Source organism: Chiloscyllium punctatum, chromosome 5, assembly GCF_047496795.1.
Source record: "Chiloscyllium punctatum isolate Juve2018m chromosome 5, sChiPun1.3, whole genome shotgun sequence".
NCBI lineage: Eukaryota > Metazoa > Chordata > Chondrichthyes > Orectolobiformes > Hemiscylliidae > Chiloscyllium > Chiloscyllium punctatum.
Genome location: NC_092743.1, coordinates 129,952,734 through 130,096,912, shown reverse-complemented (window position 1 = coordinate 130,096,912; position 144,179 = coordinate 129,952,734). Strand labels below are relative to the sequence as shown.

Genomic DNA, 144,179 nt, shown 5'->3' with positions numbered 1-144,179 from the left:
GGGACAGTGCTGAGCTGGAAGTTTGGAACTGGGGTGAGGTGGGGGAAGCGGAAATGAGGAAACTGTTGAAGTCCACATTGATGCCCTGGGGTTAAATCAACTACACCACCCTGTGGCCCAACATTTCAACTCTCCCTCCCACTCTGCCGAGAACATGGAAGTCCTGGGCCTCCTTCACCGCCGCTCCCTCACCACCAGACACCTGGAAGAAGAACGCCTCATCTTCCGCCTCGGAACACTTCAACCTCAGGGCATCAATGTGGACTTCAACAGTTTCCTCATTTCCCCTTCCCCCACCTCACCCCAGTTCCAAACTTCCAGCTCAGCACTGACCCCATGACTTGTCCTACCTGCCTATCTTCTTTTCCATCTATCCACTCCACCCCCCCCGACCTATCACCTTCATCCCCTCCCCCACTCACCTATTGTACTCTATGCTACTTTCTCCCCACCCCCACCCTCCTCTCACTTATCTCTCCACCCTTCAGGCTCTTTGCCTGTATTCCTGATGAAGGGCTTTTGCCTGAAACGTCGATTTTCCTGCTCCTCGGATGCTGCCTGAACTGCTGTGCTCTTCCAGCACCACTCTAATCCAGAATCTGGTTTCCAGCATCTGCTGTCATTGTTTTTACTACTAGACTGGGAGTGCAACAGATGGTAAGGGACCTGACAAGGAGGAAAATGTACTTGACCTCATCCTTGTCAATCTGTCGACCGCAGAAGCATCTGTCCATGACAGTATTGGTAAGTGTGATAACCGCAGAGTCCTTGTGGAGATGATGTCCTGCCTTCATATTGAGAATAACTTCCATCATGTTGTGTGACACTATCACTGTGCTAAATGGGACAGATCTCAAACAGATCTAACAACTCAAGACTGTGCATCCATGAAGTGCTGTGGGCCATCAACAGCAGCAGAATTGTACTCCAGCACCATCTGGAACCTTTTAGCAAGGCTCAACCATCACCATCAAGTCAGGGGACCAACCCTAGCTCAATGGAGAGTGCAGGAGGGCATGTCAGGAGTAGCATTAAGCATTCCTAAAAATCCTACAGTGGAGAAAGAGGCCATTCAACCCATCAAGTCTGCACTAACCCAGTGGTGGAAGAGCCAGCTCTACCCTATACCCATAAGCCCGCTGAGTCTGCATATCCCTAATATTGGCCAATCCACCTAATCTGCACATATCTTGACTGTGGGAAGAAACGAGAGCACCCAGGAGAAGCCCACACAGAGATGGGGAGAACATGTATACTTCACACAGGCAGTTACCCAAGGCTGGAATCGACCCCGAATCCCGGGTGCTGTGCTGCAGCAGAGCTAACCAGTGAGCCACCTTGCCACATGTGACTGAGAGACATCTGAGCCTCCTTCAGTGATTCTCAGCGTTACAGATACCAGCCTTCAGCCAATTCCATTCACTCTGCATGAAATCAAGAAATGGTTGAAGACACTGAATACTGAAAAGGCCATGGGTCCTGACAACATTCCAGCAATAGAACCTGAAGATTTGTGCTCCAGAATTTGCCACTGCCCTAGCCAAGTTATTTCAATACAGCTACAACACTGGCATCTACCTGACTATATAAAAACTTGTCGAACTATGTCCAGTACACAAAAAGTAGGATATATATAAAACATGGCCAACTACTGCCCCACCAGTCTACTCTTGATCATCAGTATAGTGATGGAAGGTGTCACCAACAGTGCTATCAAGCAGCACCTGCTCAGCAATAACCTGCTCAGTGATGCCCCGTTTGGGTTCCACCAGGGCCACTCATTATAACCTTGCTTCAAACATGGACAAAATAACTGAATTCCAGAGGGGAGGGGACAGTGACAGCACTTAATGTCAATGTCACATTCTACTGTATGTGGCATCAAGGAGCCCCTACAAAACTGGAATCAATGGGAATCAGGAGCCAAGCTCTTTGTCCCTCAGTGCCAAAGTCTTTCACCATCAGGAGATAAAGTGTGCCAACAATATATAGTCAACCCTAAAGCCCACCTTAACTTGAAGCTGCAAAAAGGCCCTTGACCTCTTCACCAGGAAACCTCTTGACTGATTTGACAAAAACTACCAGAAGATACAAGGCCTAATCAAAGCACAAAGCCTTTGCAGAGAGGAAGACTCATCACAGCCCAAGAGGAAAGCGGCTGTCCTACAATCATTGGAGATAGAACAGGATTGTCAAAGGATGGCACTCAATTTGCAGGTGATGTTTACACAAAGTGTTTGGTTTCTGCCATGGCTTTTCATGGCACTGGTCATGCTAATTCCAATGTCATATATCTTTGGGCATGTGAGGTAAGAGTTTGCATGCAATTGTGAGACCTGGGTGACTTCTTTATCTTTCCTCTGGCACCACGCTGTCACATCATTAAAATGTGGAACTCGAAGTGCGATGCGACATTGTCAAATCCTTTTCTGAAGCTAATGATAAAATGGGCCTGATTAGGATCATAGAGTAATATAGTATGGAAACAGACCCTTTGGTCTAACTCATCCGTACCAAAAAGACATGCCAATCTGGCCTAGTCCCATTTGCTAGCATTTGGCCCATATCCGTTGAAACCTTTCCCACTCATATACCCATCCAGATTTTTTTACATGTTGTAATTGTACCAACCTCCACCACTTTCTCTAGCAGCTCATTCCATAAATGCACCACCTTCTGTGTGAAAATGTTGCCCTTTCAGTCTCTTTTAAATCATTCCCTTCTCACCTTAAACGTATGCCCTAGTTTTGGACTCCCCTACCTTTTGGTTATTCGCTGTATCCATTCCCATCATGATTTTATAAACCTCTATAAGATCAGTCCCCTCTGCTCCAGGTAAAAAGTCCTAGCCTATACAGCCTCTCCCTGTAGCTTAATTCCTGCAGGTGCTGACAACACCCTTGTAAATCTTTTCTTCATGGTCTCAAGTTTAACAATGTCCTCCTTATAGAAGGGTGTTGTGCACCAAACCAGACCCCCTCAAAATATTTTAAGAAGGTAACCTAGACCCTAGCTTTTCCTTATTTTAAACGCAAATGTAACATGTTATGTTCCAGGTGCAATTCGATTGTATTAAGCAAAACACCATTTATTCAAACACTATAATTAAAATACAACAAAAGAAAAAGGAACTTAGATTAACTTAACTTTATTGAAAAACTTAATGGAATTATAGACAAAGTAACTGTTCCTAAGTAACTGTTCCATATGTAGTGACATCCTGTAAACAAAAAGGCAAAAGACAAAAAGGCAAATTTAGAAGAAAATAGATGTGTCTCCAGGTAACCCAGCAGCTGAGAGAAACCCCAACTTCTAGCTGTAACCAAGAGAGGGAAAAGATAACTTCGACTTCTTCAAGACTCCAACAGCTTCTGCCCTGTTGCAGTAACAGCCTAAAGATTAACCTAAAAACTGATAACAAAACCTAGAAATCCTATTCTGTGAGAGCAGGCCACACCCATCCTGGCTGCATCTATTGTTCCAACATTTTTTTTAAACTTAAGTCCTCACAAGCTGTTTACTGGCTTGCCAAACACACAGCTCGGTATCTCTGTCTTAAAACCTCTCTTTCAAAAAAGGGACAAAATAATCTCTTAAAACCACTGCATCATCACAAGGGTGACCAGAATTGTACGCAGTATTCCAAAAATGATCTCACCAGTGCCCTGTACAGCAACAATGTGACATTCCAACGCCAGTATTCAATGTTTCGACCAATGAAGGCAAGTATGCCAAATAGTTTCTTCATCATCCTGTCTACCAGTGATTTCACTTTCAAGGAAGTGTACACCTGCACCCTAGGCCTCTGTTATCAGTAACATTCATCAGCGCCCTACCATTGACTCTATATGTTGTGCCCTGGTTTGCCTTACTAAAATGCAATACCTCACATTTGTCTCAATTAAACTCCATCTGCCACTCCCTTGTTCCAGCCAGCTACTATTTTGGAAGTATGAACAACTATCCATATTGTGGGAACCTCCACTCTTGAAGGCAGATGTGGATGTCAAAATTGTTGTAAAGAAAGGCTGGATAGGCTGGGACTTCATTCACTAGAACATAGGAGATGGAGAGGTGGCCTGAAAGAAGTTAATAAAATAATGAGAGGTATAGATAGACTTGATTGTAGTTGTCTTTTCCTAAGATGGGGAATTTCAAGACAGGAGGGTGCATTTTTAACATGAGAGGAGAGAGATTTTAAAAAGACATAAGAGGACATTTCTTTCATACAGAGGGTACCTTGAGTGCAGAATTAACCTCCTGAGGAAGTGGTGGATGTGGGTACAATTACAATATTTAAAAAACATTAGGATGGATACATGAAGTCGAAAGGTTTGGAGGGCTGTAACCCAAGAACAGACAGGTGGGGCTAGTTTAGTCTGAGATTATGTTTGCCTAACATAATCCCAATGAACTGGTTAGACCAAAGGGTCTGTTTCCTTGCTGTATGACTTGATGACTCTGTGACCTCCAGTGTGCTAGAGTGAGGTAAAGAGACTGTTTGAGAACCTGTGACCTGTGACTGAAGTCTTGGTTTACCAAGCAGTAGTGATCCCCATCCTCCTGAATGCTTTAAGTAATTGGATAATCTTCAGCAGGCACTGAAAGTATAGGAGAAGTATTCATTACTTCGTTGCTTTCTCAAACTTCTTCTCTCCCTGAGGAATTTTGTTTTAACTCTACTACAAGGGAAAAAGCTAACATTTGGTGTATATGTGGTAATTGGTTAAGGACTAAACTGTTTCTAAGGTTTAAAATAATACCGGAACTAATGGTAAGATTAATAAAAAGAAATGTAAACAAGGAAATGACATAATTGAATAAAATCATTTGGTCATGAACTAAAACGCATTAAGATGGCATGATAGGTGATATGTCAGAACTGCAGCATGTGAGAACTCCTGGATGCTAGTGTGATCCAAAACAAACATATCTGCAGTAAAGTTTAACAGTTTGAGCAGCTTTCGCTCAGACACTGTGATACTTTGGGATGTTTGTGCCAGAAGGTGGTCACACCTCTTAACTAAGGGTCTTTTGATTTGATCGGTGGTCAGAGGCGATAAAACAGAGATGCAGTTGAGACAGGTCAGGGGCCCTGGAGGGCAGGAGTGCCGAAGCCTCAGCCTTTACAATTGTTCAACAGATCTGAAGCTCTTTTGAAGTGTGGGTATGGCAGTGATGAGCTGTCGTGACCAGGGCACCATGTTACAGGAAGTCATTCGAATGTAGGGAGCAAGGAGGGATGTATTGGTTATAGGCTACAGGTTAAAAATAATGACTGCAGATGCTGGAAACCAGATTCTGGATTAGTGGTGCTGGAAGAGCACAGCAGTTCAGGCAGCATCCAAGGAGCAGTAAAATCAACACAGCGAGGGGGCTTGCCACTGTTAGAGTCATAGAGAGACCCTTCGGTCCAACTCATCCATGCCACCCAGATATTCTAACCTAATCTAGTCCCATTTGCCAGCACGTAGCACAAATCCCTCTAAACCCTTCCTATTTATATACCCACCCAGATGCCTTTTAAATGTTGCAATTGTACTAGCCTCTACCACTTCCTCTGGCAGCTCGTGCAATACACACACCACCCTCTGCATGAAAAGGTTGACCCTTAGGCCCCTTTTATATCTTTCCCTTCTCACCCTATACCTATGACCTCTAGTTCTGGACTCCCCCACCCCAGGGAAAAGACACTGTCTCTTTACCCTATCCATGCCCCTCATAATTCTCCGGAAATCAGTGTGGTCTGCCCAGTGCCAGGATTCAGAACATCTGCTGAGGGCTGGAGATTAAATTACAGTGGGAGTGAGAGAAGCCAGTTGTTATGGTCCAGGCAGGTACCAATAATAGAGGCAGGACGGGGAAAGAGGTACTGCATACTCAGTGTGAAAAGCTACGCATGAAATTGAGAAACAAAGCCACAGGGGGAATAATCTCTGGATTCCTGCCTGAACCATGTACAAATTGGAGACTAAGATTAGAGAAATAAATGCATGGTTCATACACTGTTATCCTCGGATGCTGCCTGACCTGCTGTGCTTTTCCAGCACCACACTTTTCGATTTTGACTCTCCAGCACCTGCAGTCCTCATGTTCTCCTATGGCAGAGGTAAGTTCTAATTCATGATACACTGGCACCAGCACAGCGTGGGGTGGGGGGGGGGGGGGGGTGGGGAATGGTCTCTGTACCGATGTGTTGGTCTACATCTAAATCATGCTGGACACAATATTTTAGTCAACCTCAAAACAAGTGAAGTAGGGAGGATTATAAACCTCTAATGGGAAAGGGAATCAATTTGGGGAACGTGTGGCAAATCAGAGAGACAAGACAAAAGAGAAAAATATTAATATTGGAAATAGTAAATACACCATAACAGGAAGCAATTGGGAGTACAAATCTAAGAGTAAATTAACAGATGAGGCTAGGTGCAACAAAAATAATAAAAGGACAAAACAAAAATCTCTATCTGATGCACTTAACATTCAAAGCAAAATAAAAAGAACTGACAGTGCAAACAGAAATAAATAGGCACAATCTGATCAGCATTAGAAACACATGGCTGTATAATGATGTATATTGGGAAAGCTCAGCAGATCTGGCAGCATTTGTGAAGAGAAATCAAAGTGAACATTTCATGTCTGGTGAACCTTCCTCAGAAGTGATGGTAGCTGGGAAAATGCTGATTTATCTTCTGCATATAGCGTTGGAGGAGGGGGCTAGGAATAAACGATAGGTGGGGATAGAGTCCAAAGAGAGAGAAGAACAGTTGGACAGACAAAAGAGTCAATCACAATCTGGCTGGGAGGGTGAATGGCTGTTAATGGAGACTGTTAGTGGCTAACCATAGATAGACTATGTGATGGCAGACTATGTGATGGTAGACTATGTGAGGCCAAGGTCTGGTGTAAGTGGCAGGGGGTGAGGACATGGGGGAGTTATTATTGAAATTATTGAACTCAGTATTGAGTGCAAAAGGCCGCAGGATTCCCAAGCAGAAAATGAGGTGCTGTTCTTCCAGCTTGTGCTGAGCTTCACTGGAGCACTGCAGCAAACCTGAGACAGAGATGTTGGCCGGGGAACATGGTGGTGGGAGGCATTGCATGTCAACACCAGATCTCACTTGGGATCATTGTGTGTCAACACCTTAGGAGATGAAAGCTCTTTCTTCACTTCCCTGAAAGCTATGGCTTGGCTACATGACCATTTCCAAGGTTGACCCTTCTTTAAGAGTTGATGCAATGGTGCCAGGATGGAGGCCAGATGATGTATAAACTTTCCACAATTATTCACCAGCCCAAAGAAACTCCAGTACAGGCATGGGAACCGGGGCACTTTTGATCACTCTCACTTTATCTTCTAATGGGAGTAATCTAGTATTTTTAGTTTGTCGTCCAAGTAGTTTGTGGGCGGCACGGTGGCACAGTGGTTAGCACTGCTGCCTCACAGCGCCAGAGACCGGGGTTCAATTCCCGCCTCAGGCAACTGACTGTGTGGAGTTTGCACATTCTCCCCGTGTCTACGTGGGTTTCCTCCGGGTGCTCCGGTTTCCTCCCACAGTCCAAAGATGTGCAGGTCAGGTGAATTGGCCATGCTAAATTGCCCGTAGTGTTAGGTAAGGGGTAGATGTAGGGGTATGGGTGGGTTGCGCTTCGGCGGGGTGGTGTGGACTTGTTGGGCCGAAGGGCCTGTTTCCACACTGTAAGTAATCTAATCTAGATCAGTTGGGGTGCGTGGAACAGCCATTCTTTTCCCTTCTAAGGCCCACCTGGGAGAAAGCTCTGAAGGACATTGTCCAAGTTCTCTAAGTGCTCTTATTGGTCTTCCCTGTTATTAGCATGTCATCCAAATAAATGGCGACCTGGGATAGACTTTATAAAACGTTCTCTATCATCTGCTGAAAAATTGCACAGGTTGACAATACCACAAATGGCAGTCTCAGAAACTGGTGTGAACTCTTATGGGTATTGATTGTAGCACACTTCACGGAATCCTCATCTCACCGCAATTGCAAGTATGCATGGCTCATGTGCAGCTTTGTGACAAATAGCTCCCCCACCAGCTTTGTATGTAAATCCTCTATGCGAGGGATTAGGTAGTTATCTGATGGCAAAAAGCGGTTTACTGTTTGTTTAAAATCCACACAAAAGTGAACCGATCTGTTGGGCTTCACGAATGGTGCTGACTTTTCGACATATTGGACTGGTTTCGTCATCCCTTTGCTTTCCAGCCTTCTGATTTCTGCTCCTACTTTTGCCCGTAAGGCAAATGGGAGGGCCTTGCAGAATCATGGAATTGTGTCCTGGTCAACATGCAAGGTAGCCTTGGCTTCTTTGATGGTCCCTCGAACTCCCTGAAAAACTTCCTGGCATCTAATTAGGAGTTCGCACGATAACTGAAAAATGTTGAGCCAATCGAGGTGAACCTTTCTCAACCAATTTGCCCCATCAGGTTTGGGCCTGAGACCTTTACCACAGTCAGTGGTAACTGAATCAGCTGCTTCTCATAAGAGACCGGAACTGAAGTCGTACCCTTAATCTGTAAGAGGTTCACAGGGGTAGGTTCTCAGTCTAGATGTGGCCTGGTGCAAACTTAAGGGCTGGAGTCCAGAGTGAATTTTGTTAAAATCAACTCGGAGAAAGTGAGCACTGCAGAGACTGGAGATCAGAGTCGGGAGTGTGGTGCTGGGAAAGCACAGCAGGTCACACAGCATCCAAGGAGCAGGAGAATCGACATTTCAGGTATAAGCCCTTCATCAGGAATGAGGCTTGTGGATCTGGGCTGTAAGATAAATGGGAGGGAGGTGGAGCTGGGAGGAAGATAGCTGAGAAAGCAATAGATGGATGAAAGTGAGGGAGAAGGTGATAGGTCGGGATGGGGCTGAGGGGGACGGTGGGGATGTGATGGACAGGTCTGGAAGATGGTGCTGAGTTGAAGGCTTGGGACTTGGATAATGTGGAGGAGGGAAAATGAGGAAGCTGTTGAAATCCACATTTGTCCTGTGTGGTTGCAGATTCCCAGGCCAAATATGAGCCCTTCCTCCTCCCGGGCATCAGGTGGTAACAGTTTGGCTTGACACCTGGAGAAACCATTACCCTGCAACCACATTTCCCCTCCCCCCACATTATCCCAATCGCAAGCCTCCAACTCGACACCAGCTTCCGGACCTGTCCATCACTCCCCCCCGACCCTTCACCTTCTCCCACACCTTTCTCAGCTATCTTCCTCTCAGCTCCTTCCTTCATCCCCCCTCCCATTTATCTCTCAGCCCCTGGCCCACAAGCCTCATTCTTATGCTTAAACATCAATTCTCTTGCTCTTCGGATGCTATCTGACCCGCTGTGCTTTCCCAGCAACGCACTCTCGAATCTGAATTTTGTTAAAAATTGATTCTGGGATCACTGAAACAGTCGCGCCAGTATCAACTGGGTGACCAATTTACCAGACATTTATTTTGCTTGGTTCTGATTTGGATGTTGCTGAGCAATTTAACTATTCCAGACCAGATGTAGGTAGACTTTCCAGTGTGTGTATTCTCCTGGATACCAGCCTATGAGTTCCTTTACTCAATTTAAGTCTTTGCAATTCTTTTGCTGTCTCAAGTCTGTACATTTGCAGCAACTGCAATGGCTTGCCGGCCCAGATCCTGAAGAAAATGTAAGCCATTTTTCCAAAGCTTGGCTTTGTTTACTGTGGGCTGACCTCATGTCCCTCTGTTCCAGATATGTCCTGAGTGAGGCTATGCAATTGCCTTCAATCAGCTGGTCTCCCCCAAGCTCAGTCGGCCTGTAGAGGGTGTCCACTTCACCCTGCAACAAATATGCCCCATATGCTGCATTTTCTAATGACAAAACCAGATGCAGTACCTGTCTGACATCCAGTTAGATTTCAGGCAGTAGGTGCTTTTGCATGGTTACATCATTAGTCCCAATACAGAACTGCCAAGTAAAATCAATAGCATCTCAGAATTAGAGAAGGCTTGGGGTTGTAATATTCCTCAACTAAATCCATTTACTCTTGAAAGACCTTCGTATCTGGTGCCTCAGGGAATATCAGGCTCCTAATTACCAAAACAGCTGCGGGGCCACAAGCTGTCAGGAGAGTTACTGAGTGGACAGGGATACCACTTCGCAGAACACCTACATTCTGTCTGCAAAAAGGATCCTGAGCTTCGAGTTGCCTGCCACTTCAACACCCCATCCTGTTCCCTTGCCAACATCTCTGTCTCAGGTTGTGCAGTGCTCCGGTGAAGATCAGCACAAGCTGAAAGAACAGTACCTCATTTTCCACTTGGGAATCCTGCAGCCTGCTGGACTCAATATTGAGTTGAACATATTTAGTGTTTGAGCTCTCCCATGTCCTTACTTCAATCCCAACGTACCAGGCCATGTTATCACACAGTCTGCTATTGCACACAACCTATCGTTAGCCACTAACAGTCTCCATTAACATCTATTCACCCTATTCACTCGCCAGACCATTATCCATTTCTTTGTCTGTCCAACTGTTCTACTCTTTCTTTGGGCTCTATCTGCACTTATCGTTTACTTCTTAACCCCCCTCCCCATCTGCATGAAATCCAACATTTTCCTAGCTACCTTCAGTTCTGAGGAAGGGCCACTCAACCTGAACCATTAACTCTGATTTCTCTCCACAGATGCTGCCAGACCTGTTGAGCTTCTTCAGCAATTTCCATTTTTGTTACAGGAAAATTACTCATTAGTTTCATTTGCCTCCCTGTCATTTGCCCAGGTAAAATTATCTATTTTTTTTCAAATGCCAGGCCCAGTCTTCAATGACAGGATCAAACGAGTCAAACTTTCCAAATAACAGGAAGATCCCAGAAATGCTAACCCCAACTCAAAGACAACTGTTGCAAGTGAATTTCTTCAGGAGTGTGCTTTTCTCTTGTTGCCACTGAAGTAACTCCATATAGCCAGTGTCACATCATCTAGTCACCCTTTACGTACACGTGAAGAGTCCTTGACACTTATCCAGCTCCCTCAGAGCCAGCTCTCAGAGTGACCAGGATGTCTGACTCTCCTGTTCTTATCTGTCAGCCAGGGCTCTCTAATTCAGACTGTTAATCTGATCTAATGGGAGAACTCATATTCTATGAGGTCCACCTGGCTGACCTCATTACAATCACTACAGGAATCATATTAGCTGTCCTCCAGCCCCGTGGCCAGAGACGATTTAAATATTTAGTTCCAAACCCCTGTAATTTTCTCTATCCTCTCCTACAACAGCCTGTGATACAATAGATTAGGGATTTTTTTACTTTTAAGTCTCCCATATCTTCAAAATCTCCTCACTCCCTCTGTCAATAGCTCAAGAACTTTACAAACTCTCTTTCTCCTTCTCCAAAGTGAATGCAGACGTTAAATGTTCAGTTAACAACCTACCAATGTCCACTGGCTCCATGAACAGATTGTTTCTCGGTCATAAATGACTGGCTCTTTGCCTGGTCACCTTCTTCCCTGTGACTAGTCATGGAATACCTTGAGATTCTCCCTAATCTTACCGGCCAGTGTTTTCCCAAGTCCTCTTTTTGCTCCCCTAATCGCTTCCTTTTTGTAAGAAAGCTTATTATGATTATAACTTGTGCTGTGAATAAAGGGGAACTGGTGAATATAATGTATTTACATTTTGAAAAGGCATTTAATAGAGTGCCACTTTAATGGTTCCTGTGGAAAATAATCGCCTATGTTTTAGAGGATATTTACATGGACAGAAGATTGGCTAACTAAGAGGATGTATAGAGTTGGCATCAATGGGTCATTTTCTGATTGAGTCGAAAAGTGAGGCACTAGAAAAGCACTGCAGGTCAGGCAGCATCCAAGGAGCAGTTGAATTGATATTTCAGCATAAACCCTTCATCAGGAATTCATGTTGGCACTCCTGATGAAGGGCGTAGGCCCGAAATGTCGATTCAATTGCTTCTCAGATGCTGCCTGGCCTGCTGTGCTTTTCCATTGCCACACTTTTCGACTCTGATCTCCAGCATCTGCAGCCCTCACTTTGTCCTCATTTTCTGATTGCCCTGTAAGAACTGGTGCTGGAACTTTGAACTTTACAAATGACTTGGATAAAGAAATCAAAGCTATGGTTGTTCAATTTGCTGCTCGCACAAGGCTAGAAAGAGGACTTAAGCAGAATACAAAGAGATATAAATAGGTTAAGTAAGTGGGCAGATATCTGTCAAATGGAGCACAATGTGTGAAAATGTGAAATCATCCATTTTGTCAGGAAGGAAAAATAAAAAAAATGCGAATGAGAAAATGCAGAGCTCCAAGGTGCAAAGAAATGCAATGGAATGGACACTTGTTTTATGAGGAAGGGATGGGTCAGCTAGGCTTATATCAGTTGGAATTTTGAAGAGCAAGGAGAAAGTAAACTGAAAGATATAAGTTTCTGGATTAGAGTGGTGCTGGAAGAGCACAGCAGTTCAGGCAGCATCCGAGGACCAGTAAAATCGATGTTTTGGGCAAAAGCCCTTCATCAGGAATACAGGCAGACAGCCTGAAGCGTGGAGAGGTAAGTGAGAGGAGGGTGAGGGTGGGGAGAAAGTAGCATAGAGTACAATAGGTGAGTGGGGGAGGGGATGAAGGTGATAGGTCAGGGAGGAAGGTGGAGTGGATAGGTGGAAAAGAAGATAGGCAGGTAGGACAAGTCATGGGGACGGTGCTGAGCTGGAAGTTTGGAACTGGGGTGAGGTGGGGGAAGGGGAACTGAGGAAACTGGTGAAGTCTACATTGATGCCCTGGGGTTGAAGTGTTCCGAGGCGGAAGATGAGGCGTTCTTCCTCCAGGCGTCTGGTGGTGAGGGAGCGGTGGTGAAGGAGGCCCAGGACCTCCATATCCTCGGCAGAGTGGGAGGGGGAGTTGAAATGTTGGGCCACAGGGTGGTGTGGTTGTTTGGTGCGGGTGTCCCGGAGATGTTCCCTAAAGCGCTCTGCTAGGAGGCGTAAGTTCCCTAGTGGTTTTCACAGGATGGATGTGGAATGCTTTCACTGTTTAAGAATAAGGGGTCACCCATCAAAAACTGACAGAGATGAGTAGAACTTCTTCCTTTTTCTCAAAAAGGTGGTGGAAGCAGACTCAATGAGTATTTTAAGGCAGCATTAAATGGATTTTTGATAAGTAGATGATGAAGGATTATTGAGGGTAAGTAGGACCTTAGTGTAATCCAATCAGCCGTGACCTTATTGAGTGGTGGAAAGGCTCAAAGAGCTGAGCGGTCTTCTCCTGCTCCTAATTTACATACTTATAAATTCATGCGAAAGGTCCTGATAGAACTTCGGTGTGAATCATTAGCTAATTTTTTTTGATCAAATTTTGCACTGCAACCATAAAACTGTAAAGACATAACAAGTAGTGCAGCGAAACATTGAGACTTTTCAAAATCATTTTCCGTATATGTCTATTAAAATTAATACTATCACCCCCCAGGAATTTATTAATGAACATTTTTAAAATGGGTTTGCTAAATGTTAATTTCCAGCCTGTTTTTTGGTAAATATGTTTTGATTTTTCGACAAGTCTTTGCTTCTTTGTTTACCCTTGGTGTAGTTCTGAAAAATATGTTCCCATAGGCATCAAGGCTGAAATGTTATACTGAATCAACTGTAAAATGATCTGTGTAAAGGCTAGGCTCAATATTTAACATGTGTTACCAATGAAAATTTATGCTCAATTATAGACAATATTCCATGCTGTACAGTGGAATAAATATTCAGGCATTGTTCTAAAAGTACAAAAATGGTGATAAACTGAATAAGTTTCTACAATTTAGTGCACAATTCTGTAAGCGCATAGATGCTGATTACATCATTATTTATTTCCGAAGAATACAATCAATAATAATCAAATTGTAATTTTATTCTGTAGTGCAAATTCCTTCTTCTCCAAATTGGAGCAGTTCGTAATAACAAAATGTCATATGATCTTGCACAATCTGCCATATATTTGGTTTCAAATAGTACTACTAGGTTTTTTCAAACTGGCCACTGTCAATAAATCAAAAAAATATGAACAGGAAGCATTCCAATAAGATCTATCACAGTATAACTGAAACTAGGCATAATCATTATGGCAAGGGGAAGACAGGAATCCATGCACAATCTGCTTTTCATTAAAACATCGTGAAACAATGTGATGATCTCGTTTCAGAATATAATTGCTGCCTTGTCCCTTTGGGGTAAATATTCACCAACAGAAAAGGTGCTCTGCCTATAAAGAGATATTTTGTCTGTTATTATCCACAGACATACCCATCACAGTGTTTAATGCAATTTTGATATTATGGCTATCTGGTTCACGTCAATATAATTAAAATCAAAATTTAATTTCTCAGATTGCTTTTTGTACAGATATAGTTTCAATGCTCAGTTTCTATTGCTACTTGGTATTTGGTGCTTGTAGCGATAACAAATTTATGTGCCAATACAAGTACATCTTTAATTATTCACAGCTTCATTTTATATTTACTGCTGGCCTCCATAAACATCCTCTTATCAGAATGTGGTTTAAGAATCTGTCTGTTTATTAAAATGATTGAACAAATAATTGCAATGTTTTACATTAACTTTATGGCATGTGTGTGGTGTAATGAGTGTTTTAAGCATATTAAAAATAAATGGATCTATTAAAGGTTTACTTTCCAATTTTGAGATTAAGAAATATTTTTAGGTTTCATCCAATTTTAGATCTTATTCTGCCATCATGTAGCTTGGCTGAGTTTAAGACAATGGAAGAGTTACATTTTAGAAGGTACTTATTAAGCGAATTTTAAAATCAAAATCTTAGATTCTGAATTTAATGTGAAATAAAGAATGTACTAATAATCAAGACTCACATTCTAAATTCAATGCTTTGAACTGAGGACAGGGTAAAGTAAGAAAAATGCAAATTAGCTATAAAAATTGGAAGCAAGAGATATTTAAGAAAGTAGTGTGCTCTGATATCATTATGCAGAAGAAAATTGTACCCACAGTAATAGACTGCCATAAAATTGTATTTTTCTGCAAATAGCAAAGACTCTGCAATAATTATATTTGTTAGTGCCTGCATCCTTCTATTTGTGATTTATGCTTTACTGCGCAGATGACAAGTAAGCATGAAAAATTGACATACTGAGTGCTAATAAATGTGTGTAATATTTGTATATGCCTGAAAATACTTTACACTCCAAACTTAAATCAAAGCATTCATCACGTTGGTTGCATATTGCAACATATTTCAGTATTGAAGCAAAAGTGATTTGTTTTTCCAAAGTAATAACTGGCACAGAGAAAGCATTTGTTTCTTTTAACTTGAGCTCCGTAATGACAAGTTGTCACTCTTGAATTGAATCACAGCAATAACAAACCTGAGAACGTGCTTGTAAAGCAAAATGATTATTCCTATAATAGAGCAAAAAATGTATTTTTCCATTTATCTTTAGCTTCATTCATTTAAGGTTTTCAATAAATATTACTAAATATGCAAATTATTAATTGGTTTAATTTTTCCTCCTCCTATTGATTCAAGCAAGCAACAATCCCTCCATTTATTGGGGATGGAGTGAATGTTAAAGAGAATCAGTGAGGACAATTTGAACTGTTGTTACAGAGATTCTGCCTGAAGTGACAGAAGCTTCAGTAAGACTGGATGTGATGGAGTTACACAAGCTTTCTTTTCAGGTACATAGAATCATAGAATCCCGACAGTCCATACCAACCCTCTGAACAGTAACCCACCCAGACCCATTCCCCTACCTTATTATCCAATATTTATCCCTGATCAATGCAACTAACATGCACATCCCTGAATACTATGGACAATTTAACATGATCAAGCCACTTAACCTGCACATCTTTCGATTGTGGAAGGAAACTGAAGCACCCGGAGGAAACCCACACAGGCACAAGGAGAATGTGCAAACTTCACACAGTCACCAAGGCCGGAATTGAACCCCGGTCCCTGGCACTGAGGCAGCACTGAGTCACCGTGTTCGGAAAAACATTAAGATCGAAAAGTCCCCGGGGCCTGGTGGGATGAATCGCAGGATACTGAAAGAGACAAGGGAGGAGATTCCTAAGGCCTTGACAGAGATCTTTGATCCTCTTTAGCTACAGGTGATGTCCTAGAGGACTGAGAATGGCCAATAAGACCATAAGACCATAAGACATAGAAGTGGAAGTAAGACCATTCAGCCCATCGAGTCCACTCCACTATTTAATCATGGCTAATGGGCATTTCAACTCCACTCTTCCCATAGACTTAATTCCTTGCGAGATCAAGAATTTATCAATTTCTGCCTTGAAGACATTTAACATCCCTGCCTCCACTGTGCTCAGTGGCAATGAATTCCACAAGCCTGCCACCCTCTGGCTGAAGAAATGTCTCCTCATGTCTGTTCTAAATTGACCCTCTCTAATTCTAAGGCTGTGCCCATGGGTCCTAGTCTCCCCACCTAACGGAAGCAACTTCCCAACGTCCACCTTTTCTAAGCTATGCATTATCTTGTAAGTTTCTATTAGATCTTCCCTTCTAAACTCTAATGAATACAATCCAAGGATATTCAGCGGTTCATCGTATGTTGAGCCTACCATTCCAGGGATCATTCGTATGAATCTCCGCTGGACACTCTCCAGTGCCAGTATTTCCTTCCTGAGGTGTGGGGCCCAAAATTGGACATAGTATTCTAAATCGGGCCTAACTAGAGCTTTATAAAGTCTCAGAAGCACATCACTACCTTTAGATTCCAACCCTCTTGAGATAAATGACAACATTGCATTTGCTTTCTTAATCACGGACTCAATCGACAAATTAACTTGTAGACAATCCTGGACTAGCACTCCCATATCCCTTCATACTTCGACTGTACTTTGGCTTTATGAATTTTCTCAAGTCTCACAACAAGACAAAACTCTTGCAGCCTGAATAAGAACTAGATATTTGCCAATGGCCAGTTCTTGATGTTGATATTACAATGTTTTATTGTCAATCCCTGAGGTACAAGTGTACCTGTAGCAATGTGTCATACTCTCAACATGTCCACTATGAATAATCATTTTTTTAGAATTAGATTCCCATACTTTGTGGAAACAGGCTCTTTGGCCCAATAAGTCCACACCGACCCTCCGAAGAGTAACCCACCCAGACCCATCCCCCTACCGAACAGTCACCCCTGACTAAAATACCTAACCTATACATCCCTATGGGCAATTTAGCATGGCCAATCACGTAACTTGCAAGTCTTTGGACTGTGGGAGGACACCAGAGCATCTGGAGAAAACCCACACAGACGCAGGGAGAATGTGCAACTCCGCACAGACAGTCACCCAAGGCTGGAATCAAACCAGTGTCCCTGGCCTCTGTGAGGCAGAAGTGCTAACCACTGAGCCACCATGCCTTAACACTATAGGAAATAATTTTACTGGTTATAATAATCATATCGATGAAAAGATTTTTTTCATTGAATATTACAGACAACTCCGATGAGGACTATCATTGGTTCAAACTGATTTAAGGAAGCTGGTGGGGTTGCTCTGGTTGGCGTTTTTGTATATTCATACACTTGATTTCATGACATTTGTTCATAAGTATTCCATATCATTTACCATAAAAAAGTCTGCTCGCGATATCTGCAGCTAGTAGAATCACTGAAAGGTTTCCACTCCACTAGTACCAAAACGGTCCTTATCTACCTCAACAATGCTATCCAATATGTCTGTAATTATGGTGAAGTGATCAACCTTGCTTTTCTCAACCAAGTCGACAGTTTCTGAAATGGTTGGCCTAGCCACCCTCTTTTAATTACTCCTTTTTTTGTTCAGCTTGTTGGGACTCCCCTCATTGGGTTCCTTTCCTTTCTTCTATTTTTAATTTTTTAAATTTTAGCAGCAGTACTTACTTTTCCCGAGCACTCATGTTGTGTGCGTGCAGGTGTTGGACGCAGTGAAGAAGCATTGAGTGCGGAAAACTTTATTCATATTACATCACCAGGAAGGAAAAAAAACACCAGAGTTGCCAGGGATAAGCAGTGCCCTGTCCTCTCTTTTCTATTAGTTTTCTAATGTCATGTCAGTGATGTCCATGTAATAAAGATATGGTGCTGCAGGAAGACACTAGGGAGGTAGGAAATGAATTAGGACAAACAATGTTTTGATGCGTGGTTCAGGTATAGGAAGTGATGTGAAGCTGTCCAGTCTCCCAAAGATATGTTCCTTGATACTTTAGTCACTTATTCAATGACCCCTAGTTTCCAGCTAAAGATTTACAATGCATTGGACTTTCACATGGATTTAGTGCTTCTTCCTCCTTTCAGATCTCTCCAACTTGACATGTAACTCTAGCATCATTGTCATATTACAGTTATATGTGTTCTGATATTAACCCATCTCTCCCAAGCCTTTGCTCTACCATATGCACCAGCATGTCATATTTCTGACATTTATGTCTAGTTCATTTCCTTCGTATTAAGAAGGATGAGCATTGATTTATGATTATTTTCAGTTTTAAAATTGAACCCCATAATGCCTGAAAATTTTTCACATGACCACATTGCTGCTAAATTTCCTTTTCATATTATGGCATAATGCAATTCTTCTCCATTGGTGATGTAGAAGTTTGGTAGACTGATGTACACTTGTTAATTTCTGCATTTGAAGTACCATTGTCCCCCGTCCTGCAACCATTGCATCCACAGTCATGACAATAAGGACTGTGGATGAGATTTGCTAAGATTTCTGAATATATTAGTTGTTTAATTTTTTTCAAAAGTGTCTTGCTGGTCTAAGTTCCAGCAGCCATTCTTGTATAAGTCTCTGACATTATGGCAAGGACTCATTGACTTCTGCCAAATTTAGATAGAGATTTGTCTTCTTGATTCACCAGACCAAGGTGTTTTTGGAGAGTTGTGAGATTTCTAAGTGATTATAAGTTCCCTCTAAATTTTGATTTTTGTGAATGAACTGTGTTTCAAGTTGCTTGAATGATACATCCAAGATAGTTTATCGTGGACTTGACAAACTCATGTTGTCCATTAAGTGTTAGGCCTGGATCCTGCAGGACTCTCAGGATTGACATTACCCTTCAGACATTGTCCCTTTTCCTGAATCCAAGTAGCAGTATGTCACCAATGCAGAATCTTATGTCCTTGATCCTGTTTGATGTGTTGGGATCAACCTCTGAAAAATATGTGAAGCAGGCATAATTCCAAAAAGCAATCTGTTGAAACAGTAAGATCTGTTATGAGAATGGTCACCAATCTGGGTTGTTCAACCTGAGTTTGGGTTCTGTCTCTTTCCTGAGCTTTCCAATTGATTGTGTAACACTGATGTAATTGATAATCGTGATCATGTATGTTTCTGATATTAACTAAAGAAATCTCTTGTTTATTTATAATGCTATATGTTCAATATGTGCTGGTGAGTACAGGAGGAGCTGGATATTGCTGATGACTGTGTAGTTTGAAAGATGGTATATGTTTAGGGAGAAGACTTTAATTTCCTGGAGTGTTGGGAATAGTTCTGGATGAAATGGGACATGTGGAAAGCAGAAGGGTTGCATCACAAAAAGGACAAGAGTACAGAATAAGAAACACTTGAAAGTGTAATTTCACAGCCATTTTAAACACGATTTGAAGCAACCTTAAAGCAGCACTTTACCTGCACTTCATACAATCTGGTCTAGTGTGTTTACTGCTCACAATGTGGTCTCCTCTCCATTGGGGAAACAAAGCATAGACTGAGTGATTGCTTTGCAGAACAGTTGCATTCTGTTCACAAAAAAGACCCTGTGTTTCCAGTTGCCTGCCACTTTGCCAACCCACTGTGTTCCCTGGCCAACATCTCTGTCTCAGGCTTGCTGCAGTGCTCCAGTGAAGCTTGGGGCAAGTTGGAAGAACAGCACCTCATTTTCTGCCAAGTGACCCTGCAGCTTTCCGGACTCAATTTCGAGTTCAATAGCTTTAGGGCTATAGCTCTTCCATGTCGTTACCCTAACACCCACATCTACACCTTGTTATCACACTGCCTGCTATTATACACCACCCACTTTTAGCAGCTAACAGTCCTCATTATAGTTATTCACCCTTCTAGCCAGATCATCATCCACCTTTTGTCTAATTGCTCTTCTTTCACTTTGGGCTCTATCTCCACTTATTGTTTACTCCTTTCTCCCTCACCCCCCCCCCCCCCCCCACCCCCCTCCCCACCTTCTGCACATAAACTGATATTTTCCCAGCTACCATGAGTTCTGAGAAAGGATCACTTGACCCGAAACGTTAGCTCTGATTTCTCTCCACAGATGCTGTCAGACTTGCTGAAGCTTTTCCAGGAATTTCAATTTTTGCTTATGACATAAAGAAGGGCAGTGATGGAACCTCAACATTGCGATTACAGGATTTTCACACAGGACAGACAGGGAGAGGAATATAAAAAGGGTGAGTGTCACATGTTGGTTAAAGAAAAATGAAAGGAGCATCTCCTGTTGTTCATGTCAAATGTAGCGAGGGTTCAGCTGAGGAACAAAAAAGGGGCATCACATTGTTACCAATATACATTGACCATGAAACAGATCAAGATAGAAGAACAAAAACATACCTATATTTCGGAGGTTGGCAGAAACAGTAGGGCAGTTAAAAAGGGATTTCAAGCATTCTCGTATTCATTAGGAATAGTTGACTGTTGAAGGTATGAATATGTAGAATTCCTGCTAAGGAGATTTATTATTGCTTTTATATCACAAGTCCAACAAGTGTACAAAAATGTTGGATTTCATTGTAGGTAATTAATCTTAGCAGGTGGAAGGAGTGTTCAGTGGGAGAGCTTTGCGGTAGTGATCAACATTCAGTTAGATTTAACATGTTTATTGGGAAGAACTAGGATACTGTTATGGAAGATTTTTGAGGAGGATATATAAGTGAGATGAAATTATTTTTCCAAAAAAGACTATTTCTGGACATCCCAAATCTAGACAATCCCCAATCTCTACAATCTCTAGACAATCCCCAATCTCTAGACAATCCCTCCGCCAAACCCTCAGGGTGACAAAGGGTCTGCAGAGCAGGATAAAGCAAAGCCATGGAAGGTTATGTCAGATATAACAGAGACTACAAGATAAGACAGGGAGCCTAAAGGAAGTTTCAGGGTCAAATCTATAATAGGATTAAGAAAGCATGACAAAATATTGACAAGAAAAATCAAGGACAATCCACATTACAATGTTTATGTACAATGACCAAGTGACCTAGTGTGGAAGTATAGTTCAATGAGGAATGATCACATACATGCAGAAAGAAACAGGCATGGTTGCTGGATCAGATTCCTGGAATCCTTTCCCTAGGGCCATACAATGCATGGAATGAAGGAGTTCAAAAAGGCAGCTCACTACCTCCTTCCAAAAGGGAACTCGGGACAGACAGTAAATCCTGGCCAGCCATGAATGATTTTGTTTTAAAAAGTGGAAAAACAAATTGAGAAATAATAATTTATCAAGAAGAGAAAGATATTTACCAATTTCACCACTGTAAAGTGTACCAGTCAACAACTGAAAAACTATAGTCTCAGGTTAAAATAAAGATAATCCATCAAATACTCTAAGGACATTTATATCATGTAACCTTTATTCTCCCTGTCTGTACCACTCATCCTCTCCATTTTAGAATTATTACCGATGTTGGTGCATGTGTCTTATTTTTCTCAGGACTACTTCGTAATAAGTTCATTTTCTTTCACTTAAGAAACTCTTCTAATTTCTAGATTAGTGGTGCTGGAAGAGCACAGCAGTTCAGGCAGCATCCAACGAGCAGCGAAATTGACATTTCGGGCAAAAGCCCTTCATCAGATTTGTCCCTTCCTTATGAGCTAGTTAACAATATTTTTAATTCATATGTGATATAGCTGCATGCTAAAAGGACATAAAAATATTCATTGTGACACACCAAGATGTGAATAAAACCAGGGGAGCCCTTCCTCAATGACTCACAAGAATCCGTCTTCATAAAACCAGAGAAGGTGCAGAAGTTGTAGTTTAGCAGGAGCAATGTGAAATGTTGGAATGGTACAAATAGTAAGCCAGGAAACATAAAGGGATTTACCATCTTCAAAAGTGATTAATTTACCAGTCCACATAAATTTTAACAAAGTCTCAGTTAGTAAGGGAGGAAATAGCAGAGGCACTGGCCATTATTGTCCAATCTTCTCTGATCAAATCTAAAGGACTGAAGGAATTCTAATGCAGTGTTATTGCTTGAAAAGGAATGGAGGCATAAATTGAGGAATCACAGAGCAGTCATCTTAATGTAAGTGGTGGGAAAATTGCTGTAAAAAATTCTGAAGGACAGCATAAATCACCATTTAAAAAAACGCATTAATCAAAATAATCAGTATGGATCTGTTAAGGGAAAATTGTGTCTAGTATGATTGAATATTTTCAAGAGATAGGAAGAAGGGTTTACAAGGTGAATATGTTGAATATAGTTGACATGAATTCCAGCAAAGCTTTTCACAAAGTCCCACATAGTAGACTAGCCAGAAAAATAAAAGCCCTTGGAATCAGGGGAATGTGGCAAGTTGGCTGAACATAGGCAACAATGAATAATGGTTCATGCCTACTTCTGTGAGAGAAACGTTGTTTCCAATGAGGTTCTGCAGGGTGCAATGCTGCGTCATTTGCTACTCATGGATTATATAAGCAATTTAAATTTAAAAGTAAGACATGCGGTTAAGAAGCTTTTAGATGATATAAGAATTAACAGCGTGCTTGATAGAGATATCGATGGATTGATCAGATGGTGTCAGGAATGCAGATTGGATGAATGAGAGATAGAGCATCAAGGGTGGGCAGACATGGCAAACACTATAAATGCTATTTTTAAAAATTTAGTCTTTTATTGGAGATTGTCATTGCCCGGTATTTGTGTAGCATGTATGGCAATTGTCAGTTGTCAGACCAAGCCTGGATATTAAACCAGTCTTTTCCTACATTTGAACATGAACAGCTTCAGTATTTGAGCATTGTGAAAAGTGCTAAACATTGTGCAATCATCAGCGAACATCCCCACTTCTGACCTTATGATTAAGAGCAGATCGTTGATGAAGCAGTTGAGGTTGGTTTGGCCAAGGATACAATCCTGAGGAACTCCTACAGAGTGGTCCTGTAGATGAGATGACTGGCCTGTAACAGACACAACCATTTTCCTTTGTGACAGGTTTGACTGCAATGGATGGAGAGATTTCCCTGTTTGTCATTAACTCTGGTTTTGTTTGGGCAGGCTCCTTGATGAGACATTTGCTCAAATATAGCCTTGATATTGTAGTGATTGCAATAAGGTGAGCCATGAATCATGGAATATGAGGTCCCTGACTGGAGCTGTTAACTTGGTCCAATCAGGGATTCCGGGCTGATGGATAAGAACAAAGTGTCGGAGGTTCTGTTCACTCTGAGAGTTAGTTCTGGGGAAGCCGGACCAATGTCAAGCACTATGTATGTGTAAATAAAAGGTGACTTGGTGACAGGATACTGGCCTCCATGGAGTTATTTCAGTGGTGATGAGAGGAAAAAACTATATGATCCAGAAGAAAATCACTCACAACAGTCATTTTGAATTGGGGTAAGCATTTCTGGTATCATGCCATTATTTGGGAAACTTGAGTCACTTGACCTTGCAGTTGAAGACTGGCCCAGTATGTAGAAAGTATGCATTATTTATTCCAGGCAAATGACATTAGGCTAGATGAATTCTCCTGACAGCTTGTGGACCCGCTGCTTTTTCGGTTAATGGGAGCTTAACTTTCCCTGTTTCACCAGCTGCAAGAGTTGATGGATTTGATTAAAGAATATTGCGACCCCAAGCCTCCTCTAGTTCTGAAATGCAATTGGTTTTACTCAGAGTTTGAGAACCAGGGGAATCCATGTCAGGATTTTTGATGAGGTTAAGAAGGCTGGCTGAAGCATCTGACTTTGGTTTAACCCTTAATGAGATGTTGAGAGACCGTTTGGTTTGTGGGTTTAATGATGCACCTACTAGCTGAAGCCCAGTTGGACTTCAAAGAGGCACTACACTTGGCGTTGTCATTAGAAAATGCTGCATGTGGAGCCTATGGGTTGCAGGGTATTCCAAAGGAAGTGAACACACTCGCCAGCATGACTGAGCTTGGGGAACACCACTTGAGTGAAAGCAATGGCATAGCCTCACTCAGAACATATCCTGAACAGAGGTCATCCCATAGCAAAACTCCAAAATAAAGCAAAGCCTTGACCAAACGGTTAACATTTTTTTCAGGAACCAAGCTAGCAAGCCATTGTGATTGCTGCCAGTATGCAGACATGAGACAGTAAGAGAGACCCACTAGGCATGAATTAAGTAAGAGAACTCAAAGCTACCAGTATCTAGGAGATGCACACTCTGGAAAGCCCACCGTTATTGAGCTTGAACAACTAAATTGCTTAGCAAGATCCAAATCAGAACCAATCAAAATTAACAACTGGTTAAATGATCACCCAGTTCCAACAGAGGTTGATACCAGTGCACTGTATCAATAGTTAAAGAAAATTCACTCCGGACTCCAACCCTTAAGTTTGTGTAATGTCCTGCCAAGACTGAGAACCTAAACTGGGGAACCTTTTCAGATTAAGTGTACACCTTTGGCTGTGGCCTCACATGAGATGCAGCTGATTTAGTTAGCACTGATTGTAGTAAAACACTCAGGCCTAAGCTTGATGGGGTGAAATTGGTTGAGAAAGATTCACCTTGATTGGCTGGACACTTTTCAATTAGAAAATTGCTGCCTGAGTGAAGTTCTAATTAAACAACTGGAGGTTTTCAGGAAGGTCTTGGGACTACTGAAGTAGCCAAGGCCACCTTGCATGTTAACCAGGAAGCAATTCCACAATTCTGCAAGGCCTGCCCAGTGCCATTTACCTTACCGGTGAAATTAGAGGCAGAAATCAAGAGGCTGAAAAGCAAAGGAATCTTCAAACCAGTCTGGTTTGTGGAATCGGCAGCACAGTTTTCTCGATTGTAAAGCCTGATGGTTTGGTTGTCCTTGTAAGAATTTTAAACAAATGGTAAACCACTTATCACAGTTGGATAAATACTAAATCACTCGCACAGAGGACTTATACAAAAGCTGGTGGTGGGGGCAGCGAGGGGGGGGGAAGGGTGCTGTCCTTCATGAGGTTGGCAATGAGGCATGTATACCTTCCATTGCGGTTAGATATGGATTCCTCAGAAGTCTGCTACAATTAATACCAATAAGGCTTTGTACCAATATATAAGACTGCCATTTAGTATCATCAGCCTCTGCCAATTTTCAGTGGATGATGAAGAAAATTCGCACTTGACACTTTCTTTCACTGATATTAATATTTTCCATACATTATCATTTGATCATATTTAATATGGTTTGTATATTATGAAAATATCAAATTCCTTCACTCATCTTTTCAAGGAAGGTGAATGATATAAGTTAGGACTGAATGTTGGCATTTTGTAGGGAAGAGTGTTTTAATTTTTTTTGTATAAACCAAATATTATTTGTAGTTGGCATAAATTAACATTTTACTGAAATTGACAGCTTAAATTGTGAAGTTCCCTGTCTTCAGTAGGGTTTCAACAAAATATCTGATGAAACAGCAGTTAAAACTGATTCCTTTGTAACTGACCCAGAAGGTCTTCTGTGTTAGGAGCATATAAAACTAGCCAACTTCGTGCAATTTGGCACTTGAGTGCTGTCGGAGAAATTTGCCCAATAAGTTAGAGATCACAAAGCACAGTTCGAAGTGAAATTGACTAACAGTTTATTACAAGCGATATTGCTAGAAGAGAAACCGACTAGGCTGACACAGAACTGACAGTCTGTATAGGTAGATCAGAATTTCACTTCCCAGAGCTGAAGATGAGACCAGTTTTTATAATAATACTGTACAGTAAGGCTAATTAGAACTGAGGAAAATACAATGTATCCGGAAATAGAGTAATCTAGTTACAAGGATGCTAATTGGAAAACACTTTTTGGATGAATGTTCTGTTCCTTCACACTATGCAACATCCTGACAGTATCAATGGTTCTATTCCTCTTCACAGGGAAGTGTTAATGGCTCCTCTGAAGTGGTGAGTGCTTCCATTGTCTTGTCCTGGAAGTAATGCTCTTTCTGGTGTCTCTCTGTTTGACCTGCTCTTTGTGTGGCTTTGGTATTGCTGGGTTGTGAAACTGCCCTTGGGGTTTTGGGATATCTGGGATGTTCTGTAATTCTTAGTGAGGTTGAAGCGTATTCTTTTGTCTGTTTGTGCTGTCTAGTTTGGCTTGTCAGCCTGCTTGGAAATTCTGGGTGTTTTTTGGTACAGTTGGCCAATTTTGCTTTTGTGGGCCTATCATGGGTTTTCAGGGTGGCAGATCTTTTCCCACAAGTACAATTTATAAGGATTAGATGTTCGGGGAGGAAAGAAGGAAGTGCTCTCTTGCTTTTTAAAACTTTTCCAGCATCTGAGAATTAGTTAGATTCTAATCCAAGTGAAGACTAATTATTTGGTGAGTACCTTGTAAGTCCCAGTGGTTTATTCTGTTCCTAATATTCAAAGTAGTCTAGAAACTGGTAGTAAGTTTAATAAAATATACAAAAACAAAAATAAACATAGAAGTGAATAAAACAAGTAGCTAACTGAACATATTTGGGGTGGCAGAACAGGATATGTGTTACATCTGCAGTATGTCAGCACTCATGGACGTCAATTTGATCACAGGCAAACACACTTGCAGTAAGCATTTGGAATTTGAACTGCAACATATCAGAATTTATGAGCTCAAATCTGAACTACAGCCATTGCAATGCATTAGGAAAGGGGATAATAAACTGGATCCTGAAGTGTATTTTTTTTTCACAGATGGTGATACGTCTTTGGAACACGCTTCTTGAAAGGGTAGCGGATGCAGAGTATTTGAACAGTATTAAGACAGCAGAAGTGGATAGATTTCTGGTCAGCAAAAAGTTGGAAGGGTTTCAGGGATGTGGGCTGAAGGTTGCAAACATATCAGTCATGATTACAGTAAGTGGTGGAGCAGGTTCAAGGAGCTGAATGGCCTACCCTGTTGCCTTAATTATAAGTTTGCATGTTTGTTTTGATTAACATAGCTGCATGATACGAACATTACTGCCTATAGATTGCCCCTGCTATTCTGGTGCATTTTGCTAACATCTTCTCTCTCCTAGCAGATAAAAATGTAATTGGAAGATTAATTATTGGCAACGCACCTGATCGGTCTAGTTGACATGGGGGTAGAGGAGGTGTCAGATTGTGGAATGGAAGAAGAACACCCCCACCATTTGCAAAAATTCTGAGGCCCAGTATTAGTCGAACTTTATCATATTTAATTTCTAATTTTATTACATTGCTTCACCTACTCACTTACCCAATCGTTGCCATCAATAAAAATCATCTGCACGGTGGCTCAGTGGTTAGCACTGCAGCCTCACAGCACCAGGGTCCCAGGTTTGATTCCACCCTCGGGCGACTGTCTGTGTGGAGTTTGCACATTCTCCCTGTGTCTGCGTGGGTTTCCTCTGGATGCTCTGGTTTCCTCCCACAGTCTAAAGATGTGCAGGTCAGGTCATGCTAAATTGACATAGCGTTAGGTGCATTAGTCATGGGGAAATGGGACTGGGTGGGTTACTCTTCGGAGGGTCGGTGTGGGCTGGTTGGGCCGAAGGGCCTGTTTCCACACTGTAGGAAATCTAATTTCATGATTAAAGCCGGTGTAAAAAATCACACATGGCTTAGTGGGGATGAGCAAACAGTCCGCTTCCTTATAAAACCCAATCCAATCAAATACACACATGCAAAAAAAGTCACATTTTCTCAGAATTTGAAATTCAATTGACATTTATTTCAAAGCATTATTATACATATTTCTCCAAAGACAATTAAATAAGATTGCAACGGAAATATTAAAACAACATTGGTCCATCCACTAGCCAGATATATATTCTTCAAGATCTTTCTTGAAGGAAATGACACATACAAAACACAGAAAGGTGGTGCACAATATTTATAAGACCAGTAGGATTCTAGCAGAAGAGTCTCAAATCACGTCAGTACACGTACCAAGAAATTCTGACTTTTCCCCTCATTTTCAAGGGGGGGGGGCATAACAATGGACAGATGAGGAGATGATGAGGGGATTCTCAGATGAGGAGATTATTTTGATTAGCAGTTAGACATTGGTGGGTTAGTGCATTGAGAAAAAGCTGGTGGCCTGCCTTTCTCCAACAAGGGAGTACCCATCATGGTGATGTGCAGTGCACCTACCCATACCATGTAAATAAAGTGATCTTGCATTGTCTTTGCAAATCTTGGTCGGTGAGACTAGGATTGAATGATAAACTGATTTGCATTGCTACAAATAGTGTTAGTTATTTATGTTAACTTCTTCCTACTCAGTTTCTCACCATGATGTCAATTGGCATTGTGAAACATTAAGAAAAGTGTAGATCACACTGAGGGAAAAAAACTAATTGGAATTTTACCACTTTCATAAAACCTAAGATAGTTTCACTCTCTTCATTCCTCCCCCTCTATACGTCCAGGTTTCAGAATCTTTTGTTTCAGTCCTCAAAGCTTTACCTAGCTTTGATCATAGTTCCTAAATCTGCTAGAACATGTGTTCCCTCTTGTGTGTGTGAGTTAAATCGAAAACTCAAGTGTCCTGGTGTATCATTCACATTAGGTTGTTTCTCCTATGTCCCCTGCATTCTCTCGCAGTCATTCGTTGCATCTGAATTAACATCACTGAACACAAACAATGATCTCGTATTCACATGTTCCCTTCAGAAAAGGTATACTAAATTATTCGAAATTTGATACGCAGAGAGATCTTTATGTGTATCTGTTCTATGACAAATCTGCTCTGAATTACCATTAATAATGTTATTTTCTTTCAACTTTTACAATGAACCATCTGCTGTATTTTTGCTCCAAGATATTTGAAAGTATCATACTGCATAGAATTTTGCAATAATATGAACTCTGGTGCTCTACTTCCTTGGACAATAAACATCAGGGTTCAGCAAATAATGCATATACTATTCTAGTTTTTAAATACTCCAAGAGATATATTGAGAGCTGGACATTATTAAACACTAAAATCAAAAGCTTTCCTAATTTGTACTTTCACTGCTGATCGTACTCAATGCACAAATCAGAAAAATATTCTGATTCTTTCTGTTAGCAATGTATGTACCAGTTTGAAATGCATTATTGAACCTATCAACTTTAAATTTATAGGACATTATGTGCAGAGTTTATTGACAAAATATTTCTTAGTTAAAGCAAGCATTTTATGTCATTGAGATGATGATTTTGAATAAACCACAACAATATTGCTGTTCAATGATTTAAAAGCATTACAATGAATAAGTCTTTATATTTTATTGCATTGTGTACTGGTGAACAATAACACCATTTTAGGTGGTTTATAGATATTACACATCCTGAGGGATTATTAACACCCTGAGAAACCTACGATTGTTAATAAGAATCTCAGAACAAGTAATGACTATAATGACTAAATATGATTATCAATCTACATGACCTTCTACTGAATTTCTGTACATGGCTAACCATTTTCTGTTTGATTTTTATCTGAGTATGTGTCAGTGTTGATGTATTTGTTGCTACCTCACGCAGCCTCACAAATAATTTAATAATTAGCTCTCACAATTGAGGATAGCTGGATTTCCATCGACTGCTCAGTCAGTTTGTTTTCCACGGTTATGTCATTAGGTCCTGCGATTATTCTTCTTTAACAGCAGGCTCAAACACTTTGAACACAAAGACTAATAACACATATTGAAACATACTTTTCATTTAGATTAATATAAAAGTATAATTCACTAAGATATGCTTCAGAAGTCTCTGATGATTTGGGAACATAAACTCCTTTTCCATTCTGTTGTTTCTTATTTAATTTCACGCTTAGCTTATGTGTTCTTCAAAATCATCTTGTTTTGCAAGTACAAGAGGAGCCACCAGTGTCCAGATGTAAAGGGAGCTGCAGACCCAACTGGAAGCAATTTTCATCCATACTGCAATCCAACTGCTTGATATGCTCTTAAAATCAGGACTATGGCTGTGTGCGGAATGCAAGATAACTACTTTCAATCACTATAACTCTTCTTGAATTTGGTCAGAAATATGAATTGCACCATTTTAAATTATAATAAAGTGAAATTATCCTTTGGGATAAATGGGTACATTTTTGTCTAAAATCTTAACAGGAGCATTAACTATTCTAAATAAAGTAGTTACTATCTCTGCTATAGTGGGCGGCACGGTGGCACAGTGGGCGGCACGGTGGCACAGTGGTTAGCACTGTTGCCTCACAGCACCAGAGAGCTGGGTTCAATTCCCGCCTCAGGTGACTGACTGTGTGGAGTTTGCACATTCTCCCCGTGTATGTGTGGGTTTCCTCCGAGTGCTCCGGTTTTCTCCCACAGTCCAAAGATGTGCAAGTCAGGTGAATTGGCCATGCTAAATTGCCCGTAGTGTTAGGTAAGGGGTAAATGTAGGGGTATGGGTAGGTTGCGCTTCGGCGGGTCGGTGTGGACTTGTTGGGCCGAAGGGCCTGTTTCCACACTGTAATGTAATGTAATGTAATCTAATCTAAAGTAACATCAATTTTTAACTAAATACATTAGGTTCGACAATATGCCACAGTTTAGCCCTCTGCCATTTTATCTGGAAATGAAATATGGAGGAAAAGCTATATTTTTGAATCTGTCCTGACATGATCATTGCATTTTGTTACTGTATTCTATGTTTGTGAAAATAGATCATTATGATTGTACATTTCCTTAACATTAATGAACAGCTTGTTGAAAAGTCATTACTCTTAATCCAGAGCAAAGGAAAGTTCAACGGAAACCTGATGGAGTGGTGCTGGTGTGGTGGTAATGTCACTGGACTAGTAATCTACTGAATCAGGCAAATATTCTGAGGGCATAGATTCTAATCTTGGACCCAACATAAATGAAAAGCTAGCCCATGGTTAATTTTTGCCAAAAAAAATCTGGTTTACTAATTGCCCTTAAATAAGAAAATCTGCTATCCTTGCCGACATGCAACCCATAGCAAGGACTTAGCTGCCCTCTAGAGAATACGTCAACAAACCCAAGTCATCTGAACAAATAAAAATGTGATGAAGACATAGAGTTTGGCAAGTTTGCTTTCTGTCTTATTTTGAATGCATTTAAAGAAAAATAATTTTAATCACCGTATTAAATGACCATGTAAGTAACAGAAATTGACAAGCACAGTTGAAATAATTCACCAAAGCTACTCAGAGTTCTGAAGTGTCTACCGTTTACTACAAGTATCATTGACAATATTGACATTCATCCTGAATACTTCTATGACATTCTGCAATCTGTTGCAATAAAGCTATTTATCATGTGAAAGTTTGATAAAATTAGTTACTCTGTAAATAAGTAAATGATCTTTCATGAGATCCCTGCAAAGTAATCCGCAACTTTGCTGCTCAAAAGTGGATTGTCTGCCATTGCTGGATTTTCATTCTTTAAGTCAGTGACAGTTTGTAAACTTTTCATAATTTAAAATTAACCGTTTGGCTCTACATGTTGCTAAATATGCCCCCAGAATATTTGCCTGATTCAGTTGATTACTTGTCCAGTGACATTACCACCACACCCACACCACCCCATCAGCACCTCTGCCCAGTAGTGAGCCAAAAATGCTAGTGCAGACCTGATTCCTCTGTTCCCATTCCACATGCAGGTTGCAATCTTTCTATCAATGTGCAAAATCAAAATATTAGCAAAATTCTCTTTTGAGGATTTTTTTAATACCAAGGTTTTGATAGTTTTACTTTCAAAGTATTCCCCATGGGGGGTTTTGACCAAGTGCTTGCAATATTAAGTTAACCATTACATTATTTGTATTGGGTCCGAAGTATTTGTCACCAGCCAGATTTAATTACCTGGTCGACAACAAATGGTTGACAGACAAATGATGTTGAGGTAAAAAAAGTAATAAAAATGCTGTTAGATTTACTTAATTTCATGGGTTCCAACAATACAAAATATTTATAATCCAGGTGCAATGGCTCCAGTTTGAGTCAGCAAAGGTAATTTGTTTTAGTATGGGATGAAATCCATTTCCTGTTCCATCAAATTCCACTGGGAGAGTCAGTAATCTTTTAAATTATGACATGCAGAGCATAATCGGTTCCAAGAATTGCTAGCTGGCTACATTCAATTCTTCTCAGCAATAGGTTGCAAGGTTTTTCAATAGATCACTCAGGACAGTTTGAGTGTCACTGAAGAGGAATTCAAAGGCTATAAGCAGAGAGTGAGAATGTGAAAGAGACACATGAGCAGACTCCCTGTTAGGAGGCAGATGGTTGTCTGTTCTGCCAAGAAGACAGCTTGATGACACAGAAGCTGTGCAGAGGACTGAGTGCAAAGGCAATGATAATTGGATTGCTCTATGCTGTTAAATCCTCGGCAGAAGGTCTGGGAATTTATGGGGAGTGTCAGAAACAGGACCTAGAATAAGCCATGAAGAACTGAGAAATTGAGAAGTTATTGACTCTGCCCGAGATGAGGGAAAAACTCAGGGGTGGAATGGGCTCACTCAGGCTAGCTGTCCGTGGAAGAGCAGGAGTTACAGATCAACCAGAATATTAGCAGACACCACAGCGGTACACAATGGAGAAGCTCTTGAGAAAGTGTTTCAAGGCTCGATTAGCATAACTGAATGGTCATATGTGAGGTTTAATGAGATTTCGTAACCCACTGGGTCATTAACATCTGTTGGGAGTTGCTGAGAAATCTGTGGGATCTGCTTTTGTTAATTTTTATGCATTGTTTGGTGTTCAATCACATTCTATATTTACCATACATCAGGTCTGGGTTTTACAGGTATTTGCACACTAAATGTAAGTTTTATCCCTGTTGAAGCACTGTAAAGTTTATTTTGTTTGTTCAAACCATGGAATCTAATGGCTTCATTCTCTCAGTATCTCCCTTGGATCTTACACTTTGTCATACAGTGCATAACGAGGTCATTCAACCCATTGGGTCAGAACAGCATCCACCCAACTAATTGGTGACAAAGCAGGTTGGGATATCCTGAGCTTGTGAAAAATATAAAAGTGAGAATGATTTCTTGCATTTAGAATTTAGCACATCACAAATAACTACAAGACCATAAGGTATTGGAACAGAATTAGGCCATTTAGTCATTTGGTCATGGCTGATTTGCTTCTCTTAATTCCTCTCTCCCATAACAATAGTACCTTGACTTTCATAGCACTTTTAATGTAACGGAACAATTCTAAGATATTTGATATGAGCAAACTGGTTCCAAACCACAAAGAGGGATAATGGGGAAGATGCTTAAAAAGCTTCAACAAAAAGGTAGGCTTATGAAGCATTTTAACCGAAGGAAGAAACATTGAGAGGCAGAGAGGTTTAGAGAAATAATTACCAAGTGCAGAGCTTTGTCAGCTGAAGGCACAGGCACCAGTGGTAGAACTCGTAAAGTTGGGAATGCTCACAGGGAGAGGATGCGATTATCAGACAGTTACCATCCCTAACTGTACTTGCGAGAATGCAGGTGAACTGATGTCTTGAACTGTTACGAGTGTGGATACCCTTGTAGTTCTGTGTGGGAGGGTGTTACAGGATTTTGAATCAGCAACAATGAAGGAACAGTGATTTGGTTACAAGTTGAGGTGGCGTTGTAAAAGCATTGGGAAGTTGCTGTAGTGTGATATTGAATATGGCACACACTGATGGCACTATGTCCATGTGGAGGGAGTGAATGTTTAAGCTGATGGATGGGGTTGCAAAACGAATGGCTGTTTTAACTTTGGCAGTGTCAAGCTTATTGATTGTTATTGGAGCCCCACTTATTCAGTTATGGTGGGGGAGGGGAGTTCCATTACACTCTTGACTTGGGTCTTGAAGATAGTGATTGGCTTTTGGGGAGTTGAGAGTTGAGATGCTCAGTGCAGAATTCCCCAAGCTCTGACTTATTATTTTAGTCAAAATTTTATAATGTGATCCAGTTCAATTTCAGATAAATAGTCACCCCTGAGATTTGATGATGGGGAATTCATCAATGGTCATATTCTCTTTTGTTGGAAAAGGTAATTGTCTGACATAAATGCTAGCTGCTATTCATCAGCACATGCCCTGAATTTGTTCAAGGTCACTGTGTATGGACTCAAACTGATTTAGTACCTGAGGTTAAAACAAAATACTGCAAATTCTGGAAATCTGAAATAAAAACAAAAAGTGCTGGAGAAACAGAGGTCAGGCAGCATCTATGGAGAAAGAGACAGAGATAATATTTTGAAACCCAAATTACTGTGTCCAAAATAGATATGCAGTGTTAAATTGATTAGGAAAAAGGTATCCTGTTCAGCTCCAGGGACCCAGGTTCGACTCCAGCCTTGGGCGACTGTGTGGAATTTACACATTCTCCCTGTGTCTGTGTAGGTTTCCTCTGGGTGCCCCAGTTTCTTTCCACAATCCAAAGATGTGCAGGTTAGGTTAATTGGGCATGCTAAATTGCCCATAGTATTCAAGGATGTGTAGGTTAAGTGCATTAGTCAGGGGTTAAGGCAGAGTAATGGGAAACGGTTGAGGTGGGATATTCTTTGGAGGGTCTGTGTGGGTTTGGTGGGCCAAAAACCTTTTCCACACAACATTACCCAATGCATTTTAGCACTAAGTGCTTCACTGAATAACCTTAGACTTGGAGTAAAAAATGAAAATTGAATTGATAACTTATGGTATCCACATTTTAACTTTATTAGCAGCAAATTGACATGACTCTCAATGTTTCTCAAAGTTGAAAGAATCTTGGTGTAATAAATGAATCATGTTTCCAATTTTTTTTTTCTGAAAAACAAGTTTCTATTTGTAGGATTGTAATGAGGTCAGCCAGGTGGGACATCACAGAATATGTGTTCCCTGATTGGGGCTGGTAATCTGGTCCAATCAGGGAGCCCCAGCTGACAGATAAGAACAGGAGTGTCAGAGATCCTGTTCACTCAGAGCTGGTTCTGAAGGATCTGGACCAGTGTCAAAGACTTTCCACGTGTAAATAGAACATAGAACATAGAACATAGAAATATATATAGAAATAAAGGGTGATTTGGTGATAAGATACTGGCTTCTGTGGAGTTATTTGACAACTATCACTTAAGAGGAAGATGTGCTCATCCCTGCCAGAACCTTGTCATATTTATTCTGTCAGTTTCATATTTAAAGGCCAGCCGCACACTTCAGATACTACAAGCCAGGAACTGTGGCTGATCCTAGGGTGTTCGAATCCTTACATTGAGAACATAGCCAAGAGGGAAGGAAAGCTTTGTGGACATGAATCTTGGTAGATGGGGGAATGGAGGGGAGTGTTGTCCTTTACCCTGCAGACAGCCACAGGCTTCCCCTTTACCAGCTTTAATGAAATGCAAATAGGTAAGAAGGTAGTCACTCAAGGTGTCTAGGGAAAGTTGTAAAGCCTTTCTCAATATTGAGAACCTGTTTTTTTTTCCTACTCTTAACCATATTTTTCCATCTGTTTCACCATGGCTCACATCACATCATGGAGCAGAAAATACGTCCCCATTAAATCTTTTTCTCACTGTGCAGCCAAGCCAGCTGAGTTTCTGCATACCAACACCTGCAGCATTTTGTTTTTATGCTTCTTTTCAAAGGGGAGATATGGCTTTGGAAGAATCACTCCATGTTCTATAAAAACATTTCCAGGAGACACAGGAAATCCTTCATGAAATTAAACTTTAATCTTTCAAAATCAAAGCTGTGAGAGCCAGTAAAATGCCTTTCTCTGGCTTCCCGCAGGCTCTTTGTTCTCCTGCAACTTACACAGTTATTCTTCCCGCGCTTATTGGATAATATTAGCATAACCAATCACACTGGCTTACTTTACCTTTCTAAACCAATCATCGTCTGCCACACTGGTTCCCTCCATCACACTTAACCTATCACATTACAGCACAATCATCTTCAGCATGAGCTCATCTACCAGTGATTCAGCTAACCTATCACAATGCACAACCATTATCTGTTACTGGAGTCCTGTAATATGATCCGGGCATGCACCACAACACTAAGTTAACTGGGTAACTGCCAGAGTAACTTTCATAATACCTTATAGCTGCAACAAATAATGGAAACTTTTCAAAATGAATTGGTGCTGGGATACTTTGAACAATGGCAAGTATTGAACATAGGTTTGCAGACAATGCACTGGCATCCTTAGTGGAGGCACTGGAAAGGGGAAGAACATCCTGAATCTGCTGATGAGGCAGTTAAAACAAATAGCAGAGTGTGTTAATGCATCAGGAATGCAGATGCAGTACGTGAGGAAGTGTAATGGATTCTCAAAGTGAGCAAGATCATCTTCAAATGTCACAGTTTTCCATCACATCATGCAGTGCTCAGTTCCATCAATCATCTACCAATAGTGTCTGCTCACCTTTATACAGTTAGCATTGTTGTAAGCATCACACCTACAACAGATGGCATGCATGAACTTACTGTTCTAACCAGATTCTGTGGCAAGGTTCCCTAATTTGTTAGTTTCCAGATAACTCCAACTCTTAACAGGCTCCCCTTTCTTTTATCAGTCTGTCCCTTGACTGGTTTCAAAAAAAAAGCTAATTTGAAAAGGACCTCTTCCCTTTCTCCTATTCTGAAATGAACTTATGCCTTAATAGGCGTCAAAGTTTTCTTGAAATAATAAAAGGAACAGGTGAAATTTTATAGGGTTGTGAGCAAATGCTAGAGAAATTCAACAGGTCTGGCAGCATTTGTGGTGAGAGAAACAAGATTGCTTTTTAATTTTAGTGCAGAAGGAGTTGAGAATCATACTGAAAAAAAACCCACTTTTGATCTTAGTTTACAGGGAAATTCATGGAGCAGCAGCAGATGGTTGGATCTTTAACCCTGAAGACCTCAAGCAGTGATGTCCAGGGACATCATCTCCAAAATCCACACCATTTCCTTTGTGCTGGGTTTGACTCTAAACAGAAGAATGCTTTCCCCAATTCCATTGCTTTCAATTTTGTTGGGGGTCCTTTATCATTCAGTCAAATGCTATCTTGATGTCAAGGCAAATCATTCTTACCTCACCTTTACAGCTTAGCTCCTTTGTCCACATTTGGACCAAGGTTGTCATAAGCTCTGGAGCTGAGTGGCTTAAACAAAATCCAAACTGAATATCAATGACAGGTTGTTGCTCAATAATTCCAATTTGATAGTACGGTTGATGATATCTTTCATGACTTTTCTAATGATTTAGAGTTGATTGTTATGATGGTAATTGACCAGATTGAATTTGCCCCTTTTTTTGTGGACAGGACATAGGGGGCTATTTTGTACATTGTCAGGTAAGTGCCTATGTTGTCACTGCACTTGGGCAGATTGGGCAAATGTTCAGTAGTTTGAGAGCACAATACTATAGCTGACTTGTCAGCACCCAGAGTAGACTTTGTCACATCCAGTGGCTTCAGCCATTTCTTAATATCAGATGGAGTGGATGCATTATCTGAAGACTAGCGTTTGATGGAGGGATTTCCAGTGGATGAACCATGTGACACGTCTGACTGGAGATAGTTGCAAAGGCTTCAATCTTGCATATTCGGCATTAATGTGCTGGACTCTCCGCCATCGAAAAGGGAGATATTTTTGGAGCATGCTCCGCCTGTCAGCTGTGTAATTATCCACCATCAGTGCAGGTATCTCTGAGGATTGTGAATTTGGATGGGACTAATGATAGGGTAGGGTGAGACTATGGGGAAATTTGAATGTAATGATTAGAATTTTGAAATAGAGGCATTATTTGTCTGAAGGTCAATGTAGGTTAGTGAGAACCGGGGTAATGTGTGAACAGGGCTTTGTGCAAGTAAAGACATGGTTTTGGATAACCACAATTTTATAGGGGCCAGGATGTGAGAGGCCATTCAGGAGCATAACGGAAGAATCAAGTGTGACAATTCTATGGTTTTAAGAGGAGTATTTTGTCCTGCTTTTTTTTAAATTAGGAGAAATTGAGACAGAGGTACAAAGTGGTCTGTTCCAAGCCAATAAAGTAAACAGCTTGATTTTTTATTGAAGTTGAACAACAGAAGCAGCCTAAATGGGTGGGGTCAAGCTCCCACAGAACCAGGGTTTTGGTTCACTTTCAATAGTTGATGGAGTTTTGAAGTTGCCTGTTACAACAAAATGCTTGAGTTTTCTCTCTCTCTCTGCCAGAATTCTCTCTTGATATCCCATACTGGAAAACCATTGCACGTGAAACAATCTGTTTTACTGACTTTACCTTTGCCAAGGATGTGCTTATGTGATGGTACTACATTGGAACAGTTGCTGTTTCATAGTTTGCTGTTCCATCTATTGCATTGTTAAGTTTTCCAACAGGGTTAAAGATATACAAGTTCTTTTTTCTTTTGTTTGTATTTTAACTGTAGTGGTAAGAATAAAGTGTGTTTTGTGTAAAGCTGACTAGTGTGACCAACTGAATTACATCTGGAACACTGCACCTTACGCTTGCCTCTAAATAAGAAAAGAGTTAAAGTCTTGACTATCTCTCTGATACATTTGAAGGGGTTTGCTCAAGTCCAGAGACAATGAAGGCATAGATGAGGATTGCAGGGCAAATCAGCTACAGCAGGTGTGCAGTCATCAGTGTCACAAAGGTGGAAATGTAAAATGTTAATCACCATAGTGATAGGTGTGGTGATGTGGTTGGAAGCTTAGTTTGGAGACAAGTATGACACTACAGTTGCAAACAGCCTGGTTTAACCTCAGCAAATTGACAGCAAGAGTGGTAGAGTTAGTAGCGAGTGAAGACAGATTGTATTGAGGACTATAGGCAATGGCTTTAGTCTCGCCAGTATTTAATGCAGGAAATTTCTGCTCATACAGTTTTGACCTCATATAAGGTGCAGAGTTATCTCAAACTTGTGAGGGCAGGGACCCCTGAAATTTAGGAAAAGAATGTGTTTGGGCCGATTGTGCATTCCTCAAAGATGGGAGTGCAGAGATCATGGAAAATTGTCATGGCAATTATTGTAATCGTTCAGCATTTCTGGTACAGACTACAATTTTGCTGGCCTTGCAAATGAAAACCTGTGTTGTCTACGACTTGTCTTTTCACAATCTTGATAACAAAGACATCCACACATTCCACCTATTTATTGCTGCAAGAGTGGAGGAGAACAGGAGAGATGGGTTTAAGAAAATGTTGTCACACTGAAAAGAATTGCATTGTAGGATGATTCTTGAACAATAACCAGCTTCAGTAGATGAGAATAAGACCTGGTACTATTTGACATTGTTTCGCTAAATCTCGAGGTGAGTGATCAAACCTTTCCAAATCCAGTTAAGCTGTGTTCCTGGACCTAAGCAACAGCCCAAAACACAAGACAATTGTGGCTTTAGTGGGGGCCTGGCATCAAAGTTGAAGGTGAGGGGGTAGTTGAGCAAATAAAAAGCTCCAGAAATGTTGTGGTGAGAAGGGTGAGCAAAGACTAGCAAGTTGGAATTTCAAAACCCAGTGTAAACGAATTGAGAGATAGCTTTTCTTTTCCCTGGATGGCCACAGAAGCAAGTCAAGCTCTGTGGGAAAGATGATAATGGTGAAAATACACAGAAGTATTTCAGAACTGGCCTTCTCTTTGAGAGCCATGAAAATAGAAAGGTCAAACAAATGCTTTTGGTATCTATTTGTCTGTATGACAAATAGTAATATCTGGTCTTAAATATGGTATTTGGTATTTTGAGTTGTAATTCTAATGTCTGTGTAGGAATCTTGATTGAAATTCCCGATATGATTGATAAGAAGTTGATACACTAATTTAATTCAGAGGAAAGTTGATAATCAGAAATATTTTGCTCTGTTGTAAACTGCTCCAAAAAACATTTGTGAAGCAAATTTGTTTGATAAGACACAAGTGAGTCTATACCAAATACAAGATAGTTGAACCACATACAACTGAACAAGAAACACATTGGACCAGAAAAACATATGTTACAATTCCATATAACTATCAGTGAGAAATGAAAAATCCATCGTTAGTGACCTTTAGGTTTCTAAAGATGAGATCGTTTTCAAGTATGTGCAGATTAATCTAGTCAAAGAATATAAATAAATATAAAATATGGATTAATAAACTCCCAAAGAAAACTGCAAAGAACTTTGGAGTCCTTGCACTTCAACTGGAAATGTAGAAAACCAGGACTTCCATCCATTTGATAGCAAGGCAGTGGAATCTATCTCAAAGCAGATATTGGATCATAATGATGGGAGATCCAGGTCTATATGGATGCAACAGAAGTGTTCTCCCTGACTTCATGTGAAACTCTGGAGCAGGATTCTATATATCCAAGTGAGTGGACTATGTAGAGGCAAGTTGAAAGTGCTTACTATATTTCCTTTTCCAAAATGCTTCTCAACTGTTTTAAGATAATCAAATGCAATTTCATATCAATGTCAGAGTAAAGCTTTATGCAATCTCAAGGCTGATAATTAGACTGTCAGCTACTAGCTAGTGTGGTTTTCAGTAAACTTACATAAGGTCTATTTTTAGGGTAGTGTGAGGATCCCCTAGACAGACCGGTAAAGCAGACAGAGCATGGGGTAGGCAGACAAAAGACTCACTCAGTTTCTATCGCCAACAGTGCCTCTTCCTGTCGAACATTCACCTGGAGTATACCTTCCCAGCCTACATCTAAAAGAGGTTCATCAATGGTATAGTTATTTTCTGCTTACCTGTGCCAGTTAGTTAGTGTCATCATAACGTACATGGAAGCCAGAAAAAGTATAAAGTGGAAAAAAGAATAGCTGTAATGAACACCTTCTTTTTCATTATCCTGAAAGCGATGCACCTCTTCACAACCTTCCTGTATTGATACGCTTTCCAAAGATCCAGTGTCTGGATTACTGATGGAGTGACTATGCCTCTGTGTGCAACTGGATTTCCTTATGCTAAAAAAAACGTCAATATAATTAGTGTAAAAATCAAATGCACTCAATTTTAATAAATGAGTCTAAAATACAGCAATAGGAGCTTAGACATGTAGGAAAGTATCAGTTGGAAAAGGATGCAAGTTGTCAGACAGCTCCCATATATGAAGGGCTTTTGCTCGAAACATCAATTTTCCTGTGCCTCGGATGCTGCCTGACCTGCTGTGCTTTTCCAGCACCACTCTAAACTAGACTCTGATCTCCAGCATCTGCAGTCCTCACTTTTGCTTAGGTCCTATATATATTGTATCCTTAATTCCCATTTATATCTCTCCAATGTTTGTTTGACATGCAGGAGCAAATTGCTGAAGGTGCTAGAAATCACAGTGGGTCAGGCAGCATCCATGGAGAGAGCGTAAGCTAACTTTTCACATCGAGATGACTCTTCACCAAAGCTCTCTGATTTCCAGCATTTTTTGTTTTCGTTTGACATGTCTCCCTAGTTGGGAAATCTGGTACCCCATTCACTATTTATTTGCTCAAAACACTTAAACCACAACAGCCTACTCATCTTCTCTATTCCAAATGTGAGCCCTTTTATGGTATTCTAGTCCTATTATTAATGGCAATCTTAAACATAGAGTTGGAGTTCAATGTATCTACTCCTTTAGGAATCCTGAATACTTGAATAACATTTTGCTGAGTTCCTTCTTCTCCAATATAACCAAATGCCAGACTCTTCAACCTTTCTTTCCGTGTGGGCTCCGGTGTCAGGATATCCTGGCCATAACATGGGAATCAGAATTGGACACAACTGCTGAGATGTAGTCTATATTCCAGATGCATTCTAAGAGTCTTGTCACCTCCTGAATTATTTTCTGGATGTTACTCTGAGACTGCTACTATTGATTACCTCTGACGTAAGCTAAGTCCAAAATTTTAAAAATACTCATCTGATGCTGACACAATTAGCAATTTTATGTCTGAAATCAATGGAATTTCATTAGCCAAGGATTTGAAGGAAATTTAAGTCAAAGTCGGTGGAAAAGGTTAGCTTGCAGGTGCGCTAGGATTTTATAGTGGGAACCAGCTTGAGGGCTGAATGGTGAATTGGTCACACTTTTTTGCTTATGTTCACCAACAAGGAGAAACTAGGAACAATGCAGGTACAGAGTGATTTACAAGCTAGTGGCAAGTACCACAAATAATTTGACAGGGGCCTTAAATACAAAAAAAACCATTGTCTTATTGCTGAATAAAACTATTGCTGAATAAAACTAATGCTGTGTTCAGTTGGGTCCATGCACTTCAAAACAGATGCATTAGCCATGAAGGGGTGCAATACAGATTCATCAGAATTAAATTTTAAAAGCATTAAATTTTAAGTTGCATAGACTTGGCTTGTATTTCTTTAAATGTAAAAGACTAATGATCATCTAATCAAGATGTTTTAAGATAATTAAAGTATTGTTTGGCGAGATGGGAAAAAGCCATTTTTTCATTGGGGAGTTCAAGAAAATATTTCCTTGGCAAACGTGGAAGTAGAGTTCAGTCATTCTGATGTGATTACAGGAAATACTTCTTCACACAAAGGTTAGCAACAAACCCTCTTCCTTAGAATGCCATTAAAGCCAAGTTCAGAACTGACATTTTTATTTGGTTAACATATCATAGGATATGGATCCAAGGTGTCTAAATAGAATTGAGACACAGATCAGCCAGGATCTAATTGAATGGTGGAATGAGCTTGAATGACTTTTCCTGCTCCTTTATTCTTCCAAAGGTCATTTTGACAGTTTGACAACGCTAGTTAACTGCTGCCTTAAAATGGACACGACTGTGGTGACATAAAAGCATTGTATAATTCAGCTGTGTGCGTGGAAGAAGTCAAGTGGTAACAAAATACTTATTGAATTGATATCTGGGATTACCTCAAATATAAGATGCAAATAAGGAACAATGCCAAGCCAACAATGCATTGGCCATCCCAGTTCAATCCTGTAGCTGAAACATTGATTGTGTTCAGTGTATTGTTCAAATCAGGGCTGGGGAATGTCCGCTCGAAAAAGCTCATCATACTCGGATTACACTTGTCATCTGAAAGCACAATACAAATTAAGAAGGCTTACTTTGGCCATGTAGTAAATTACAAATTTAATCTCCATCAAAAATAAATTATTTCCTGTTTGTTAATGATTCCATAATGAATGCATTCTCTCTGGAAGCATTTTTTTGGTGTAGAGTTTATGATGATTCTAATTGTGCAGCAATAAATCACTCTTCCAGTTTCAATATCAAGATCACAGTCAAACAGGCTAGAATGCATTTGTAAAGTGCTTAATTACAAATAATAACTTCTTACAGAGATTTTTTTTAACTGTAATTATATCCCTCAGAAAATGATTTGATTATTATTCATTAGGACATTACTCCTGACTAATCTAGAGTATCAATCAAAAAAGGTAATTTCTTCCTGACATGTTAACAGAATTGCCAGTGTTGTGTGTAACTAGTTTCTAAAAAGGTCAGTACAGTCATATAATTGTGATAAAAATGAAGCAACAATTTCATCTTTTTTAATCCGAAAGATATTCCTTCAATTTTAGTCACATATATAAAGGGTAATGATGGGAGATAGCCTTGTGTTGCCCCTTTTCAGATAGACTTGTCACATCTTATGCCAACCAGATGCTTAACAGTCCAGCAATGTCAATGGCATCAGACAACAGGGGTGCAAGTCCCTCCTGCCAAAAGGTGCCAGTTAATTAGGGACCAGCAGTTCTACCGAACAGCAAAGTGATGGCTGCTGCCGATACAGCACTCCCTCGAGGCTGAGGGTCATGGATGGAGCCAGACCATAGGTGAGTGATGATGGGAAGGGTGTCAAGATGGGATGGGGATTGTGGGAGAATAAGAGGAGGGGTGGAGATAGCAAGGACTGAGATGGTGTCTTAACCAATGCCTTGTCAATGGCAGTTGGTCAAACCATTCAATCAGGCATCAAAGCCTTCAAATAAAGGAGCTCACACACCCAGGAGCCCACAACACAACCTGACATGGATGGCTTGCTGTTTACCCCACATGGGGAGCTTCTTTGCCCATTGGGGTGTTCATGCCCCTGGCTGTGAGATGAGGCCTTTAAGCGGCAGGACAGAGCCATCCAGGAGCTTACCAGCAACAGACTAAATCGGAGAGGTAGCTTGAAGAAGATGGTGCCCCCACATGCCATCATCCTGGCAAATTTAATGCTCCTGAAACATCCCACAGGAGAGGGCAAAGCATCCCACCCAAAAAGCATCCCAAATCAATATAAAACTTCAATGGTTGTTGTAAAATTATAGGAAGAGAATTCAAACCATGTACAGCAACCATTTACATAATGTGTGAGAGCTATGGTTATGTGTACGAAAGTACTTTTTAATCTGAATTTGCATTATTTAAATCCAGATGGTCTTGGCAATTATTCACAAGGTATCTAAGAGATTTGTACAGTTCATTAAGCTGAATTAAGAGACAAATTGCATTGATTCTCGTTCATTTCAGCCCAGTTGAAACTTCCCGAGAAAGATAAAGTAGACTTGCTCACTCCCATGATTAGAAATGATTACTGAGTGCAAAAGAACTGCACACAAAAAGATATCAGTAAAAGAATAGTTTTGTTTAGAGCTTTTAGCCATTTATTGTTTACAATTTCAGATGCTTGATCACATAATTATGATATGTTAATTTGTTTACAGTTTGTCAGCAAGTTTAATTAGTTGTATAAACCCAAAAATGGAATTGATGTATTGCCCTAATTCTATCAAAAGCTAAACACAGCTGGGAGATAGATGACACAGTAGTATCTTCATGGCGCCTGTTAACTCAAGCTCCTAGCCTAATGTTCTAGGCCTGTAGTTTAAATCCCACCACAGTCAATGGTGAAGTTTTAAATTCAACTTTTAAAAATCGGGAATTCAAACGATAACAATTATGCCAGATAACCTTTCACCTTATCAACAGTTTCCTCATTACATACCATGTAGTCCTTATGTCCTTTAGTTCACAGCCAGCTTGGGCTGTGATAGACATTTTGCCATTATTGATTATCATAAAACCCCATTTGACCTTTCATTAATGCTCTATAAGGTAGGAAATGTGGTTAAAAGTTTTATTTATTATAATATTATCAAAATGTCATCTGGTGAACCATGAGGAGTTAGTGCTCTTTAAGGAAGGAAATGTGGTTGACTCATGAAGTGACCTCTGAAGTAGCCAAATATCAGTACCAAAACCATTATCATGTCTAAAGCAAGGAATGAAACCAGACAGATCTTCTGGTATTGGTCTCAGCACCAAAACTAAAAATGGTGAACCCAGCCTTGTTAACATGCATAATTCTCCTTACTAACACGTGGGGGCTTTTATTGGAGCTCAAAAAACTGTACCACAGACAAGCCAACCAATAGCCTGGCACAGTTATACTCATGGAATCATACCTCGTCAACAATGTCACACCACCATCACCACGCTGGCCCTAAGGCAGGACAATCCTACCAGAGGTAGTAGCACAGCGGTATACAGTCAGGAGAGATTTTCCTTGGGAATCCTCAACAATGACTCTGGAGTTTTTAAAGTCTTAGGACATCAGGCCAAACGCGGAAGAGAGAACTTCTTGTTGAATACCACCTTCAATTGCCCACGGATCACCAGATGACATTTTAATCATATTAATAAATAAAACTTTGAAAAATTGCAGATGTTGAAAATCTGAAATGCAAACAGAAATTGCTGGAGAAACTCACCAGGTCTGGCAGCAGCTGTGGAGAGAAAGCAAAGCTGAGTTCAGTGACCCTTCTTCAGAACTGATAATAGCTAGGCAAAGGTAGTGTACATGCTGAAGAAAACAGAGAAGTGGTAAGAAGTCAGTGGATTGGCAGAGATGGAATCCAAAGACAGAGAATGGCAGGTAAAGGAATGGAAAACAGCATACCAGGGCGAAAGTAAAGCTGATAATGGGCACCATAATGAGGTGAAAATATGCTGAAAGCAGCCAATGTTATAACAGGCCCTGAGCTGTGGGAGTGGGTAAAGGACATAGAGTGATCAGGTTTTGAAATTATTGAACTCAGCATTGAGTTCTGAAGGCTGCAGTTCCGTCTCTTTTTATCTCTCTAAGTTTATTCAAAAGGCTTTCTCCTACACGTTGCTACATTATATCCTCTTGGGGTTCCTTTCCATTGTGTTATTTTTCTAGGTTAGTCATCTTCTGTTTCCTGTCACTGGGTTTAAGAGTTTGATTTCATTCATTAGGTTCAAGTCCACAATTTACAATTTGCATAATGTTACAACTCTTTGTAAACAAAATTGTTTATACAAGTATAGTCCGTACTATAATCTAAAGTTCCTCCAGCAATTTCTGTTTTGATTTTCATAAAAATGTTACTTTGGACGCAAGGACTGCATGCTGGGAGTAGGCAGAATAGCCAGACCATGATTTAACGTCAGTGGTACCTTTTGAAATATAAACATTCCAACTAATGACCTCTGTAAACTGCTTGCACCTGAACACGTATTCAGTCAGAGGAGGAATGGCATAAAGGGTTGTGGATCATTTTCAGGTTTGTTTTTGATTCATTTCCATTGGCTGATGCTCAAAACCTGAAGAAGTGTTTGGCGATTTCTGCAATTGATAGTTTGTCAAGTTTAGAAGGAATGATGTGCTGTGTGGTGGTCTGAAGTTCAAATTCAGAATTTCAGAGATTCCTCTTCCACAGCTGAAAAATTGCCATGGGAACATGCCCCTGCTCCACCAAGCTTACCCACAGCTGTTTAACGCACAGAGGAATTAAATCATTTGGGCCAGTCCTTCCAACCCCATCTACTGAGAAAGTCTGTTCTCAGAGCTGCTGGCCACTGCTGGCACTGTATCTGATCTGATTAGATTACTTACAGTGTGGAAACAGGCCCTTTGGCCCAACAAGTCAACACTGACCCGGCGAAGCACAACCCACCCAGACCCATTCCCTTCCATTTGCCCCTTCACCTAACACTACGGGTACTTTAGATGAATTTACCCAATTCACCGAACCTGCACATTTTTGGTCTGTGGGAGGAAACCGGAGCACAGGGAGGAAACTCACGCAGACATGGGCAGAACATGCAAACTCCATACAGACAGTCGCCTGAGGCTGGAAGAGGAAGAGCCAGGAGCTGCATGACCAAGTAACTTGGGGGTGTTCTCATTCAGCTCAGGATAGGAGCGCACAGGGATTTGAAGGCTGGCAGTGGCATGGGAGTTGGCGTGCACATAGCAGAGCAGAGGGTAAACACTGGGTTGGGAAATTAAACCTTCAGACCCATCAAGGTGGCACCTCCCACATTCGTGCTTACTGGCTGAGCTTGCTTCCCACTAGCTAACCAACTCAGGCTGGTTGGTATGGCCCTTTTAAGTGGTCATTAATTAGTCATGTAAGGGTCTCAGTTATGTGACAGTGGTGGGTGCCCAGGACATATTTGCCACAGTAAAACTGTAGCAAAGTTGGGAGCAGACAGGAAGATAGTGGAAAAGCATCAATGGAATTGTATGGGCCATTCCTCCATCTATCAATCTGCTGATAGAAGACTATAAAACTCTCACCCAAGAGTTCTGCTTGGACACTTGCTTGCACATATGGTGTCATAATTTCTATCCAGTTTGGTTTGTGGAATGTCTGAAAAAATAAGGGGAAAGTGACAGCCTAGTGGCATTATTGCTGAACTGTTATTCCAAAGATCTGGGGAAGATGAGATTAGATTAGATTCCCTACAGTGTGGAAACAGGCCCTTAGGAACCTGAATCCGAAACCCACTATGGCATTTAGTGGAATTTGGGTTCAATAAAAATCTGGAATTAAGAGTCTAATGATGACCATGAATTGATTGTCAAAAAAAACTCATCTAGTTCACTAATGTCCTTTTGGGAATGAAATTGCCATCCTTACCCCGTCTGGCCTAGACATGACACCAGACTCACAGAACCACGCTTCAGGCTCACTGCCTTTATTCCTGATGAAGGGCTTTTGCCCGAAACGTCGATTTCAAAGCTACTTGGATGCTGCCTGAACTGCTGTGCTCTTCCAGCACCACTAATCCAGAATCTGGTTTCCAGCATCTGCAGTCATTGTTTTTACCTCGCAGCACTGTGGCTGACTTTCAACATCCCCCTGGGCAATTAGGGATGGGCAATAAATTGTTGGCCTAACCAGTGACACACTCATCCTATGAATAAATCAACTCAAAAGAATGATTTGAGGAATAGTGCTCTCTGCCATTTCCAATCAAGGACTTTAAGAATCATTTCTTCTACCTAATCTTCGATGAGGAACAATGCTGCAAACGTTTCCACTTATTCACAAAGATGCTCATTAAAACCTTGCATCTATTAAAGTACAAATGACATCCTCAAAGCAGGACATCTATATTGATGATGTAATGTCATTCTGGGGCTTAACTGCATATAAAAACAAGTTTGCTTATTTTCTGATTGGAGTACGGCTTTTATCTTTCTATATTCTGTTGCAAATATTTAGTTCATAGCTCATGTTAATGTGTGTTATTCAGCACATGAGGTTACCCTGAAAATTGCTGTCTGTTTTAGTGGTGCAATGATTTGCAAATGCTGATCGTTTCTACTGCAAAATCTAGGCTAAAATAAATGATTAACCGGTAAGCCTAATGAATGGTCATCAACTCCATTGTTCTGGCTGGCGAGATTTTTTTATTCAATTCGTAATATATTTGCAGTTCAAAATGAGGAAGGAGTACATATCAGTAAGAAGAGAATCATCCACTTACCTGGCTCATTTGTCATTGCTGACCAAGTGAGGTACATAATATACAGAGTAATTATGGAGGATTGGAGGCCAGTACAAAGCTGAAATTCCTAGAATTGATTGAAATTCAGTAGAGATTCTTAGCTGTTACTGAACAAGTCAAATGTTTTTTTTTAAAAATGCATATACTAACTAAATCAGAAGTCACACAACACCAAGTTATAGTCCAACAGGTTTATTTGAAAGTACAAGCATTTGGAGCACTGTCCCTTTGTCAGGTGAAGTCACCTGATGTCATGTGACTTCTGACTTTGCCCACCCCAGTCAAACACCAGCACCTCCACATCTAATAACATAAGGAGCATTCTTTATCATAAGGGTTTTTTTGTGGATTAAACTTACAGGATCGGATAAAGGATATAAATGAAGTTGTTTCAATTGGACACAATTGTTGTGACTCCAAAAGTAATAAAAAGTGCAATAATAAAAAGAACTAATACAAATAAGTGTTCCCAAATATCACCAAAACATCTTAAAACAGCGTTCATGGCAACATTTAAAACTTCCCATAAAGTTAAAATTTTCTGAAAAATACCTAGTTGTGCTAATAATCACAAAATAAATTTATAGGGGTTTAATCATGGTTCGTGTTGTCCCATTATAAGTCAAAAAATCATCTACACTAATAGGAACTCAGTGTTGGTCAGGCTTTACTACATTGCAGTGATTTATAATGTCCCTCAAGCCAAGGGTGGCATGGTGGCTCAGTGGTTAGCGCTGTTACCTCACAATGCTAGGGAGCTTGGTTCAATTCCAGTCTTGGGCAGCTGTCCGTGTGGAGCTTGCATATTCTCCCTTTGCCTAACTGGATTTGTTCTAGCTCCATAATCCAAAGATGTATAGGTTGTGTATTAGTTGGCAGTAAGTAGATGGTAGGGGGAAGTGGGCTTGGTAGGCCAAAAGGCCTGTTTCCAAGGTGTAGGAATTTTAAATGTTGCCTGTTCCCTAGTAATTTTTATTGCCACCTCTTTTCTGTTGGTGCATCAGTCTTTCTGTAGGACTGCCACAGCTTTGTTAATGTACTATTGCTATCATAACATCCAACTCTCTCTTTTTTCTCATTGAATCTGCCATACTGTTTCTGGGATCACGCCAAATCTCTGTTCTCTTTGGCATTTTGTCAGTTGTTTTGTGCAGTAATTCTGGATGTTCCATTCATGATGCATTTAAAATGTTTTAGGACAGCTAAAAAAAATGGGAGTCAAGGGGCCAGATTTTCATCATGAAAGTAAAAGGTTTAAGTTGGGAAATCTACCAGCTCAGCAAACTTGGTACCTCCATGTTACCTGCAGAGTCTCTCATTAAGTATCACTGTGGGCAGACGTCAAGAGATTGAAATAAAAGAAGTTTCCAATAAGCTCAGGGAGCCCTTACTTGTCGACACATGATGGTGAAAAACCTTTCATTTATAGAGCCATTCCAATGAAATTAAATACCCTCAAGTGATTAATTTGTTACAAGGACAAACAAGCTTCAATAACCACGTTAAAGACAGCTAATCCTTTAATAGACTTAAAACTTTCAATCAAAATGTGAACTTAACCAGCCTCCACCAAACAAGATGTGATTTTAGAATTTTTAGGCAAGCATTCAGAATGAGCTCACCTGTATTAATATCTCTTGGTGATTGTCAACAGTAAAGTTGGTTGAAGCTGCAGAAATAGGTGGTAAAAAAATTTCCACGAAACGCTAGACTTGTTTTTGTTTTAAGGACCACTGAAAAATGGGAGTCCACGATTTTCATCATGCAGGTAGAAGGTTTAAGTTGGGAAATCTAACACACATCTGGGTGGCACGGTGGCTCAGTGATTTGCACTGCTACCGCACAGCGCCAGGTTCCAGGGATCGACTCCAGCCTTGGGTGACTGTCTGTGAGGAGTTTACACATTGTCTCTGTGTCTGTGTGGGTTTCCTTCAGATGCTCTGGTTTCCTCCCACAGTCCAAAGATCTGCAGATTCGGTGAAATGGCCATAATGTTCAGGAACGTGTAGGCTAGGTGCATTAGTTAGGGGAAATGTAGAATAATAGGGGAGGGGAATGGGTGGGGTAGGATACTCTTCAAAGGGTCAGTGTGCACTTGTTGAGCCAAATGTCCTGTTTCCACACTGTAGGGATTCTGTGATGAAATAATACTTGAACAGACTTTATCCATTCTCCATGAATGGTTGCAGCTCTTCCAGCAATTTATGATTCTATATTGTACGTTAAATCCTTGGAATACTAAAAGAGAGGTCTTTTAAAATTTAGCACTTATCCCTGATGAAATTGGATACACTACCATGTATCACTCCCTACTTCCTGCCAGCAAAAACAGAACACGAGAATTAGAGTAAGAACCCACATCCGGTCCTGGACAATATTTCTAAAGTCTTCCAAAGTCTACCTGACTCCACAAAACTCTGACCAATAAAGGTGGAGAGTACAGCTTGGTAAATTGGAAGTTTGTCGGAGTTTCTATACCATGAATGTTTGAAACTGGATCAAAACAAGAAATAACACTAAACAGGAAGCAAGAGTTTGGAATGTGGGACAGAATTGACAAACAATGGAATAACTTTGTTGGGGGCAGTGAGGTGGGAAGTATCTCGGACAACCAGATAAAGGTTGAATGTAGGGAAATTCAAAAGTGATGGGTCTAAGAGCAGCGAGTAGGCACATGGTCTGGATTGACTAAATTCATGTACCACTTCATATGTTTTTCATGGCATATCTACCTTTCTGTTTTCTCATACTTAACTGGTGCTTTGCATACATATTCAAATGGAATTTCACCGTGTCAATGATCAAAGTTTGAGAAAATTTGTAGGAATAGGCTTGCTGTTGAACAGTGCTCACCTGAATGCACAGACAAGAGTGTTAACCGACATAGCTGGTGCTAAGAGAATAGTGAACCATTAAAACAGGTTGGGAGAACTGACTGTCCTTCCTCATTCATAGCCCCATCTATTAATGCACAGGGAATTGCACTCAGCATCACTAAATCATGTTGCATCACGAAATACAGCCTTTTTTTCATATTGGAAGCCAGCCTAGTGACAAAGACACGCTATGGGCACTTTTTAATAAATCTCCTTCACCAGCATATGCATAAGAACATACTGCGCATGCTCCTGGTCTCAGCAAACCCAGCCTAGAGGTACATCTCTAAAAATCTGTAGTGCATGATTATATCAAGTAGATCTCTTTCTTATGGATGCCAATAATCAGTGATTGAGTTCTGTGATTTGTAGTCCTGGACAGGAGGGAGGAAGTTTTTTTTAACTTTCCCAAAGGGGCAGGAATCCATTCAGGTATTCACTAAGGAGATAGTTAGATGACAGTGTTGTAAGTGAACCTTACGTTGGATGTGTAGCAAGTACTGCTCCCAAACCGTACTGGAATAAGTCCTTCCCCACACTGAGTGCCCCATGTACTGATATCACTTCCTATAATATTATAAGCTATCTTCATATTAGTAGCCTTTGCCTCATTCAACGCCTGCCCTCAAGTATTCATTCTGTCCCTGAATTTTTACTCTTCCTCATGAGAAACATGTTTATATTTTCATATCATTAACATTTCTATTCTTATAAGTCTGAAACTGTTTATTACTAACCTGTTTTATTTGCGTCATCATTAACCTGCATCCCACTTCCATGCTCACTAAGATTCTTATTGTAAGGCATTATCATTAACCTTGCTCTTGATTTCCCCACAGGATGGGTAGAATTGGTATTGGATGTGTGTGTTTTTTTTAAATGAAGTTGAACGTTAACTCTTCATTTTCCTTTGGGAAAGGGCCCCTTTCTGAAATGTTATATACTGTTCTCACTGTTGGGATGAAGTGTTTATCATGTTCCCCACATTGGCATTCATTGAAATTTGACTGGGTTTCTGTTAGCATAGGTTGAATATGGAGTGGTCATGATGTCAGTTTTGAAAATTGTGGCACTGGAAAAGCACAGCAGGTCAGGCAGCATCCAAGGAGCAGGAGATTTGGGATTTCAGGCATAAAACCTTCATTATGGTGTCAGTTGTCTGGTATTTAGATTAGATTACTTACAGTGTGGAAACAGGCCCTTCGGCCCATCAAGTCCACACTGACCCACCGAAGCGCAGTCCACCCAGACCCATTCTTCTACATTTACCCCTTCACCTAAGACTACGGGCAACTTAGCATGGCCAATTCACCTAACCTGCACATCTTTGGACTGTGGGAGGAAACCGGAGCACCTGGAGGAAACCCACGCAGACACGGGGAGAATGTGCAAACTCCACACAGTCAGTCGCCTGAGGCAGGAATTGAACGCGGGTCTCTGGCGCTGTGAGGCAGCAGTGCTAACCACTGTGCCATCATGCCGCCTACATTGTGCCACCATGCAACCCACGATGGGACATAGTTAGAAAAATAAGGCCAGATCACTCAGGAGAAATGATAGGAAGCACTGCTACACACAAACAGTGGTAGAGATTAGGAACTCTCTTCCATAAATGGCAATTGATTCTATATCAATTATAAGCTTTAGTTTTGAGGCAGATAAGTTTTGTTACACAGACATATTAAGGAAAATGGGCCAATGGCAGGTATATGAGTTATGCCATAGATCAGCCATGATGTCATTGAATGTACTTCAATCTAGTGCTTTGTGCATGTCTGAGGATCAGTCTCCTGGATTACCTCATCAACGTCCTCTCTCAAAATGGGATGCAGAGTTTCTCCTTCCCTTTACTTTGTTTCCGGTTGCAAAGTTGCAGAATTATTCTCATCTCTTTTGTCTGGCTTGTCTCTGTTATCCTCTCGGTTCATGCTAGAGGAGTTGTCCATTGTGCAATGTCTTTAAGGCACCCTTTCAGGCTTTCTGTTGGCACATGGCTAGGTTTTATATTTGGAAAGTCTTCAGTTTGTCTGAAAGTGGGTTTCTGCTTTGGGCTCAGATACTGCCATCATCAAGATTTGTTCCTTCCTTTCCATGGGGCTCTGGAACCGCAAAGGGTCATTGCCTGGAGTAGATTTGGCTGCTTCTCCTGACATTTCCTCATTGGTTATTGCTGCATGGGCAGGCTCATTATGCCAGGAGCGAACCTTGATAATCTTAAGACTCTTTGGAAGGCCCTGTTGCTACACTGGGTTGGAGTAGCTCTACAGCATCTTGGTAGTGCCATCTCCTAGCCTCTCGGACCCCCACCACTACCTCCATGCTTTCTTTGAAGAGCTATGTGAATTCCAAAGCTCCTTAGAAATATAGAATGTTTTGTCAAGATTAGGCAGCAGTAGGATTGGATGTGTTCAGGCTCAGTGCCCAATCGCTCCCACTCACTTGGCTGGCCCCATTATTCTTTCTCCTTTATTTTATTTTGTTTCTTCTTTTCTCTTTCACGGCAGTGCTCACCTTTTCTTCTTCTCTGCAGCTGCAAGGGATGATTTCAGTGTTGGTGACATGGTGGCTCCCCCCTTGCTATGGCGGTATTTCAGCAGGGGCAGCGTGGTGGGTCCAGTCCAGAAATCCCTACTTTGGTGGCCTCACAGGCAGTTTTGGTGGCCACTCCATAAACCCAGATTGCCATGGATTGAATAATAGATGAAAACTTTAATTCAATCATTTCTTCTTATAATTTTGGTAATTAAAATGGTGCCAAGTTGTGGTGACTCATACATATCTCACTGATTTTCACAAATACAGGTGACAATACGTTGCTGTTCTATTCATTGAATGCCTACAATGTGGAAGCAAGCCATTTGGCCTATCAAGTCCACATTGACCCTCAGAAGAGCATCCCACCCAATCCCTATAACCTGGCATTGCCCATGGCCGATCCACCCAAATTGCACATCTTTGGACTGTGGGAGGAAACTGGAGCATCCAGAAGGAAACCCACTTGGACATGGGAAGAATGTGCAAACTCCATGGAGACAGTCACCTGAGGGTGGAATCGATCCTGGCACTGTGAGACAGCAGTGCTAACCACTGAGGTACCGTGTTGCCCTTTTTCGAAATAGTCACCATGATTTGTGGTGGCTTGGAGTTACCTTCCACTGTCTCCACTTGGAACAGCATAAGGTCCATGTTCTCCTGCTCTAGCTGGTTCTTAAGGTTAGAGGCTCCCCTTGTATGTGCTTTGAACTCCCAGTTCCCTGAGGCAGACTCATGGTCTGAGACACCTTCCTGTGCAGAGGCTGTCTCACAAATGGTTTGGATCTGGGTTCTCTCTGCTACTGGCTGTGAAGAAGCTGTAAGGCTTCAGATGCTTCAGTGGACACCAAAGAGTAACATTGATTCAGAAAGGTTATACAGGACATGTGATATGTCTCATTTGCACATCAGAATCATGCAGTCTTCCAGTATAAACTCTTCACTGAAACAGTGGACCATGGTAGCATCCTATCTAGGGCAGTAGGAGCTCAATTCTCAGCAACTGCACAGTGTCTGAGAGAATGGAGACAACATTTCCTGTATCAAGCTTAAATCTTGTCTTGCTTCCATTGACAAAGAGCTCTATACTTCAGAGATCCTTGTCATTTTAGTTACTTCTCCTAGGAAACAGCTAGGTGTCTTCTATTTCCTGTATATAAACAACCTATTCAAAGATCAGGAGATGAAACCTTCTTGCTGCAGCACATTGCGCAAAGTGGACTCTTCCCCTCTGAGCCAGGCAGCCTGTACTGGAGGTGAGAAACATTTTGAGTTGGTGGCCTCTTTCGGTGTGACATATGGTGCAAGTTGTCTTGATGCTGTGATGTCCTCTTCCACTCATGTCTGTATAATGGCAGGCTCTTTAATACCCCTTCAGTTCATGAAATGTACAAACATTATAATCTGGTCAGATGGATCTTGTCCCCTTCCCTCCCCCCAAACCCCCAGCTCCCACAGCCACACTGATTGTGACAAAGAAAGGTCCTCTCTGGATTGTAGAAAGCTGGATCAAGCATGGTCATTCACGACATTCTGATGAGTATCTAAGTACTCATCAGAAGCCTCCAATACTTTGCCATACAACCGAACATTCAGCTGTCAGGCTGATCTACCCTGTATCCTGCTGGTTTTGCTCACGACTGGAGGTTTCCAATCTCAAGATTTCACTTGTTGCTAAGGTGTGCTTGTCCTATGCAGTCAATCTCACTTTGCACTTGATTGCAGCTGCCCTGGTGTGTTTGCTGACTGCTGGAGTTGTTTTTTTTTGTTCCATGTTTGTTGGTATCTTCCCCTGGTTCATCAGATTTAACCTGAGATCCTCTGCTATGGCCTCTTATGTTTACTTCATTTTGTCTCTTTTGCTTGTTCCTCCTGTTCCACTGCGCTACTGCTCTGTTTCACAATTTTGCTTTAAATGTTGAATTTGGCTGCCGATACATCTAGCCCTTGTTTTAAAGTTTTTGGGCAGTTCTAGATGTCACTGGCTGATAATGATGGCAGTGGGAACATTTTAATCTGTGCTTAAGGTTAGGAGAGATGAACATCCTTGTTGATTCGGACATTTCCTTTGGTGTACATAACCACCCCACCCACTGTGCCAGCTCACTCGATCACAACACTTCTCATTTCCACTGAAGTTTCAAGTATGTAGAGAAGGTGTAAAACTTGACCTACTCTTGGGAAATAAGGTAGGGCAGGTGACTGAGGTGTCAGTGGGGGAGCACTTCAAGTCAGTGACCATAATTCTATTTGTTTTAAAATAGTGATGGAAAAGGATAGACCAGATCTAAAAGTTGAAGTTCTAAATTGGAGAAAGGCCAGTTTTGATGGTATGATACAAGAACTCTCAAAAGTTGACTGGGGGCAGATGTTTGCAGGTAAAGGGATGGCTGGAAAATGGGAAGCCTTCAGAAATGAGATAACGAGAGTCCAGAGACAGCATATTCCTGTTATGATGAAAGGAAAGGCTGGTAGATATAGGGAATGCTGGATGACTAAAGAAATTGAAGGTTTGGTTAAGTAAAAGAAGAAAGCATATGTCAGGTATAGACAGGATAGATCGAGTGAATCCTTAGAAGAGTATAAAGGAAGTAGGAGTACACTTAAAAGGGAAATCAGGAGGGCAAAATGGGGACATGAGATAGCTTTGGCAAATAGGGTTAAGGGGAATGCAAAGGGGTTTTACAAATACATTAAGGACAAAAGGGTAACTAGGGAGAGAATAGGGCCCCTCAAAGATCAGAAAGGTGACCTTTGTGTGGAACTGCAGGAGATGGGGGAGATACAAAATGAGTATTTTGCATCAGTGTTGACTGTGGAGAAGGACATGGAAGATACAGAATGGAGGGAAATAAATGGTGACATCTTGAAAAATGCCCATATTACAGAGGTGGTGGTGCTGGATGTCTTGAAATGCATAAAAATGGATAAATTTCCAGGACCTGATCAGGTGAATTCTGTGGGAAGCTAGGGATGTGATTGCTGGGCCTCTTGCTGAGATATTTGTATCATCGATAGTCACAGGTGAGATGCTGGAAGACTGGAGGTTGGCTAATGTGGTACCACTATTTAAGAAAGGTGGTAAGGACAAGCCAGAGAACGAGAGACCGGTGAGCCTGACCTCAGTGGTGGGCAAATTGTTGGAGGGAATCCTGAGGGACACATATTTAGGGAGGCAAGGACTGATTAAGGATAGTCAACATGGACTTGTGCATGGGAAATCATGTCTCAAAAACTTGATTGAGATTTTTGAAGAAGTAACAAAGAGGATTGATGAGTGCAGACCAGTGGACGTGATCTACATGAACTTCAGTAGGGCATTCGACAAGGTTCCCCATGGAAGACTGATTAGCAAGGTTAGATCTCATGGAATACAGGGAGAACTAACCAGTTGGATACAGAACTGGCTCAAAGGTAGAAGACAGGGGGTGGTAGTGGAGGGTTGTTTTTCAGACTGAAGGCCTGAATCATCCCCCGTTCAGTATGGAGTGCCACAAGGATCGATGCTGGGTCCACTACTTTTCATCATTTATATAACTGATTTGGATGTGAACTTAGGAAGTATAGTTAGTAAGTGGAGGTGAAGTAGTCTGCAAAATAGGTTATCTCAGATTATAATGGGATCTTGATCAGATGGGCCAATGTGCTGAGGAGTTGCAGATGGAATTTAATTTAGATAAATGCGAGGGGTAATATTTTGGGAAAGCAAATCTTAGCAGGACTTATACCGTTATGGTAAGGTCCTAGGGAATGTTGCTGAACAAAGAGATCTTCGAGTGCAGGTTCATAGCTCCTTGAAAGTAGAGTCACAGCAAGATAGGATCGTGAAGAAGGCATTTGGTATGCTTTCCTTTATTGGTCAGAATATTGAGTATAGGAGTTGAGAGGTCATGTTGCAGCCGTACAGGATGTTACTTAGGCCACGTTTGGAATATTGCATGTAATTCTGGTCTCCTTCCTATCAGAAGGATGTTGTGAAACTTGAAAGGGTTCAGAAAAGACTTACAGGAATGCTATCAGGGTTGGAGGATTTGAGCTATAGGGAAAGGTTGAATAGGCTGAGGCTGTTTTCCCTGGAGTGTTGGAGGCTAGAGGATTATAAAATCATGAAGGGCATGGATATGGTAAATAGACAAGGTCTTTTCCCTGGGGTGAGGGAGTCCAGAACTAGAGTCCAGAAAGATATAAAAGAGACCTGAGGGTCAACGTTTTCACACAAAGGGTGATATGTGTATGGAAGAGCTGCCAGAGGAAATGGTAGAGGCTGATACAATTACAACATTTAAAAGGCATCTGGATGGGTATATGAATAGGAAGGGTTTGGAGAGATATGGGCCATGTCCTGGCAGGTGGGACTAGATTTGGTTGGGATATCTGGTTGGCATGGACGGGTTGGACCAGAGGGTCTGTTTCCGTGCTGTACGTCTCTATGTCTCTATCATTCACATTCAATGCACCTCCTCAACTTTTAATCATCCCCCGTTCAGTATGGTGGCTGACAGCAGTCACCTTTCCCAAATGCACTGATTCCATAGGATGGGCACATGCCTTATATCCACCACTTGGTCAGTTTTTTCGTACCTTACAGAAGAGAAAACAAAACACAAGGGAGAGGACTGGAGGTGGGCTGTCCCAGATTGAAACTGTCGGTTGCTGAGAAGGAGGCTGTGAAAACCTCTGACTATCAGCGATGGAGAGACTGGGAGTTTTCAGATGCCTGGTGACAGAACTAAAAACAAATCTTATACATACTTCATATAAGATAAGCTTGTTTCTCTTTATTTCACAAAGTCGTGAAATGTTGCCTTAAGTGGTGACTTGTAAACTTTTCACTGTACTCAGGTGAATATAAGTGACAATAAAATCAATTAAATTCAATTCAAGTATGATCACCTGATGATGGGGATTAATACCATTCTTTTCTCATCTCTTTCAGGGCCTTCATGGATGTGAGGTTTATTTTGATTAGTTTCCCTACAGCGCGTATACAGGCCCGTCAGCCCAACAAGTCCACACCGACCCTCCAAAGAGTAACCCAACCCCAGAATCATTTCCCAATGTTTACCCCTGACTAATGCACCTAGCACTATGGACAATTTAGAATGGCCAATTCCCCAGACCTTGGGAAGAAACTGGAACACCCAGAAAATGTGCAAACTCCACACAGACAGTCACCCAAGGCCAGAATTGAACCCTGGTGCTGTGAGGCAGCAGTGCAGACAACTGAGCTACCGTGCCACCCCAAGACGATTTTCCTGAAGATGATTTCTCAGAGGATCACCTTCCACATGAGGCTGCACCTTCAGAGGATGCACTGTCATGCACCAGTATAAATCCTTACTGTAGGGTAGGGAGCAGTTTAACAGCTAACTGGATATTCATTCATTCAGAGACAAACATTTCACAATCCAGCATGAGTGGTCACTGTTAGCAGGTTCAGTGTATTTTCTCCAAGCTCTGCTCAGCTCTACATGGATGTTCATTCAATATGAAAATGAAAAGACAAAATAAAGGGACAGTAGCCAACTTGCACAATACTGACAGATGTCTCTCTAGAACAGTAGAGAGTGTGAAGGAGTCTGATTCCATCATTAATTGACTGGTGTCATGTATCATCTTAACAATGTCTGTCATTGAGTGAGTGGCTTCCTCCTTCAAACTTCTTGGCTATCAAATGGGCAAGGCATGGCCACAACAGTGCACACTTTGGAAACTAGCTCACCTCCACCTTGAATTGAATGATGTGCATCTTAGCTGCCAATGACCTGCACAAAGCTGGTCTAAAGCAGAGTGATAGGAATGATGCCCAGGGAAAGATGTTGGTAACGGTAGATATGGAAGTTGACATGGAAGCACTCATCGGTTGCCTCTCCTGAAAGAAGAACCCAATGTTCTGCCTCACCCCCAGCTGGATAAAGCTGCCCCTGCACAGATATGGGTGAAATGATCCATGGCAGGCCTCTGTGGGAAGACTCTCATGGGGTCCAAGATGTGGAGTGTCTCAGGAGGATATCCGAACAATCCATCCCAACCTAGTCTGAAGCCATAGGAGATGCTCCATGAAGTTCCGGTAAGCAGACGAACAGGACAATAATAATTCACCAAGGCCAAGCACATGAATGTTTGAGAAAATGCATGATGCTCAGTTCCCTTTTCTTGTTGCAGCGTGTAAAATTAATTTATTCCTACTATTTCCATCTTCCTTATTCTTGCATGCTGAAAGGCAATTTACTTTTTCATTTGCTTGAATATGAAGAATTGAATTGAGAGGATTACTTATATGGTTTGTAAATTAACTTGGTTACAGGAGTCTTCTGTGTGGTGGAGGAAGTCACTCAAGATTCAGGGAATGGAACAGTTTTTTTTTAATCCAGTGTGACTGACTAATTCAAAACAAAGCTTGCATTTGTGTAGCACCTTTTCACAACCACAGGACTATTGAGATGCTTCATTTCTTTGGATTTTCCTGGTTTTCTGAACAGCAATTTGAGCTGACTGTTTGGCATTGGGTGCTTCATCATTATCTTTCTTCTTTAACTCATCTCTTTTTCATTGAAACTGTGATCGAATAACGAGTGTTTTCACTAGCCTTCAACTCTAAACATTACACAACAGTGTTCAGATTAGTTACAGTGTGGAAACAAGCCCTTAAGCCCAACAAATCCACACCGACCCGCCGTAGCACAAACCACCCAGACCCATTCCCCCACATTTACCCCTTCACCTAACACTACGGGCAATTTAGCACGGCCAATTCACCTAGCCTGCACATTTTTGGACTGTGGGAGGAAACCAGAGCACCCAGACAAAACTCACGCAGACACGGGGAGAATGTGCAAACTCCACACAGTCAGTTGCCTGAGGCGGGAATTGAACTAGGGTCTCTGGCGCTGTGAGGCAGCAGTGCTAACCACTGTGCTACTGTGCCACCCACCGTGCCGTACCGTTTGTTGTACAAACTACAGAGCAATATAGTCATTCCGGAGATCCTTGCTGATGAGGACTGAATAGCCCTGAAGATGTCCGGGATGTTGGAACTCCGCAATGTGTTAGCGCCATTAAAACTCAGACAAAATTTGCCACACATTCTACGTAAGCCTTTCCTTCCGCAAGCTAAGAGCAATTGATCTGTGTGTGCGTGCGTGTGTGCGTGTCTGTCTGTTTATGAGGGGGTGTGTGGGGGTGGGCACTGGGCAAAGATGTCAGCATTCACTCACTTTTAAAATTCATAGAATTCCTACAGTGTGGAAGCAGGCCATTTATCCCATCAAGTCCACATCAACCCTCTGAAGAGCATCCCACCACATGTCCTACATTCTTGTATATTCATAGCTAATCCACCTAGCCTGCACATCCCTGGACACTATGGGCAATTTAGCATGGCCAATCCATCTTAGCCTGCACATTTTTAGACTGTGGGAGGAAACCAGAACACCCAGAGGTAACCCAAATAGGCACAGGGAGAACATGCAAATTTTATAAAGACCTGAGGGTGGAATTGAACCCACATCCCTGGCACTATGAAGCAGCAGTGCTAATTACTGTGCAACCATGCTGCCCAGTGTCATTGATGAAGCTTTTACTACTGCAGGTGGCTTGTAGCAAAATGGTATTTGCATTTGTCTTTGTTCTTTCCATTGACACAAATGTACTAAGAATTTGTAAGTATTGCATTTGTGATTTCAAGTAGATTACTCTCATTGTATACAAACTGAAGTGAACATAACGCTTGTGCAATAATGATGCTAAAATTTGAAAAGTGAACAAGGTGTAGAGAGTAGGAGGAGAGAAGCAAATAAGACAAGGTTGCTCAGTAAAGGCATTTCTGTAATATGGTTGTAAAATTGTATTTAAATTAGTTTAGGTTTAACATTATGCTAAAAAAAACCTGCTAGACTAGCTTTTTATTTTTATATTAATATTAATTCAGCAGTAGGTGATTTGAAAGGACAAAGCCAGTCAGCTCTCGATAGTAGTTTAATTTAACCCATCTGTTTAAAGTGAGTTGATTCAGATATTAGCATAAAAATATAATGGCATGAAATTCTTTATCCGCTGTATTTAAAACTGAACCTGTTGGAGTGCAAAATAGGCAAGTTTTCAAAAGGAAATTTTGAACATAATGTTTTGTTAATGGAAAATTAAATCAAGCGTAAAGTCAATATTTCCAAATAGCAATAATATTCTATAAATCTATGGTGAGTGATTTTATTGGGACCATATCATTTTATTATTGTTAAATATTTTATTATTTATTTTTGGATGATATTGAAAAGACTGAATTTATTGCCCCTTCCTAATTGCCCTGAACCTATGAAGAGCCAATCACATGGTTTAAACTGGTATATATACTGGCCTTTATTAATAATTTTTAACAACATAAGTCAGCTGCCTAGAAAAGACTAGATGTTCAAAATTTCCATTTTGCCATTGTTAGATATGAACTCATGGTCTCCAGGTCACCAGCAGAGTACTACAACCACTAGGACATACAACTCCTTCTACACATACCAAAGTCATTCCTGCTCAAGAGCAACTTTACTTTATTCAGCTATTAAGAGGGTTTCTTTTGTAATTTATACCTCTTAAGTTTCAATATCAATGCTTAATCCAACTAACAAATTGTCAACTTGATTTAGATATCTTAATTGTAGTAGTAATTCAATGACCTGTCAAATGTAAAATATTAAAAGAATATTAAAACATTGCCATTATTGTTAAAAAAAATTATGTTAAAAAATATCTAGCATGAAATTAAGATTGGTAATATGCTTACCTGGACCTTTGGATGAACTGATATTAAAGAAGCTACAACACAAATAAGTATGTTGAAGCTGGTAACAAATTTATTTTCAATACAGCCTTCAACTGTAGTGTAAAACACATAGCAGAGGATTGCAGTTGTTAATGATAACACATAATTCAGACATGTAACTGATAGAAGTGCTGCAATGATACAAAAACAGAATATTATCACTAAAAGTCTTATAATCTTTCCAATAATGTTGTGATAAAACTAAGTTGTAGTACAAATAATTGAAAGTGGTCTCTCTGTTTAAGCCATTGGAAAATATGATAAAAGCACCAATTAAAAATACATAGGAATGGTTATCGGGAGAAAAATGTTTCGATTTGTAAGTTCTTGCCCAAAAGCTTTTGAAATAATTTCTTTTCGACAGGTATTGTTTTCTTCATTTCTACTTCCCAATTCCCCAAATGAGTGAGTCAATTTCGTTCAACTTTCTTGTCAATTATAGATTTATTTGAGTTCTGGAAATATACCACTTAAAAAGTGAGCCTTGTCTGATCCAGTTCATTTCAAATCGTTTAAATTCATACAGATAGGCCTTCAATACATCAAGGCAAACTTCAGCAACAAACTGAATCAAACTGAACCATGACATTCTATAGAATGTCTGCATGGAATTTGAAGACATCTCAGTATCAATTTCTCCTGATAATGAGATCAATCTTTCAATTTTTACTTTAAGAGAGAAGACTAAGAAATTCAATAAATTATGAGTTTGATCAAGTGAATGGATGAAGATGATTTCTCCTTTTGGCTTTGAACAATAAGGAATTATCAAATTAAAACTGTCAGGGAAAGGAGTGAGATTATAATGAATTTCTACAATCATGAATTAGCTCTTTATATCCTAAATTTCTCAGTCCCTTGCGGTGAAGCACTGTGCATCCACTTTACCCCTTTGGTAGAATGACAGTAATCTAGTTCAGCATAGTATGCAAAGAATACAAAGGTGCACAGTTGTACTCTGCTACTCTAGAGTCTGATGTTTTGCACAAGCCTGGCCTAGCTTTTATGATGTTCCAACAAGTTCTGTAATGTACAAGGTTTTGGGAGTTACTCATTACAAACCTCAATAGCTCGACAGGATTGAAGGTTAGTTGTTGTAAATAAATTTGAAAGAGGATATTAGTTGACAAAACTGAGAACAAATTTAAAGGAGGGTATTTGTTGACAAAAAATGAGTGATTTTAGTTGAAATAGTGGCAAAATAAGAGCTAAAGTGGAAAATATTGTCACCATATTATAGGATAAAACAGAAATTGCTGAAACTGAGAAATTTTCATAAGTAATCACATATGTGCAGGAGAACGTTTGGCCCATTGGGCTTACACCAGTTCATTAAGTGATCATGATTACCTCGTGTCAATTATCTGCTTTTTCTTCATATCCTTGCATTTTATTTTTATTCCAATCCAATGCCTTCTTGAATGCCTCAGTTGAATCTGACTCCACCACACTTCCAGGCAGTGCATTCCAAACACTACCTACTCATTAAGATATTCCTCACTTCATCCTTGCTTTCTTTGGATTTAAATCTACACCCTCTTGTTCTTGTTCCCTTTATGAGCAGGAATAGGTTCTTCCTATCTACTCTATCCAGCCCACTCATGATTTTGAATAACTCTGGCTAGTCTCCTCTTTAACCTTCTTCACTGTAATGAGAACAATCACAAATTCTTCAATGTATCCTAATAACTGACATTCCTTATCCCTGGAACCATTCTTATAAACCGCTTCTGCAGTTTTTCCAATGTGTTCACATCCTTTCTATGATGTGGTGCTCAGAACCGTACTCAGTAACTGTGATTGTATAGCAAGGGTTGTACAGAGACCATGCTCCTGCTCTACCTTTACATCTTAACGTATACGACCAATACTCATTTTATTCATCTCATTAACATGAAAGGCAGACTGAATTTGTCTCGGATTCAAACACTGGATTCTCTGGCCTCCAGTTCGGTAACAGAACTACTTGTAGATATTATACATTCATTAAGGGTATACAGAAGAGATAGTTCTGTGAAAGGTAGGTAACCCATATCAATATAATTGCAGACAGAAACAATTGGAGCCTATGATGTACAAAGATTACTGAATCCTGGCAGCTAAAATAATAAATGAAATAGTATTGACTTTTATTGTAAAGTATTCTTGACTCCCTCCTTTCTCATGTGTCCAGGCTGTATCCAGGCATCCAGGCAGTGTGTATCTTTGTTGCAAATAGGGAGAAGATCCATTTATGTCACAGTACTCGCCATTTGTTGGACTTTCTTGCCAGCATTTAAACCACCAGCCAGGCTGTCTCCACACCCAAGGACATTATCTATGGCCTGGACCTACAAGACCGCTGCATTTCTTGCTCTCTTCAGATGTTTTATTATGACTTATAGAGAGGAATGTTTCTCCATGCGAATAATGCAAAGACAAAGTGGAGGCAGGGATTGGCACTGTGTTATTGTGGCCTAGGTGACTCCTATCTGGGCAATTTCTCCCATAAAAATCAATGGAATAAGATATGGTTAGGAACTTAGGAAAATGAAGTGTTTCATACTTAGCAACCAAAATATGGACTGTACATATACACTACACTGAACAACAGAATTGCCTGCTTTAAACATGAGAGAACACAATGAGACTCAGAAGCATCAGGCTGGATGTTAGAAGTAAATGTTAAGTTGTATTACGCCGTCTGCCAACTTCATGCAGCACTAATCTAGTAAATGTAATATAATACATTGTCTAGCTTAATATTGAGACTCAAAGTAAAGACATATAAAGTCCCAGACTGAAATCCAGATGTACTTGTTGTGTGGGGACATCTAGTGCCAATAAGTATTAAAGCAACTCTGGATGCAATGTTGAAAATATGGGGTTAGAATTGATTATACACAACAACATACAAATGTCAATCCATTTGTATGAAATGGCAACATTAAATCTTCTGCTTAAGCTCCAATATACAAAATAACTTTAGGTCTTATTATTTAAATAAACAATAACAGAAACTGCTAGAGAATCTTTGAAAGTCAGGCAGCATCTGTGAAGAAACAGAGTCCATGTTTTGAGTCCAGTGACCCTTCTTCAGAACACTTCTTTACTCGACTCAAACTGTTAACTATGTTTTGTCTCCACAAATGCTGCAAAACTTGCTGAATTTCTCCAGCAATTTCTGCTTTTGTTTATTTCATATCTCAAGCATCCACAGTTCTTTATTTTATCTTATTAGTAAAAACTGTGTTGCAAATCTAGAATACGGATGGGGTGTTCAGGTGGAGTTAGTGCCAGTGTTGGGGGGGAAAATCAGTTTGGTGGGTCAGTAGTATAGCTACCCAAGAATGGAATTAGACTTAAATTCCTCTAATTTTCCTGGGTAACTAATCCAGGCAAGTAAGTCAGGACCCTCCCAAAGGCTCTGATTCTAACTCAAACTTGAATACTTTCTTGTAAAGTGCCAGATTCTGAAAATTTCCCATCAGAAGCTTAAAGCTCCCAGGAAAGTACTGCCTAGTCAGTACATCACAATCTCCCAGGGTTCTGACATGCAGCTTTCAGGGTACATCAGTCTCTGACTACCTGGAGATCAGAAGATCTGGGCCTATTTTGTTTTTCAAACAAATGAACCAAAACAGTACCTGGTACTCCAGATACGGTCTCATCTTTACCTTGTAGAGATGCATAAACATCCCTACTTTGATAATCCATTTCCCTCACAATAAATGTCAACACTCATTTGCCTCCTGAATCACTTGGTCTCCCAGCAAATTAACTTCACGTCATTCATGTAGCAAGGCAACCAGATACCTCTGAACCTCAGACTCCTGTAGTCTTTGTACATTTTAACAGTATTTTTCTATTCTACCTGCCAAAATGGAAATATTCATGTCTTCCCACATCATACCCTATCTATAAAATTTTGCCCACTCACTTCACATAGCCTTCACTTCGCCCCCCCCCCCCCCCCCACCCCCCAAACCCCCTCCACCCTCCAGTCTATATCACTTTCCCAATTCTACATGTTCTCTTAACTACCTATTTCCCGTACTATCTTGGTGGCATTGGCCACATTCCCACCAACCACCTTGATTGTCCTGCAGAATAAAAATCTATTCACCACTGTCTTAGAAATGTTCAGTAGCCCAGCCTGAACTCTAAAGTTGCATAATCTTTGAGAGAAAAAAAATCTCCTTATCTCCACCCGGAAAGGGTGAACCCCAATGTTCAAACAGTAGTTCTGTAGTTCTGGACTGACACATCCTTTCCATGTCCACCTTATCAAGACCATCAGGATCTTATACACTACAAATTAAGTCACTTCTTAGCCTCCTCAACTCCAGTGGAAACAAGCACAGCCTGTGCAACCTATCCTCAGAAGACAACCTGTTCATTCCAGCCATCCAGTAAACTCCTTTGAATGATCTTAAAAATGCAGATCAAAATTGCACAGTGTTCAAGATGTGGTTTCACCAATGCCCTGTTCAACTGAAGCATAATGCCCTCGCTTTTATGTTCAATCCCTCTCATAATAAAGGATAACACTCCATTGGCTTTATATAGCAGCACACTAACCTTTTGTGACTTGTGCACAAGAGCACCTGAATCCATCTGCAACTCAGGGTTGTGTAGTCATTCTCTGTTTGAGTAGTAGTCTGCTTTTTTATTCTTTCTTTCAAAATAACTATCTTCCAATTTTCCCACTGTACTCCTTCCCCCATATTGATATCCAGCTCTAACTTTGGCATGTGTTCTTCACAATATACTTTCCAACTTGCCGTGCCATTGTGCTAATTTAGTTACCATGCCTTCGCTCCCCTCATCTAGTTCATTGGCATAAATTGCAAAAAATTAAGGCCTTAGCATAGAACCATGTAGGACTTGCACTCTGTAGATCCTATTAATTAGATAAAGACCCATTGTTACACATCCCCTGTTCTCTGCCAGCTAGCCTTTCAAAAGGGGCTGCTGACATAGACTGGAGGACACTAAATAGTAGTGATGCTGCAGGGCATGGTATTAATTAGGTGATAAGAGAAGCGCATACTGTGATTAACACGATTATCAAAGATTACTTCAATCTACATGAAGATTGGGTGAACCAGTTGAGCACTAAGCTGTGGAGAATGAATTTCTGCACTGTTTGGGATGGTTTTCTAGAGGAGCATATGGAGGAGCCAACTAGAGGACATGCAATTTTAGATCCAGTATTTTGAAATGTAAAAGGGCTAAATAACAATCTGATTACAAAAAAAGAGCTTTTAGAGATGAATGACCACAATATGATAGAATTTTACAGTATATTTGAAAGTGAGGTGGGTTCAATCTGAAACAAGTGCATTAAATTTGAATAAGGGAAATTATGAAGGCATGAGGCACAAAGTGGTTGAGTTGGATTGGACAAATACATTCAAAGGCATGACTGTCCATAGGCAATGGATTTGTCTTCAAGGACTTAAATCACCTACATCTTCAATCAAGGTGTAGAAATGGTCAGTCAACTGTGACTAACAAAATTCAGGTTTTTATAAGATTAAAAGAAAAGCCTATATTGTTGCCAGAAATAGCATTAATTCTAAGCATTGGGAGATTTATAGAATACAACACAGAAGATCAAGAAACTGATTAGGAAAGAGAATATGAATACAATCTAGCAAAAAAAACTATAAAAGCTTCTTAGCTTCTTAAAAATTATATGTCTGGCTAAGACAAACATAGATCTGTTACAGGCAAAGTGAGGAGAATTTATGTTGGGGAACAGAGAAATGGAGAGGGATATATTTCCCTCCCCACCCCTTTCCGACTTCTGCAAAGACCGTGCCCTCTGCGACTACCTGGTCAGGTCCACACCCCCAAACAACCCACCCTCCAATCCTGGCACTTTCCCCTGCCACCGCAGGAACTGTAAAACCTGCGCCCACACCTCCTCCCTCACCTCTATCCCTATCCAAGGCCCTAAAGGATCCTTCCACATCCAAAGTTTTACTTGCACATCCACTAATATCATTTATTGTATCCGTTGCTCCCGATGCGGTCTCCTCTACATTGGGGAGACTGGGCGCCTCCTAGCAGAGCGCTTTAGGGAACATCTTTGGGACACCCGCACCAATCAACCACACCGCCCCCGTGGCCCAACATTTTAACTCCCCCTCCCACTCTGCCGTGGACATGGAGGTCCTGGGCCTCCTTCACCACCGCTCCCTCACCACCAGACGCCTGGAGGAAGAACGCCTCATCTTCCGCCTCGGAACACTTCAACCCGAGGGCATAATGTGGACTTCAACAGTTTCCTCATTTCCCCTTCCCCCACCTCACCCTAGTTCTAAACTTCCAACTCAGTAACTGTCCCCATGACTTGTCCGGACTTGTCCTACGTGCCTATCTTCTTTTTCACCTATCCACTCCACCCTCTCCTCCTTGACATATCACCTTCATCCCCTCCCCCACTCACCTATTGTACTCTATGCTACTTTCTCCCCACCCCACCCTCCTCTAGCTTATCTCTCCACGCTTCAGGCTCACTGCCTTTATTCATGATGAAGGGCTTTTGCCCGAAACATCGATTCCGAAGCTACTTGGATGCTGCCTGAACTGCTGTGCTCTTCCAGCACCACTAATCCAGAATCTGGTTTCCAGCATCTGCAGTCATTGTTTTTACCAAGAAGCTACTACTAACAATTCAAGGAAAAATTGAAGGAAATTAGTATTCGTAATAAGTGTGCACAGAAGAAGTTAATGGGGTTGAAAATTAACCCCTGGGACCTGAGTGTTAAGGGAGTTGGCTATAGAGATTATTGATGCATTGGTCATTATTTTTCCAAAGTTCTCTAGATTCTGCAGTGATTACTGCAGCTTGAAAGTTAGCAAATATCACCCCAGTATTCAAGAAGGAAACAAGAGAGAAAACAGGGAATTACAGATCTGTTAGCCTTACATCAGTAGGAGGGAACATTTAGAATCTATTATAAAGTAAGGAATAAATAGTTGCCTGAGTGATAATATAAAATCAAGAACCACGGATACTGGAAACCTGAAATAAAAACAGAAAAATGCTGATGAAACTCAGCAGGTATGATCTTCTGGTGAAGAGTCACCAGATTCAAAACATTATCTCTATTTTTCTTCCTACACATGCCGTAATACCTCTGAGCTTCACCGGCAATTTCTGTTTTTGTCCCTGACTGATAATGATCTGTTTGGGCATTGGCAGTATGGGTTTGCAAATGAGAAATCAATTTTGATGAACTTTGAGTTTTTTGAAGATGTTACTAATAAAATTGTTAATGGGGAGGTGATAGATATTGTAGACTTAGACTTGCAGAAGTCTTTTGATAGAGACTCCACAGGAAGCTGGTTAGAAAAGTTAAAGCACAGGCGATGGGAAGTAAGGTATTGACATGGATCAATGATTCACTGACAGTCAGAAACAGACCACAGGGATAGATGGGTCATTCTCGCATTGGCAGGTTGACCAATAGGTTACTGCAAGATTAAATATTTGATCCCCAACTGTTCACAATCTATATCAATGATTTGTTTCGGGGGAATAAATATAATGCTTCCAAATTTGTGAATGAAACAAAGCGAAGTGAGAATGTGTGTTGTGAGGAAGATGCAATTCAGTTTCAGGAGGATTTGGTCTGGCTGAGTGAATAAGCAAGAACATGGTAGATGGAATATAATGTGAAAAAATGTGAGGTTATCCACTTTGCGAAAAGAAACATATGTGCAGATTATTTCTGAAATGGTAAGCAGTCAGAAAGTGTAAATGTACAAAATGATCTCGGTGCCCTTGTCAATAAGTTACCGAACACTAACATGAAGGTGCAACAAGCTATTAGAACATTAGTGGACATTAGCTTTTATCATGAGAAGACTGAGTACAAGAAAAGTGGAGTTTTGCTTCCGTTGTAAAGGAGCTTGAGCAGCACCTGGAGTATTACATGCAGTTTTGGTCTCCTCACAATATTATTTGATTTGATTTATTATTGTCATATGTACCAAAGTACAGCAAAAAGTGCTGTTTTATGTGATATTCAGGCAAATCATACCTTATATAAGTATATCAAGGTAATAGAATAGAACGCTGAATATTGTGTTACACTTCAGAGAAGGTGTAAAGATCAACTCTATTACATGAGAGGTCCATTCATAAGTCTGATAACAGCCAGGAAGAAGCTGTTCTTGAATCTGTTGGTCCATTTTATCAAATTTGTGTATCTTCTGCCCGGTGAAAGAGGGTGGATCAGAGTATAATCAGGGTGGGACGGGTCTTTGTTATGTTGGCTGTTTTTCCGAAGCAGCAGGAAGTATAGACAGAAGGAAGGCTGGTTTGTATGATGATCTGGGCTGTGTTCACACTTTCTGTAATTTCTTACAGCATTGGGCAGAGCAGTTACTGTACCAAGCTGTGATGCATCTGGATAGGATGCTTTCTGTGGTGCATCTAAAAAAATTGGACAGAGCCATTGTGGACATGCTGAATTTCCTTATCCTTCTCAGAAAGTAGAGACATTGGTGTTGTCAGGAGAGATTGTTGGTGATATTTAATTTTAGGAACTTGGAGTTCTCAACCATCTCCACCTCAGCACCATTGTTACAGACAGGGGCATGTCCTGAAGCTGAGGCATAGCTCCTTCATTCTGCTGACATTGAGGGTGAGATTGTTGTCACTGTTGTCATGCCACTAAGCCGGTGGTATATTGGGAAGCTCAGATGAACAAAGGGATGTGGGTGTCCCTGTACACTGGTGACTGATAGTTATGAGTTTTGTGTAGCAAGTATAAGAAAGGCAAGTGGGTATGTTGTTCTTCATTGGAAGATGGTTTGAGTTTAGAAGAAGGAATATCTTACTTCTGTTATACAGGGCCTTGTTATGACCGCAGTTGGAATACTGTATTTTGTTCTCGCTATACTAGAGAGGATAGACTAGCCATAGAAAAAATGCAGCAAAGATCCACTAGGCTATTATTTGGGATGGCAGGACTGTCAGAAAAGATGAGTTTGGTATGACTGGGCCTGTATGAGAGCTTAGAAGAAGGAATCTTCTAAACTTCTAACATGTCTGGACAGACTATGTGTAACAAGGATTCTTCCTCTAGTTGGGGAGTCAAGAACCAGAGTCAAAGTCTCAGGATAAGGAGTAGATCATTTAAGTAGAGAATGGTCAACTTCTGGAATGTGCTACTTCACACGTGCTGTGGAGATTGGATCACTGAATATATTCATGAAAGTGGTAGACTTTTAGATATTAAAGGTATCAAGAGGTATGAAGAGAAATCAGAATTATGGCATTGAAAGAGAGGATCAGCATGATCATACTGAATGATAGAGCAGGGTCAAAGGGCCGAATGGCCTACATCTGCTCCTAATTTCCACGTTTCTATGCTTATCTCAAGAAAAGTGTGAGGTGATTCACTTTGGACGGAGTAACAAGATTGCAGAGTACTGGGCTAATGGTAAGATTCTTGGTAGTGTAGATGAGCAGAGAGATCTCGGTGTCCATGTACATAGCTCCCTGAAAGTTGCCACCCAGGTTGATAGGGTTGTTAAGAAGGCATACAGTGTGTTGGCTTTCATTAGTAGAGGGACTGAGTTTCAAAACCATGAGATCGTGTCGCAGATGTACAAAACTCTGGTGCAGCCGCACTTGAAGTATTGCGTGTAATTCTGGTCACTGCATTATAGGAAGGATGTGGAAGCTTTGGAAAGGGTTCAGAGGAGATTTACTAGGGTGTTGCCTGGTATGGAAGGAAGGTCTGACAAGGAAAGGCTGAGGGACTTGAGGCTTTTTCATTAGAGAGAAGAAGGTTGAGAGGTGCCTTAATCGTGACATATAAGATAATCAGAGGGTTAGATAGGGTGGACGGTGAGAGCCTTTTTCCTCAGTTGGTGATGGCTAGCATGAGGGGACACAGCTTTAAATTGGAGGCTGATGGATATAGGACAGACGTCAGAGCTAATTTCTTTACTCAGAGGGTAGTAGAGGCATGGAACGCACTGCCTGCAACAGTAGTAGACTCGCCAACGTTAAGGGCATTTAAATGGTCATTGGACAGACATTTAAGACAAAAATGGAATACTGTAGGTTAGATGGGCTTCGGATTGGTTTCACAGGGCAGCGCAACATCGAGGGCCGAAGGGCCTGTACTGCACTATAATGTTCTACGTTCTATGTTCTCTGAAAGACATTAATGCCATAGAATGAGTGGGATGAAGATTCACCAGGGTTGTTCCCAGAATGTCGGGAAGAGTGATTAGGCAAACTGGACCTGTATTCTTTAGAGTTTCAAAGAATGATCTTATTGAACTTTACAAAATAATTAAAGGGTCAGACAGGTTAGATGTAGGTAAGATGTTGCCCCACTGGGTGAGTCTAGAACCAGGAAGGATACTTTAAAAATGAGGGAGAGGGGTGCAATTTCAGTCCAAGGTGAGGAGATTGTATTTTATTCAGAGAGTTGTGAATCTTTGGCATCCTCTATCACAGAGAATAAGCTCAGACTTTAAGAAAGTTTAAGATACAGTTTGATAGATCACCAATGGCACACAGAGTGGGTAAAAGGCATTGAACTATTGATCAGCCATGATTGTACTGAATAGTCAGGTAAGCTTGAGGCCTTACTACTCCTGTTTCTTACTAATGTTCTTACTAATGTTCCCTCTCAGCTAATATGTTACCCCTATGCCATAAGCTTTTATTTTCCACAATAACCTAAATGTAGCACTTTATCAAATGCTTCCTGGATATCCAAGTACAGCATGTCTACAGACTCCTCATCATGCACAGGGTATGTTACTTCTTCAAGTAACTCCAGTAAACTGATTAAATTTCATATCCATGCTGACACTTGCAGTTTTTTTCTACCTGTACAACTATAATTTCTTTAATTGTTGAATCTAACTTCCCCATGACAGAATCAAGCTAACAAGCCTTTAGTTTCCTATTTTCTGCTTCTCTCTCTCTCCCTTCTTGAAAACAAGAGTTTATATTTATTACATTCCAGTCAAATGGAATCCTTTCCTCAATCTGGAGGATGTTGGAAAATTAACACCAATGCACTCCGACCTCATTTGTAACCTCTTTTAATACCCAAGGATGAGATCCATTGGCTATTGAAGATCTGTCAGCCCGGTTTGCTTAGTACTACTACTTTTGTCATTGTAATTTCACCAAGTATCTCTCGGCCATCCACCTCCTGATTTACAACTATTACAGATATGTTTTGTTGTATCCTGTATGGTAAAGATTGAAGCAAAATATACATTCATTAAATTTGCAATTTACTATTCACTCTGCATTCTCAGTCACAAGAGGAACAACACTAATTTTGGTTTGTATGTATATTAAAGTTATCCATTAGTAATATCACCTCTTTATCACACTATCCAATATTTCTTCTTGCATAGTTTATCCCACATTGTGGTTACTGCTAGGGAGCCAAATAGGTCATTTGTACAAATAATTCTTTCCCCTATTATTCCTCATTTCTACATAAACCAATTCTACATCCTGATCACCTGAACTAAGGGCATCTCTAACTATTGCACTTGATTAACTGTGAAGCCACTCTAGCTTTTTATTTCACACAAATGCCATCTACCCCTCAATATTCAGGACCCAATCCTTGCAATCCTGAAGCCAGGTCTATGTAATGGCCTTCAGATTATGTTTATTTACTTCAATGTGCAGCATCAGTTCATTTACTTTGTTATGAATGCTACGCACAATCAAATACAAGATCTTTACTCGTGCTTTTATCAGTTTTGTGACATTTAGTTGTGACTGTTGGTCTATTCCTAGTTTTATTTTCACTCTGCCAATTCCTGCCAATCTCTGATCCTCTTTACCCATACTGTTATTTTTCTTCTGTTGCTTATCGCTACTATTTTGATATACTACATTTTTCCACATTTGCTTGCTTCCACTATTTTATATAAAATTCTGTGTCTTACGATCTTATACCACCTGATGAAGGAGCAGTGCTCTGAAAGCTCCTGCTTCCAAATAAATCTGTTGAACTATAACCTGGTGTTGTGTGATTTTTAACTTTATACACCCCAGTCCAACACCGCCATATCTAAATCATTTAAAACCCTGTCTATTTCCCGAGTTACACAGTTCACAAAATCAATGGTCCCACTGTGATTCAAGTACAGATCATCCCAAGGGTCCAGTCCCCACCACCCTCTGTACTGAACTGAACTGAAACTCATTTCTCCAATACTAGTCCTTGAGCCACACAATCATCTCTCTAATTTCACACAGACAAAGTCTACTTGTAGGTGCCTTAGGTAATAATATAGAGATTACAACCTATGAAAATCTTTTATTTTCATGCCTACCTTCTCATACTCAGTATAGGATATATAGGATGAACACGTGGCTGATAAGATGGTGTGGGGGAAGGTTTCAGGTTCGTCGGGCAGTCGGTCCAGTTCTGGAGGAGAAGGGAGCTATACAAACTGGATGGATTACACCTGGGCAGGACCAGGACTGATGTCCTTGGGGGAGGGTACTTGGTAGAGTGGTTGGAAAGAGTTTAAACTAGTGAGGCAGGGGGATGGACACCAGAGGAGTAGGGCAGCAGATGCAGAAATTGCTGGAGAGGTAGAAATCAAGGCAAATATGACACAGAACAAGAACAGACAGGGAAACGCTGCTGAAAAGAGCTGGGGAGGTGGTCTGAAATGCACGTGTTTCAATGCAAGATTTATAATAGGCAAGGTAGATGAATCTAGAGCTTTGGTTAGTACTTGGAACTATGACATTATTGTGATTACAGAGGCTGAAAGAAGGACTGGACTGGCAGCTGAATGTCCCAGGATTTAGACGTTTCAGGTGTGATAGTAGGGGGAAGCTGCATTACTGGTAAAGGAGTATTTCACAGCTGTCCTGAGGGAGGATACATCAGAGGACTCATGCAGCAATATGGGTAGAACTCAGGAATAGGAAAGGTAAAATCACAATGCTCCGGCTGTACTACAGGCTACCCAATAGCCAGGGGGAGATAGAGGAGAAAATATGTAGACAGATTTTGGAAAGATGTAAAAACAACAGGGTTGTTGTGGTAGGTGATTTTAACTTCCCCTACATTGACTGGGACTCACTTCATGCTAAAGGCTTTGATGGGGCAAAATTTGTAAGGACTATTCAGGAGGGTTTCTTGACACAGTACGTAAACAACACAACCAGGGAAGGGGTCATACTGGTCCTGGTTTTGGGAAATGAGCCAGGCCAAGTGAGTGATGTTTTGCTCGGGGAGCATTTCGGGAGTAGTGGCCATAATACCGTTTCGATAACAGCAGGCCTCAGGTGAAGGTGTTAAATTGAGGGAAGCAGAAAATAGGAAACTATAGGTTTGTTAGCTCAATGTCTATCAAGGAGAAATTAGATTTGACTACGAAAGCATTTAGAATTAAAATTTTTTCCCAGCTTTTTACGTGATGGTAGGAATTGTTTTTAATTTCTCCCTTACATTCATCTTTTGATTTTCTAAGTCTTCTACAGTGAAGACAAACAGAAAGTATCTAATCAACCATTTGCCATTACCTTGTTTTCAATTATTAATTTGTCAATCTTATTCTTTAGAGGACTAGCATGAGCTGTTTTCCTCTGTAAATACTTTGTTCTCCTTATTTCAGTTATCCTTTGTGTTTTCTTATAATCTGCTGACCTATGACTAATTTTTGGGGATTAATCCATTGATTCTTAATTTGATCCTTTCTTCAAATTCTTTCTTCAGCCAGGGTTCTCAAAGAGTATTGCTTTGTCACTGGGGTAAAGCGTTGCTGAGGGTTTGTCATTGTCTCTCCCGTCCCAGGTTTCGAACTACTTTTCTGGTTCACTAAATAAATATTTTCGACAGTGTTCACTATAGAAAATGAAAATGTTGGCGAGGAAGATACAGAGATACTTGCATCTAGGCTAGAAGAGATTGAGGTTTACAAGGAAGAAGTATTAGAAATACTGTAAAAACAATGACTGCAGATGCTGAAAACCAAATACTGGATTAGTGGTGTTGGAAGAGCACAGCAGTTCAGGCAGCATCCAACGAGCAGCGAAATCAACGTTTCAGGCAAAAGCCCTTCATCCTGCTGTGCTCTTCCAGCACCACTAATCCAGTATTAGAAATACTGCAGAGTGTGAAAATAGACAAGTCCCCTGGGCCAGATGGGATCTATCCTAGGATCCTCTGGAAAGGAAGGGAAGAGATTGCCGAGCCTTTGGCATTGATCTTCAAATCATCACTGTCTACAGGAATAGTGCCTGAGGAGACTGGAGGATAGCAAATGTGGTTCCCTTGTTCAAAAAGGGTAGTAGTGACAACCCTGGTAATTACAGACTAGTGAGTCTCACTTTAGTTGTTGGTAAAGTATTGGAAAAGGTTATAAGAGATAGGATTTATAGCCATCTAGAAAAGAATAATCTGATCAGGGACAGTCAGCACAGTTTTGTGAAGGGTAGGTCGTGCCTAACGAATTGCGTTTTTTAACAAAGTGACCGAACAGATAGATGAGAGTAAACAGGTTGATGTGGTGTATATGAATTTCAGCAAGGCGTTCGATAAGATTCCCCACAGTAGGCTATTATACAATAGCAGAGGAATGGGATTGTGGGAGACATAGCAGTTTGGATGAGTAATTGGTTTGCTGAAAGAAAACAGAGGGTTGTAGTTGATGGAACACGTTCATCTTGGTGTCCAATTACTAGCGGCATACCACAAGGGTCGGTGTTGGGCCCACTGCTGTTCGTCATTTTTATAAACGACCTGGATGAGGGCGTAGAAGGGTGGGTTAGTAAATTTGCGGACGACACTAAGGTTGGTGGAGTTGTGGATAGTGCTGAAGGATGTAGTAGGTTGCAGGGAGACATAGATAGAATGCAGAGCTGGGCTGAGAGGTGGCAAATGGAGTTTAATGTGGACAAGTGTGAGGTGATACACTTTGGATGGAATAATCGGAATGCAAAGTACTGGGCTAATAGTAAGATTCTTGGGAGTGCAGATGAGCAGAGAGATCTCAGTGTCCATGTACACAGATCCCTGAAAGTTGCCACCCAGATTGACAGGGTTGTTAAGAAGGCATACAGTGTTTTGGCCTTTGTTAATAGAGGGATTGAGTTCCAGAACCATAAGGTTATGCTGCTGCTGTACAAAGCTCTGGTGCGGCCACACTTGGAGTATTGTGTACAGTTCTGGTCACCGCATTATAAGAAGGATGTGGAAGCTTTGGAAAGGGTGCAGAGGAAATTTACTAGGATGTTGCCTGGTATGGAAGGAATGTCTTACGAGGAAAGGCTGAGGGCCTTGAGGCTGTTCTCGTTAGAGAGAAGAAGGTTGAGAGGTGACTTAATAGAGACATGCAAGATAATCAGAGGGTTAGATAGGGTGGACAGGGAGAGCCTTTTTCCAAGTATGGGGACGGCAAATATGAGGGGACACAAATTTAAAGTGAGGGGAGATAGGTATAAGACAGATGTCAGAGGTAGTTTCTTTACTCAAAGAGTAGTGAGGGTATGGAATGCTTTGCCTGCAACGGTAGTAGATTTGCCAAGTTTAAGTGCATTTAAGTCGTCATTGGACAGGCAGATGGGCTTCAGATTAGTATGACAGGGCGGCGCAACATCGAGGGCTGAAGGGCCTGTACTGTGCGGTAATGTTCTATGTACCTCTATGTACTTCACTTTCGCTGGCTCTCTCTTCAAATCCTTCTAAATCTCCTTATTCATGTTTAAAGCATTTGTCTCAGACTCACGCTTCTCCCTTCAAACTGAACATGAAATTCTAGCATGCTACAAACAATGTCACCTAAAGCCTCTTTCCCCATGAGGTTATTGATGAAGGGCTTATGCCCAAAACATCGATTCTCCTGCTCCTTGGATGCTGCCTGACCTGCTGTCCTTTTCCAACACCACACTCTTGACTCTGATCTCCACATCTGCAGTCCTCACTGTGTCTTATTGATGAATCTGTCTCATTGATCACCAACAGATCTAGATTAGTTGGCTTATTAGGTGACTCAAAAATGTACTGCTATAAAAAACTGTCCTGAATACAGTCTTTGATCTCATTTTCCAGGCTAACATTGCTATCTGAATCATTGAATTTGAGTGTAAATTAAAGTCACATATGATAGTTGTGATACTTTCCTATGTACTCCATTCACTACTTTTTATATACTCTGTCCAAATGCAAAACATTTCCTATCAGACTTTTCTTCTGAGCCACTCTTTCACTTCCAAATTCACTCTTTAGATTGTTTTTAGATTATGACTTGAAATTTCATGCAGGCAGAGGTTCCCTGGTTAGGCTAAAATGATGCCAGATGCCTAAACCTGGAAGTCCTATCCCTGATCTCAGCCCTGCCATTTCCCCAGGGTGGGACGTTGTAGTGGGGGGGGCTGTTTTTTGTACTGAACTGTCTTTAGTAAGATCTAATTGCAATTAGTGGATGCCATTAGTGGCATTTGACCTATGAAAAGGAGTTCTCAACTTTCTGGAGTTTCTTTGGAGAGATAGGGTAACCTTTTGGAGCATAAAGTATAGTTTTCAATATGTTCCTGGGATACCTTCAGAAAAGGTCAGCTGCTTTTTAGGAAAGATAATAGAATCCCTACAATGTGGAAGCAGGCCATTCAGTCCATCAAGTCCACAGCGACCCTCTGAAGAGTATCCCACCCCCCTACCCTATTCCTGCATCTCCCATGGCTAACCCACCTCGCCTGCACATCCTGAGACACTATGGACAATTTAACATTACCAATCCACCTAACCTGCACATCTTTGGACTCTGGGAGGAAACCGGAGCACCCGAAGGAAACCCACGTAAACACAGGGGGAATGTGCAAACTCCACACAGACAGTCGCCTGAGGGTGGAATTAAACCAAGGTCCCTCATACTGTAATGCAGCAATGCTTCCCACGAAGCCCCTGTGCTGCCTCACAAGACTCTCTTTGCAAGGAACATATGCCCTTTAGCACTTCCAAAAATAGAGATGAATGTGCCTAAAAGGTGAATAAACTCAATGGAGCAATCAAGGGAACTGTCAACAGAGCTGTCATGGTATTTAAGTCTTTCACTTTAAATATTTGAAAAATCTGCAGTGTTATCTTATTCTTTGTTGACATAAATCTGATATTTATCATTGTAGAATTAGTGCAGCATGACTGATTTCCAACCTATCATTAGCACAAGAAGATGCCTGTCTCTTTGCAATTCAATAGACAGTCTAATTGATTAAACAATTGACTTGAAATGTGATTATGAATACAAATGTTTATTTTTATAAGGAATTAAACGGCTAAAATTAAAGTTAAACTTAAAAGGTTCAGCTACATAATTCTTTGAAATTTGCATCACAGGTAGACAGGGTGCTTAAGAAGGCATGCGTGCCTTCATGCTCAGACCTTGGAGTATAGGAGTCAGGACATTATGCTGAGGTTGTACAGAGTATTGGTGGGGCCTCGTCTGCAGCACTGTGTGTAATTCTGGTCACCCTGCTATAGGATGCGATTAAGCTGGTGAGAGTTCAGCAGAGAATAATCAGTATGTTCCTGGGAATGGAGTTGTAAGGATAGGCTCCCCGCTCACCTGGAACAAGAAGCAGGATTTCCAGGGCAGTTTACAGGTTTATGGGGCCCTGATATCTCCTGACTCTGTGCTCCCAATGAGGACGGAAAATCCAGGCTTAAGGCTCAACAAAGTGCCTTCATGTTAAAGGTATTACAGAAATGTAAGTTCGTTATCACCCCAAAATCTAATTTCTCCAATACATCCATGCTGATTTCCTGATCTCCAGTATAATTTGCAGCTCTTCCACAATTCTGAAACATTCATCTGAAACCCCTGTCATCCATGTTGTCTTGCCATCTTCCAGTGGCTTCCCTCCAAAGCATGCTCTTCACTTTCTAATCATTCCCCAGTCTTGTAGTTTTTACCCTTACTTTCTTTAAATGCCATAATGTGTGTTTTCCCCTTGTTTCTTGAAAAACCGAGATTTACCTTGGGTCCTTTGACCTTTGTCATTGAGTCATAGAGGTCTACAGCACAGGAAAAAGTCCTTTGTCCCATTAAGCCTGCACTGGTCAAAAACAACCACCATACTATTCCAGTCTCATTTTCTAGCACTTGGCCCTTCGCCAGATATGTCTTGGCGTTGCAAGTGATCATCTAAAAACTTCTTTAATGTTATGAGGATTTATAGCTGCCTTACAGGCAGTGAGTTCCAAATACCCGCCATTCTCTGGGTGAAAAAGCTTTTCCTCACATCTTCTCTAAACCCTCTGCCTTAAATCTACACCTCTGGTCCATCCATAAAGGGAAAAGGTTTTGTCTTATCTACCCTCTCTGTATTCCTCATAATTTTATATATCTCAGTCATGTCCCCCTCAATCTCCTCTGCTGTTAGGATACCAACCCCAGTCTGTCCAATTTCTGCACAGGTGAAACTCTCCAGCCTAGGCAACACCCTGGTATGTCTCCTCTGTACCCTCTCCAGTGCTATCACATCCCTCCTACAGTGTGGATTCTAGAACCACTTTTTTGATTCTCCAGTAATAAAAAATAATGGGAGAAAGAATGCTGTCTCACACCCCGTCTATGAGAGCCATTAACCTCTACCCTTACCAGTATAGGTATTCTGCTTCCCTTGGAAAATCCCTGAAATTCCTGTCTAATCTGAAGGGGCAAGTGACCTGATATCATGGGATAATGTCTCTTTTTCTTCAGATTTCCATTCACGGTATTTTCTGGGAAGAAAAAAGTAAGAAAATTGGTTCACATATCATTTCAACTTTATCTTTATGTATTTTCCAAACCATATCTTTGAAATTAGATTTAAACTATTTATTTCTGTTTGTGATGCTAATTAATCTATCTTATTATGAATGAATGCAGATAAAAAGGCCATTTTTTATTGCTGTACTTTATATTCCTATGGATCTAATTTGCTGACGCAATATTACCTTTAAATGCATAGATAAGCTGCAGGGTTGGGGTGAGAGGTGGCAAATGCAGTTTAATGCAGAAAAGTGTGAGGTGATTCACTTTGGAAGGAATAACAGGAATACAGAGTACTGGGCTAATGCAAGGTTCTTGGTAGTGTGGATGAGCAGAGAGATCTCTGTGTCCATGTTCATAGATCCCTGAAAGTTGCCACCCAGGTTGATAGGGCTGTTAAGAAGGCGTACGATGTGTTAACTTTTATTGGCAGAGGGATTGAGTTTCGGAGCCACGAGGTCATGTCACAGCTGTACACAACTCTGGTGCGGCTGCACTTGGAGCATTTCATAGAGTTCTGGTTGCCGCGTTATAGGAATGATGTGGAAGCGTTGGAAAGTGTGCAGAGGAGATTTACCAGGATATTGCCTATATGGATGGGAAGGCCTTATGAGGAAAGGCTGAAAGACTTGAGGCTGTTTTCGTTAGAGAGAAGAAGGTTAAGAGGTGACTTAATACAGACATTCAAGATGACCAGAGGATTAGATAGGTGGACAGTGAGAATCGTTTTCTTCGGATGGTGATAGCTCCCATGAGGGGACATAGCTTTAAATTGAGGGGTGATAGATATAGGACAGATGGCAGATATAGGTTCTTTAGTCAGAGAATAGTAAAGGTGTGGAACGCCCTGCCTGCAACAACAGTAGATTCATCAACTTTAAGGGCATTTAAATGGTCATTGGATAAACATATGAATGATGATGGAATAGTGTATGGTTTGGAAAATATATAAAGATAAATTTGAAATTATATGGCTTCAGATTGATTTCGCAGGTCAGTGGAATATCAAGGGCTGAAGGGCCCATACTGTGCTGTAGTGTTCTATGTTCTATATTTTATGCTCTATGACCCTCCCTCTCCCAACCTGTCTGCCTTTATCCCAACTGCTGTATTGTCTGAGACTTTCACCTTGACTTCTATACAGCCTTCACCTTATCCATCCCCAGCTTTTGTTCTGAATGCTTATCCATAGCTATAACTACAAAAATCACCAAGATACCAATCCCAGCTCAGTCTAACTGGTTTAAGCATAGACTTAACTTAGTTGTGATGCCCCAGAGCGAATTAACCTACAAATGCCAATTTTCGAGGGTGAGCTTGTACTGAAGAATTATCATTTGGTGTGACACTGCCAATTGTATCCTCTGAAAAAAGATTGGCTTCTCGTTGAAGAAAATTAGCTTGAAAAATAAAATGTCAGCAATGGAACAAAAAATAGTTATGGATGAATTTCATTAATGAACTAATGTAACTTAAGAAAAAAACAATGGCAGATACAACTATCAAACTGGAAATGTGCTTGGAAAATAATTTTGTTATGGAGGCAAAGAAGAAATCTCCTCAAATTTAACAAAGTAGTCAAAATGTCAGAAGTTGATCAGGTGATCAGAACGTTATTTAGTTTGGGATGGAAATATGAACATTTCAGCAACCCAGATTGTGTAATTCAGTTTCCCCAATCTCTTTTTTGTAATCACTCTGTTTATTTGAAAGGTTTCTTCTGGTACTTTGCTACATTATATTCTCTTGAAGTTCCTTTCCATTGCGTCATTTTTCCAGGTTAGTCATTCTCTGTTTCCTCTCACTGGCTTTAACAGTTTGATTCTATTCTCTGATTAGGTTCTACTCCTCAATATGCCCTTCATAGAACTTTGCAATGCCTAGTAAACAATATTGTTGGCACAAGCAGTTGCAAGAGAACACTTTCTCTACATTTTGCCCAGTATGCAAACTTGCACACAACACAACTTAATGATTAAATTACAGAATCTCTGTTTAAACACAGACAAAAAAAACCCTGCTTAATAGGTATCTCTGCACTACATGTTTGGTACCATGTCATCAAACCTCAAATTTGCCTGGGTGTTTCATCAATCCATGAGGAGGATCACTGGTAGAAATTTCCAAATAAACAACTCTCAGTCGAAGAGTTTATTTCAATCATCCAAACCAAGATGTCCAATATGTAGCCCCAAGCCCCGGGAATCCAGCCTTCAAAGCACAAGGAACTAAATTCTATCTCTGTTAGTTGTTATTATGTGCTATTCTGCTTGTGTGAATTTTGTAGACTCACAACATTCAAAAGGCTCCAGGTCCTTTGTCACAGGACCGCACAAATTCTGAACGAGGAAACGAGATTTTACAGCAGCTGGAGGTGGTTGCAAATGAATAAAAGCATGCATTTAAAGTCTCTGTAGCCCTTGGGGCTCCATCCAGATCATAAAACAAAAGTTTAGATTCCCAGCTCCACACCATTATGTACATTCACTTGAAAGATTATTCCTGGATGAATTTGGAAAAACAATAAACAATTTCAAAGTAACAGTACCAATGAATAAAGGGAGTTATATGGGAAAAAAATCATGAATAGTAGTCACTTTGGGAGTGTTACAATAGCTAATGGAAGCAAGCTTCAACATTAATCAATGGTTTCTGTAGAAATGAAGGAAGATAGGGTGCAGTTAAGAACTCATCATTCTTGAAGGAGTAAGTCTACTTCATTAACACACCCCGCGATACTTTTATTGAGTTAGTTATTCAAAGGGAACATGCATTCATTCTACATTTATAATTTTAAATCTATCATCTCATGATTTTGTTTTCCATTGATACCGGACTATTTCTCATCTGGATTTTGCAGTCTGTCTGCTCCATTTCAAGTAAATATGAAGCAACATATGTTCATGTGAATCAGAGATGGACATTACTCTGAATTGTTCGCTCAGCTTCTTGTTCCAGACAGTAAATGCCCATCATTTCCCCTTCAGTTTCCACCTAATAGGAACAGATTTTAAATGTCTCGGAGCATTTTAGTTACTTCAGGAACCAATTATTACCTACATTGCTAAGGAGGAATATTAAATGAGAATGCAAAGTCTACTCTACCACCTCTTTTGAATATTTAAGATTCTTTCACGATAAAATATATGTGGGGTCATTTTCAGCAGAACAAAGTCTCAAAAGAATTTTCAGCACATTGATCAGTAAGACTTCATTTTATCACATTTAGCAGTCTTATATCTTATGCCTTCCCTACAGAATATGAATCAAAAATTGCTGAGGGCCACCTCCTTAATTTGGAACAGTTCGTTCAAGACCCCCACCAGGAGGCATTTGCTAGAGATAGTTGTAGCCTTCTGCTAAATGTGCATCCAGTACATCCAGATGTTAGAAAGGAATAAGTGCTCAGATAGAGAGACCCCTGTGGCTAGTGCGTGTCCTTCCTTGAGCAAGTTGAATGCATGTAATTATCATTGGTAATGCTTATCCTTCATCACTTACATCTGACAGTAACAATTGCTTTGTATGTCCCAGATATCCCACAAGGGGTTTGCCCTTCAGCTCTTCTGAAATAAGCATCAAGCGTAAAAATCTTTCAAGCTTTACCTACTGTTTTGTCCAAATTGCCATTCGCAATAATTCTGTATTTTGAACACCAACAATGGCTCATTTGTATTAAAGAATGCAAAGGTGGGTATTTTAGCTCTCTTCGTACATAAAGCATCCTCAATGTTTGTGTCCAAATTCTCCATTCACTATTCCCTTTTATCTTTCTCCCACAACTTTAGAGCTAGATTTTCCTAATGGGCAATTTCACTACCAGGAATTAATGTAGATGGTGCACCTATCAGCTGATCTGACCATGCCTACAGTTTAAGCTATTTTCCTATAATGGGAATTATTAAATATACTGTTAAGGATCCCTGGAGTCAAGTTAAACCCACCACCAGGTCTTGGCAGTAAGGAAGACCCATATTTACAGATGTTCCCCAAACTTAACTAACATTTAAATTGAGGCTCTCTGTGCGCCACTAGATACTTAGATGAAGTTTAAGAGCCTGGAGTGAGGCTTTTGCATTATACTCTTTCCAAACAATGTCTAACACAGATAAAACTCAGGGGGCAAAGGATAAGGGACAATGGGATTTTTCTTGACAACGTTTGTCCTAAAGCTATGAAGCTTCATGGGAGTGCAGTCAAGTTGTGAACTCCAGGGTCCCTCGCATCTGACTGTATAATACTGTTCTCTAAGGCCAGTTTATCCATCCCTGTAGCAAGTGCAGGAATTTAGGATGTTATTTAATTATCTATTATAATTCTAAACATTCTGTGAGAAAGCCTGTTATAGACTCTTCAATAGCCCATAGGACAGCTTTTCCATCAGCTACCAGGTGTCAATGAGTTTTTGCAAGGTCATCTGAGATTATTCCATAGTCATGATATGGCATAGGAAAGGCAGAAATATATTTATAGGACTGATTAATGATTCTGATTTCTTTCTTTGGGTGTTTGTCATTTCTTAAACTCTTGTGGGTGAGTTGCTTAAACTTGAAAGATGTTGAATTCAAAGTTTGACAATTAGTAAGGTAACACATAGAAATATTTTCAGAGATGATGAATACATGGCCAATTTTAACGAGGAGAAATCGTAAGACAGATGAGACCTGCAGAATCACAATGACCTGCTGGGAGTGGGCTTCAATGGGTAAATAGTTAATGAGATGTATGAATGTATCCCATCTCCAGCACTGGTAGCAATAAATTCTGCACATCCACTGAATCGATGACTTGCCTCCCAATCCCTAATTCTATCGGTCATATTTTGGGATTCAGATATTCAGATACTGGGATTAATTTTCAAGCCTACTTTGTCCCATGTAAATTGTTCACTACACGTAATAAACTGAACTATAGCAGATCTCAAACACACTTGCCGCTGATAGATATTTACCGTGAAATGGAATGCATGTAAGAAGATCTCACTTGGGAAGAACAAAATCAGAGCTTAATTTAACCTTTAAAATCTGATGAACCATTTTCCAATGTTTTTAAAAACTGGATGCTTCCTTGGCAGCTTGGCACCTATAGTTGGGAAAGATTGGGGTGGCACAGTAGTTATCACTGTTGCCTCACAGCACCAGGGACCTGCATTCAAATCCAGCCTCAGGAAACTGTCTATGTGCAATTTGCACATTGTCCCTGTGTCTGTGCGGGTTTCCTCCAGGTTCCCTGGTTTCCTCCCACAGTCCAAAGATGTGCAGGTCAGGTGAATTGGCTATGGCAAATACAGGGATGGGATGGATCTGGATGGGATGCTCTTCAGAGGGCTGGTGGGGACACGATAGGCCAAATAGCCTGCTTCCACACTGTAGGATTATACAACTGAATCATAAATTTGAGTTGGTCTGAAAAGCACAATAATGTGAAGTCAGATACATCATTGCCTATTTTTGCTTTATTTTTGTTTTCTTCCTGTGTAACACTTCTGTGGAAACTATTCCAAGGGATTTGTGCCAGTTTGTTGAATTGTTTTTATTCTGAGTATAAGATGGACGAATGAAGGGTTACGAGGTAGGTGAGACTACATAGGAGGTGATCAATTAAATGCATGGAAGAAGCTCCTATTACCAAAGTAGGTTGCAATGGCAGGGATATGTGAATGTCTGATTAACTGTGTTATTGATTGCCTATTCAAAAGCACACACATTTCCTTATAAAAGCAGTTGTCACCCATGAGGTCATCTACTATACAAAAGAAAGGTGACGAGTTATGATCTCAACCCTGTCTCGAATTCCATCCAGACATGATGCAGATGGGATATACTTTGGAACAGCAAAAGGGTGTGGTTTTTATAACCACTTGATGCAACACCATCTCCATTTCAGGATTCATTAAACAAAAGAAACTGTGTGATAGTTTGCTGGCATAATCCTGGTGTATGTTGATTTATTAATTTAGACGTTTCACTCTAATTGTCCATATTCCTTTAAATGTTACCTGCATTCCATTTCCCAACGACATTGTCAGTATTCTTTGCATACCTATGCAAACCTTCACTTGGATGTGTGGGAAATAATAAGGAAATCACTTGCATTTATATAGTGCCTTTCACATTCATAGCACATTCAAAGTGCTTCACAGCCAATTAATTACGTATAGTGTAATCACTGTTCATTTTTAGGCAAATCAACAGCGTGTTTGTACACTTCGGAATCCTGTAAGGAGCAATAAGATAAATGGCCGATTAATTTCTTTTTGATGTTGGCTGATTGATGAATGAATGTATGCCAGAATGTCAGGGGAACTCACTTGGTCTTTAATAGTGCCACAGGATCTTTCACATCACCTGAACAGGCAAAGAGATCTCAGTTTAACATCTCATTCAATGTCAATCAGCTTTCCTTGGAAAAACGAATGCTATTACCATATGAATATTCTGCTAACATTCATAACCATAATTGAGAATGAGCACCAATGGAAGAGATTAAGATGATTCTCAGTTTAGTTTTGTTTTCTGAAAGCATGAGTTGGTTTTTTTGCATGGCATTCTTTTTGTGGAAATTAGATGGAACTCATCCAAAGATGTGTAGGTTAGGTGGATTGACCATGTTAAATTGCCCATAGTGTCCACGGATGTGTAGGCTAGGTGGATTAGCCATGGGAAATGCAGGATTACAAGGGTAGGGTAGAGGGGTGGGTCTGGGTTGAGTGCTCTTTAGAGGGCCGGTGTGAACACAATGGGCTAAAGGACCTGTTTCCACGTAGTAGGGATTCTATGATTTTATTTCAATTTATACTCTAACTGATTATGATTCAGAATAAGTTAATTTGTCTTAATTAAACTTTACCTATTCACCGCAAGTAAATGATGAATAATGACACATACCAAAGTACCAACACCGTGATCCACCTTCTTCTGATTTTTTTAGCCAGGATTCATTCCAGGAATTACCAAAGTCAACCAGCAGCACCAATTCAGTCAGAATAAAACAAAAAGCACCAGCTGAACCAATTCCAAATGACACTAAAAAAGAAAACTATATTTAACTATAATTTCTCTGAAACAAATTAAACACAGATGAAAAGCAATATTTACATGTAATGAAGTTTTAACAATATTTTTATTCCCTGAATTTCAGAACAGTTTTATAATCAACTAAGTAAAGTTGGAATATTTGATTCTACTCTTCGAGTTTTATCTGACTGTCACTTGGCTGAATTGCCAGGAAAATAGTGGAGAGGGACATAAAAGATAACTTTCATGAAGGGGAAGCAAGATGAGAACTGAGCAGGAATGTCCTCTTGCATGTCCTCCTGGCTCTTTAAATAGTGATCCCAACATTGACATGGATCAAAGCTATCAAGAGAGTGGGTATCTAAATACTTATTTTGGGCATATATTCATAAAATTGTTGGTCATTAATAGAACAAAGTATTTTTCTTTCATGAAGGTGATGAGATTGATGATGGGATATGTCATCAGAAATACCCTGCACTTCAGAGAAACATGTACCTTCAAACCACAATGTTACACCAGCCAGCAACACTTACAGTGCAAGGAATCGTAATAAAACAAATACTCTGATTGATTTTCCTTAAGTCCAAATGGATGGCTTTAGACTATTCTGCATTTAACTCCATTCATAATATTTATTGCTACTCATTTCATTCGTCATTGTGACTTTGCAATTTATGTTCCTCTCCACATCTTCTAAAATTCCACTTAACTTGGTGGTACAGAAATTGGATTTCATTGTACAATTTTGTACAAAAAAATGAAAAGAAAGTCCACAGAAGCACTAACTTTGGAGCATAATATACTGTTATCGCATATGAGGTTGAATTGGCTCAAGGCACCTGTTCAATTGCAAAAACCTGCCCTGAGAGCTTGGTCTGTTGCACACTTGGCTTAGCTGTGTAAAATCCAGTGATGAAGCAACTCTTTAATGAATATAATTTTAAAATGGGCAATGAGATAGTTGCATTCTCTTGAAGATTGAAAAGTTTGAGGAGATAAACTAAACAATGGTGATTATACTGGGTGCAGATCACCCTTTAATCAGAGCACAAAATGCATGTCGGGAGGTTGTTGACACAGCTAATACAGTCAACAAAATCTGTTATTTGCAAATACAAATGAAGAAGGGTTGCTGGTCCGAGGAGCAGTCAGGCTGCTCACTTTTATGCATATTTCTTGTGGTGTCCATCAGTCACGGCACAAACTTGAACTGAGAATGACTCCATTTTGTTGTGGTTTGGAGATGCCGGTGTTGAACTAGGGTGTACAAAGTTAAAAATCACACAACACCAGGTTATAGTCCAACAGGTTTAATTGGAAGCACACTAGCTTTCATCAGGTGAAGGAGCGTCGCTCCGAAAGCTAGTGTGCTTCCAATTAAACCTGTTGGACTATAACTTGGTGTTGTGTGATTTTTAATTCCATTTTGTTGAATTGCTATTTGAAGCTTTATCCACAATGGTAACTTTTGTTTTGCACATACTTATAACTGTCCAAGCTGGACAGTGATTATTTTTCTATGTTGAGAGAAATGTCAAACATGTTGTTCAGGTTAGAGCTTGAGGATCCAGGTTTTGTGAACCATGAAGCAGTAAAGTCAGAAACCATGAATGCAGATGTTAGCCCTGGTCTTCTCAAAACATCCACTTCTCCTTCTGAAAAGCAAGCATTGTGAAGTTTTGCAGAAAGGACATCAGAGGTACTTCTTGAGTAGTGGCTATTGGCATGCATTAAAGTGCTTCCATCTTTGGGTGCAATGTTGGCCTTAATTTGGTTTAAAGTCTCACTATTTGTGATGGCCATGGGGTTGACTGGATGAAATCTAATGTCACTTAAGAGCCAACTTTATGCATGGAGGGGAACAATCTTCCTTTCCTAAGAAATGGTAAAGGAGAGGATACTCTCAAACAAGTACAAGCAGTAAACTGTGTTCAATGGTGACCCTTTTTTGTAGTCATTAATTGCTTTTCCAAATGTTGAAAATCAGGTTCTTGATTCTTACATTCACTCTTTCAATAGAACACTGTCTTGATTCAATGAACCTAATGGCTCCTGGCAATATGCAGAGCTGGTTGGTTATGACATTAACATGGATGCAATGCTGACTTAATGCCAGTGCTACCCATTTTGAAATGCCTCAATGTCAAGTTGCTGAACACAAAATAGAATACCATCTAGGATTCCCTAGTCAGCACTACTTAAAAGGATAATGAACCATTTGTAGGTTAATTGCTGAACTCCTTCTTCTGGATGCTGTTGGAAATGCACACATTTTTGGAGTTTTCCCAAGGCTGCACAAAATTCATGAATTTAATGGTGCTGACAGTACATTACTATTGAATAAAAATTGTGTGCCAAACCAGATTGCTTCCATGGTCTAATAAATCTTCCTCTTAGAAGTGATAAGGACAAGGTGCTGGAAGAGGAGGAATGGTTCTTAGCAGGAGACTATCTGCATGAGGCTTTAAGAGAGCAATTCTCCAACCTGAACTGCAGTGAGCACCTCCAATAGAGGTGAATTAATTAAAATATAGTTGTCACTGAAATCTTCCAACAATCTTCTGGAGCCACTGCACTGTGCAAGGCAAGAAATCCATTATTTATAAGTGTTGAGGTCACTGAGGCTCTTAGCTTTATGCGGAGAAAGTGAGGACTGCAGATGCTGGAGATCAGAGCTGAAAATGTTTTGCTGGAAAAGCGCAGCACGTCAGGCAGCATCCAAGGAGCAGGAGAATCGACGTTTCGGGCATGAGCCCTTCTTCAGGAATGAGGAAAGTGTGTCCAGCAGGCTAAGATAAAAGGTAGGGAGGAGGGACTTGGGGGAGGGGCGTTGGAAATGCGATAGGTGGAAGGAGGTCAAGGTGAGGGTGACAGGCTGGAGTGGGGGTGGGGGCGGAGAGGTCAGGAAGAAGATTGCAGGTTAGGAAGGCGGTGCTGAGGAAACTGGAGAAATCTGAGTTCATCCCTTGTGGTTGGAGGGTTCCTCGGCGGAAGTATTTCGGATTTGTTGTAGGTACTGGTTATCCTGGTTGGGTCCAAATTTTGTTGGTCTGAACGTAGTTCACCTAGGAACCCTCCAACCACAAGGGATGAACTCAGATTTCTCCAGTTTCCTTATTTCCCCTCCCCCCACCTTGTCTCAGTCAAATCCCTCAAACTCAGCACCGCCTTCCTAACCTGCAATCTTCTTCCTGACCTCTCCGCTCCTACCCCCACTCCGGCCTATCACCCTCACCTTGACCTCCTTCCACCTATTGCATTTCCAACGCCCTCCCCCAAGTCCCTCCTCCCTACCTTTTATCTTAGCCTGTTGGACACACTTTCCTCATTCCTGAAGAAGGGGTCATGCCCGAAACGTCGATTCTCCTGCTCCTTGGATGCTGCCTGACCTGCTGTGCTTTTCCAGCAACATATTTCCAGCTCTTAGCTTTATGCATCTGCTTCCTTCCACTTGGTGTTCAAGATTTTGGATGCAAAACATCAACTCTATTTCTCCCTTTGCACAGATTCAACCAGACTTGTTGAATTTCTCCAGCATTTTCTGTGCGTTTTTTTTTATTTTTAGCATCTGAAAAATTTGGCTTTTACTTGTGCAATTTTTTAAAAGGCTCCTATGAACCCCATATGAGCATTGGCATTCTCTACCAGCCCTGTTTGGTCAAGAGCATTTGCAAGAAGTGTTGGACGACAGGAAAATAGTATTGCAATTCTCTGACAGGGACCTGAAAATCCTCATAGAGTGATGGTGCAAAGGAGAGGATTCCTCTTCCCAGAGGACCGGCAGACGAAGTTGTGCTACCAGACACTAGCAACCTGGTCTGAGGCCACCAAACAGTTCAGTGCTGTCTCTACAGTCCGGGGGAATGGTCAGCATAAGCAAGACAATGCTCTGCTGTGTCAGTGTAAGTGACTCACCTTTCTGCCACCCCATGCTCACTCTATCTCTGCTACTGCACTCATATCCCACTTGCACTCTTACCTGCAACATCTCCCTTCACACACTCTTACCAGCCCTCTTCAAACACCCACACCATTAACACTCTGCATACCCCCCTGCACTTCAAGAGGTGCCACTGAATTTCTTCTCCCTCAGGTCAATATTTTCCCTCATTCCAGGAGAAGACAACCATGTCCCATCACCAGAGAAGGTACCATACTTCAGTACAATACACCTCTAACATTAGCTGTAAGACTATTCACTGATCAACACGTCTAACCACTGGCCATGAGACCTTCTCCCTTGTATCTTATAGGTCACACCATCGTGGCAGCCACCTCCAAGGTGAGACGGCCAGCTCCTGCACAAGCCAACTCCTTGGCCTATGTGAACGAGTGTACTCGGGCCACAGGGAAAGCATTTGCAAGTCTGCTTCCTACAGCCCACACCTGCTCAGATACTGACACCTCAGCAGGAATGTTAGATTTCAAAAGTGTGGGACCACATTCTGGGGAACACATCACTGCGACAGCTCTGCAGCTGGATGAGGAAGAAATACCTCAGGCCATTGGTACTCAGAGCAGCAAGGCCTGATTAGGGACAGTCAGCATGGCTTTGTGTGCGAGAAATCATGTCTCACAAACTTGACTGAGGTTTTTGAAGACGTAACCAAACAGATTGATGAGGGAAGAGCAGTAGACGTTGCTTACATGGATTTCAAGCTTTTGACAAGATTCCATATGATAGGCTGATTAGTAACGTTAGATCACATGAGATTCAGGGAGACCTTGTTATTTGGATGCAAAACTAGCTTAATGGTGGGAGACAGAGGGTGGTGGTGAAGGGTTGTTTTCAAACTGGAGGGCTGTGACCAGCGGTGTTCCATAGGGATCAGTGCTGGGTCTGCTGTTCTTTGTCAGTTATATAAATGATTTGGATGAGAAATTAGAAGGCATGGTTAATAAGTTTGTGGATTACACCAAAAGTGATGGTATAGTCAACAGTAAACAAAGTTGTCGAAGATTACCAAGGGATTTTGATCAATTAGGCCAATGGACTGAGGAGTGGCAGATGGAGTTTAATTTGGATAAATGCAAGGTGTTGCATTTTGGTAAAACGACCAAGGGCAGGACTTATGCAGTTAATGACAGGGCCCACAGGAGTGTTGATGAACAGAGAGACTGAGGGGCTCAAGTGCGTGGTTCTTTGAAAGTTGCATCGCAGGTAGACAGGGTGATTAATAAGGCATTTGGCACGCTTGCCTTCATTGCTCAGATTTTTGAGTATAGGAGTTGGATGTCATGTTGAGGCTGAACAGAACATTAGTGAGGCCACTTTTGGAGTACAGTGTACAGTTCTGGTCACCCTGTTAGGATATTGCTAAATTGGAGGGGGATTTTTGGAGCATAGAATCATAGAGCACGGAAACAACTCGCCCATGCCAACCAGACATTCCAACCCAAACTAGTCCCACTTGCCAGCACCCGGTCCATATCCCTCCAAACCCTTCCTATTCAGATACCCATCCAGGTGCCTTTTAAATGCTGTAATTGTACTAGCCTCCACCACTTCCTCTGGCAGCTCATTCCATACTGCCGACCCTCTGCATGAAAAGGTTGTCCCTTCTCACCCAAAACCTATGCCCTCTAGTTCTGCACTCCCCCACCCCAAGGAATAAACTTTGTCTATTTATCCTATTCATGTCCCTCATGATTTTATAAACCTCTATAAGGTCATCCCTCAGCCTCTGACACTCCAGGGAAAATAGCCCCAGCCTATTCAACCTCTCCCTATAGCTCAAATCCTCCAACCCTGGAAATATCCTTGTAAATATTTTCTGAACTGTTTCATGTTTCACAACATCCTTCCAATAGGAAGGAGACCAGATTTGCAGTGGCCTAATCAATGTCCTGTACAACCGCAGCATGACCTCCCAACTCTTGTAGTCAATAGTCTGACCAATTAAGGAAAACATACCAAACACCTTCTTCACTAACCCACCTACCTGCGACTCCACTTTCAAGGAGCTATGAACCTGCACTCCAAGATCTCTTTGTTCAACAACCCTTCCTAGGACCTTACCATTAAATGTATAAGTCTTGCTAAGATTTGCTTTCCCAAAATGCAGCACCTCGCATTTATGTAAATTAAACTCCATCTGCCACTCCTGAGCCCATTGGCCCATCTGATCAAGATCCCATTGTAACTGAGGTAACCCTCTTCGCTGTCCACTACACCTCCAATTTTGGTGTCATCTGCAAACTTACTAACTGTACCTCTTATGGTCAATTCAAATCATTTATATAAATGATGAAAAGTAGTGGACCCAGCACCGATCCTTGTGGCACTCCACTGGTCACAGGCCTCCAGTCTGAAAAACAACCCTCCACCTCCACGCTCTGTCTTTTACCTTTGAGCCAGTTCTGTATCCAAATGGCTAGTTCTCCCTGTATTCTGTGAGATCTAACCTTGTTAACCAGTCTCCCATGGGGAACCTTGTCAAATGCTTTACTGAAGTCTATAGAGATCACATCCACCACTCTGTCTTCATCAATCCTGTTTGTTACTTCTTCAAAAAACTCAGTCAAGTTTGTGAGACATGATTTCCCATGCACAAAGTCATGTTGACTATCCCTAATCAGTCCTTGCCTTTCCAAATACATGTACATACTGTCCCTCAGGATTCTCTCCAACAACTTGCCCACCACCCGATGTCAGGATCACCGTCTATAGTTCCCTGGTTTGTCCTTACCTCCTTTCTTAAATAGTGGCACCACATTAGCCAACCTCCAGTCTTCTGGCACCTCACCTGTGACTATCGATGGTACAAATATCTCAACAAGGGGCCCAGCAATCACTTTCCTAGCTTCCCACAGAGTTCTAGAATGTTGCCAGAAGTGGAGAGTTTGGGTTATAAGGAGAGGCTGAATAGGCTGGGATTCTCCATGATTGAACATTAATCTTGCCTCGTCGCTATGTACGAGCCTAAAAGATGGGTCTAACAGTTTGTGACATCTAGATAGGGCACACAGAACTCTTTGCATAATTCTTCAACTTGCCATGGCCCACATCACTCATACCCAACTGAGAATTAAAACTTTGTTTTTTCAGTAAAATTGAAATACAATCCATTCATTACAAAGAGACTCTTTCACCCTCAGAGGCATGTCCATTTCCTGTTGCTAATGTTAAAATGTGGATACCATAAACCACTAATCGAATTTTCATCTCCTGCTGTTAGCATTAAGGTACTTAATTGAACACTTAATCCCGAAATGCTTCTGGTAATGTGAGGAGAACAGGATACATTTCTTTTCAAATCAATTTAACATCTGCAGTTTTATTCAGGACACTCAATGACTCAACCTTTGAAGAGCATTTTAATGGGAAGGAATCCAATGGATTACACATTTCTCAAAAGCAGATTTGAAGGCGTGGGGGTTGTAAAATCCAGTATGTGGCCTTCCCACCATCACACACCTGTTCACAAACTGTATGAAATTTTACAGGATACCGGCAGAAGCCTTTAAGTGGTCAGCTCACCACCATTATTGGTCCCAAGGTTGGAGAAGTTCCACATCAAGCAGGTAGCCTGGCAGCTCTGGCCTCATCTGGGGCTGTGGGGTCTGGGCTGGACATGGCTCCATGAGACTCAAGATGACCAGCAAGCACAGAGTCAGAGACTCACACAGCATGGAAACAGACACCTTGGTCCAACTCGTCCATGCCGACCAGCTATCCTAACCTAATCTAGTCCCATTAGCCAGCATTTGGCCCATATCCCTCTGAACCCTTCCTACTCACATACCCATCCAGATGCTTTTTAAATATTGTAACTATCCCAGCCTCCACCACTTCCTCTGGCAGCTCATTCCATACACACACCACCCTCTGCATAAAAGAGTTACCCCTCAAGTCCTTTTTAAATTTTTCCCCTTTTACCTTAAGATTATTCCATCTAGTTATGGACTCCCCCACCCTTGGAAGAGGATGTTAGCTATTCACCCTGTCTATGCCCTTTATGATTTTATAAACCTCTATAAGGTCACCCCTCAGCCTCTGACGTTCCAGGGAAAATAGCCCCAGCCTTTTTAACTTCTCCCTGTAACTCAAACCCTCCAGTTCCGCCAATATCCTTGTAAATCTTTTCTGCACCCTTTTATGTTTAACAACATCCTTCCTATAGAAGGGCAACCAGAATTGTATGCAGTTTTCAAAAAATTGCCTCCCAATGTCCTGTGCAACCGTAACATGACATCCCAACTCCTATGCTCAATGTCATGACCAATGAAGGCAAACATACCAAACACCTTCTTCACAGTCTGGCTACCTGTGGCTCCAGTTCCATGGAACTCTGCACGTGCACCTCACGATCGCATTGTTCAGCAACACTCCCCAGGATCCTGCATAAGTCCTGTCCTGATTTGCCTTTCCATAATGCAGCACCTCACATATATTTAAATTGAACTCCATCTGTCACTTCTCAGCCCTTTGGTTCATCTGATTAACAGTTGACCTTTAACAAGAAACAGACTCAGCAGAGGTGGTGCTAGAGTGGTATTGGGATGAAGTTGCCTCAAAAAAACCTCAACATTGACTCTGGAGCCTGTGAAGTCTCAAGACAGAAATCTCCCGCTGACTGTAACCTAATGCCTTCATCCAATGCTCCTGGGGAAGAAAGAATATATTGTTTGTGGTGAACCTGAACACTCATCACCAAGAGTGGCTCGATGCACTACTGTGGACTGAGCTGGCCAGATCCTAAAGGGCATAGCTACTAGACTGGGTCTGCAAAAGATGGTAAAGGAATGAACAATAAGGAGAAACATACTATATCTTGGCCTCACCAACTGGTCTATCTGTCCATGACACTAATAGGCACCACAGTGACACACTGGATAGTATTGCTGCCTCACACAGCGCCAGGGACCTGGGCTCGATTCCAGCCTTGGATGACTGTCTGTGTGGAATTTACACAGTTCTCCCTGTGTCTGTGTGGATTTCCTACAGGTGCTCCAGTTTCCTCCCATAATCCAAAGATGTGCAGGTTAGGTGCATTGGCCATGGTAAATGTGGCGTTGTGAGGACAGGTAGGGACTTGGGTCCGGGTGGGATGCTCTTTGCAGGGTCGATGTAGACCCAGTGGGCCAAATGACCACTTCCTGCATTCTCAGGATTCTATGATTCTTGTATCAATAGGAATGATCACAGCACAGCCATTATGGAGATGAAGTCTCACCCTCACATTGAGGATACCCTCCTCATTAATTGCGATAAGGTGTTGTGGATCATAGACAGCAATAGAAATGTGTTCAATTACAATATATAATTTCAAGGTCAGTACATTCCCCACACCAACATGACCTCAAACAGGGGAATTCAATGAATGGTGTAAGAGAGTCTATCAGGACTGATAACAGGCATACCTAAAACTGAGGTGAGAACCTGGCAAAGTTATAACACAAAGGTATACTTGTATGACTGAGAGCAGAAGCAGCACACAATTAACCAAATTAAACAATCTTGCAACCAATGGATCAGATCTAAGCTCTTTATTGCTGCTACCTCCAGCCATGAATGTTGGTGAATCATTAAACAGCAAGAGGAGAGAGGCTCCACTAATATCTCCATCCTCAATGGGGGAGCACGGCACTTCAATGAAAACAGCAAACATTTGCATCCACCCTCAGCCTGAAGTGCTGAATGGAAGATCCAACCTCGGCCTTATCCTGATGTTCTCAGCATCGAAGATACCAGTCTTCAACTGATCCAGTACAGCTACATAATTGTACTGACAATGTGAAAAAAACACCTGGTACGTAATATCCACACAAAAAAAAATAGAATCGGTCCAGTCAATTACTGTCAAAAGGTGTGTTGCTGGAAAAACACAACTGGTCAGGCAGCATTACTGGAACATTCCTGATGAAGAGCTTATGCTCGAAACGTCGACTCTCCTGCTCCTCGGATGCTGCCTGACCGGCTGTGCTTTCCCAGCATCACACTTTCTGACTCTGATCACCAGCATCTGCCGTCCTTACTTTCTCCCAGTCAATTACCGCCTCAGTTTATCTTAATCATTAGTAAAGTGATGCAAAGTGTCATCAATAGTACTACCAAGCAGCATTTAGTAACAATAATGTGCTAGCTGACGCTCAGTTCAGTTTCTGCCTGACCTTGATCCAAATATCTACAAAGAAGCTGAACTCAGGGGGGAGATCAGAGTGACCATTCTTGGCATCAACTCAGCATTTGATTGAGTGTAGCATCAAAATGCCCCAGCAAAGCTGAAGTCAATCGAAATCAAGAAAAAAGCTGTTGGAGACATACCTAACACAAAAGAAGATGTTCGAGATTGTTGGATGTGGATCACAGTCCTAAGATATTCTGCAGGATCTCCATTGCCCATCCCTCCTCAGTTGCTTCATCAATGACCTTCCATCTATCATAAGGTCAGAAGTAGGGTTGTTCACCAATGATTGCACAATGTTCAGCATTATTCATGACTCCTCAGGTACTGAAACTGTCCATATCCATGTGTAGTAAGAAGTGGACAAAATCCACACCTAAGTGGTCAAACTAAATAACATTGGTGCCACCCAAGTGACAGGCTTTGGCCACATCATTCAGAAGTGAACCTAACCATCTCCCCTTGACATTCAATGGCATTACCATTGCTGAATCTCACAGCTAAGGAGTGGTCACCATTGAATACAAACCCATCAAGGCCAACCATTTAAATTCTGTGACTACAAGAGCAGATCAGTGGCTGGGAGTTCTGACATGCATAACTCATATCTGACTTTCCAACACTGTCCACTATCCACCAGACAGAAGTCAATAGAATACATTTGTATAAATCTGTGTGGCTCCAACAATGATAACGAAGTTCCATGCCATTCAGGACAAAGCTGGATCAGTGTGCCATCCATCAACATTAACCTTCATTCTTTTCACTAGTGATGGACGGTGGCAAGAATCCTTCATTAGCACCATTCACAGCAGATGGCACCACTAACAAGTTCCACACAAAGCGAGACACCAACGCAGTTTGGAACTCCATTGCCAATCCTTCACTATTTCTGGATCAAAATCCTGGAAGGTCTTCACTAAAGAGCACCATGGGTGTACCTACACCACACCCTTTCATGTACTACAGCAAATTGAAGAAGGTGGATTGCTACCACTTTCTCGAGGGTAATTAGGAATAGGGGACAAGCAACATGCATATCCCACTCTAGAACAATACACTAAGAAATATATTCACCTGTAAAACTAAGAATGTTTCGGTAAGGAAGTGCATGCTTTAATTAATTTATCTGTAAATATGGACTTATAAATGTGAAGATTGATTCCAGTCCTATCATCCACCAACTAACTTTCTGAAATAGAAAATCTACCACATGGAAGTAATTAAAGCGAGAAATGTGAAGTCCAAATATTAAAAATTTATACTAAAATCACTACATGATGTAAAGTGTCAAGTTTTCCATTATTATATTGTTCACAAGACACAACCATTTTATGACAATGCAATCCCTATCTGTATTACAAGATTACTTATTGAATTATAATATTCCTATAGACAATTCTTAGTACATAATATCATTTCCTTCCATCAGTGTGAGCCTTAAATGTTTTAGTTTCAAACACTCAATGTAAAGACATTTAGCAGTCCATTCAAGTCCAATCAATGTGGACAACCCTGTCGAATTGCCACTTACCTCGGCTGAAATGTCCCTCGGGAATATAAAATGCACCAACCATTATTGCTACAAGTGCTCCAAACTTGAATAACCAGAAGCTTTGAAAAGAGAATGTTAATGACACTGTAAGTCTTACATTTCTGTACATGATCCACCGCATCCAATCCTGTGTATTCTTGAATAATGTTAACTATGTTTCATAATTTCATTTAATTCTAAAAAAGTCAACAAAATTATTGTGTTATTTCACTGTGCACATTTTAAACTTGGATAACGTTAATCTACTTTTAATAGTAAATGTTCTTTTTATAAATAAGAATAAATGATGAATAACTACTATTAAATAATAAAGCTATACTTTCAAATTGATTATAATCTGATATCCAATATACCATCTTGAAGAAAGTTAGCTTTAATAAAATGCAATACAGTTTTTTTTACTAAATCCCCCTCCTGCAAGAAAGTCTTGTCTTCTTTGATCTCCTCACAAGGAATGCAAGTTGAAGTATCTGCTACAAGCAGGCAAGGGTTTCTGTCAAGAGCATGATTTTGTATGTTTGCTCCTTAGAAGTAACAGTATTGTTGTGGTTCTGTTCGCTGAGCTGGGAATTTGTCTTGCAAACGTTTCGTCCCCTGTCTAGGTGACATCCTCAGTGCTTGGGAGCCTCCTGTGAAGCGCTTCTGTGCTGTTTCCTCCGGCATTTATAGTGGCCTGTCTCTGCCGCTTCCGGTTGTCAGTTCGAGCTGTCCACTGTAGTGGCCGGTATATTGGGTCCAGGTCGATGTGTCAACAAACCCAATATACCGGCCACTACAGTGGACAGCTCAAACTGACAACCGGAAGCGGCAGAGACAGGCCACTATAAATGCCGGAGGAAACAGCACAGAAGCGCTTCACAGGAGGCTCCCAAGCACTGAGGATGTCACCTAGACAGGGGACGAAACGTTTGCAAGACAAAATCCCAGCTCGGCGAACAGAACCACAACAACGAGCACCCGAGCTACAAATCTTCTACCAAACTTTGAAGTATCAGTATTCTTTATGAAACCAATACAAAGATTATAAACTTGTTTCTGGAGCAGAATCTCTTTCAGAAACGATTTGCAAAATGACTTACCCGTTGTGTACTAGAGCCCTGGGATCCTTGCTATTTCTCACATTGATCATAAGCAAAGCTAACAGCAGAAAGAAAGTGGCCATTCCAAAACAGACACGGTACACAGACTTGTAACCCACTAAGACTCTGCAGATCGCAGGGTTAACCTCAGACGACTGTGCATTGTACCCAGTCTCACAGAACCCTGGAATCTGAAACATAGTTTTTGAGAATTGCTATTTAACAAGAAATATCATTTGTAAAAAAACAAATTGCCCAGTGCTTAGAAACCTCCAAAACATGTCTTCAACTCTGACAGTCACTTCAGAGGGTTCTGACTTAACTGGATAATGTCACCCATGAAACATTAGATAAATTGAAATGTAGCGAATCTTGAATAACAGTACTACTCACCCTCCAAATACTCACAAAGTGCACCATCTCCCTGATACCTTCTCAGTAAACACACTACTGCCTCCAACCTCTCAACCTAGATAACCCTCAATCAATTCTGTTCAAATTAATCTTTTGTATTAAGTGGCAAGAGCACCTGTAGGCAACAGCTATTAATTTTCTTTAAATTGATTCAACAAACTAACTATTGTGTAACTGTTTCTGAACATTGGTTAACAATCATTTTCAACTAGTTAAAATCAGATATTAGACAAGGCTAACTGAATAAAGCTTGTATGTTGTGATGTAATCATTTCAGCTGTCTTAATAAAACTGCAACAGGTCACTGCTCTTCAATATGTCAAGTATTATTAAATGCAATATTTTTCTTTTAAGATTACAATCTAAATCACTGTCTCTTTGGGATCTACTTTTTAAGGCTCCCATTCTGGAACACACTGATCTCACTGGTTTATGGATGGATGCTATATTCTGTGACATATTAATGTAATTAAGCAGAAACTTAAGTAAAAGGCTTTGTAAAGGGCAGTTTTGAACATGATTTGCACCCAGAGTGATTGACTGCCCTTAAAGTGGGAACTCTTGGTCTCGGCCCACTGACTTCTTTTGGAAGCACCTTTTGCCACTGCAAGTATTTATGACAGCCTCAAACCACATCATCTTCTGCAAAATGGCTCCAGCTCTGACAAGTTTCTATCATAATTGAAAGGGAAAGCTGTGACTAAGCTTACTGACGTATTAATGTTTTACTCAACTCCTGTTGGACTCACAGAAAAGGCATATAGGAGTGGTACAGGAAAAATGGGCCAATCAGTTTCCTTCTATGCCATATGATCCTATGATTCTGTAGGTGTGTTAGAAGTTCTGTGAATTTTCAGACCAAGCTACCCAACTCATTATTCAGGTTCTGAATCACCTTCTCTAATTATAGTTATTGTTAACTCCTTTTTTAATCAACAAATTTGAGAGATTATATTTAGGAATCATATTCATATTTGAAATAATAATATTCCCAATGAACACTCTCAGTACTTCTCCATTCTTTATGAGTATGCACCCTTCAGAGTTGCCATTTCATTATTTTTGATCTTTACGATGGATCACCCAAGCTTTGAATTTGATGAACATTCCTTTGTGTACATTTTATCCAGTACAAAGCATTGTGTTGTGTTATATGGCCCACTAAATGGCCAATTCGTCAAACAATTTGAGAAATCTGTCAAACAGCAACTTTCCCTTTTGAAGCCGAGCAGATTGAGTGGGGTTGCAGGGAGAAGGATATGGTTAATATCTCACCAAGAGCTTTCCAATGGTGATGCACACCCAGAGTACAGCATTGAGATGACAGACCCAAAGTGTGTTCAGGTTTCTGGAAAAGGAGCCCCAAAACCTAGACCCCAAGGTGACAGTGGTGCCCAAAAATTGCTTTATATTGTTACTCTGCTAGTCAGAAAAAGAACTGTACATTTGATGAGATGGATTTCTGAACATAACTGATGAAATTCTTCAAGAAAGCAGAGATGATTACCCTTTAATATTACTGTTCTCTAGTTGTTCATTGGGAGGTGGATAGAACTACTGGTGGGTGAAATTATCAATTACAATTAACACAAATAGCTGAAGATTCACAATTTTCATGCTTCTACAACTTTAATCCTGAGCTCCGGTAAATACCTAAATTGATAGAAAACATTTTTTTCTGACTGCAAATGGGCATAAGGTCTTGTCTTGGCAGAATGTACAAAACAAAGCAATACAGTATTACACTAATTGCATGTACATAATGGAACCAACTTGGTATCCTATCTCTTTCGAGCTGCATATTATGTATACGTGGATGCTATACACCAAAGTCAATGTGCACTCTTATCATTCGTGTGATATCACCTAAAGCGATCTGTAACATTTTTTTGGGATAATTGTTGAACAATTGTTTATTTTTTGGTAATTTTATCTTGAGGAGGAACATTGCAAACTGCATAAAATTAGAAAACATTATTACAGTGAGCTGATTTCATGCTGTTGTACTTTGAGTAGGGGACAGCACTGATTGGAAGGGGATTAACAAGAATTGGTCAAAATCAAGCTCTGTGCACCTGTCAGCTTTCTGTATGTACTGCTCCCAGTTTGAGCACAGAATTTGACCCATGTGAACAATCTGCACTTTCTTAAAATTTGTGCTCTATTAAAGCTAAAACAGGAAGATTTTCCTCCGTACTAAACAAACTCAGACATTTAATTCATTATTAAAGCTTAATCTTGTATCATACCTTCCTCAGCTGATCTTCTACTCCAGGTATAAGCATAATACCAGCAACAGTTGTACCAATCAATAAAATAGTTGTGTACACCAATCGTGTTACTATGGAAGTTCTCCCTGTTGGACAACATGAGCACACCAGACATGGAGCACCACTGCACAAGCACGGGATCTGCAAAAAATGAAGGAGAGTAAATAAACAAAGCTCTGCACCCTCAAAATATAGGGTGCGCATGTCAATGACTGAAGCAAAAGCAAGATATTCTAAACACATTCATCAAGTAAGCAACTGCAAAACATTACTGGCAATGGTTGAACTTTTTTTCCAAAAACATGCTTTCGTACAAGTGAAAAATAATATCACAAAGGCTCAGCAAAACTGCTATTATATTATAATATGTATTTGTATCCTGTGTTGTGTGTAAATACATTATTGAAGTTGCAAAGACATTACAGTTAATTCAGCATTCCAAGCAGGGAACATCATTCTCCATAAGCATTTTGTGAGATATCCAATATGATTTAAGAATCAAGATTATTTTATTTGACAAAATTCAGACTAAACGATGGTATATTTCTAGCTTTTAAATAACAAGGGAATCAGTTGCGGTCCAGTTCGATTTGAAATGGATAGAGGTAATAGTGTCAGAGGTTATAGCAAGAAAATCTATCAGCAAAGAGTTAGATTAGACCCGAGGGAGATAGATAAGGGACCATTTTCTATCTGTATAATGCTATTAGGAGGCACCATGTGCTGAGTGTACATAATCAGGGCACCGTATACAATATTCCAAAGAATGGTAGGGTGGTGTTCGAGCTGCAACATGTTTGAGGAAACACAACCTTAGAGAAAATATGATTGAAATGTTTAAAATAATGAAAGGATTTACAGTCAGTCAGCTTAGAAGGCTTGCTTGAAGTAGACAGTGATTGCAGGGTGAGAGAATATTTCTGTCAAATCTCTCAACAGAGAATTAGGATAAATGCCTGGCATATTTTTATTCGGGAGTCACCGGTCTGAATTTTACCGAGAAATTGCTGGCAAGTGAATTTTGACGGGTTCCATGGAGGGTTTCTCTCCATGGTGCCAAGGGAAATTTCTCACCCTATTCTCCAAAACCTAATTCATTGCCAATTCCACTTGCCCTAACTGTTCTCTTGCCAGATGTAGAAACACTACCATGGTCAGGACCTCTGAGTATTGGGGTTCCCTCAAATGGCACTATATTTAAAATGCACTTATGTAACAGCATGGCACAGGAACAGTCCCACCAGCAATAACACACGATACCTTTCTAAACTAAAAGCCTTTTGCCTCTTTGTGGTCCTTATCCATCTATTCCCTGACAAATTCATGTAGCAGTCAAGATGCTTCCTAACATTACCACTATATCTGACTCAACCACCCCCTCTGGCAATGCATTCAAGGCACTTCGCAATCTCTGTGTAAAAACAATTGCCTCTTGCATCTCCTTTAACTTTCCTGTCCTTTTAACTTAAACCCATGTCCCCCTAGTAATCTACATTTCTACTCTGGGAAAAAGACACCAACTATCCATTTTATCCATGTCTCTCATAATTTTGTAAACTTCTATGAGGTAGCCCCCAACATTTGACGTTCAAATGAAAACGAATCGAGTTTGCCCAATCTCTCACAGCCAATACCCTCCAAACCAGGCCTCATCCTGGTAAACCACTTTTGTACCCTCTCCAAAGCCTGCAGTGGGTAGTGTGGCAACCAGAACTGTACAGAATATTCCAAATATAGCTGAACTAAAGTTCTATACAGCAGCAACATGACTTCCAATTTTTATATTCAGTTGACCAACTGAAGAAGGCTAGTATGCCATATACCTTCTTGTCCACCTTATTCACTCTCACGTTGCCATTTTCAGGGAACTGTACACCAGAATTCCTCTGTATGTTAATGCTTCAAAGGGTTCTGCCATTTACTGTATAAATCCCTCCTGCATTAGCCCTTCCAAAATGCATCATCTCACATTTGTTCAGGATAAATTCTATCTGCTATTTTCTTACTCAAGTCTCCAGCCTATCCCTATCTTGTTGTAATCTTTGGGGTGTCTGCAAGCTCCCTAATCAGACCATTTGCATTCTCCTCCAAATTGTTTATACATTTTGCAAGCAACAAGATTCCCAGCACTGATCCCTGCAGAACACCACTGGTCACAGACCTTCACTCAGAAAACACCCTTCCTTCACTAATCACTGTTTTCTATGGACAAGGTCAGAAGTCACACAACATCAGGTTATGGTCTAACAGGTTTATTTGAAATCACAAGCTTTCAAAGCACTGCTCCTTTATTAGGTAGAGTGAAGAGAAGCACACAGCACTGAATTTATAAGCAGAGAGATCAAAAGATCATACAAAGGGTGTGAGTAGAGTGTCGACAGGCTGAATAACAAGTCTCTGCAGGAGATCAAAAGTATCAGTGTTAGTAAAGTGTCAACAGCTGAATAGCAAGTGAATGGATGACCTATAATCCAGTTAATTGGGGTAGAGAGATAATTACAAAAAGTTATAAATAAGGTGCTGCTGGAAACAGACCAAGCAGCTGGAAATAACATGATAGTTATAACAGTTGCATGCCGAGGGTTTAACCAAAGTAACAAGTAATCCAAACTGTACAAATTAATTAGGATGGAGAGATCATAACAAATTATCAAGGTGATGGTGTCAAAACAGGACAATGAGGAAGATTTTACAGATACAGAACAGTGTGGTAGGGTCACACGTAGCACAGCATGAACCCAAGATCATGCTTGAGGCTATCTTCATGTGTACGGAACTTGGCTATCAGTTTCTGCTCGATGATTCTGTGTTGCATATCTTGAAGGCCAACTTTGAAAACGCTTATCTGAAGATTGGAGGATGAATGCTTTTGACTGCTGAAGTGTTCCCCAACTGGGAGGGAACATTCTGGTTTGGCAATTGTTGTATGGCATCCATTCATCTGTTCTCGTAGTGCTTCATCGATATACCAGGCCCTTGCCTGCAGCGCATGAGGCAGACAACATTGGCTGAGTCACATGAGCATCTGCCGTGCACGTGGTGGGTGGTGTTCTCATGTGATGGTAGTATGCATGCCGATGACATGTCTTGCAAAGGTTGCCGTGGCAGGGTTGGATGGTGTTGTGGTCAACATTATCCTGAAGGCTGGTTAGTTTGCTGGGAACAATGGCCTGTTCAAGGTTTGCCAATTGTTTGAAGGTCAGAAGCAAAGGTATAGGGATGATCCTGGTGAGATGTTCACTGTCATCGATGAAATGTTGAAGGCTGAGAAGAACATGGCACAGTTTCACCACTCTGGGGAAGTACTGGACAATGAAGGGTACTCTTTCGGTCATGTCTTGTGTCTGGCTTCAGAGGAGCTCATTGCGGTTTTTTGCTGTGGCACGATGGAACTGGCGATCAATGCGTTGAGCATTGTATCCCGCTTTTCAACGATTTTAGGTGTCCATCATGTTCCTCCTCATCTGAGTAGATCCTGTGTACATGCAAGGTTTGTCCATAGAGGATGGCTTCTTTAACATGTTTAAGGTAGAAGCTAGAGAAGTGCAGCATTGGGAGGTTATCCATGAGTTTGCAGTAGAGTGAGGTATTGGGGTGCCTGTCCTTGATGAACATGCATATGCCCAAGAATGAGACGCCACAAGGTCAATGACCTGCTCCACTCTGTGATGGTAAGTGCTACCATCTTCTATCTACTACCTCACCCTCACTCTATCTCTGCTACTGCATCCATCTCCCATGAAGTCTCATGGTCTACCACTCTCACTATTGGATGCAATATCTTCCTTCATTCATTCTCACCTACTGCAAAAGCTCATCTTAATCCTACATGGCCTCTGTGCTCCCGAATCACTCACTCAGCAAACCTCACCACCGTTCCCCCACCTCTACCGGCACAAACGGTACATTTTTTATCTCATTTAATCCCTCCCTTTGTCTGATTCCAGGGGAAAATGCCCTGCAATAGGTCTGAATAAGGCAAGACCAGTGGTGGAATACATCACCATCATCTCCTCATCCTGGCCCTGGCAGCAGCATTATAATGATAGGTACTGGTATGCCAGGAATTGCAATATTGAAATGCAGAACTGTATTGTAAATGAGTAAGACAGTTAACATGAGACTATATGTCTGATGCCAACATCTGTGGATGAAGGTTCAAGTGGTCAGTGCCCATGGAATATGCCCCGAGAATTTGGTGACTTCTGTCCAAGATGAAGGCCTTGAGGAACCAGCAGTGAGTTAGAGCCTCCAGGTACCCACTCTGGCTTTCATGCTGGGAATTATTGCTGCCTGGTTTTGGGTGAATGGGAAACTGCATACAAACAAGGTGAGACTTCATGCTAATGCATGCAAATAGATGCAAATATCCCTCATGTCATTCACAAATGAGATTCTCATCTCGTGGTGTAAAATTTGGTCGCGAATCTCGTTTCTGCTGATCCTATATTCCCAGCCGACTCGTCAGTGCCCACATTGTCCAGGGGCTGGGAAGATTCCATCAAGGAGTTGGAAGGTCATGTTGCGGATGTACAGGACATTGGTTGGGCCACTTTTGGAATATTGCATGCAATTCTGGTCTCCTTGCTATCGGAAGAAGGTTATAAAACTTGAAAGGGTTTGGAAAAGATTTACAAGAATGTTGCCAAGATTGGAGGATTTGAGCTTTCGTGAGAGGCTGAATAGGCTGGGGCTGTTTCCCTGGAACATCAGAGGCTGAGGGGTGACCTTACAGAGGTTTATAAAATCATGAGGGGCATGGATAGGATAAGTAGACAAAGTATTTTCCCTAAGGTGGGGGAGTCCAGAACTAGAGGGCATAGTTTTAGGGTGAGACGGGAAAGATATAAAAGAGACCTAAGGGACAACTTTTTCATGCAGAGGGTGGTACATATATGGAATGAGCTGACAGAGGAAGTGGTGGAAGCTCGTACAATTGTAACATTTTAAAGGCATTTGGATGGATATATGAATAGGAGGGGTTTGGAGGGATATGGGCCGAGATATGGTAGGTGGGACTAGATTGGGTTGGGATATCTGGTTGGCATGGACCGAAGGGTCTGTTTTCGTTCTGTACATCTCTATGACTCTGTGTCTCAAAATGCTCTTTGTAACAAAGTGCTGAGGAATGGTAAGTGTGGAGTTCCAACCATTTATCGAACTTGATGGGATATTTGATTGGGGTATTTGCTGTCACCAGCCACCTTTTTCTTTTGTCTTGGGCCTGTCTAGAGATAGAGGACACACCACCACATATCTACAGAAGAGACACAGCTATTAGATGACAAGAAGATTTATTGCACGAAAGCAATCAATACAATGACATTTGGTCAGGTTTAGTTACTAGGACCTTGGGGAGCTGATACAGACACATCTGCTCCTTCTGAAAGATATAGTAGAACCCCTTATCTCCCCCCAACACTGTGTGTGAGTTCAGCAGAAGTAACGGTGCTCATGTAAAATGACCATTAACCATTAGTTTGTACAATAAACATCTTCTGAAAGACAAAAATTTTGTCAGCTTTGTAACATAGGCTGCCAGTTGTGAATGTGATGAGAAAGCGTGGGTTTGGATTTTCATGGCAAGGTTGGGACCATGCAGTCAAGACAGTTTCTGGATCTTTCCATGTTAATGCCAGAAATCTAACATCATTTGTCAAGATTTGGAGGTGCTGGTGTTGGACTGGGTTGGGCATAATTAAAAATCAGAAGCGCTGCTCCTTCGGCACCTGATGAAGGAGCAGTGCTCCGAAAGCTAGTGCTTCCAAATAAACCTGTTGGACTATAACCTGGTGTTGTGTGATTTCTATCATTTGTCAAAGGCAGCAGTTGACATCTCACTGAGTGCCGCATTCCACATTCAATGAGACACAGCAGGTAGGAAGAGGAAATGGGAGGGAGACATGGCAAGTCCATCATTAAAGGCATGCTGCAGCTGTGAGAATGAAATACAGTGGAACAGTGATATGGCATGTATCGATGGAAGTGTCAGTGCTCAGATTTGCAGACCATCTCACCAAAGCTGCTGTTGGAGGCATAGGTAACCTGGAGGAAGTCATGTTTCTAGATAGAAGGCGGCCAGCAGGCCAGACAAAGCAGCTTTGAGTCAGAGTCTTCTATCCCCTGCTATCTGAGGAGAGGTGGCTCAGGAAGTGAGCAGCCACAGTGTGGTCAGCAGGATGTGGGTACAGCGTGGGGAGCACTTTACAAACCCATAGCTCTGGCAAGGTAGGTGTTACTCTACAATCAGATGGCAGGCCTCCAGTTTGCGGGTCCCCAGCACATCTCTGAGCAGAATAACCAGAGGCAACCAGTGCTCAGGAACACTGAGGATAAGTGCATTCATGCGCCATGGGTAACACTAACACTACAAGCACCTCCCACAGGACTAAAAATGACCTTCACCAAAATCAAAAATTACATTCCATATTCATTATTCCTGTTTGAATTCCCTGAAGTCTTTGGTACTGTCAATCACATGGCAGTTTTCCTGTGTGTCTCATCAATCCAATCCTGTGTGTTCCTCTCAATCCAACTTTGCTTGCTTGGTTTCACTCTTGCCTATTCGATCATAAACAAAGTGTTCCTTCCTTCACTCTTCCAATGCTGTCACATGCAATCTTGATTAATGCTCTCCTGACCAACCATTTATCCTCTGCTTTTTGTAAAGCTCAGGTCATCTAAAACACTATGATCCGTTTTCTATCTTGCAACCAGTCTTGCCCGCCTATCCTCAGAAATCTGTATGGGCACCAAGTACCTAAGCATCTTAAACTTGAACCTTTATTTAATGCCTCTACGGCCTTATTAACCAGGTCCAGTGCAACCAGTATCAAACTAGACAGTTACGTAAAGTGGCTGAACCAGAGTGTGCCAGGGCAGCAAAATAGTGAATTAAATATTCATGTTTCATAAGTAAAGAAGCAGGCTTCAGTAGGAGGAATGAAATTTGTTTTTTGTAGAATCTCTAGCATGTGGAAACAGACCATTAGCCTAACAAGTCCACATCCAACTTCGGAAAAGCATTCCACCCAGACTTATCCCTCTACCCTGTTCCTGTAACCCCACATTTCCCATGGCTAACTCATCCATCCCTGAACACTACGGGCAGTTTCGCGTGGCCAACTCACCTATCCCGAGAGGACTGTGGGAGGAAACCGGAGCACCTGGAGGAAACCCATGCAAACACAGGGAGAATGTGCAAACTCCACACAGACAGTTGAAGCCAGTTCCCTGGCACTGTGAGATAGCATTGCTAACCACTGAACCACCCTGCCACCTATACTGACTGACAAATATCAACACATACTGCTAGATAACAAGATTTCCATGCATTTCCATTTCATGCAGCCTTTTTCAAAATTTCATACCACATTACTTGTCCAGTTTATGAGACAATGTTATGACCTGAACATCAACATCACTATCCCAGAAGTCAATGTATCAAAGAAGATAAATTTAACCTGGCCCACTCTATGTCCGGGTCACATCTATTCTGGATTACAAAATCATTTTAATACTTTGAATAAACAACTGGACAACCAAGGGTCACCTGACTGACTTGGTGAATTGAAGGCAGTGCTGTCTCCAGAGGAAGCAAAAGGAACTATCCAATCTGATGGTGACTCAATCACTGAGGTTTTCTATGCCTTGAGCGCTGTGAGAAATGGTGAGAGTGTGGAACAATTTAAAATTCTGATTCCCCACATAAGAAATAGGAATAAGAGTAGGCCGTTTGGTCCCTCAAGGCTGCTCTACAATTCTATAGGATGTCGGCTGATCTGGCAATCCTCACATCCATTTTTCTGCATTTTCCCAATAACCTTTGATTCTTTTTCTGATCAAGCACCTATGGGCAGCATGATGGCTCAGTGGTTAGCACTGTTGTCTCACAGTGCTAGGGACCCGGGTTCAATCCCTCCCTCGGGTCTGTGTGGAGTTTGCACATTCGCCCTGTGTCTGCATGGGTTTACTCCAGGTGCTCTGGTTTCCTCCCACAATCAAAAAGATGTGCAGATCAGGTGAATTGGCAATGATAAATTGCCCATGGTGTTAGGTGCATTAGTCAGGGTTAAATATAGGTGGGGGAATGGGTCTGGGTGGGTTACTCTTCAGAGGTGTGGTGTGGACTTGTTGGGCCAAAGATTTTAGTAGGTAATCTAATCTATCTGTAAGATCAAGAAAAGGTTTCTAGATTTCCCCTTAAAGTTTCAATAGCAAAATCAGAATTGCACTGAAAAGTAACAACTCCTTATTTCTCTGCATCTTGTTAATACCCCAACTCATATCGTTTATACACAACTTGCAAACCTTCCCTCCTTTTCTGAGAAACTAGATGGCGACAATTCATGATTTGCAAGTCTAAGGGATATCTGATAGATGCAGATCACTGCTTGCTTCTCCATGCTTACTTCAAACTTAGAATCCTTACCATGCGGAGACAGACCATTTGGCCCATCAAGTCCATACTAACCCTCTGAAGAGCATCCCTGTAACCCTGAATTTTCCATGGCCAACCCAACTAGTCAGCACATTCCTGGACACGACTGACAACTTAGCGTGGCCAATCAACCTAATCTGCATATCTTTGGGACTGTGGAAGAAAACCAGAGCAGCCAAGAAAATCCATGCGGACGCTGAGAGAATGTACAAACTCCACACAGACACTCGCCCAAGGGTGAATTCAAACCCGGATCCCTGGCACTGAGAGCTAGCAGTGCTGACCACTGAGTCACCCTGCTGCCTGTTACATTTTAATGTCCCTTCACCAACCTGTTCTTCCATGTTCCATGCATAATGTAGCTCTCTATCCTTCATCAACCAAAGTCAGCATCAGTCTCAGCACATTTCAGCTGATCTCAGACCAACTCAGAATCCCAATCAGTCTCTCAGGATTTCACCTTGGAGTTCAAGGACACCTTTGACTTGTGTGGCTTTTCCAGTGCACTTTGTGCACATGGATACACAACCACCTCATACATCAACACAGATGCATCTTATGAGCTATAGCTTCATTCCTTAGCAATGACTCACTTTGCACTTAGTCACTACTAGACTGTAGATTGTGTCACTTTTTAGAGAAAGAGGGCTGGAGGGCCAGTAGCTGTGGAGAATATGACAGCAGATGCAGTATACAGTTATGATGTTGACAGTCCATGAGCACTGGTAAGGCTTTGATGCAGGGATGTAGTTAGTGAGTGTGAGGTAGCAAGGTGAAGGTGGTGCGACTAACACCTACAGAGCAGCATGACCATTGACCTCTATCCTGCAGTGTTGTGCATTTCAACTGACTCTGGGGACAGAACTGACACAGGTGGCCATCTTGAGTCCAGGCTAGTTATGTTTGCTGCCTTGGCCTTCTCTGATGGTCTGCCAGGTCAAAGATGCTCCTCTTCTTGCCCAGGTCTTCCCAATCCTTATCCAAAACTGCCAGCTTCCCTTTCTAAAACATTGCAGTTTTATTTTAGGGGGACGGTGTGTGAGGTAGCCTTTGGCTTAGAGCATCGGGAGTGATGTGCAGCTAGATTTTAAATACAGTGCCAGTGGCTTACACACTTAGCAGCAATCTGAATTACACCTCTCCTGCCACATGATTGGATGAGAAGGACACAAAGCAGTTAGTCAATGAGCAAAGGAAAGGAAGACAGCGTCATGTTATGAGCCATAATGGGATGCCCACTGGCTAAGCAGTTTGAGCCAAAACTGAAACTCCAGCTCAAAGTCCTTTCCTGAAATACATTCAAAAGATTAATTTCAAATTGAATGGGTAACCTATTTACAAAGGTCAAAAATTTGCAAGCTGAGAATGCCATCACAGAAGTGGAGGGGCTTTTTTGATGCTCCTTTTGAGACCTCGGTTCAAGTCCCACCTGTTCCAGAGTGTGTCATAACTCCTCTGAACAGGTTTGGTTTGAAAATCTCAGACTGTTAGCAGTCTTATCCTACTGGTAACATCGCAAATTAAACCAGTCTCCTATGGACAAAAGGCGATGAGGATAAAGGATTTCAATCTGTCTTTTTCTCCTGTTCTGATTGCTTTCCACAGTGCATGTTGTGGAGGAGTAAGGTGTCTCTAGCATTAATTTTTGAACACGTGGTCACTAGAATTATCTGATAATGTCAAAGGATTAGAGTGGTGCTGGAAAAGCACAGCAGTTCAGGCAGCATCCGAGGAGCAGGAAAATTGACGTTTTGGGACCTGAAGGGTGGAGAGATAAATCCATTAAGGTACCACTCCAATCCAGAATCTGGTTTCCAGCATCTGCAGTCATTGTTTTTACCTACCTAACAATGTCAAAGGGTAATCAAATCAAATGCTGACAGTTTCACCATGTTTGTCACCAATCTAAACCAATTTGTACACTAGTTTATAGAACGTAGAACATAGTTGATTGCCAGTCTCAGTAGATATTTTCTAATCAACCTATTCAGAGATGATATTGCACAATTCTGGAGTAGGTGGAACTTAAACCTGGGCCTGTTAGCTCAGAAGATCACTGCATCTTTCAAGCCCCCCAACCCCACCCCGCATTAGACTCAGCAAATGGACAGTGTTTACTGCCTTCATCTGGTGTTACCACAGCTATTACTGCTGTCATTTTGAATGGGTCTTACCACTGTATCTAAATCAATCCACTTTTTAGACAATAAAATATAGCAGCAGAATTAGGCCATTTGGCCCATCAAACATTCAAACCTTTGTATATAGGTTACTGGATTAGTGGTGCTGGAAGAGCACAGCAGTTCAGGCAGCATACCTTTGTATATAGGTTACCCATTCAATTTGAAATTAATCTTTTGAATGAATTTCAGGAAAAGACTTGTACCTGGATTTTCAGTTTTGGCTAAAACTGCTTAGCCAGTAGAGATCCCATTACGGCTCATAATATCACACTGTCTCCCTCCCCTTTGCTCATTAATTATGAAACTAACTGCCATTCAATTGTGGAATTTTAGCCCCTGTTAATGTGGAAACCAGCCTTCAATGTAGTCAATAGGGACCATTTTGCTCTTTTGGATGCAATTTCCACAGGCAAGAGAACTGGATTACTCTGTCAAAGAATTATTTTGTGAAGCACAGAAGCAGAAACCTACGAAATCACACGGACATTCCCAGGGCCATCTCCAGTCCCAGTCAGCTGTCTCCAACTACCCATGGTGTATCTTGCTGGCTCAAGCCATGGCCTGATTTGGAAGTTGTAATTAGTTATGTTACATTAGGATGGTTGCCAAGTGCCCTTCAATTCACTTGACAAATTGGCCATGAACCTGCATCACCAGAGTGGGTGCACTGCATTAGTCAGTTACCCAGACATCAAAAATGATCCTAAATTTCCAAGTTTTTACCAGCTCCTGTTTTTTTTACAGTGAACGTCTGGAAAGCGACTGTGAATTAATCCAAACTCCCTTGACGTTATAAATCAGTATATTTTCACTGGAAGCCAGTTTCACCTCACATACACAATATAAAATAAAACAAAGAACGTGGATGATGGAGATCTGAAACCAAAACAGGAAAGGGCTGGAGAAACTCAGCAGGTCTGGCAGCACCTGCAGGGAGAAAAATAGAGGTAGTGCTTCCAAGCTCCTTTCAGTTCTAACAATGACTAACTGGACTCGAAACATTAACTCTGTTTTTTTCTCTCCACAGATGTTGCCAGACTTGCTGGGCTCATAGATCTCTACAAAAAAAGATCCAATGACCCATCAAGTCTGTGTCAGCCAAAAAACAACCACCTAATTCTTGCAATTCCGTTTTCCAGCTGTTGACCCATAGTCTTGCACAGGTGAAAGTGAGTACTGCAGATGTTGGAGATTAGAGTCAAGAGTGTGGTGCTGGAAAAGCACAGCTGGTCAGGCAGTATTTGAGGAGCAGGAAAATTGACGTTTCAATTCTTTCCTGATGAAGGGCTTTTGCCCAAAATGTTGATTTTCCTGCTCCTGGACCATAGCCTTGCATGCCTTGGCATTACAAGTGTACATCAAAATACTTCTTCAACGTTATGAGGGTTTCTGCCTCTACCATCCTTACAGTTCCAGAAACCCGCCACCCTCTGCGTGAAAACTTCATCCTCACATCTCCTCTAAACTTCCTGTCCCTCACCTTAAATCAGTCACTGATCCCTACACCACGGGGGAAAGTTTCTTCCTGTCTGCCCTGTCTATACTCCTCACATTTTTATACAGTTCAGTCGTGTTGACTTCTACTACAAGGAAAACAGCCCCAGTCTGTCCAAACTCTCTTCAGAACTAAAAGCCTCCAGCCCGGGAAACATCCGAGCAAATCTCTGCACTCACTCCAGCGCAAACACATCCCTCCTAGAATTCTCCAGCACTTTCAGTTCTTGTTTCACCTCACATAGAGGTCGGGATTCGACTTGTTCTCAACAGATTCTGAAATGCTTACTGTGACAACAGAAGGTGCACCAGCTCAGATGGAAAGGAAGCAAGGGGAGGGGAGAGGTAATATGAAGGACACTGGATAGAAACAACGGTTGTGAAGGATAATTGGGAAGAAAACAAAATCCACGCAAGAACTGGAAGAAGCGTCAACAGCAGAAATTAACCTTAAATCGAAGAGCTGATAAACAGATGCTCACATGGAAGTATGAAGGTTTTTCATTTTGTCTTACACCAGTCAGTACATTGAGGATCTAAAAACAGATGTGAAACCATTCAGATGTTGCAGTTCCCAATGTTTCACAGAGTAGGAAGCTCAGTGTCTGTCACCGCATCTGCCAGTTCAATCATTTTATTCAATTCAATACACCATCAACATATAGACTTGGAATTAAATGCAAATAATTTAAACCCGTCAAAATAAACACGAGCGGATATTGCCAGCCGTTTTAACATGCTGTTAAGAAGGCAACACTAAGCATGTAAGTTGAATATGGTCAGCAAAGTAGAAATGACAATTCGTAAATGTCCCCATCGAAAGAATTCATTCAACCCTAACACCTCACTGATACACACACATACACAGACACACACACTGACACACACACACATACATACACAGACACACACACAGACACATACACATACACTGACACACACACAGACACACACATACAATGACACACACATACACAGACACACATGCTGACACGCACACACATACACTGACACACACATACATACACATACACTGACACACAAACACAGACATATACACACACACTGACACACAGACACACATACACTGACACACAGACACACATACACTGACACACACGAGAAAATGCATTTACAATTTTTATCCGTAAGCATAACTGTTCGGTTGTAAACACTGGTTATTTCCCCCAGCGTTTTGAGAAATGTTGTCACAAAAGAGAAAAGGAGACGATCGAACAGAGCACGTACGTTCCTGACACACACACACAGGAATAAAAGCGTCAGAAATCTCCTTCTCCAACACTTTCTCTGAACGCGGAGAGATATTAAAGAACCTCTGTCTACCCATCCCTAACGTGCCCGGGAGTAAGCCGCTGCCTGGGGTTCTAGGGTTAAAGCTGTGTTCTCACCCAGTTGCTGACAGTGGTCACTAGGCGCCAGCCCATGTTGCAGTGTCTGCTCGCTGTTAACCAGGTGTGATCTTCCCCCCACCCCCCAGCCGTCAGCAACACACACGCACACACACACACACTCCAGGGAGCGCAGCCCTCATCACTGCCTCCTATTGGGCAGCAAGACAGGCGAAAGCAGCTGGGAAATGCAAATCAGAGGATTGTTTTTACCCCCACCCCCTTCTCCAATGTTGAAAGGACACTTGAATCAATAAATCGAGATCGCCGCAACAATCCGTTAACATTCATTTCAAGCACCTCACTGATTCCCTGTAAAATGACCTGTTTTATTGGGGATGGCATGTGTAAGAAAAACAGACTCCACATCTGCATATGTTGCTTTTTTGTGTTGATCATGAATATCAATACATCGCCTTCCTGTGTAAGTCGCTCTGCAAATCAGGGACTACGGACATATTCCGAATTGTGTGGTGCACTTCCTTCATCAGGAATAATGAGGGCTTTTGTTGGAAACGTCGATTTTCCTGCTCCTGGGATGCTGCCTGATCTGCTGTGCTTTTCCAGCACCACACTCTGGACTCCAGCATCTGCAGTCCTACTTTCACCTATATTCCAAATTGCCTCCTTTTTTTATTTCAAAACTAAACTTTATTCATAAGAAAATATCTTTGTATTTGTACATAGTCACAAATACGCAGTTCTGTACAATAACATATTGTGGAAATAAACAAACCTTAGAGTTTAACTCTATCCAAACCAGCCAAAAACATCTCTTACAGGCACAATACTATATTTGCAAGCATTGAGGCACTAAGAGTGTCTGATAACTGAAGAGAACCCCATTTAATTTCAGCAGGAAAACTTCAGATCACTGCAGTTCATGGAGTTAAACCCTGTCAAGCGTGAGGTTGTCCATTTTGGAAGGACAAATAAGAATGCGGAATACAGGGTTAACGGTAAGGTTCTTAGTAAGGTGGAGGAGCAGAGGGATCTTGGGGTCTATGTTCATAGATCTTTGAAAGTTGCCACTCAGGTGGATAGAGCTTGTAAGAAGGCCTATGGTGTATTAGCGTTCATTAGCAGAGGGATTGAATTCAAGAGTCATGAGGTGATGTTGCAGCTGTATAGGACCTTGGTAAGGCCACATTTGGAGTACTGTGTGCAGTTCTGGTCACCTCATTTTAGGAAAGATGTGGAAGCTTTGGAGAGGGTGCAGAGGAGATTTACTAGGACGTTGCCTGGAATGGAGAATAGGTCATATAAGGATAGGTTGAGAGTACTAGGCTTTTTGTCATTGGAACAGAGAAGGATGAGGGGTGACTTGATAGAGGTTTATAAGATGATCAGGGGAATAGATAGACAGTCAGAGACTTTTTCCCCGGGTACAACAGAGTGTTACAAGGGGACATAAATTTAAGGTGAAGGGTGGAAGGTATAGGGGGGATGTCAGGGGTAGGTTCTTTACCCAGAGAGTGGTGAGGGCATGGAATGCGCTGCCTGTGGGAGTGGCATAATCAGAATCATTGGTGATCTTTAAGCAGCAATTGAATAGATACATGGATATGTGCTTAAGCTAAGACAAATGTTCGGCACAACATCGTGGGCCAAAGGCCCTGTTCTGTGCTGTACTGTTCTATGTTCTATGTTCTATGTGCACCTTGGCAGCAGCTGCCCAAGCTTTTGTGCATTCCTCAGCACGTAGTCCTGGAGCTTGGAATGTGCTAGTCCACAACACTGCGTTGAGGTCAACTCCTTGCTCTGGAAGACCAACACACCCATCATTATAAAACACAGAAATGGGGAAATACAGGATGTTAGTTTTGTTTTTCACTTTCCCTTTAACTTATTGTGATCTGGAGTGAGCTGCTTCAAAGGCCATGGAAGCAGATCTGTTGTAATGAAACAAAAAAAATGGTTCTGAAGGAGGACGGGAAACATTCACTCTGCTTTCATTCCCACAGATGCTGCCAGCTCTCCTGAGATTCTCCACATTTCTGTCTTTGTTGAATCAGATCCTACAACGGCTTTCAAAATAAAATGGCTCAACACCTGTGGGCTTTGGGGTGGGAGTTGGAGTATGTGCTGTTCTTTCAAAATCAGCACAGACACTATGGGCTGAATTTCTATTCCCCTCCTCCACTTCTGATCTTGCTTGTGTGTACCTCCTGTGCAGCAGTAATCGTGTATGCCTCATTCTGTCAAAGCACCCTATGGTCTGTATGTCCTTGTTTGTTATGATCTGCCTGTGCTGCCTTCAAAACAAAGCCTTTCGCTATACTCAGGTACATGTGACAACAACAAATCAAATCAAATCAAAATCAAATCAACCCCGTGCAATGCACTAGAAGACATGGGAGATGGAACAATTCTCGGACCTCAGCTTACCTTCAAATTGCAGAAAGAGTTTAAAGTCTTTCCAAGCTTTGGTCATTGTAAGAGGGATGTCGTATTATTGCCTATTCAGGTAGATTACAGAACACTAGGACAACTGAGTTGATGTGAAACTTGTTATTTTACACACATTGTGGTCTGTGCCTACGCAAGGTAATGGCAGAGACTCTAAATTTCTGTCCACCACGTGGCTGACCAAGAATTCCTCCTGCCTCTACCATCTGCTTTTGTTTCCCATATTGAGTACATTTCCTACAGATGTCCTACTTTTTTCCTATAACAGTTTCAAACATTGTGATTTTTTTAACAAAACGTATTGCTAAAAATAATACATCCTCCTTATTGTTGATATATGACATGCCACAGGATATTTATTGATAAAATGCTCAAAATCTGATATATATCACATGTCTTAAGTCACTTTGGACTGACTGTCTTGTAGTAAAAGAGCGGCAAATCAGAATTCAGGAAATGTGGAACATCCAGGATTAAAAGAAAAGCAAGGAAATAAACAAGAAATACTATTTTGAATCTATGAAGGATTAATTAAAACTGTACCCTAAATGAACAGTCAAGAGGAGATAGAGTCATAGAGTCATAGAGATATACAGCATGGAAACAGACCCTTCGATCCAACCCGTCCAGGCCGACCAGATAGCCCAACCCAATCTCGTCCTACCTGGCAGCACCCGGCCCATATCACTCCAAACCCTTCCTATTCATATACCCATCCAAATGCCTCTTAAATGTTGCAATTGTACCAGCCTCAACCATTTCTTCTGGCAGCTCATTCCATACACGTACCACCCACTGTGTGAAAACGTTGCCCCGTAGGTCTCTTTTATGTCTTTCCCCTCTCACCCTAAACCTATGCCCTCTAGTTCTGGTCTCTCCGACCCCGGGGAAAAGACTTTGCCTATTTATCCTATCCATGCCCCTCATAATTTTGTAAACCTCCTTAAGGTCATCCCTCAGCTTCCGACGCTCCAGGGAAAACATTCCCAGCCTGTTCAGCCTCAAAAACAAAGTACAAAAATGACAATAAATTTATATTTCCTCAATAACTGACTTTTAAAATTTACAGAAGTTTATTTTAGCATAAGAAACATAAACGTTATATATTATAGATTAACATGATTAAACATGAACCATATAGGTACCTTTTATGTCTTTGAGTATCGGTCTATGTGAAATCAAGCAAAAGCATGAATTTTCACTTGTTATAATGGGCTGGGCTGTGCCTCTATTTGTTGAAGGTAGGTCCTGCGATTGAATTTGAGAAGTGTGTACAATTTCCAAGTGTGCATCCGCTGCATTTGTTTAGATTTGACAAAAAAAGCTTCTTAGTCTCTGAGCAATTCATTCATCCTGGTCATTGTTGCTCCTTTAGGAGGTCGCAATATATTTTCTCCTTGAGGCCAACCACATTCTTTGCTATCAGGGTGTTCCTATTATGGTGTTAGATGGAGAATGCCAGAATCTTGGTCCAACAATGATGAACAAATTGTGATCTGGGGTAAAAAAAATCACAGAATGGCTATAGCACAGAAGGAACACTTACAGAGCATCTTCTTTTTAGGCTGCAATAGTTTTTGTTTGATTTTCTTTCTATTCATTCACAAGACAAGAGCATCGCTGGTGAGAGCAGCATTTATTGCCCAGCCCTAATTGCACAGAGTACAGTTAAAAGTCAACCACATTGCTGTGGATCTAGAGTCACATATAGAGCAGACTGTGTTAGAATGGTGGTTTCCTTCCCTCAAGGACATCAATGAACTAGATGGGTTTTTCCTGACAATCAACAATGGATTCATGGTTGTTGAAGTATTTTTTCCACAAATCCAGATGGCACAACTTTCAGTACAACAGTAGATGCTTTTTTATCAGACAGTCGGTGAGAGATTCACAGTGACACCAAAGGAGTCGTATAGCTTACTTGCGGTGGCACTTCTCAACGAATCTCTGCTCTACACATGAAGGCAGGATATTTTATAGGAATAATACAGAGATCGACAAGTCACACAGTTGATTGTTTAAGACAGATAATTACAATTTTACAATGCCCGGTGATTGCTGATTTCCTGTGATAACTAGCGAATGGTTTACAGAGACTGGTTATCGTATTCTTCATAATCACCTGCTGATGGGTAGAGATTTAGACAGAAGAACTTTGCTTTGTTCTCTTTGTTGGATTCACATGCCCATGTTAATAGGTAGGGGAAACATGATAATGGGAACAGGAGGCAGTTAATAAGGTTCTGGCCAAGGCTGTCAGTCATGTCCGGGGAAGACAATCACCTTTGCCTGAGGCTGCAAGTGAAATCCACATGTATGGCTCCAGAGGATTCTGTTCTCCAGGAGTCAGCCAGCTTCCCCCCTGCTGTGATGTCCCACCTCATTCTGTAAGAGGACAGGCATGCAATTAGTACTGCATTTTCACAGTGGAATGTTTAACCCTTGAGTTTCCAATATGTCATGATAAAGAGGTAAAAATGGAACTTATTCTTTTGTGGCTTTATAACTTCCTCATTCCCTCCTATTGACCATTTGATGATCAATCAGGTCCCCTCAGAGCCTATAACGAAAACACTCGGACTACAGTGACCATAAGCACCAGACCACTAGAATGCAGGTGATTACGATTAGTATTGTAAGTCTGGTTATGTTGCAGCAGGCCTCCCAGTTCTCCAAGAACGCCCCCTAGTGGCCACCCCTCCATGCCATTGCTAAGCCCATTATCAACTGTTTGGAGAGTCTGGATGTCCTGTGTGATGTGTTTAGAGAGGGGTCAGTGATATTGTGGACTCACCAGGGATCTTCCTTGGCTAGCAGGAAGTCTAGGGCCAAACGATTCTGGAGGGCCACAGTCCTAACTGCAAGTAGGTCCTGTTTAATTTCAGTTAAGGCACTAGCCATATCATTGGCGACCCTTTCCCATACAGTCCGCATGTTCAAGTGGCAGGTCTGTGGTATTCTGCTCCCAATGAAATTCATCAGTACTGGCTGAAGGTGCATTGTGATCGTGGGGCAGCTGAACAAACTCAGTTTTTGTGTGACCTTTACAGCGTGACTTGGGGCCATTCTGGCCATCTCAGTAATAAATAAGGGCTCCCCTCATCTGTGTCCTGGTGTTCTCAGTCCAGTCCATGTTATTCATATGTATCATGTCAGCGACACTTGAGGGGACACATTGTAGAACCGTACAGTTAAACAATGGTGAGTCCTTGCTGCAATTAAAAGCTTGATCCCCAGCAAAGGTCCCATAACAGGCAACAAACCTTTTCCAAAAATCTCCCCCAGACTCTCCCACCTTGGGTCTACAGTCCAGGGTGTTGCTAATGTTGATAGGCTGTTGCCGAACGTGCTCTAATGACTGGACAATTTGGTTCACTTGAGTGTCTTCTTTGAATCTGTTGTTTAAGTCATCACAAGTGTGGACTGGTCCCTTTCCGTCACCTTTGCCCATTTATTCCTACCACCTGGTAACTTCTTCTGGTGACAAGATCATACAATAGAGGGCAAACAGATCCTGGGGTGTTGCATTGTACATTTGAATTGTGCGCTGGACATATTGGGTGAATTGGGCAGGTTTATCTTTATGACCCAGAGTCTGATTCATTATCATGATAATCTCTTGGGGTTTCCAGGGGACATAGACCCCGATAGTTGGTGGCTCATCTACCTCATCTGTCTTGGGGTTTGGTGGCTGTCTTATGGGGAGCATTGTTTTGGTGATGACATGGAGATGGTGAACTCCCATGCAAAGGTATTAGGGTGCCATTGGTTTCCTAGAGCACATCTTAACCCAATCAGCTATACAGGGACTCAGTTACAGCGGCGGGGACGGAGTCATAAGTGGCGCAGTGGGAGGCACCGGTGCACTTGGGTAACATCCCCATTCTCCCTCTACCTTGATCTCATTCCCTCCCATCTCAAACAGGGTTGGTGTGCCAGACCTGAGCTCAGGATCCCGAGAAGCTGTAGGTTCTTTCTACAGCTTTGTTGCTTTAGCCCCTCTTGTTTATCTTTCTCAGCTTTAGCCTCTTTATGCTGTTTCTCCTATTCCCTTTTTAAAAAATGTCATTAATGCATCCAATTTCAACATCTAAGAGAAATATTGCCACCATACTGTCCAGAAATAGTAGTGGAAAGAATCCCATCAATAAGATTTGTCCTACTCCTAGGCAAGCTTATTGAGTAAAAATAAAAGTGGCTACTGCACATTCTAACACAGAATGTTATTCAACCTCTTTTTTCAGTGCCAGTGCTTTGCATGAGGAACACAAAGTTTCACTTTCCCTTAACGGTTCCTCACTTGCTATGATCCCGACATGTTTCCTCATATTGCCATAACTTCTGTCACCAATTGAACATTAATCAATGCAGCCATGCTTAAAAGTAACCATGAGGCAATGGCACAGATCACTGACAATGTGGAAAGGTATAAAGCCTTGTCAATTAATGAATTAATTAACTGTGATAATGCAGTTCAGGATAGTACAAATTGTTTTAAAATATTGAGTAATAAGCATATTTAATGAGAGATGGAAACTGAACAAGTGATTAGACATCATACTGAGAAGTAATGAGAATGAACAAACAGATTTCAAACTCACAGAAATGATTCAAATCTGCTCAGTGCTGTACATATAAAATTGTATCAGGATTGTTCAATTACATGCAATCCCCCTTAGCTGACCAAACCACAAGTTTTTTTCCTATCGGGTACGAGGTTTGTTAAGAGTCTTCAGTATAAACTGGAAATTCATTTAATCAAAATCCAATGCTATAATGTAAAGTGTGCACAGTTTCCAGCTCTGAACTCCATTATAACTATCTGGTTCTAGTCTTTCAATTTAAATCCCTAATTTTTTTAAGCAGTTCTGATCAGTCATTGCTCATATATAATGTCCTAGTCTGTGAAATGACTGTGGCAGCGTTAATAAAAGTTTTTTTAAGATGCTTCGTATGCACAAATAATGACAAACCCAAAGATATAGATATTTACAACAGTTTGTTACATGAGTTTTTGCAAGGTAATGTTGAACTGACACTTCAATTCTCAGTGAGGAAGGGTATTTGACATAGAGTAAAGCTACGACTGGCACTCCATACTCACAAAAGAGATGTAGCAGTCTTAAAATTAAGTGGAGATAAACAAGTCCAAAACAAACATTGAATTCAGCCAGTATCATTTTCTGAAAACAATATTGTTGGTTTGGTATATCCAGATCCACCTTTATTTTTTTTTACAATTTTTAAATTAATCTATGTAAAGTTCACTGTCTTTCCTCCACTTAATGAACAAATGTATAAGTCTGAGGTGATTTTCTTCAATGTTAGGTTGAGATTTTTTTTAAGAAATGAGCAGATAGGCTTCACAAAGCATCAGTATTTTCCATCCGGACATTAGGACCCTGTCGAGTACTGACACGAGTACCTTGTAGCCCAGTATGGAGAATTGTACGAGTCTCCCAAAGTGTGGCCAGGAGCAACCAAAGCAGTGACCTCATCCATCCGAGTATCAGATTGTTCAGCACTGATGGTAACTTTGGGGTATTGAGGGGAATAGGGTGATGGGGTGGTGGAAGGGTCTCGCAAAAGTGCCCTCAGGATGCTATCTACGATCTATTTAATTTTAGGAGACTGATGAACACCAGCCACCTTCCCGAATGCATCCAGGCATTGGATCACATGGGTCCTACCCCACAAATGGTCTCTGCACCCACCCTCTATGTTTCCTCTCCCCCCACCCCCTGCAGTGCAACAGGGCACATTTGTGTCCTCCGTGAGACGGCAGACCAATGCTTGGCCAACCTTCTCAGTGAGACAAGACTTACTTCTCTCCGGGAGCAGCTTTTCTCTGGCATTTTAGATTTCAGCCCATTGTTCTGTAAGCAAACAAACCAGAAACAAAGAACAAAGAACACAAAACCCATACAGCCAAGACCAAACACTGGTACCCTCATCAATTGTTCTAATGTGATTGCAATTAAAAGTGCTAAAGTCATAGCTTTGGAACCAATCCACCATTCAAATGAAAGCTTTCACCACACATACTATCACAATCACTCAAAACTTCAAAATGGACATCCTTTAATTTGTATATAACAATTTGCCAAAATGACCAACCTCTCAGAGGGGCCTACAAGCCCAATAAGTATTTTCCTGATCGGATATTTTCTCACAGATTGTCCCCTTCCCAACTACATCGAGGGACTGTCTCATTTTACTTTATGATTCCTTGCTCTGCTTTGAACAATTTCCACTGGCCATATCAATACTGCAGGGAGGACAAACACCTTTGCCTGAGGCTGGAAGTGAAATCCACATGTATGGCTCCAGAGGATTCTGTTCTCCAGGAGTCAGACAGTCCACCCTACTGTGATATCCCATCTCATTCTGTAAGAGGAAAGACAACCATCTGATGAAGGAGCGTCGCTCCGAAAGCTAGTGTGCTTCCAATTAAACCTGTTGGACTATAATCTGGTGTTGTGTGATTTTTAACTTTGTAAGAGGAAAGGTATGCAATTGATATTGCAGTGAGTCATTTTAGCAGTGGAATGTTTAATCCTTGAGTTCCCGATATGTCATGATAAAGAGGTAAAAATGGAACTTGTTCTTTTGTGGCTTTTTAACTTCCTCATGGTTATCATTAGACTCTAAAGTCCAGATTATTTTTATTAAATTCAAATTCCACCATCTTCTGCAAGATTTGAACACAGCTCCCCAGAACATTACCTGTGTCTCTGGATTAGCAGTCCAGTCATCATATTACTAGGCCATTGCCTCCCCAGTGAAATTTGAAAAATCCTACCAGTCAAACTTATTAAGTTTTAAAATTTGAAACAGAAAGGTTAGGAAGAATTTCCCCAGACAATGGGAAATATGTTCTGTGTGTGCGAAGAGTTAAATCCCATAAGAGTGACGCCAAGTTGTGACTAAAGTGAAAGGTATTCCTGATTTCTCTTGCTATAGTCAAGGATTCATAGAGTCATACAGCATGGAAACAGACCCTTCAGTCCAGCCAGTCCATGCCGACCAAAACTAAACTTGTCCCACCTGCCATTTGGCCAATATCCCTCCAACCTTTCTTATTCATGAACTAATCCAAATGTCTTATAAATGTTGTAACTATTCCTGCATCCATCACTTCCTCTGTTCATTCTGCACACAAACATCTCTTGGTGCAATGAAGTTTCTCCTCATGTCCTTTTTAAGCCTTTCTCCTTTCACCTTAAAAATAAGAACTTCTGTTTTTGAACTCCTGCACCCTTCGGAAAAAATCCCCTTAGCTATGCCCCTCATGATTTTAAGAACTTCAATAAATTCATTCCTCAACCTCCGATACTCTAGTTTCTAATCCTAGCCTTTCTACTCTATTTTTATATCTCAAACCCTCAATTCCCAGTAACAGCCTGGTAAATCTGAACATTTCCTGCATTGTCATATTTCATTCAAGTTAGGCAGTTATATTGTTCTTTAGACCTGTATCCTGACCATACCAGCTCACACAGTGGATGAGTGGTGCTGGAAGAGCACAGCAGTTCAGGCAGCATCCAACGAGCAGCAAAATCGACGTTTCGGGCAAAAGCAATGAAGGGCTTTTGCCCGAAACATCGATTTCGCTGCTCGTTGGATGCTGCCTGAACTGCTGTGCTCTTCCAGCACCACTAATCCAGTATTTGGTTTCCAGCAACTGCAGTTATTGTTTTTACCAGCTCACACATTGGTTTCATGAAGTCTCAAACTCTCGTTAAGTTGGAGCTGGCAAGTGCACAGTGAAAAGTCATTCTTCAATGAAATTGACTTGCCAGCAATAGTATTAAGGCTGAAATCGACAAACTTGTAGTTAGCCACATTGAACGGCTGGTATTGGCAGGAGGAATTCTTTCAGCTTGAATTCAATTGAGAATTGCAAATGAATACACACACGTAAGGAGCGAGAGTAGGCTATTTAATCCCTCAAATTGAAATCAAATTGTCAATAATCTTGAGATTGATCTTGGTATTCTCAATGCTGAGGTGGAGGAAGTTGTGGCTCTTTCCTAACTTTATGTTACACAGATGGCAATTGTGAATTCTGTGAATCTGAGGTTTCTGATCATATGGAAATGGAGGGAGGCTAAAACGTCTCGGTGTCACAGGGACTGCAAAACAAAAAGGAACATGAAAAACTTGAGGGCATTTTTGGATAAGACGCAGAATCACTTTTATTGAAATTAAGTTGGAACCCTGTCACATTCAATCAAAAGTAAACTGCACAATAATACAGAAAATGGCCGACAGTGCATGCAAACTAAACAGAGTAAATTTTGTTTCTTTCCACTTGAGGTTGAGCAAAAGTTCTTCAAATTGGAAGCCATCCTGGGTGCTGTTGGAATAATGATGCCTTCACTGTTTCAGTAACGTCAACCATCTAACTTTAACTTTAACTCATAGATATTTTCTAATCAATCTGTTCAGAGATGTTATTACACAACTCTAGAGCACGTGAGCCTTGAACATGGGCCTCCTGGCTCAAAGTTAGGGATGCTACCACTACACTATAAGAACCCTGATGACCTTATTTCATACATCATAGGCAGATCGTACATTATGCAAGATTGCAGATTAAAAGTTATAGTCTCAAGCAATCATACTTTGTGACAGTAATTAAGTCAGGTGTGATGAGAACAATGTATGTAAAAGTGAAACAGCACATTACATAACAAGCACGGGAGACAATGCTTCACAGCTGCTAGATTTACACACTGAACTATAATGTTGCAAGACATGCTTTGTGATATGGTAGCATGTCTCTTCTTTGATGGGTGTGGGGTGGACTGTATCCTGGTGGTCTAGTGAGCAGGGGGAAATCACGATGGCAGAATACATTGATGTGGCAATGTCAACTTTGGTTATGCAATATGCGATTGGATAAGGTTATATACGTCAGTGGTCCTTCTAAAAACATGGTAATAATTTCTTTGGGAAACCCCAAGCCATGCAATGTGAGGGCCTAAGATGGGGATTCATTGTTACAGATACAGTGGCTTAGATGCTCTTTCAATAAAAATATGTTTTCATTCTGACATTCCCTAGTGATAACCTGGTAATGGATTTCAGATGAAGAGCACCATTGCTGGAGTCACTGTGCCTTTGTTGTTACACTAAAGACAATGTAGAAAGGGACAGGTAGTTCAATCTTGTTGGCATGCCCAGCAATGAAAATAACATCCAATGGATGCCACACAGCCAGCAGAAGGAGCAGCAACAGATTTAGATTCACCAAGGAGGCAGAGGGGAATGATGAGACCCTGCATCTAGAGGTCTCGTGCCATCTTCTTTAAACTGGCTGAAGCAGAATGTAGGAGAAAGTGAGGACTGCAGATGCTGGAGATCAGAGCTCCTGGAGATCAGGGATCCTGAAGAAGGGCTCATGCCCGAAACATCGATTCTCCTGCTCCTTGGATGCTGCCTGACCTGCTGCACTTTTCCAGCAACACATTTTCAGCTCTGAAGCAGAATGTAGGCACTGATGAAGAACGTCCAACTCTATCAAAGCCAAACTGTGTCATTTGCTGGAGGAGGAACTGCACTGTGGTCAAGCAACTACTGACTGAAAATTGGACATGCTTAATTGGCCCAGAAATTGGTGCTGAAAGAAAATTAGCCAACCTAAATTAGACAGCAACTAGCAGCTATCGACTACAGAGAACAGTATAAACCAAGGTCAAAGGGGTCACAAAGGTTGAGGGTGAACCAGTTACAACCAGCTCAAGAGTTGTATGTTGGAGAAATATCAGTCAGACTTTATGGCACCTTGACTTCCAGTCAGTGCCTGAGGATGGGCACTTTACACCTCCCTGACCTGGCAACAGTGAAGGGTGTTGGCATTGGATGCTTTGAATGACTCATGACCCCATTGGCCAAAGGCTACAGAACATTCGGAATGTTGCTGGGCGAGAGGGATAAAAACAGACATCTGGAAGCCACCCTCTCAGCAAAGACTTACAGCAAGATTTGTGGCAGAAGGTAGTGTGACAACCCAAAAACACTCAGGAGAAGACCCGTCCTGACCTGTAAGACCACCTTCATGGAAGAGAGCCAGCCCTACATCAGAGAGGAAGGGGATTCCATTGACCCAGCTTTAATCAGTGAGGGAATCAATGGTTAAAGATGTGGATGTTCGTGTTGGACTGGGGTGGGCAAGGTCAGAAGTTACATGACACCATGTTATAATCCAACCAGCTAATTTGAAATCACAGGCTCCGCATCTATGAAGACGACCTCAACCCTGATCTTGGGTCCATGTTGAGCTACATGTGATCCCATCACACTGTTCTGTGTCTATAAAATCTTCCCTACTGTCCTGTTTTAACATCATCACCTTGATAACTTGTTATGGTCTCTCTAACCTAATTAGTTTGTATTGTTTTGGATTACTTGTTACTTTGGTTAGACCTTCAGCATACAATTCTTATATCTGTCATGTAATTCCAGCCATTTAGTTTGATTCTAGTGCCACCTTAGATTTAATTTTTCGTAATTATCTCTCTGGCTCAATTAATTGGATTATAGGTCATTCCCTTTGTTTACTATTCAGCCATTGATACTTTACTCACACTTTTGATCATCTGCAGAGATTTATTATTCAGCCTGTCACCAATCCACTCACACCATTTGAAATACCTTTTGATATACTCTGCGATATTTCTTTCACATAATTCACCTCACTCAATTTCCTTTGGATTTGATAAGTCTCTTAATAAACTTTGCCTTTAAAGGTTCAGCTATCACTGGGAGTTACACTGACACTTTATCTCCACTAGCAAAATTATGATTTTTTGATTTCTTGTCTGCTTCCTGTTTCATCACATGCTGTGCTACTTTTAAATGTTGCCTAGCCAAGTCACCTGCTGTTTTTAATCTTCCCCTAAAATTTGACACATAGTCTGAATATATGGTCTCTGAACTCTGACTCAACAATTTTTCCTTAATCTATTTTGGTGGTCTTCTCAAACGGACTGAATTTAGTTGATTCATTAGGTGCATCCCTAATTGCAAAAAAAGTACAACTGGAATTCCTTTTTCCCAATCCTTTGAATAATCTTGACTATAAGCCCTCCACATGGTCTTTAAAGTTTGATGCCACCATTCTAATACTTTCTGTGATTCTGGATGGTGTGCAGGAGATTTGAATTGTTTTATTTCAAAGCTATTCATAACTTCCTTGAATAATTTTGATGTAAAATTTGACCCTTGGTCTAATAGGATCTCTGTGGGTAGTCCGTATCTTGTAAAAATTGAGTAAACCTTCAACAACCCTTTTAGCCAAAATGCTGCATAATGGAATGGTGTCTCTTTAAATATAGTACATACATCCATTATGGTCAACAAATGGGGGATTCCCACTTTTTGTTTTAGGGAGGGGTCCTACGCAATCAATTCAAACTCTTGTCAAGGATTCCTAAAATGCAGGAATAGATATTAAATGTGCTTGTTTTATCACTGCTTGAGGTTGTTTCTAATTAATGAAACATGTGACATGTCCGGCAAAATTCAACCATATCGCTATACAGTGCAGGCTAATAAAAATGTTTTTGTATTTTGGCTTGAGTTTTCCTTATTCCCAAATTATCTCCTATTGATAATTCATATACTACCTGCAACACCTCCTGTTTAATAACCAACCGGTAATACAACTTGATGAACTTCTGCCCATTTCTCATCTGCTTGAATGTGTGATGGTTTCCATTTCCTCATCAAGACTTCATTTTTAAGATAGTAACATTCTAGAATACACTCAGATTCCTCTTCTGTGTCTGCTTTTTGATACAACTGCTTTAGTTTTTCATCTTTCTGTTATAATTCAGCTAATTCTCTGAACTAAAAGTATTCACTTTGTCCTTCAACTTATTGTTTTTTTTTCTCAACCATTTGATAAAACATTGTTTCTGAGCTTCAAATTCCTTATCTTTACTCTTTGATTTCTCCTCTAGTTTCAACCTGTGGAGTTGTGACCTTGTTACCACTTGGTCAGGAAAAATACCAGGTTATACTTTCTCTAACACCTCAGTTGCCTGATTTTCCATTGGATTTTCAACCACAGTAGGATCACTCCCACCTGTGATGCAGCCTTTTAATCTCCAAAGATAAATTGTATCTCTGGAATAGAGAATTTTTCAATTACTCCTCTCACCATTTCACTGCTTTTCAACAGACTCTCCAGCCTCACTTTATGCAATAGAACACTACTCTTCTCACTATGAATCCAACATATTACCACTTTTTCTGCAATACACCGTATGACTTACATATCTCCTCATCTGTCACCAATGTTTGACTTGCTTCAGTGTCTCTTACAATCTTAATTTCTTTACCTCCGCCTCCTAGCATTTATAAGTAAATCTTACCTGTTTTCTTCTCAACTAATCCCTGATCAAGCTATACATTCTTTTGCAGCTTATTTTTATTTCCACTGTGCTTTCCTTTACCACTTCAACAAAACTCACTGGCTTATCCTTTTTTTCCCTACATGCGACTGCCCGACTTCTCAACCACCAACACTGCGACTTCATGTGGCCTTCATGTGTATTATACCTGAGCTTTATTACTTCACTATTTTCCCCTTCATGGGTTTTCTTTTTACCCTGTGGTAAACCATCTTCACTTTCTTCAATGAGATCTCCTTTCCCTTATGCTTTGAGGATCTCTCTTTTCCCCAATTTCTATCCCTCACAGATTAAAATTGATGTCAGAAATCAAACTTTGCTTTATGATCCCACTCGTAATGATCTGCTATTTCCACTGTTAATCTCGCAGTCTTAACTTTCTGCTCCTCCACATGAGGCCTCAGAACATAAGGAAATGCAGTTTTGAACTCTTCCAAGATAATTGTATCTCGAAGAACATCATATGTTTGATTTTCAATGTCCTTATACACCTACCAAATTACCTTGTTTGATCCTTTCAAACTCAATGTATGTTTGACCAAGTTCACTCCTTAGATTCCTAAAATGTTTTCTGTAGGCTTCTGGTGCTAGCTCAAATGCACTTAAGATGGGTTTTTTTTACCTCATCATACTCCCAGTTACATCCTCTGATAATGATACAATTACCTCACTAACTCTACCGACCAACCTTGTTTCTCTTGCCATTGCCTCTAATTTAAGTTGCTTCATTTGCAATTGAATTTTAGCCATTTCCAAAAATTCTAAGTGCATTTCTGGCAATTGTAAATGTCCAACTATTGCTGCAATTACCTTTCTTTTTCACACAAAGACAGCCCCAATCCAGCTGGTCTGCCAATTCCAAAAGTTTTGCCTTGCTCACTTTCTGTAAAATGCCTGAAGTGAACTTTTTCAGCCTCAGGAAACTCTTAGTGACTGAAAGAGCCATTACTCCACAAAGCACATCCTATTTAAACCATCCAAATGCAACACCCGAAAAGGGAACACCAGCACTCCCCACTTGGAGTCTGAGTTCAATAATCCTAAACCCAATCTGGAATTAGAGGTTTTGATCTTGACAAGAGCCCCCAATTTGTTATGGACCAGATCGAGCCCCTGCAAAACACAGGAACAGATTGCTGTCTGTTTTGTTAAATTGTACGGTTGCGGATACCTAAAGTCATCAGCTTTCAGAAACCTCTCAGATTGGCTTCTGGGCAGGTGAACAGCTTGGATATTTACAATCAATAAGTGAATGCTCTGCACTGCAGCAGGAGTGGTCTCCACCTCTCTGGTGTAAAAGTAACTGAGGACTGAAGAAGGTCAGTTATTTTCTATCAGCAATTGCTGTAAGCTGTTGCTATTAACCAGTAATTTTGAGACTTCCTGATTAGTGACCCAATTGGCCCATGCCTCCTGTAGAGGAATGAAACAATCTGAAGTGACATCAGAGAATAGTAGGTAATGGAAAGCAAAGGAAAACCTCCTGTGAACTGGTGCTATTGAACTGCAGTTCAACAGCATTTTTTTTGCCCTTCATCCATAGTATCAATGTTTTATTGTTTGTCTGTGCCTGTCTGGATGGATGTGTAAGGGCTGAATCTTATATTTCCTTGGTTACGGTCAAGTTGCATCCTTCACATCCAGGCTGGCCCATCTTACTACGCACTGTTCCCAGAACTGCTCAATCCTCAGCAGATATCCTGGAATTCACGGCATCACTGTCAGTCCATGTTGACATTGAGAAACAAAAACAGAAATTGATGGAGAAACTCAGCAGGTCTGGTAGCATCTGTGGTGGGAAAGTCAGTGTTTCAGGTCCACTGACCCTTCTTCAGAACTAGATTTCCAGCATCCTCCGTTATTTGTTTCATTTTAGACATTGAAAAAGCCCGCAAACCAAAGTGGGTATCTGGCAAACTCAGCTCTATATTTGCTCTGAGCAACCTATATAGTGAACAACGAGCAATTCCACAGTTCCTGATATTCTTCCTGGACGTGACGGACAGGGCATTAGCACTCTGCCATGCAGGTAGATGTCTGGAGCTCCTGCTGGACTTGCCAGTGCAAGCAAAGAGCCTGGTGATACAGCCTGGTCCAAGCCTTGAGCTGAATGCATGCCCCAGAATGCACAGTGCCCTTGCTGCAGCATTACAACAGCAGTTGCCTGTTCAGCCCAAGGTGCAGCATGGAAGTACAAAAGCCTTCTGTAAATGGATGGGAGATGTCCCATGACAGTTCTCAGAGACTGGCACACGTCAAATGCCAATGTCCATTGACATGGGGTGCATTTGTCTGGTTTCTTTGGAGCATGCTCTGAGATGTTGATGCTTGTTGTTCACTATATAGGTTGCTCAGAGCAAACGTAGAGCTAAGTTTGGCAGATACCCACTTTGGTTTGCGGGCTTTTTCAATGTCTAAAATGAAACAAATAACGGAGGATGCTGGAAATCTAGTTCTGAAGAAGGGTCAGTGGACCCGAAACACTGACTTTCCCACCACAGATGCTACCAGACCTGCTGAGTTTCTCCATCAATTTCTGTTTTTGTTTCTCAATGTCAACAAAGTGTTTAATAAGCTAGAATGCCCCTTAATCTGCAACTCATCGCTGCCTACTGAGAAACTCATCCCATGAAACATGAAAAATGGTGCAAAATGTTCCCACACTGAGATTCATCTCAATTCTGCCCTAAATTGCATGAAAGCTCATGTTGCACAGATCCCTAAAATGTTCACCCTGGCTCAGAGTTTCCATGTTGATAGCTCATGGCTTTGTTTCATTGTGGCTAGAACTAATTATTTGTATTAAATAGTAGTTTCTCATTAAGTACAGGAATCTGGTCAGTGTGTTCTGTTAACCTGATTTCATCAGACAGATAAATTGGAGAGTTTGGATATTTTGATCAAATCATTACATTTTGGGATGATCCAAGAAATAGTGGGGCTCAAAAATCAGCACGTTTCTAAGTCAGTTGTAATTAGCTAATACTAGCAAGTGTATCATAGAATCCCTTCAGTGTGGAAAGAGACCATCGAGTCCCCTCCGACCCTCCTACAAGCATCCCACCCAGACCCAGATCCTCATGCTATCCTGTAACCCCACATTTTCCATGTCTAACTTACCTTGCCTGCATATCCCTGACAATTTAGCGTGGCCAGTCCACCTACTTTGCATATCTTTGGACTGTTGGAGGAAACTGGAGCACCTGGAGGAAACCCAAATAGACACGGGGAGAATGTGCAAGCTCCACAGAGGCAGTCACCCGAGGGTGGAATCGAACCACTAGAGTATTGAAAATCTTTTTCTGGATTGGTGGTGCTGGAAGAGCACAGCAGTTCAGGCAGCATCCAAGGAGCTTCGAAATTGACGTTTCGGGCAAAAGCCCTTCATCAGGAATATTGAAAATCTTTGTTGAATGGTCAGATGAATGTTGAAGGAATTGTACATTGCAATATTGGATAAAAGGTAGACAGAGAAATGTTACAAATATTCACTTTGAACTATTTGAAGCCATTTTAAGCTTTTGTCAGAATAACCATGAGATGGCAGCAGTGTGAATACATACTGTACTATTACCTGTATGTTAGATTTTAAAAATGAAACTAAAAAACTACCCAGATTAAAGTCTTAATTCAAGTTAATTACCATTGAATTCAGAATTTAGCAATAATGAATAAAATGCAAATATTGTAAAATTATATTTTAGGCAAGAAGTTGCAAAATAGGAAATCTCAAATAGTAGCTGTGAATAAAATTTACTGACTTTTTAGATCATTATTTTATACATCAAGGCAATCTAAATAAGAAGGCGATTAGTACATGAAAAATAAATGATTAAGGATATTTAAAATGCATTGCATTTGCATGGCCAAAACTGTACTAATGCTGTCAGAATCTCCTCATCTTAACCTGTTAAAAATGTTTGGAGTTCTTCCAGTTTTGGCAAGAATTTCTGTAAGTTAATTTCAAATTCTTTTAAAACATATTTTAAGGTTAGCTTGCATTAATTTAATGATTACATTTAGTTTGATATATTACATATGCAGAACTAATTATCATTTAAATTAATTCTCAATTAATTTTATTTCTGTAGATCTTCTTTTAGTCACAAGTGCAGTACAAAATACAGCCAATAATAGGTTTAGATGAGCCTGGTTATATCCTATACCACTTTTATGAATAGTTTAGTTATGTGGTGAATGAAAGGAATCAGGAACATTGAAGTATTGCACCGAAAGAAAATAACCACAAGGACAGTATGGATGGGCTGACTGGCCAGTTTCAGTGCAATAATGTCTATGCAAATTGTTGGATCTACAGACCTCAAATTCATGCTGGTTTCCTTTTACAGTGAACTATCATTCTAATTTGCCCAGAATTCCATTGCCTGTTCTTATTTCAAACGAAGTCCCATTACAGGTGCAGTAGGCAGTAAAGAAGGCAAACTATATGTTGGCCTTCATAGTGAGAGGATTCTAGTATAGGAACAAGGATGTTTGGCTGCAATGATATGGGGCATTGGTGAAGTCACATCTGGAATATTGTATGCAGTTTTGGTCTCCTTATCTGCGGAAGATGTTCTTGCCCTTGAGGATAAGTTTACCAGACTGATTCCTGAGATATCAAGACTGATGTATGAGAAGAGATTGAATCGGTTACGGTAGTAATCACTGGAGTATAGAAGAACTAAAGAAGGCAAGAAGGTGCTCGGATGAATTGTTGCCTAAACACGCAACGTCAGCTCGCTTTCTCTCCATGGATCACTGCCTGACCTACTGAGATCTCTAGTCTTTTTGTTTTCAGTACAGATTCCTGCATCTGCAGTAATTTGCTCCAACAATATAAGAAGGATGGTCCTGATGGTGGGGCCATCCAAAACCAGGGGTCATCATTTTGGATATGAGACAAGCTTTTTAGGACTGAGATGAGGAGAAATCTCTTCACCCAGGAAGTGGTGAGCCTGTGTAGTTCACTACTACAGAAAATGATTAAGGCCAAAACATTATGTATTGTAGCTAAAGGGATCAAGACATGTGGGGGAGGATGGGATTAGGATGTTGAGCTTGATGATCAGCCATGAGGGCTGAATGGCCTACTCCTATCTTCTATGTTTCCATATTTCATTGCACTAATGCTCACTCAATACCTTCAATTCCAATTTTAAAAAATGCACACTTACATTTTACCTCAGTAACATTTTCCAGTCCCATGTCTGAACTTAAATCGTCTCCTCTGTTGCATTTGAACGTTTGATTGCCTGTGCTCTCCCCACTCTATCCATCTGTGCTGAAAGAGATCTAGATAAAAATATGAGAATATTCCTTCTGTCAGCACAGATTTGAACAACTTTCTTATTGAATCTGATGAGTCAATCCTTTAATAACTGAATCTTCCCTGGATCGGATGACCCTGCAAATTTATTACTTCCAAGAAAGGTCTTATTCTGCTCAAGGTATTCTGATCCAAGAACCCTTGGCCTAGAGACCTCTATGTTGACATAAACCATGCCATACAACACCACTGGATCCCCATCCCATCTCCTTCTACCTCCTTCTCCATTTTATCCTCTGATGAGATCTGTCATGTCACAATATCACAACTTTAAGGGTTACCATCTATTTTGGGCCATATCGTGGAGAATGCAGAACACAATTATTTGAGAGACTCTTAGGAGGTATGCATTGCCTCCTGACTGGTTCAAATAAGGAAACTGCATCTTTACCATGAAAATGAAGATTCTCAATGAAGTGAGCAGATGGCCTTCCATTGTTATGCCTGTTTTTGTTGCTTATGGAAAAATGAGAAACCATCTGTTCAAAGAATAGCCCTTGTTCCCGAAAGTCAATTCACAGACTTCAGGGTGGAATGGAAGATGCAGTCAACTTGACCTGCTGGAGGATGAAAGCATCATCACAGTTTCCAGGGAAGCATGAACACTTGGGTTCAGCAGCCAAAATGCATAGTTGGGAAGTGGAAGATGTTTCTGTTAATCAACCCTTCGGCTCGTCACTGGCTGACCCCATGTCAAAGTGGATGTCGTCAACAATGCCCTGCACTAGATAGACCTGGGGATGGTGACAAAGTCCATTGGCTGCTGAACCTGTGACTCTCCACCACTCATGAGACTCTTCATTCTCCATCTTTGGTGAAGAGAGCAACATGATGATGAAGCAGTCTTCAAGAAGACACAGCGATCGGCAGCTCATCCTTGAAAAAAATCTGACCATCATTAAATTTCAGAGCATAGTTACCATGATTGCTGGCTAGTGCAGTATATGGTCATCAGTGGAGTAAGTGGTGAGTTCTTCACTGAGCAGGACAGAGTTGTTGATGACCATCTATCTGTGGGTTCACAATCTCTTTTGGCACTGATTCTCAATCATGTTGAGGTGATTTCAGTTCTGCTGACAGTTTCTGTGCTCAGAGTATTACCTTCCAGCTCCTTATCCCTCACCTCTGCCCTCCTGATACACAGGCTCCTGATGTTCCTGTGCAGGCTGCAGCTCTGCACCTTCAGTGGTCTATGCTTCTGAGGGTGTGATACCCATTTCTAGCCGTAGCCTTCCTGGTATACTGATATGGACTCACAGCCTTGTTCGATGTTCCAATCCCAATGCAATGGTAGATGGTTAAGAACACTCTGCACTACCAAAGTTCCTACTTTGGTCTCGTCGCTTGTCCTTTAATATGTTGCTGCAATATTTTTCTTAAGGAAATTAGCCTTTCACCCATTAGCTGACATCACACTACCTTCACAAAGTTTCAACCCTCCTGGCTTTCTCCCAACCTGCATGCCTGCCCTTCATATGATTGATCACTGAGAACTGATAAAGGTCAACCACCAATGTCAAAGTTCAGAAATTCTGAAAGTGCAATTTTTAATAAACCCCTCACACCCGTTGATTGGCCAGTTTAGGCACATGGGTGAGATCGAAGACCCATGCTATCCATCACCCTCAAAACGTCGCTGATGTCTGAAAGGAAGGTGTCTTCTGAAGAAGGGCCACTGGACCCGAAACGTTAACTCTGCTTTCTCTCCACAGATGCTGTCTGACCTGTAAAAGTTTTTCCAACAATTTCTGTTTTGATCATTATATCTACTTGTCTGCCTTTATCCAACCTGCTTGTTTCATTCTGAGAAAGCGTAAATAAATTTGTCAAGCCGGATTATCTTTCACAGGACCGTGCTGATTCTCTTTGACTGGATTATGGGTTTGAAATCCCCTTCTACAATTTCCTTAATAATGGATTCTGGTATTTCTCAAAGAGAGATGTTACTCTAATCGTGTTATTGTTTCCTGTTTCATCTTTTCTCCAATGGCAAGGTGATATCTGTGGTAGTCCAAACTGCTGGGATCTTCCCAGAATCTGGAGAATTTTGAATGATTGCAAACAATGCATATACTATCCCTGCAGGTATTTCTTTACAGACATTAGAATGTCTGTCGAGTGGAATTACTGCCCTTAGTCTCATTGGTTTACTTGGATCTTTTTCTCCAGTGATAGCAATTGTTTTAACCTCTCTTTCCAGTTTTACCCTTGGTTTTCTCCTATTATTAAGATGATCTAGGATCATCTGCCATGAAGACAGATACTAATTACAAACTCTCTACCATTTCCTTGTTTCCATCATTAATTCCCATTCCCATCTTCCCATATGCCACCATTTATTTTTATTTTATACTCAGGGTATTATCTCTTTTTCCTTCCAGACCCTTATCTCCCACCTCTGACCTCTTAATACTCAGGCTCCTGATGTTCCTGTGTTGGCTGCTGTCCTGCAGCTTCAGTGGTCTATATTTCTGAGGGGGCAATACTCATTGCCAGCTGCAGTCTCCCTGACACAGTGATATGGACCCACATCCTTGTTCAGTACCCCAACATCAATGTGGTGCTAAAGAGTTGAGAACTCTGTGCACTGCTGAAGTTCTTACTTCAATCCCTTACTTAGTCCTTTGATGTGCTGCTGTAATACTTTCCTCCAGGAAATGAGCCTTTCACTCATCAGCTGATATGACACTAACCTTCATAACACTTCAGCTCTCCAGTCCGGCTCCCAATCTGTTGCATGTGTTGATGGCTGAAAACGAGAAAAACGTCACCCACCATCATCCAAGTACAGAAGTTTTGAAAGTGCAGATTGTTAACGAGCATTTAACTACTTTAACAAAACCAGAGAACTGCAGATGCTGGAGATGTGAAACAATTTCAAACATTTCTGGAGAAACTCAGCGTATCTGGCAGCATCCGTGGGCAGAAAGCAGAGTTAATGTTTTGAAGAAGAGTCACTGGACTCTTTGTGCAGATGCTGCCAGACCTGATGAGTTTGTCAGAAATTTCTGTTTTTATTCGGTTACTTTAATTGGCCTGTTTATGAAGTATATTGCATAGTTCAGGACTTTCTTACTGTCCGTTTTTTGACTTATTTTATACTTCTGGAGTGGAATTGTGGCTCAGTAGTTTGCAAGGCTGCCTCACAGTACCAGGGACCTCGGTTTGATTCCATCCTCTGATGACTGACTGTGTGGAGTTTGCACATTCTCCCCGTGTCTGTGTGGGTTTCCTCCAGATGCTTTGGTTTCCTCCCACAATCCAAAGATATGCACGTTAGGTGAATTGGCCATGCTAAACTGTCCAAAGTATTCAAGGATGTGTAGGTTGGGTGCATTAGACATGGTTAAATGTAGGGGAATGGGTCTGGGTGGGCTACTGTTCCTATAACTCCATAGTCTTGATTTCAACTTCTTTAGAATTTAGAATCCCTACAGTGTAGTAACAGGCCATTTGACCCAACAAGTCCACACCCACCCTCCGAACCGCATAGCACCCAGACTCACTCCCCTACCCTTTCCCTGCATTCCTCATGGCTAATCCATATATCCCTGGACAGCATGGCCAATCCACCTAACCTGCACATCTTTGGACTGTGGGAGGAAACCAAAGTACCTGGAGGAAACCCACACAGACACAGGGAGAATGTGCAAACTCCACACAGACAGCTGCCCAAGGCTGGAATCAAACCCAGGACCCTGGTGCTGTGAGGCAGCAGTGCTCATCCCTGAGCCAACCTGCTACCCCATTAGAAGACAAAACTCTCAAAACCTCATGAAGTAATCACCTATCTGCTTATCTAATTAATGCCTCTGGATTTCTGCACTTAGATCTTCATGTCTTTCATTTTCACTTGAACTACTCCTTGGAATTTTTAAAGAAATACCAGATTTATACCTCCTCTCCCCTCACTCACCAAATTCATAAATTATTACTCTGCTGAAACATACACTGTCAGAGTAAACCCAGGTATGATATTATGGAGCTTGCTACCTTCCACTATTTCTCCATTCAAAGTATCACTCACATCTCCAGCTGTCACTCTGTCCAGCACATCCTCTCCCAATCAAAGGTCACTCACGAATCTCCTATATGACCTTCTGCCAGGCAGGTATGGCCTGGACTGCAGGCTGACCCACTCTACCGACAGCCAACCAACATTTCAAGTGAGGGAAAATAAGCCCAAAAATGGTCCAAGTGTTCTACTGCCAACTTCAACAGGAACTCAGGTAGTCACAGTTTTCTGAAAATAGAACTTGTGGCATGCTGTTCATTCAGTGTTCATTTCTCCACTTCACGCCAACACTCCAGCCATGCCAACTCCCACTTTGTAAACTACTGTAGATTGTTGAATTTATAAGGCACAGTGGCAGTGTCCCTACCTCTGAACCTGAAAGCCCAGGTTCAAGTACGATCTGCTCCCGCAATGTGTCATAACATCTCCGATTAGAAAATATCCACATTCATTTGTTTATCAAGCTTATAAACAACTGTTTCACCATTTCGTAAACTTAGAAACGAATTTTGTATATGTACTGACTGGAACCAGATGGATCTTATTGACGGGTAGATCCTTGATTGAGGTTATTAAGTTGGGTCAATCAGGGAGCCTGGGCTGACAAATATAAACAGGGGATTCAAAATCCCCTCACTTCTGGGACTGACACTGAACTAGTTGGGCACAACTAGTGCTCATATAAATAAAGAGTGACTTGGTGACGGGATACCAGCCTGTCTGCAGTTATTTCAGCATGTCTTCAGCAGACCCAAATGGAGCATGTGAGGAGCAAACAGTTGAGCTTGAATGTATTGCTATTTTGTTCTGATTTATTACCATAGAGTCACAGAGATGTACAGCATGGAAACAGACCCTTCGGTCCAACCCGTCCATGCCAACCAGATATCCCAACCCAATCTAGTCCCACCTGCCAGCACCCAGCCCACATCCCTCCAAACCCTTCCTATTCATATACCCTTTTAAATGTTGCAATTGTATTGCTATTAGCTTCACTAATTTTTAATGGGCTAACTTTCCAGATAACCAAGACCCCTGTGATAGTCTGGCATGAGCTTTGAAAAATGGCTTGATTCACCTTACGCTTAACCTGATTCTCTATGTTTCTAAATGGCATCTATACACTCAACTTCAAACATGTCTTTGTAGTAGTAAATCTTACCACCCTTTGGCCAAGGACATTTCATCTGAATTTTTTCTTATATTCGTTGGTGACTTCCTTGTATCAATGGCTTCTAGTTTGCTCTTCCTCATAGAGGAAATATTAATTCTAAATCAATTCTATCAAAACCTTACCTGATTTTAAAGACCTTGATTAAGCTACCCCTAGGCCTCCTTTCTCTGAGAAAGGTTTGCCAATCTTTTCCTGATGTATACCACCCATTTCTGGTCACATCCTGGTACATTTTCTGTGCACCCTCTCCAACAACTCTTTTTTTTTAAATAATGTGATGGTCATAACTGCACATGGTACTCCAACTTTCGATAGAGGTTCAGCATAATCTTCCCAATTTATTTCTAAGAGGGATTGAATTGCAACATCTACTGGTTCGTTTCTTTTTTAATGCCTTCCTAATAAAAGAGTGAATTTATTAATTGCTGAATGTAAGCCAAAAGGGTAAAAGAACCAATGTTCAGAAAACAAGAATTAGGAGGCAAGCGCAAAATGATAAAACATTTTAAAAATATATGCAAATTAGTGTCTAAATTGTGAATGAAGAGTGGATTGTTAAACATTGCAGTAAGTGCAGTGGATATTGCTGACGTTGGTAACTGAACTGTCAGTTTTGAGTCTCTTGGCTTTTGGATTGGCTTGAAAAACCTTTGTCCTGATTCCCTTCAACAGCAGCTGTTAGGCAGCAATCCGAGTGAGACAGACGAAACAAAAAATTGCAGATGTTGAAGATTTGAAACAAAAACAGAAATTGCTGGTGAAACTCTGCAGTTCTGATGACATATGTGGAGATAAAAGCAGAGTTAACATTTTGAGTCCAGTAACCTTTCCTCAAAATGAGAGTCACTTTGCTGCTTTTTTACCTGGGTGCGGAGTTGTTTAAATGTTTGTTCTTGGAGTTGTGAACCTGAGGATACACTAGTCCATGTGTTAAGATATCAGGAAAATAATACACACAGAGTCATACAACACAGAAATAGATCTTCAGTCCAACTCGTCCATGTCGCCCAGATA

General features: G+C 41.1%; 1 protein-coding gene across 4 annotated transcripts; it reads right to left on the bottom strand.

Moving 5' to 3' along the window:
- Positions 1-27,885: 27,885 nt before the first annotated feature.
- On the bottom strand, positions 27,886-117,885 carry LOC140477438 (serine incorporator 1-like). Of its 4 annotated transcripts, none has more exons than XM_072571341.1 (10): positions 117,817-117,885; positions 104,270-104,431; positions 101,607-101,797; positions 100,507-100,586; positions 88,714-88,851; positions 63,023-63,192; positions 48,818-48,905; positions 42,934-43,099; positions 40,808-41,023; positions 27,886-30,113 (listed from the first exon to the last, which is right to left on the bottom strand). In XM_072571341.1, exons 1-10 carry the CDS (start codon positions 117,850-117,852, stop codon positions 29,960-29,962), a joined length of 1,401 nt encoding a protein of 466 aa, XP_072427442.1. In that variant the 5' UTR covers positions 117,853-117,885; the 3' UTR covers positions 27,886-29,959. The 4 variants fall into 4 exon arrangements, with proteins under 4 accessions (XP_072427442.1, XP_072427446.1, XP_072427443.1 ...); XM_072571345.1 differs by having other exon boundaries at positions 40,893-41,023; XM_072571342.1 differs by having other exon boundaries at positions 63,023-63,054.
- Positions 117,886-144,179: the final 26,294 nt, after the last annotated feature.

Coding starts and splice junctions, on each gene's coding strand:
- LOC140477438 (XM_072571341.1), bottom strand. CDS start 117,852: ATGGGCTGGCGCCTAGTGACCACTGTCAGCAACTGG. Junction 88,852..100,506: donor CGAGGGACATTTCAGCCGAG/GTAAGTGGCAAT, acceptor TTTCTTTTTTAG/TGTCATTTGGAATTGGTTCA. Junction 48,906..63,022: donor CAGTTCATCCAAAGGTCCAG/GTAAGCATATTA, acceptor AATCAATTCTAG/GAATTTCAGCTTTGTACTGG.